Below are 144,179 nucleotides of genomic sequence, written 5' to 3'. Positions count from 1 at the left end.
TAGAGAGCCCGACTCTGGGCCTCCTCCAACTTCACCTTTCTCCACAGGACAGAGTCTGGGAAGTCCCGGAAGCACCCTTTCCAGCAGCCCATCTCCCATGCTTAGGTGCGCAGGACCCCAGCCTCCTGCCCATTTCACCCCAGGCTCACCTTCAGGCCTATATGGCCTCTTCCTCAAGTCCATTCTCCCAAGGCTGCATCAAGAATGTGTCTGGTCCCAAGGGGTAGTTGTTTACTGGGGAGAGGCAGGACTTACTCAGGAGGGGTATCTACAGATGTGCACATGGACCAGGTACAGTGGCTCGTGAGCATAATCCCAACACTTTGGGAGGCTAAGGCGGATGGATCACAAGGCCAGGAGTTCATGACCAACATGGTGAAACCCTGTCTCTACTAAAAATACAACAATTAGCCAGACGTGATGGTGCACACCTGTAATCCCAGCTACTCAGGAGGCTGAAGCAGGAGAATCACTTGAACCTGGGAAGTGGAGGTTGCAGTGAGCCGAGATCGCACCACTGCACTCCAGCCTGGGCGACAGAGCAAGACTCTGTCTCCAAAAAGAAGAGTGCACATGAAGCCTATAGGAATGAAACAGAGGACTGGGGTGGGAAGAGAGGATCGAGCAATCGAGCACACCTCATGTTCACATGGCAACCTGGCTGTGCAATGTTCTGCTCACAACTGCAGGAAGTCTGCGAATCCTGCCTGTGAACCAGCCTAACCATTCTGAAGGCATGTATTTGTTAAGGTAGAACAGACTTATTTCACAGTTTGCTTGCTTGGCATGTAACTTGCTGATGGAAATATCGATCAGCATGCCAAATGTGAAATGGGCTGGGTGAGCCCCTACACGCACTCTTGCCCTGGGCCCCTCCATTCTTAGGGGTGGGTCTGGTTAAGGATAGGACGGAGAGACTGAAGTTCAAGGATGGCTGCACATCAGTAGAGGGTAGTGTGAGAGCCCTGGAATAGGGATCAGGACAGCTGAGTTCTGTGCTCCACCCTGTCACGCAAAAGCTTATGACCTTGAACAAAATGCTCCACCCTACTCTCAAACCTCAAATATTCTTTTTTTTAAATTTTTTATTGCATTTTAGGTTTTAGGGTACATGTGAAGAACATGCAAGATTGTTGCATAGGTACACACACGGCAGTGTGATTTGCTGTCTTCCTCCCCATCACCTATATCTGGCATTTCTCCCCATGCTATCTTTCCCCAACTCCCCACCCGCCGCTGTCCCTCCCGTTTCCCCCCGACAGACCCCAGTGTGTGATGCTCCCCTCCCTGTGTCCATGTGTTCTCATTGTTCAACACCCACCTATGAGTGAGAACATGTGGTGTCAAACCTCAAATTTTATCTGCTGATGGGCTTCACATGCCTACCTTGCTTAGCTGTGGGTTGTTAAGAGATTTATACAAAATAAGATGAATGTTCACAAAGGTGATTCATTAAATTCAATGAATATTTTTTTGAGCATGTACCATATGCCAGGCACTAGAGGTATAATAGTGAGCAAAACAAGACTAGGCACGGTGGCTCACGCCTGTAATCCCAGCACTTTGGGAGGCCGAGGCGGGCGGATCACGAGGTCAGGAGATCGAGACCATCCTGGCCAACATGGTGAAACCCCGCCTCTACTAAAAATATAAAAATTAGCTGGATGTGGTGGCATGTACCTGTAGTCCCAGCTCTTTGGGAGGCTGAGGCAGGAGACTTGCTTGAACCCGGGAGGCAGAGGTTGCAGTGAGCTGAGATAGTGCCACTGCACTCCAGCCTGGCAACAGAGCAAGACTTCACCTTAAAATAAATAAATAGATAATGGTGAACAAAACAAAGGCACTTCCTCATGGAACTCATGTTCTAGTGAGAGGATTCAGGCAATAAATAAATGGCTCATGACAGGAATTTGGAGAATAAGAAAGGGAGAAAGGAGTGAGGGAAGGGTCAGTGTTACCAAAAACCGTGTTAAATAGAATAGTCAGGAATGATCACCCTCCTAAGGTGACACTGGGCATGGGGATAGCTGGGGAAGAGGGTGTCAGGCAGAGGGAACAACTGCAAAGTAGAGAAGTAGCCAGAATAAACATTCAAAAAATATTTACTAAGTCCCTGCTAAGTAAGCGCCCCATAGAGTCATGTGCTAAATGATCAGTAAGATTAGTTAGGCCGGGCACAGTGGCTCACATCTGTAATTCCAGCACTTTGAGAGGCTGAGGCAGGTGGATTGCTTGAGCCTAGGAGTTTGAGACCAGCCTGGGTGACATGGTGAGACTTCTATCTCTGTGAAAAAATCCACACATTAGCTGGGCATGATGGTGTGCACCTGTAGTCCCAGCTACTCGGGAGGCTGAGGTGGGAGGATCACCTGAGCCTGAGGAGGTCGAGGTTGAAGTGAGCTGTGATCATGCCAGTGCACTTCAGCCTGGGCGACAGAGATAGACCCTGTGTCAAAAAAAAAAAAAAAGGGAAAGAGAAAGAAGAAAGAGAGAAAGAAGAAAGAAGAAAGATGAAAGAAAGAAGAAAGATAATTATCTATAGTTATTTCAATTAGTTTACAGTCTTATAGGGAAAAAACACATTTAAAAACTATGTATTACAAAGCAAAACATGACAAATGTAAAAGGAAGTTTTAAAAAAATGTTCAAAAAAGGAGAAATCATATTTGGCACAAGAGATCAATCAAAGCTTCAGTGTAGAGTTGCATCGAAGCTGGGCCTTAGGGGGCCCCTAAAAATGAGTAGGACTTGGACAGCTAAAGAGAACAGGACAGGTGTTCAGGTGGAGGGATAAACAGTAAAAGACGCAAAGGCAGGAATGCGTGAAACGTATCCAGCTGATGGCCAGATCAGCTGCAACAGTGGTTCACGATGCTGACTGCAAATTAAAATCACCTGGACACCACAAACAAAACACCCCCAGGCCACACCTCAGGCCAATTAAATCCAAATCTCTGCAGACAAGCCTTGGACAGTCTGGTCTTTTAAAAGCTCCCCAGGATTCTGATGTGCAGACTAGAGTAAGAATCACTGAGCTAGAACTCTTAAGAGTCAGGCTTTCTAATCACTTACTAAAAGAGAGACACAGCAGAGAAGAGAGAAAAGGGAAGCTGGCATAGAACCAGGAGAGCTTAAAGATCCGACTAAAGGGTTTGGACTTCATTTTGTAGGTGATGGTGGATCATTAGAGATTTGTTGCGATATTATCAGAACTAAGCACAAGAAGGATGACTCTATTAACAATATATAAGATGATTTGGAGAGAGAAAAAACTAAAAATGGGGAGACCAATTAGAACGAGATTTTTATTTTGTTGTTTTAGAGACAGAGTCCCACTCTGTTGCCAGGCTGGAGTGCAGTGGTGCGATCTCAGCTCATTGTAACCTCCGCCTCCTGGGTTCAAGGGATTCTCCTGCCTCAGCCTCCCGAGTAGCTAAGACTACAGGCATGCACCACCATGCCCAGCTAATTTTTTTTGTATTTTTAGTAGAGATGGGGTTTCGCCATGTTGGCCAGGCTGGTCTCCATCTCTTGACCTCGTGATCTACCCACCTTGGCCTCCCAAAGTGCTGGGATTGCAGGCTGGAGCCACCACACCACACCCAAGATCTTAATGCGGCATGCATGAAGTATCAAGGATTATAACATTTTTCACCATCAAATAGACTAAGTTTTTTAAATTTTGATTATATTCATTTGTGCAAGAGTATAGCAAAATAGGTACTCTTAAATTCTCCTATAGCCATTTTGGAGTATATATAGCCATTTGAACCAGGCTAGCAAGTGTCCAGTGACAGCTCGTTGTGCACTTAATATTCCTCGTCCTCATGACAAATGATACTGAACACTCTCCATGTGTTTATTTGCCATCAATATGTCTTCTTTGGTGACATGTCTATTCAAATCTTTTGTTCTTTTTACAATTGGATTGCCTTCGTGTTACCAAATTGTATCTTTATATATTCTAAATACAAATCTTTTATCCAATGTGTGTTTTACAGATGTTTTCTCCTAGTCCATAACTTGCCTTTGTAATCTCTTAATGGTATATTTCAAAGAGCAGAAGTTTTTAACTTTGGTGAAATACACTTTATTATTTTTTTCTTTTTTGGTTCATGTTTTTGTGTCCTAAAAAATATTTGCCGCCAGGCGCAGTGGCTCAAACCTGTAATCCCAGCACTTTGGGAGGCCGAGGCGGGTGGATCACGAGGTCATGAGATCAAGACCATCCCAGTCAACATGGTGAAACCCTGTCTCTACTAAAAATACAAAAAATTAGCTGGGCACAGTGGTGCATGCCTGTAATCCCAGCTACTCAGGAGGCTGAGGCAGGAGAATTGCCTGAACCCAGGAGGCGGAGGTTGCGGTGAGCCGAGATCACGCCATTGCACTCCAGCCTGGGTAACAAGAGCGAAACTCTGTCTCAAAAAAAAAAAAAAAATTTGCCTAGCTCAAGGTCACAAATATTTCTCCCATGTTTCCATCTGGAAACTTAATGTTTTAGCCCTTATGTTTCCATCTATGATCCATCTCAGTCAACTTTTATATATTTTGTGAGACTGAAAGATTGAAGTTAACTTTGTGTGTGTGATGTCTAGTTGTTATAGCACCATTTGTTGCAGACCATCCTTTTGCCATTGAATTGACTTTATACCTTCTCAAAATCAATTGCCTATGTATGTGTGGATTTATCTATGGACTTTGTATCCTCTTCCATGGAAGACTCACATATTACATGGTGATGGGGAAGTAAGATACTGTATAGTATAATCCCACTAATGAAAGAAGTGCGATTATGATTATAAATCCACTTTTTTTAAAAAAAGTATAAGTGTAAACAGTCATTTCTACTGGGAAAGGAAATCAAGTTTGGAGAGGAGTTGAGGAATGAATTTATGAAGAGAAAAATTCACTTTTTACTCCACATAATCATACTCCTGATTACAATAATATTACATGTGATTAATACACATCATATCATCTGAACCTTTTTCTTTCTTTTTTTCATTTGTTTAACTCCACTCCTGTGACAGATTAGATATCGTCTGAATTTTTGACACTAGCATATACTGGTTTTGTATTTCAAAATTTTTCTACAGAAAAACTTTGTGGGTTTGAATGGAAATTAGAAAATGGATGAGGCACATTCTGGATGCTAAATCAGTCGGCGAGATATGAGGAGAGGAAAGAATGAAAGATGATTCAGAGGTTTTGGACCATCTGTGGAAGGATAGGAAAAAAAGGAACTCAGCTGGAAAGCCTGGGTGACAAGCAAAGATGGAGGGTTGGGTCCTGAGTGTGCTGGCTGTGAGATGCTGGACCAGTACCAGGGAGCTGGGCTGACACCAGCGATGGCAAAGGTGAGCTGAGGGCTTGGGAGATGTGACCACGGATATGGAATCATTCGCACGGCATCATTAGCTAAAGATGTGAGAGTAAATGACTGCCTAGAAAGAGAGGGGAGAAGGCAAGAAAAGAGGTCCAAGGAGAGCCCTGGAGAAAGACCTTCATTTTGGAAAGGCTGGAGAGGAGTCCATGAGAAAGGCAGAGAAAGATCTAGAGAGGGCCAGGCGCAGTGGCTCATGCTGAGGTGGGCGGATCACCTGAGGTCAGGAGTTCGAGACCAGCGTGACCAACATGGAGAAACCCCATCTCTACTAAAAATGCAAAATTAGCCAGGTGCGTTGGCACATGCCTGTAATCCCAGCTACTCGGGAGGCTGAGGCAGAAGGATCGCTTGAACCCCGTAGCAGAGGTTGCAGTGAGCTGAGATTGTGTCATTGCACTCCAGCCTGGGCAAAAACAGCGAAACTCCGTCAAAAAAAAAAAAGATCTAGACAGAAAGCAGAGAAGCACAATGGAAATGTGGTGTCACCAACAGCCTGGGAAAGAAGTTTCAAAATAAAGGGGACAGTCAGTGTCAAGGACAACAGGACTGAGAAGACCTCTTTGGACTTGGAGATGAGTTGTTAAAAAGAGACTGTCAGGCCAGGCAGGGTGGCTCATGCCTATAATCCCAGCACTTTGGGAGTCTGAGGCAGGCGGATCACCTGAGGTTGGGAGTTCGAAACCAATCTGACCAACATGGAGAAACCCTGTCTCTACAAAAAAAAAAAAAAAAAAAAGGCTGTCCTTCTGTGCCTGGCTCATTTTATTTCACATAATGTCTTCTAGGTTCATCCATGTTATCTCGAATGACAAGCTTTCCTTCCTTTTTAAAGCTGAATAGTATTCCATTGTGTCTCTATACATCACATTCTCTTTATCCATTCATTCAAAGATGGACATATAAGTTGATTTCATATCTTGGCTTTTGTGAGTAAGCTGCAGTGAACATGGGCATGCAGATACCTCTTCAACTGCTTTCATTTCCTCTGAATCTATACCTAGTAGTGGGACTGCTGGATCATAAGATAGTTTTCATTTTTTGAGGACCTTCCATACCATGTTGAAGTGAGGAGAGGAGAGGCAAATAACAAGGGGTAAAGTGTGAGTGGGCTGGGAAGTAGTGGAGGCCACAGAGGATGGCACGTAACAGGGTTCAGGTATTTTTTAGGATAGATAAGACTAAACATCTTTGTACATTTAAGAGGTGTCTGACGACAATGAGAGAATAAGATGCAAGACAGGGATCATTGATAGCACAAATTCTCAGAGCTAAGAGCAGATGGAATCAACAGCAACAGGTCATTCTTTTGAAATGGCAGCTTTGGCTGGGCACGGTGGCTCACACCTGTAAACCCGGCACTTTAGGAGGCTGAGGCGGGTGGATCATGAGGTCAGGAGATTGAGACCATCCAGGCCAACATGGATGGTCTCTACTAAAAATACAAAAATTAGCCAGGTGTGGTGGCACGCACCTGTAGTCCCAGCTACTTGGGAGACTGAGGCAGGAGAATCGCTTGATTCTTATTTGTTATAGTCGTCATAACCCTACTCAACCTGTACTTTTACATACGCCTAATTTATTATTACCCACGCTTGAACCCAGGAGGCGGAGGTTGCAGTGAGCTGAGATCGTGCCACTGCACTCCAGCCTGGCAACAGAGTGAGACTCCATCTCAAAAAAAAAAAAAAAAGGGATACAGCTTCAGCAGCCCAATGTCCAGTATCTCCTGATGTCCGGTATCAGGAGAGTGGCTTGATGGCTAGATAAAATCACAGTACGGTAACAAGTGGGAATGTTACACTTCTGTGAAAAAATATAGGAAGTGTTTGGGTTATAATGTTGACTGGAGGAAAAAAAAATACAAAATGGTTTATGAGCTGATATAAAACAATATGCATGACTGAGAGGGAACTGTGCAGTACTGAAAATTGTTGTATTAAGATAATGGGATTATGGGCATTCATTCTCTCCTTTGATGAAGATGTTATATTTGTCTTTTCAATAGAATATGTTTACAAGAACCAACAGTCTTCTTCCAAAAGAAGAGAGAAAGAACAGATTAATCAAGATAAAGGTCTTAAGTGGTCTCTAAAGTGACTTCTTCTCTTCAACATCAATGTCTGAATGTCAGATGGCCGGATTTGGACTAAAACACAAAAATCCTACAGAGGAAAAGATTACATGAGCTGGGTCTTGAACAGTGAGAACAATGGGTAGCATTTGTTAAAGGAAGGAAAAAGAAGAGAGAGAGAGAGTGTATTACAGAGGAAAGCAAAAGGCAAGAAGGTAGAAATGGACAGAATGTGACCTCGGATAAGCCTGCCTAACTAGAGGAAAAGCTATTTTGAGGAATTTGAAGATAAAAGAGCAAATAAGTAGGAGAAGGTCAGATTTAGACCTGCCGCGAGTTAGATAGACCATGCCAAAGACTGCCATGATCTCAACTAAATAACTACCTCAGTCTACCTAAATCACTAGGGCAGACTTTCTGCCTATCGGAAGGGAAGCTCGTGGAGACAGACACATACTGAGTGCCCATGACAATGGGTAAAATATGTAAACCAGGATCCTTGGTTGGATGGATTGGCCTGGAGACGTCTACTCCTCCTGCACAATTTGGTAGCAATAATGGCAAATGAGCGTGTTCTTGAGGCAGATCCCACGCATTGCCTCCCTGTCTACTGCAGTTTTTCTCACCTCCTGTGCCTCTAAGCCCCCGCCCCCTAAGACACAAGCTGCTGCAGAGCAACTGGCTCAATCCTCTGCCCACATTCTCCATGGTCATTTCCTGCTATAGCCCCAAACCCACGGGTAGCTCTCCCGAAGCATGCCAAAAATCCACGTTAGAATCACGGCAACAGTTGGTGACAGCTATTTTTAGAGTCACCCTCATTCTCTGGCATTCCACTAACTCCAACTCACATATGACTGTGTTCTAAAACTCATCAACTCTGGCTCAAACTCAGAATGAGGAGAATGATAATAGTCCAGGTCTGCTCCTTGCTCTTCCATCTTGTGAGTTTCCATCAATTACATGAACAAAGCCAAACCCACATCAACTATACATCTGTCCCAACTTCTCTGCTTCTCTAGAACACCCTTTTCTCACCCAAATCCCCAGATGCACAGTCTCCTAGTATAGAGACATCTGCTCTCGGGCCTCCTATAATAGTGGGCGTCGCTTCTGCAGGAGGCTTTCCCTGATCTCCTCATAGTGCCCCTGACACCTGTCACTGCATTTGCCGCATGGAATTAAAATTGGCCGCATGGAATTAAATCTTCATTGTCTGCTCCCCACTAGATTATAAGTTCTTCAAGGGCAGGGACCTTGTCATTTTCATCTCTTCAGTCCCCAGTGCCTATTGCAATGCTTGGCAGGTCATAGGGTTCCATTAATGCTTGTTGAATGAATACGTGGAAGTACAAGAACTAAGCTCCAAGTTGGTCTCTTACCCCTCATCCTACCAATCCCTGCTCCCTGAGGTAGTGAATTAATCTAAGTGGGGACCCTGAGTTTGCCCATAGTTCTTTGCTAGCAACGCCAGGAGGGAAGAACTGTGGCGTCTCTGTACCCATCCCTGCACTGACACGGTAACATCTCAAACTTCCAAGGATGCCAAGAAATGCCAGATTCCTTTTCTACATGCTATGAAACCAACCAGAGATTGCTTGAGAAATATTAAGGCTGCCTCAGACATGACATTTGCTTGGCCTTGTGCAGAGTTCAGTATGCTACGGTAATTGGCACCAGCAAACACTTATTAAATTTAGTGAACTAAGCCTCTCCACAGAAATAGAGGAAGACCATCTCTACCCTTTAGGAAATGACAATCTCCAAACAATAAAGTGTGTTTATCAAAATTGAATTTTATAGGCTCTTGGATAAAAATTGTGAGAAGCTGAATGATAAAATTATCTGCCCACAAGCAACCATGTGTGGAAGTCATCCACTATTTTAAAGAGAAAATTAAGAAACTTCTAGACTGACACCGCCCAGAACTTTCTGAGATGGGGGAACTCTTCCATAGCCCTGTGCTCTCCAGTGAAGTAGCCACTGGCCACAAATGGCTATCGAGCACCTGCATTCTGGCTGGCGCCACTGAGGAACTGAAGTTTTAATGTCATTTAATTTTGATTTAAATATCCACATGTGGGTAGTGGTTACCATATTGGACAGCATAACTCTAGACCATGAAAAAAAGTATGATGGCTGTTGTATGGAAAACTAACAGAAACTGCCAACATATGAACATGATTCAGATCTGATCACAATTGCTAGACTTGTTTCATGATAGGCACTGATCTCTACAGCAAACACAACTCTCTAGACCGGACCTGTGAAACGGGAATAATACAAATAATGATAACTACCTCCTACCCTCCTCAGCTTAACCAGCGCTGTGTCCTGGTAAACTTCTGAGAATCAACTTGAAATTCACAGTTTAGGTTTGCTGGGCAGTCTTTGCCTGACAGGTGGGCTAAAATCAAATTCAGCCACCGTCACCTGCGAACACGGCAGATGTCTGAAAAAGTCCCCAAAATAAAAGACATCTGCAGATAAAATATCCCCAGTGAAAATGAACATTTCATAAATATAAAAACAAACTTCCAAAGCTCCCCTCTCACCCATCAAATAAAATGCACTGCTAAGCGTGCCCAGCAAAGGTTTGCAGACTTTCCCTTCAGGGAAGCCCAGGCTGTGGTGCTGTCCTTCCAGGCACTGCCCTGGGTGTCCCTGTGTCCCTTCCCTTTTACCCACCCTGCACCTGATGCATTCCTCCTCACCCCAGCCTGCCCCATCTATCCTGCTCCATCCAAATAAGTAATTTCTGTTGGTCTCTTCTTAGAGCTTACTAGAATTTAATTTTTTGAACCCAGAGAGCAGAGGTTGCAGTGAACCAAAATCTGGGTGAGAGTGAGATCCTGTCCCCAAAAAATAAATAAATAAAAAGTACACAATGTCTTAGTAGTGTCTATATTCTTCTGATGTTCACTACTCACTCTGTTGACATGATGTAATATATTCAAAGTTTTCTTTTTGATCTGCTGGTCTTGTATTTGGAGATAGATAACTTCTACCCAGTCATGGGGTTGAAAACACTGGGTTTAGATGAAGACAGACCTGACTTTGAATATAGTTTTACCATTTATTATCCATGTAACTTTAGGCATAGGTTTTTTTCTAAGCTTTGATTTTCTCACCTTAAAATGGAAATGTTAATACCTTCTTCATAGGGTTGTATGAAAATAAGTTAGATGATCAGGTAAGTTACCCACTGCAGTAATTGGCCTCTAGTTAAATATACAATGATTATTATTGCCAAGTCTTTGCTGAAATTTTATTTAAGAATTTTGCAACTGTGCATAAATGAAATTGGCTTCTAATAGAAGTTTTAAGGAATCTACCTTATCAGCATTAATAATAGCACCTATTTAACTCACAGAATTAATTTGGGATCATGCCATCTCTCTCGTTTTTCTAAAAAGAACTTTAATTTTTTATTACGCATTGTAGAAAAAGCAGAATATACAGAGAAGCAAAATTATGAATATTAAAATGATCTGTAATCTCACCACCTCCAAAGAAGCATCGTTAACATTAGATTCATCCAGACATTTTTAATGTAAAAATTCACACACATACACACAAAATGATGATGGAAAACTGTGATCAGAGTGTACATAAAGTTTTGTTTCATTCAACAGTATATTATGAACATCTCTTCATCTTAATAAATATTACTTCCAAAACTTCAATTTTAATGCTGGCACATATCCCCAGATATGAACCTAATGGAAGTTGTTTTGCAAATTCCCAAATGTTAGACTTTAGGTGGTCTCCAATATTTTACCATTAGAAGCAGTGCCGTGGCAAACATTGTGCTGGATCTTTTGAATAGCTCTCGGTCCAGCCTCTACCCTTCTCCACCATGTTGTTTGGTTCGGGAGGCTGACCTTTACATCACTGGGCTTCCTTGCCCTCTGGACTCCAGTAGGTTTGGCAAAGGGAGGCACCAGCGAGAAATCCGAGGATAGGACAAAAGGGAGATCAGGATATTTCTGCCCCAGGCCTGCTCCCCAAAGGGCTACGGATTAGCTGAACTAGGTGCCGCCACACCTGGCTGGAGGTGCTCTCCTACTGTTACCTCCCTCCCTGGGTTCCTGTGATAGCTCTCTCCCCTGCACCTTCATGCTTAGGGTGGAAAGGTGTTCCTCCCGTTCCTAGCCCCAGAGTACTCCCCTATCTTTTGCTGATTTCCCTTAACCCTGCCCACGCCTTTATAAATAGTCCTTCATTAAATTCACTTCACTTTTCCAGCTTAAGTGTGCCATCTGTTTCTTGCTGGAAAATAGAAACAACTGTATAAGTAAATTTCTCTACCTTTTTCTGCTGTTAGCATATAATACATTTCAGCAGCTGGAATTATTTGATCACACAGCATGTGTATTTTTAAAACCTTTTCTGATATAGCCAACTTGTTTTCCACTATTCCTTCCTCCAGCAGTGTATGGCAGCCCCAGCCATCAGGCCCCTTGTCCAAACTAGGTATTAATAATTTTATTTTCATCTTTATCTGTGTTCATAAACATTTCTATAATACGGGGATCATCTCATCTCTGACAGTGTGTGTAGGAGGGAAGACTGTTAATTATCACAGTCTATTTTTTTGGTGTTTCCTACATAACTTTCTCAGTATTTTCCTCTGCTATGAGCTATTACGAATTGACATGCTAGCCCATACTTGGCCTCTAAGAATTCATTAAAATTGGCCAGGCATGTGGCTCTTGCCCATAATCTCAGCACTTTGGGAGGCTGAGGTGGGAGGATCACTTGATCTCAAGAGTTTGAGGCCAGCCTGAGCAACATAGCAAGACCTCGTCTCTACTAAGTATCATAAAAACATGAGATGGGGCCAGGCACGGTGGCTCACACCTGTAATCCCAGCACTTTGGGAGTCCGAGGCAGGCAGACCACCAGGTTAAGAGATCAAGACCATCCTGGTCAACATGGTGAAACCCCGTCTCTACTTAAAATACAAAAATCAGCTGGGCATGGTGGTGCATGCCTGTAGTCCCAGCTACTCGGGAAGCTGAGGCAGGAGAATCACTTGAACCCAGGAGGCAGAGGTTGCAGTGAGCCAGGATTGTGCCACTGGGCACTCCAGCTTGGCAACAGTGTGAAACTCCATTTCAAAACAATAAAAATAAAAAATAAAATAAAATAAAAATAAAACACAGAACTATATTTGATTCCACATTCAATATGCATGTAATTGCTAATGGAGAAATTAATATCCTGCCTCTCACATGTTACATGGAAAACTACTTATATAAATATTGAAGAGTCATATAAATTGTTTCTTAGTGAAAAATGTTCCCCAGACACCATGTGCGCTTGCAGTGAATACTATTGAATTTGCGATTATCTCTGGAACTACTGATCCAAACACCGAAAGAATAAAGGAAAATGGACACTAGAAACTCCTGGAGAAGAGATTTCATTCGGCAAGAATCTATTGCATCTGTGCTATCTGAAAGGCATGACTTGACGAGTTAATTTGCCTTTGCTTACCCGCACATTTCCACCACTGAAATCCTCTGCAAAGTCCAAAACCGTGTCTGTTTCCAGTGCTGGCCGTGGTACAGCGCACAGAGCTACAGAGTATTCAGAAGCAGTCACGTTTGGTTTTGAGGACACAGGAGAAGCAGAGTGAAGAGGCATTTCCCTGAGGCCTGAATGGTATAAATCCTGACAGCGAAAGCCCTCTAAAGCAGAGACGCAGGGCAGGGGCCCTTTTTGCCCAAGTCGAAGGGCAGTATTGATCTAACTCATCTCTGTTCTGATAATTAAATGAGATAGTATATCTAAAGGACTTCACACAGTACTTGTCTCACAGTTAAGCTATAATAGATAAAAGCTATTTCTTATCATTGATGACTATTAGCTTGAAGTATCTTAAAGGTACTTATTTCAGTCCCTCTGGCTTTTATTTGGATTCCAAGGTCCAAAATAATTCTATTTGGTATTCTTTAAATGTTAACAACCCCTCTTAGTTGCATAAAGTATTCTTTATTATTATCAAAGTTCAAAAATTAAAAATATATATTCAGGTTTTCCTTTTTATGGTTTTTTTGTTTTTGTTTTCTCTGAGACTGGCCCTATCGCCCAGGCTGGAGTATAGTGGCATGATCTTAGCTCACTGCAACCTCTTCCCCTCGGGTTCAAGCAATTCTTCTTCCCCAGCTTCCCAAGTAGCTGGGACTATAGGCATGCGCCACCTTGCCTGGCTAATTTTTGTATTTTTAGTAGAGACAGGGTTTCATCGTGTTGGCCAGGCCGGCTTCGAACGCCAGACCTCAGGTGATCTGCCCACCTTGACCTCCCAAAGTGCTGGGATTATAGGCATGAGCCACCACGCCCGGCTGAATTCTTGATCCATCAAAAGTTACAGAATAAATTGAAGGCAGAACCAGAACCTAAACTCAGATTCCCAGTCCAGTGGTCATTACATAAACGACCCCCTAGGTTTCTGGGTAGGTGAAAGTAATCACACATGCACTGTGCCAGAGAAGTTAGTTTTCTTTAGTCTTTACTAAGTTTGCCCTAACCGGAGGGAAAGGGAGAGGGAAAATACAACCACAGAAAGGCTTTGTAAAGGACTCTCATGGTTCTATCAAATTTTGATTTGATTAGTTGAATTCTAAAGATCTTCGATCCACATCTATCTGAAAAGGAAGAATTTGGTAATTTACCTCTACACATACTGTACAAAAGTAGTCATTTGCCTAAGTTTTCACCTCCTAGAATTATTATTAGTATTTAGAGATGGGGTCTTGCTCTGTCACCCAGGCTGAAGTGCAGTGGCTGTTCACAGGCACAATCACAGCTCACTGCAGTCTTGAACTGTGTCCAGTTGGTCCTCCCACCTTGGCCTCTTAAGTTGCTGGGATTACAGGTGCTTACCATCACATCCAGCTAATTTTTTTTTAATTTATTTTTTTAGATGAGGGTCTCATCATGTTGCCCAAGGTGGTCTTAAACTCCTGGTCTCGAGCAATCCTCCCACCTCGGCCTCCCAACTAGCTTAGATTACAGACATGAAATACCACATCTGGCTCTAATATTTATTCTTTTTTTGGGGGGTCCAGCTGTTTATTTCAGGGAGAGGGCAGGGGAAGGGGCTCAGTCTTTCTTGGCAGCAGCTTTCCTCATGGCAGCCAGGACGCTGCTCAGCTCCTCCCCCCACTTTTCTTGATGAACTTGAGGGCCCATTTGTCCTTGGAGACCTTCAGTAACTCCATGGCGCGCCGCTCATACGGGGCGAAGCCTCACACTCCTGGCTCATGTCCTGCACGAACTCGATGTGTTTGGTTGGACAGCCACGGCAATGACTGTGGCTGGGTTTGCTCACATTCTTGGTTACCTTGTGGCCCTTGTTGAGGCCCACGGCCACAGGGTAGCGAAGAGCCACGGCCGCTGCTCTCCAATGGCAACCGTGGTGGAAGCTTATTCTTTATGCTAGTTACTTCATGAACTCACGTGGAATGATTTGCAGGATAAATTGTTAAGTGATAAGAAAGTATGGCCAGACATGCTGGCCCATGCCTTTACATAATCTCAATGCGTTGTGGGGCCAAGGCAGGAGGATCGCTTGAGCCCAGGAGTTTGAGACCAGCCTGGGCACCATGGTGAAACCCTGTCTCTATTTTTAAAAATAAAAGTAAATAAAAAGGAAAAAGAAAAAAAAGGAAACAAGTAAATCCCAGCACTTTGGGTGGCCAAGGCAGGCAGACTGCTTGAGTCCAGGAGTTACAGACCAGTCTGGACAACATGATGAAACTTCATCTCTACAAGAAATACAAAAATTAGCCAGGCGTGGTGGCATGCACCTGTGGTCCCAGCTACTTGGGAGGCTGAGATGGGAGGATCACTTGAGCCTAGGAGGTCAAGGCTGCAATGAGCCATAATCACATCCCTGTACTCCAGCCTGGCTGACAGAAAGAGACCCTGTCTCAAAAAAAAAAAAAAAAAAAAAACCATTCTCTACAAAAAGAAAACAAGGTGGTGGGGGAGGGGGATGAGTTAGGGGCCAATAGTATTTTGTTGTTTTTAAGAAAAAATTCATTCCAGGACTGGTGAGCCTGAAACATCTCACTTCAAAAAGTAAGGACATGCTCAAAGAATGATGGGGACCTGTCAAAAGGACGCAGGAGCTAGCTTGGAGAGACTTCCAAGGGACAAATATAAGAAAATCTATGCATCAAAAAAACAGTGATAGCGTCAGAGGCGTGTGAACCAGAGAAACTCCATCTTGAATAGGAGCTGGGTAAAATGAGAGTGAGACCTACAGGCTGCATTCTCAGACCATTAAGGCATTCCCATAGGAGGTCAGCACAAAATACAGGTCATAAAGACTTTATTGATAAAACAGTTTGTAATAAAGAAGCCAGCCAAAACCCAGCAAAACCAAGACGGCAACAAGAGTGACCTCTGGTCGTCCTCACTGCTACACTCCCACCAGCACCGTGACAGTTTACAAATGCCATGCCAATGTCAGGAAGGTACACTATATGGTCTAAAAAAAGGGGAAGCATGAATAATCCACCCCTTGTTTAGCATGTAATCAAGAAATAACCATAAAAATGAGCAACCAGCAGCCCTCGGAGCTGCTCTGTCTATGGATTAGCCATTCTTTTGTTCCTTTACTTTCTTAATAAACTTGTTTTCACTTTACGGACTTAACCTAAATTCCTTCTTGTGTGAGATCCAAGAACCTTCTCTGGATCAGGACCCCTTTCCTGTAACATCGTTCTGGCGACCACAAAAGGACTATACTACAGAAACCCCTGATCCAAAGGCTAACTTTGGGTAAGTGTTGGGGTCCTGTAACATCTTTCTGGTGACCACGGAAGCGACTATGGTATGGAAACCCGCAGCCCAATGGCTAACTTTGGGTAAGCGGTGGGGTCTGGTAACACCTTTCTGGTGAACCCTGAGGGGACGATACTGAGGATAACTCCCTGACCCAAAGGAAATAGACTGCAACACTGAATGGACAACTTTGGATAAGTGGTGGGGTACCCGGATAAAGGATGGGATTGGGTTAGAGGCACTGCTTAGGGGAGTTAGAGTGTCTCCTAAGACAGAGAGGGTAAAAGCCTCCTCTCAATAGAAGGCAAGGATGCTATAATCCCAGCACTTTGGGAGGCCGAGGCAGGTGAATCACAAGGTCAAGAGATCAAGACCATCCTGGTCAACATGGTGAAACCCCGTCTCTACTAAAAATACAAAAAATTAGCTGGGCATGGTGGCGCGTGCCTGTAATCCCAGCTACCCAGGAGGCTGAGGCAGGAGAATAGCCTGAACCCAGGAAGCGGAGGTTGCGGTGAGCCGAGATCACGCCATTGCACTCCAGCCTGGGTAACAAGAGCGAAACTCCGTCTCAAAAAAACAAAAAAAAAGGTAAGGATGCTTGACTGACCTTAGGTTAGAGGCCCAGTTTAGGAGGATTAGAGTCCCTTCTAAGATTTAGGGGGTTAGAAACCCCTCTCAGTAAAGTCCCTCTCAGTAGGTAAAGTCCCTTTTGGCTAAGAATGGGTTTGGCACTACTGGATGTTAACTGCTATTCTCCTTGGATTAATCTGCCTTGTTACCTTTGCAAATGGCTGTGGGTGACAGGATTAGGCATGTACAGGATCGTGGGACATGGGGAGCTTTTTCCTGCCTAAGAGTGGAAACTTGAGAGCTGGCAGGACTGCTAGAAAAGATCCCTCACTGCCTACAAGCAGCCGCCTGAATTTTTCAGTGTCACTGCAATGGGTGGGTCTTTCTCTGGCTTCTTTGAGCGCCTAGCCTTTCCCACCCTGCCTCGGGGAATGCTTTCCTCTCTCTCTCTCTGTGCACATTGGTTGATTAAATGGTTAAAAAAATAAAAATTAAAAAAAAAATACTGTTTATCCCCTCTGTAAAGTTTTGATTAGTGAAAACAAAAAGGATTTATGAGGCTAGTCGTAAGCCATCGCGAACGTGTTGTGTGTCTTTTCTGTATTGTTCTGTCATAAAGAGGGGTACCTTAGGATAGAACACTGGCTTAGGACAGCTATAAGCCCAGTTTTCAAGATGGCCCAGCAAACTGGTCAGTTACAAACTTTGCTGCAGGTCCCTGAAAAAAACTGGATGAGGTTTCCTTCTTGTCTTGTACATCCTTGGGAGCTTGACCTTGGAACCATGTGGCCATGCTTTCTCTTCTCATAATGGTGGCCCAGGCTTAGGGTTCAATTTCCAGCTTACGGAATGATCCTTTATCTTCTGTCTGTCTGTGTATTTATATTTGTTGTGTGTGTAATATAAAAGAGCTTTAACTAACTGGTTTAATAATAATAAGAGCGGGGACCGGGCGCGGTGGCTCACACCTATAATCTCAGCACTTTGGGAGGCCGAGGTGGGTGGATCACGAGGTCAAGAGATCGAGACCATCCAGGTCAACAAGGTGAAACCCCGTCTCTACTAAAAAAATACAAAAATTAGCTGGGCATGGTGGCACGTGCCTGTAATCCCAGCTACTCAGGAGGCTGAGGCAGGAGAATTGCCTGAACCCAGGAGGCGGAGGTTGCGGTGAGCCCAGATCGCGCCATTGCACTCCAGCCTGGGTAACAAGAGCGAAATTCCATCTCAAAACAAAAAAAAAAAGAAATAATAATAATAATAATAAGAGCTTAAATCAAATGTTTTATCAGAAAACTAAAAAGCATAATGACTTTTAGTTCATGTGACTTAAGTAATCTTTGGGAAATAAAGACAATTTTAAAGATTATTGGTAAAATTAAAATATCTTCAAAATGCAAACATTTGGTCTAAATTATCCAGGTCAGATATTAAGTTTGCTAAATGCTTTTAAGGTCATAAACTGCTTCTTTAACTTTTAAGCTTTAGATTCTAGATAAGGCCTAGGACATGTAGAATTAGCCATGCCCCCAGCTATGCTGGCGTCAGCCCTTATCTGCACTTCTGCCCGGTGTGTCCTAGGTTAGGCTCCACACGTAATGCACAATTAAAATTGCTACTTACCAAGGTTTGTTACCAAAAGTAAAAGTCACTAAGGGTAAAATCACAACATGTAATTGAGACTACTGAAGAAACGGTTTTATGTGCAAGATGCGTAAAGAAAGTGAAATGTGTTTTTGGCAAAAGATTATAAGAAGTCATGGGAATGTGGATTTTTTTCTTGCCTGGATTAAAAGGGTTAAAGGATTGTTTTAAGTTAGGAAAAATCTAAAGGCTTAAACAAGTTGTGAAAAGTTTATGAAAAATTAATCTTGTAAAAGAAATTCTGTGTGTGATGATATTGGCTAAAGTTAAAGGGGTATCACTCAGTTTTTCATAAATTGAACATTGGAATAAAAGCACAACAGGCTTTTCTTAGCACAAAAACCTGCTATGATCTGCTCTTTAACAAAAATTTATAAAGGGTTATAAAAGGTTTATAAAAATCTTACCTTGGAACAATTATCATCAAACTGATTAAAATGGACTACATTTGTCTATAAGGTTTCATTAAGAATTGAGTTTGACATCAACAGTGCACTAATGCAACAGTGACATTTGGCTTCTTTGGTATAAAAATTATACAGGAAGCATTATCAAATATGAAATGGTGTTTGGCTTTCTTTGGGCTATATTTGCATAAATGTATTATTAGTATATGTTCCAAAATTATAGGAAACTCCTATAATTCTGATATGACTTACTGTATGTTGTTAATAAGTATAATTGTTACAAAAAATCATTATATGATTGTATGACAGAGATAACAAAATTTCTTCATCAATTGTGTTTTTGAATGTGGCTGTCCTAAAACATGTTGTCATCCACAAACAATTGTTGTCTTGTTTTAATCCTCTTTAGAACGTGGTTTATAATTGGCTATTGGACTCTAACAGGTTTTTTTGAATGCAGGTTTCTAATAACTTTGGAAATTGTGACATTACAATAGAGGAAACAATTTTCAGAACTCTCACAGAGAGCTAAAATGTTCATGAATATCAAGCAAGACAGGAGTTAACTAAACTAACTCAACCAATAAAAAAACTGAAGTAATCTTTTTAACGTTGCTTAAAACATAGCTGATCCTTTGCTTTGCTTTTCAGAGCCAAGGAAACTTTTCTTTTGAGCTATTTACAGCTTTTAGCAATTGAGTAAAGCATACTCCTATGAACAAAATTTGGAGCATATTTATTTCTCTCTACCTAATTTCTCCAGAATTTAGAAACTATTTGTGAGTATTCTTAACTTATGGCAATAGTTATTACATAAGTGCAGTAAGAATCTGTTTTTCGTAACAGGACACAATTGGAATAATTGATACAAGGCTTTGACTGGAATGGTGTGCTTCCCTTTAAGAAATTAAACTTGACTTACAGAGCCAATAAAAGCCCCTTGGGGAACTGGCCTCATACCTTGCCTACACAGTCCTTGTACAGGGCTTCTACAGGGATTGTGGTAAGTAAAGAATGTCACTTCCTCACAGGTCCAGGAGCCCCAGGTTATCTTGGGACCTCAAAAGGAGAGGAATTTACTCAACTTATAGGTATTTGAGGGTACACACCCATGGTTGAGCTCAGCTTTTAAAAAGCCTTATCTGAGATTCCTTCTATATAAGAGAGTTCCATCAAAGCCAATTTAAAAAGAGCTTATGTGAAAAATACTCTTGCTGTATTTTATACACATCAGGCCAAGTATAATAAAACAAATCAGTCTTTCCATAATTTCTCTTTAGTAAAAATGGGAAACTGGAGAGAGAAAAGTCATGTTTCAAGAACTATGGTATACTTGTTATTAAATTCTAGTCTCATCCATTGTTTTAAGTTTGTTTCTGCAATTTAGGCTAACCTTGCTTATTCCTGTGAACCAACCAGTTATCTCTGGCTGCTCAGAAGAAACAAGAGGGATGGGTAAAGTAAAAATCTGAATCAATATTCTAATTCTGGACACATATTGGAATTAGCTAGCAATCCCTATCAGCTTGGTTCCAATAGTTGCCCAGTTCATGGAAAGCCTTCTAATTTAATTTATTGGGATTATTTTACTTAACTCTTGTGGAATATTTTGCCATTGTACTGTTTATGTAGGAATGCAGGACAAGCTTACTGAATGCTTTCTTAAACTGAACTCTTATTAATCTTCCAGATAGCACTTCCTGTCAGAACTCAAAAGTTATGAATGGCTCTCACCATGCTGATGCTTTCTGACTGAGCTCCTCTCTACCTCAAATACAAGAGACCATAATAGGCAGAAATGTCATCATCCCTTTTCAGTCTGAAGAAGTTAAGAAGATGGATCTCCATCCCTCTGCAACTCTTAGGATTAAAAGTTATCTTATAAAATGGAGAGGGGAAATGTCAGAGGTGTGTGAACCAGAGCAATTCCATCTTGAATAGAAACTGGGTAAAATGGGGCTGAGACCTACCGGGCTGCATTCTCAGCCCAGTAGGTCTGGGTCACCCATTTTTATGGTTACTTCTTGATTACATGCTAAACAAGGGGTGGATTATTCATGCTTCCCCTTTTTAGACCATATAGGGTAACTTCCTGATGTTGCCATGGCAACCAGCAATCCTTAGGACAACTCTGTCTACGGAGTAGCCATTCTTTTGTTCCTTTTTTTTTTTGAGACAGAGTCTCACTCTGTTACCCAGGCTGGAGTGCAATGGCGCGATCTTGGCTCACTGCAACTTCCACCTCCCAGGTTCAAGAGATTCTCTTGCCTCAGCCTCCTGAGTAGCTGGGATTACAGGCAGGTGCCACCATGCCCAGCTAATTTTTTTGTATTTTTAGTAGAGATGGGGTTTCAACATCTTGGCCAGGCTGGTCTCAAACTCCTGACCTCATGATCCACCCGCCTCAGCCTCCCAAAGTGCTGGGATTATAGGCGTGAGCCACCGCACCCAGCACTACTTTCTTAATAAATTTGCTTGCATTTTACTCTATGGACTAACTCTGAATACTTTCTTGCATGAGATCCAAGAACCCTTTTAAGGGGTCTGGATCAGAACCTCTTTCCTGTACAATAGTAAAGGATTATAACCATTGAATAAGGAATCCATGGGTCTACACTGATATAAAATAAAAAGGGAAAATTATTCTCTTATAGTAGAAAGCTAACCAATAAACGTAGACTAAATTATGGAATTGACAAATTACGATTTGGTAGTCATCATGATAATAACTGATTCTGGCAGGAATCATCAATAGATGCTAAAACTAATGGGTGACACAGTTTGAAGAGTTAACAGAATTTTTACATTGTCTTAAGATAAAGTAATGCAGCAGAAGAGACTTTTTTTTTTTTTTTTTTTTTTCTGAGATGGAGTTTCACTCTTGTTACCCAGGCTAGAATGAAATGGCGCGATCTCGGCTCACTGCAACCTCTGCCTCCTGGGTTCAGGCAATTCTCCTGCCTCAGCCTCCTGAGTAGCTGGGATTACAGGCACACACCACCGTGCCCAGCTAATTTTTTGTATTTTTAGTAGAGATGGGGTTTCACTATGTTGACCTGGATGGTCTCAATCTCTTGACCTCGTGATCCACCCGCCTCAGCCTCCCAAAGTGCTGGGATTACAGGCATGAGCCACTGCGCCCAGCCAGAAGAGACTTCTTAACATGTACTTGAACTATCTGCTTCTCTGAAAAAGGAATATGGAAACTTCTAGAAGGGTCTATGGACTGGGTTAGATGAGTAATGATACTAGCAGAATCTTATCCTAGGACTAGATACTTGGCATAGGGTAGACAGGCAAAGAAATGGAATTGGAGCCTGTTGAGAGTGACTGAACCTTAGGTCTCACTGGCAATAGGGGAATGGCAGAAAAAGAGAGTAGTAAAGAAAGCAGGCACTGAAGTTAGATTGCTGTGTTCAAAGCCCATCTCTATCACACATGAAGTAAGTGACCTTGTATATACTGTAAACAACAAAAAAAAGTTTAACACTCCTCCACCCCACCCAACTGACTGAATGATGAATCCCTTCTATCAGCCAAGGGGATTCCAGAGTAAACCTGAAAAACTAGTTCATGCCATGATGGTAAATAAGAGGGTGTAGTGGCTCAGTATACCCTCCTCCCTTTGGAACTCAGGCACGGCTGACCAGCATTAACATTAAAACAGAGATCTTAAGGCTGACAAAACAGACTCTGTAGCAATAAGATACCAAATTCCAACCTGACTCTATCATAATCATATGACAGACAGACAGCAGGCCCTGAAATTATTTTTTCTCTCTCTCTCTCTCTGTCTCTCTCTCTCCCTCTGTCTCTCTCTCTCTCTCTGTCTCTCTCCCCCATATATATATATATATATATGTGTGTGTGTGTGTGTTTTGTTTTGTTTTTTTGGTTTGGTTTTTGAGATGGAGTCTCTCTCTGCTGCCCAGCCTGGAGTATAGTGGTGTGATCTCAGCTCACTGCAACCTCCACCTCCCAGGTTCAAGCAATTCTTTTGACTCAGCCTCCCCAGTAGCTAGGATTACAGGTGTGTGCCACCACGCCTGGCTAATTTTTGTATTTTTAATAGAGACGGGATTTCACCATGTTGGCCAGGCTGGTCTTGAACTTCTAACCTCAAGTGATCCATCCACTTTGGCCTCCCAAAGCACTGGGATTACAGGCATAAGCCACCATACCCAACCTTCAAAATATATTTCTTTGACTTATTTTGAAGTGGCTTTGCAAGGCTGTCTTTTATTGGGAAAATTTAAATTCTGTAGAGACTCCCCTTCTCTGTCCAGGCCTTTTCTGACACTGAAGAGATAAGCTCAGAGTCTAGCCCTTTTTAAAGCTCTGAATAGGAAACAATTGCCATCTATTTATTGCCTTTTAAAGATCTGAATAGGAAACATTTGCCTATCTGTAAGGGTGGCCACCTCTGAGATTTTAACTACATAATAAGACCTTGTTCTCCATAGTTCCTTATCTTAACCTGGACAATCCTTTCTACTGATTCCAGTATTTTAGATAATAATTCTTTCAACCAATTGCCAATCAGGGCCAAATCTTACAGGCTTACATCTATAATCTCAGCAATTTGAGAGGCCAAGGCAGGAGGATCCACTTGAACCCAGGAGTTCGAGACAATCCTGGGCAACATAGTGAGATCTCATCTCTACCTAAAAAAAGGAAAAAGAAAAAAGAAAAACTAGCCAGGCATAGCGGCGCATACCTGTAGTCTCAGCTACTACAGTGGAGGAGGTAGGAGGATCGCTTGAGCCCAGGAGTTAGAGGTTGCAGTGAGCTATGATTGCACCACTGCACTCCAGCCTGGGAAACAGAGCAAGACCCTAACCCCCCACCAAAAAACATTGCCAATCTGAAAATCTTTAGAACCACTTATGACCCAGAAGCCCCTCCCCGCCCCTTTGGGTTGTACCACCTTTCCAAAACAAACCAATGTACACCTTGCATTGGTTGATGTCTGTCTGTAACTGCTTTCCTCCTAAAAATGTATAAAATTAAGCTGAAACACAACCACCTCAGGTACATGTTCTCAGGACCTCCAGAAGCTGTGTCATGAGCCATGATCCTCACATTTGGCTCAGAATCAATCTCTTCAAATATTTTACAGAGTTAGGCTTTTTGTCAACAGTATCCTGTGCCTCAGTGTTCACTGAGTTCTCAAAGGGGCTGAGAACTGGTATACCTTCTCTTCCCCTGCATTCTGTTTGTCAGAAGAAGTCACGTGGCCTGCCCAGATTCAACGAGTAAGGAGAGAGACTCCATCTTTTGATTGGAGGAGCTGCAAAGTCACATTGCAAAGGATGTGGATACAGGGAGAGGTATTGAGCCATTTTTGCAACCAATCTGCTATTATTATAGGTGTCTCATACAAAAAGATGGCCAGGCAGCAAATCCACAGCCAAGTGACCACCAGCATATCACCCGGTATGGGATTTGGGCAGATAGCTAATGTCAAGCCCTGCCCAGGAAGGACTGAGGTATTTAAAACATTGTATTAACCAAGTGTTTTATTAGTTTCTGTGCCCAGGTGCAGTGGCTCACACCTATAATCCCAACACTTTGGGAGGCCAAAGCAGGCGGATCCCCTGAGGTCAGGATTTCCATACTAGCCTGGCCCACATGGTGAAATCCCGTCTCTACTAAAAATACAACAAGGTAGTTGGCCGTGGTGGTAGGCACCAGTAATCCTAGCTACCTGGGAGGCTGGGGCATGAGAATCACTTGAACTCGGGAGGCGGAGGTTGCAGTGAGCCGAAATTGTGCGCTTGTACTACTCAGCCTAGGCAACAAGAGCTAAACCCCATCTCAAAAAAAAAAAAAAAAAAAAGTTTGTGTACCTGAAGTTTTATCATTGAGACTAGAGAAGGACTGCCCCTCTCAGGGTTATTGGATTCCTAGTGATAAAAATGGATTCCCTCAAAGGCACCTTTCATCAGACTAACCAATCCAGAGCCCCCAGCTCCTTCCAGCCACATTATTGGGCTCTTATACTGTAGGACACTATTCCCCTGCCCTAATCATCTCAAAGCAATGGACAGACAGCTTGGTGCAGATGCTACATCGCAGAGCCCACAGTTATTATTCGAACTAGTGAGGACTAAGCTCTGATTTTTTGTATCTTGTCCAAATTCCTATCTAAGGGGTCTGGGGAGTCATGCCCTACAAACCATAAATTCTCATCAGATGGGTTTTATTTAACCTGTATTAGCCCATATTCATGCAGTCGATAAAGACATACCCAAGACTAGAAAGAAAAAGAGATTTAATTGGACTTACAGTTCCACATGGCTGGGGAGGCCTCAGAATCATGGCAGGAGGCAAAAGGCACTTCGTATATGGCAGCGGCAAGAGAAAAATGAGGAGGAAGCAAAAGCGGAAACTCCTGATAAACCCATCAGATCTCGTGAGACTTATTCAGTATCATGAGAATAGCATGGGAAAGACTGGCCCCATGATCCAATTACCTCCCCCTGGGTCCCTCCCACAGCACATGGGAATTCTGGGAGATACAATTCAAGTTGAGATTTGGATGGAGACACAGCCAAACCATTAACAGATGGGTTTTATTTAACCCTATATATCATGACTTACTTTCCAACCTGACTCTGGCATAACATTACGAGACAAGGAAGAAAATACAAGTATTTTACCCCAAAACATGTTTCTTTGTCGTATCTTGAAATGGCCCTGCAAAGCTGTCCTTTGTAGGGGGAAATTTGCATCTGTAAAGAATCTTTATTAACATAACTAGATCTTTTTCTTCCAGGCCATCCTAATCCCGAAGAGATTAACTAAAAGTCTAGCACCTTTTAAAGGTCTGAATAGGAAACACCTGTCATCTATTGTCTTAAGGGCAGCCTCTATAAGACTTCGAAGGGGCAGGGCAAAGTGGCTCATTCCTGTAATTCCAGCACTCTGGGAGGCTGAAGCAGGCAGATCACCTGAGGGCTGGAGTTCACAGACCAGCCTGGCCAGCACGGCGAAACACCGTCTCTACTAAAAAAATTTAAAAATTAGCCAGGCCTGATGGCAGGCACTTGTCATCCTAACTACTTGGGAGGCTGAGGCAGGAGAATTGCTTGAACCTGGGAGGTGGAGGTTGTGGTGAGCCGAGATTGCACCATTGCACTCCACCCTGGGTGACAAAAGCGAAACTCTGTCTTGGAAAAAAAAAAAAAAAAAACTTCAAAGGAACTCTGGTCTCTACGTCTTTTATCTTAACCTGAACATTTCCTTTCTATCAATCCCAGGTCATTAGACAAACTCAACCAATTGTCAACCAGAAAATGTTAAAATTTACTTACAGCCTGGAAGCTGGAAACCCACCGCCCCCGCCCCCCTACCCCCCACTTTGGACCAAACCAATATATTTCTTAAATGTATTTCATTGATGTCTCGTGACTCCCTAAAATGTATAAAACCAAGCTGTACCCTGACCACCTTGGGCATATGTTCTCAGGACCTCCTGAGGGCTGTGTCACTGGCCATGGTCATTCATACTTGGCTCAGAATAAATCTCTTCAGATATTTTAGAGTTTGACTCTAGCCAGTCCTAAAGCTGCCTAACCCACTTACCCTGACTCACCCATTCCTTCTCTTTCTCTCTCTCTCTCTGTGTCTCTCTCCTGCCCGTGACCTTGGTGTTCTCTTATGTGGCCCTGCACAGCATGGCTTGCCCCCTCCTCTTGGGAGCTGTAATAAACTATCTTTTCCATGGCAATTCCCCTAATCTTTTGGCCTCGCCAACTATGAATAAAAACAAAACCTACATCTATATTTTAAAACAAATACTGTTTGCCTTGTATGGAGGAAATGTTATAGGGCTGGTTAGGTCTTCAGAGGGGCAGGCCAATGAGTAGACTTCAGTTGTGGGTAACTCAAAGAGGCTATCACTTTTTTTTTTGAGATGGAGTCTTGCTCTGTCTCCAGGCTGGAGTGCAATGGCGCGATCTCAACTCACTGCAACCTCCACCTCCCGGGTTCAAGCGATGCTCCTGCCTCAGCCTCCTGAGTAGCTAAGACTACAGGCGCCCACCACCACACCCGGCTAATTTTTGTATTTTTAGTGGAGACGGGGTTTCACATGTTGGCCGGGATGGTCTCGATCTCTTGACCTCGTGATCCGCCAAGTCTGTCACTTCTGATAGAATAAGGGCTGAGCACAAAAGGCAAACAGGGTCACTACAGAAAAAAGAAGAGGGGTTTGAGCCACCGGCAGACTTAAGACTGACACGAGGAACCACTGACAGGACTAAACCAGTAGCCACTAGTTTGAATAAAAGTCATCCAAAGCCAAAAATCAGGAATAATGCTCAGGCTGCAGAAGCGGAGCACTGTACAGCCTCAGGAACAGTGACATGGATTTCCATGTGGAGTAATTTAATTTATTCTGGTGAGTTGCTTCCTTCTCCCTTGAGACTTAAAATTGGGTATGGCTATCAGCAACTTGTACTGTGATATCAAAAGCTGTCAGACTTGAGCGGTCTGGCCAACATGGACTGAAGCAAAAAATATGAGAAGGGGGTTGGCAGGTGAGCAAAACTGGGGACAGATATTTTTAGCATATTAGTGGAATAAAGATAATCCAGAGAGGCGAGAGGGCAGAAGATGAGGAGCATATATATGCATCCAACTCCCAAAATAGGTAATGTAGGTTAGGACTGCTCCCATTACAGAAAAATTCATAACATAGTTCCACCAATGATGAGTACCTTCAAGGCACTTATGTATTTATTTATAGACCACTAGCTGCTTGACAGGGAGGCCATGAGACACAGAAAATTAAAATGGGTATGTTCAATACACACTAACCCCAAAGATCAGATACAAATAAAAATAGAATGTTCCCAAATAGGGGAAAAATGGAGTTTGATTGTCTTAACACCCAGCGTATACAAAGCGTATACAGTTATTTTGTAATGTAGAGTTATCATTAAGAAGGTGCAGAGGAGCTTCTGAACAAGCTCTGGCCGCTACATTGGTAAAATACTCAGATGTCTGTAAGACATATAATCTCTGTTTTTTCCTCACTTGTAGCAGAAGTGTTGGTAGCAAATATAAGCCTTTCATCTGTCAAAAATACAGATTTCTTAGGGCAAACATAAACTTCTGCCTCTTTCCACAGGCAAAAAAAGGGGGGGAGGACGGTGCTTACAGGTAAATTGATGATTTAGTTCCAACCCCTCGGAGCCATACATATGGGATGCTCCTGGAATATCAGCCACTGTGGTTGGAATCAACCCCTCAGGGAGGCTGACCTCGCCCACAGAGCTGGAACAACTATCTTCATCCAAGTTGATAGGAGAGGCAGCAGCAAACATTTTCAATGGAAGAAGTGCCGGGTTTTGTTATTTATAAACTCCAGTGTGGAGCAGTGGGAGATGGACAAACCTACTCTCTTACGTGGAGAATATGTAGCAGCAGCAGTTCACCTGTAAAATTCAGCTAAGATTTTCCTTCTTGCCATAGAACGGTGGGCAGGGCCAGGTGGACCGGCACCTTGGAAGTGCAAACCTTCTCAAAAAACTAGCTGGCGGTGGCTGGCACACACAGAGGTTCAGGGCGGGATGGAAAAGAATGCTTATCACAAAGCTGGTAACAGAGGAGGGGCTGGGGAGAGGCTGCTGCACAGGTCCATGAGAAAGTCCTGTTGATGTTGAACCATTGGCATTCAGCAGTGATGAAGAAGATGGTGTCTCAAGAAGCTCTGGATATTGGCCAGGCGAGGTGACTCACGCCTGTAATCCCAACACTTTGGGAAGCCAGGAGGGTGGATCACTTGACGTCAGGAATCCGAGACCAGCCTGAACAACATGGAGAAACCCCATCTCTATTAAAAACAAAAAATTAGCCGGCCATGGTGGCGTGCACCTGTAATCCCAGCTACTCAAGAGGCTGAGGCAAGATAATTGCTTGAATCCCGGAGGCCGAGGTTGTGGTGAGCCAAGATAGCGCTGTTGCATTTCAGCCTGGGCAACAAGAGCGAAACACCATCTAAAAAAAAAAAAAAAAAAAAAAAAGCAGCTCTGGATCTTGACCGGCCATCTGCCAGCTTTCCCTATCCTATTTTCTCACTCAGAAATAGAAACATAAACCCTACAGTGAGCCATAATATGGGAAATGGTCAATGCCACAAACGTCCCTGTGGGTTGGCATTGACTGTCCCCCATATTATGGTTCCTTATAGGACTCCATTCTTTATAGGACTTCCTGAAGTGATTCAGAAGTAGCATCTAGTTCTTTTTTATATATATACTTTAAGTTCTGGGGTACACGTGCAGAACGTGCAGGTTTGTTACATAGGTAAACACATGCCATGGTAGTTTGCTGCACCCGTCAACCCACCATCTACATTAGGTATTTCTCCTAATGCTATCCCTCCCCTAGTCCCCCACTGCCCACCTCCAACAAGCCCTAGTGTGTGATGTTGCCCTCCCTGTGTCCATGTGTTCTCATTGTTCAACTCCCACTTATGAGTGAGAACATTCGGTGTTTGGGTTTCTATTCTTGTGTTACTTTTCTGACAATGATGGCTTCCAGCTTCATCCATGTCTTTGTTATCTTCATCATATGAATAAGCAATATCCATTTCCACAGGAGGCAGATGGCATCTTTCCTGAGAAGGGGGCACTGGAAAATAGATCAGCCATGCCAATGGACCCTTTGAATGGGATCATCCCCAGCATGACATTGGAGGCATTGATTTCAACAAGGTAAAAGCCAAGTTGGATTGAAGAATACCAGGAATAGGGCATAATTTGTCTGTTTATGTTTTGAGCATCTTCGATTTTGAGTGTTTTTCTCTGCTAAAAATAATGCATGCTCATTGCAGAAAATCTAGAAGGTTCAGAAGGGTGTGATGAAACACCCCACCAGGCACAGTGGCTCACACCTGTAACCCTAGCACTTTGGGAGGCTGAGGTGGGCGGATCACCTGAGGCAAGGAGTTCAAGACTAGCCTGACCAACATGGAGGAACCCCGCCTCTACTAAAAATGCAAAATTAGCTGGGCGTGTGGTGCATGCCTGTTATTCCAGCTATTCGGGAGGCTGAGCAGGAGAATTGCTTGAACCCGGGAGGCAGAGGTTGTGGTGAGCCGAGATTGTGCCATTGCACTCCAGCCTAGGCAACAAGAGCGAAACTGCGTGTATGATGATGTTGGTGCCAAAGCAATGAAACGGCATAGGCGTTTGTCATTCTAAACCCTCATGTGTTGAACAAGTTCACCTCCTCTGAAGCGGAGCCCATCTCCCACTGCAGAAGCTGGAAATTCCAGTACTTTCTCATCCTCCCTCGAAGCTGGGGCAGAGTGACATGATATAGATTCTACCCCTCAATGCTGTACTCCAAACTGTCTCACTTTGAATCAGAAGCTGGTAACCCAGAGAAACAGACTGTACAGAATCGTTTGGACACTGGGTGGCAGCAGTTCAGCTTTCAGGATGCAACATCCCTGTTGCTGGCAATGCCGCCTACGGCATCCCGTTTGGTGTCTTTTTTTGAGATGGAGTCTGGCTCTGTAGCCCAGGCTGGAGTGCAGTGGCGGGATCTCGGCTCACTGCAACCTTTGCCTCCCGGGTCCCAGTTCAAGCAATTCTCCTACTTCATCCTCCCAAGTAGCTGGAATTACAGGCACAAGCCACCATGCCCGGATAATTTTTGTATTTTTTAGTAGAGACGGGAATCTCACCATGTTGGCCAGTCTGATCTTGAACTCCTGACCTTGTGATCCGCCCACCTCGGCCTCCCAAAGTGCTGGGATTACAGGCGAGAGCCACCGTGCCTGGCCCCACTCAGTGTCTTAATGGACCCACTTCTTAAGCACAACTTGGTTCCAGCAGCACAGCCTCCGAGCTTTCCTCTACAGCTCTTCAGAGTCTGTGAGCTACCCAATATTCTTTTAACAAATTCCTTGACTTACTTAAACCAGATTTGTTTTCTACAGCCTGCAGCTACAAGCATTGACTGAGGAAGTATAGAATTGGTATGTTTAGTCCTATTTGTTACTTTGTTTTGGATGCTCTGTTTTGTTGTTGTTTGCTTGTTTATTCTGTCTTTTATTAGAAAAATTTGATTTGATTTTTTGTAACCAGGTAGGCAGCGGCACCCCGTTTTTAATTATCCTTAAGGTCATCAAGTGCATTCTTACACATATATTTCTAGTTATCAGAGCCAAATGAACATTTAAAAAATTCTTCTCTGGCCAGGCGCAGTAGCTCACACCTGTAATCCCAGCACTTTGGGAGGCTGAGGCAGACGGATCACTTGAGGTCAGAAGTTCAAGAACAGCCTGGCCAACATGTAAAAACCCCATCTATACTAAAATAGAAAAATTAGCCGGGTGTGGTGGCACATGCCTGTAACCCCAGTTACCAGGGAAACCAAGGCACAAGAATCTCTTGAACCCAGGAGGTGGAGGTTGCAGTGAGCCAAGATCATGCCACTGCACTCCAGTCTGAGTGACAGAGTGAGACTGTCTCAAATTAAAAAAAAAAAAAAAGCTTTTCCTTTTCTAATACACAACACACACACACACACCACTTCTCAGGCTTTGCTAATTCAATCAGGGATTATAAATGCTTGCCACAATGCATCAGCTCACCTCTTCAACTCTGCTTCAAAGGATGTCCGCATTACTGCAGAAATGAGGCAGCACAAACAATGCCTCAGCTGTGCCTCACACCATTCCAGGAACCCCCCTCCATCCTGGGCATATGGGGATAGTTGGTCACCCTGGGTGACCCCAGCCATACCCCAGTCTGAAGGATTGTCAGCTCTGCCCCTCACCCGCACTATTCCTAAATTAGGAGCTCAGTGCTGGTCTGGGTCCCTCTGGCCAGAAACCAGAACTCTGTGGTGTCTTGGTTGACCTCTGTTGTCAACACATGGGCAATGTTCGCCGCTTTTTGGTTGAGACAATAAAAGTAAATCATCAGAAATTCTACAGCATCCTTAAAGGGAACTCTGCCTCCTGAAGGCAGCACAAGAAAGGCCACCTGCCTGAGCTTCCTCCTTGGTGACTGCATTATGTTAAAAATACTCACTGCCCCTTCCTGAGGGCGTATGACTGTCCTTGTCCATCAACATTAAGTTTGGTCATGTAACCTGCAGTGCCCTTCCATGTAGGATTATTCATCCCCACCCTGTTGAAGACAGGGTAGCCATAATACTTGCTTTGGCCAATGTAATGAGAATAGACGCTTGAAAAGCCAGCTTGTGGTCTTCCCCTGCCAGGACATCAGCACTGGTCCAGATGGGAGATATTCAGTCAACCTGGGTCTCAAGTGAAAATGACATGGAACAAACCTGAAGTTGACCATCATCAACACAAGTAAGAAATAAATCTTTGTTGTTGTTAACTATGAGACTTGGGAGTTGCTCATTGCAGCAAATAACCTAACCTACCTTGGTCTGTAATTACACTGTGTGAGTCCTGATTGTCCCTGTATCTTTGACTTAGAAAGTCCTAGACACTCAGCGGACTCTCTTCGGAGTCTTAAGTGGAGAAGAGGGAGAGAATGGCAGGCCATACTGTCAGAGGAGCTGTGATAGGAACTCTCCTCTAGTCTCCATTACCCAGACAAGCAACAGAACAATCCACTCATGTTTTCGGGTCTGATTTTATGAATATGAACCTGTAGAAAAGTTTGAGCCAAAGGAAGGTTGTATCTGAGGCTTTCCCAAGTTTATCTTGAAAGCAGGTAGAGTCAACTCAAATTAGCAGGCATTCCTTCATTAAACTGAGAGCTTGCTATATAAGCCAGACGAGGCAGTATCTCTTCTGAGTAAATTGAAGATGTATCTAGGAAATATATATCTGGAGTGAGCACCTATGAGGCATCATGAAAATAAAATATTACCTTGAAAAGATAAATGCATGATCAGTTCACCAACAAAAGTGACAATGCAAACGTAAATCCAAAAGGAAATCTCAGTAAAGAATGTACATAACTTAAACATGTTATTGTATAATAAACATTAAAATATAGCACTGGGTTGTATAAGTAAGTCAAAATCAATACAAATGTATTTTTCTAAATATCTGTCCAGAAGAACCCTTTAGGAAACAAAATATATTCTGTGCCTTTCCTGGGAATGTGCTTTCTAACACAAGCTATTGAGTGTACTGAGATAGGCGATTCCTATGCTGACAATGAGTGTAATCTGGTACAGCTATTCTGGAAGACAGTTTTGAAACTCTTTTTGAGTCTTTATGCTATTCATATCTTCTGGCACAGTATAATCGCATCTAAAAATCTGCTCCAAAAAATAATCAGAAATTGGCCAAGTGCGGTGGCGCACGCCTGCAATCCCAGCACTCTGGGAGGCTGAGGTGGGCGGATCACCTGAGGTCAGGAGTTTGAGACCAGCCTGACTAACATGGTGAAACCCTGTCTCTACTAAATACAAAAAATTAGCCGGGTGTGGTGGCGCATGCCTGTAGTCTCAGCTTCTTGGGAGGCTGAGGCAGAAGAATCATTTGAACCCGGGAGGCATAGGTTGCAGTGAGCTGAGATCACACCATTGCTCTCCAGCCTGGGCAACAAGAGCAAAATGCCATCTCAAAAAAAAATCAGAAATTCAGACAAAGATTTATGTACTATAATAAAATGTTACAAATGACAAATATCCAACAATAGAACTATTATTAAATAATACTTTAAAAATATAATGAAACCATTGCGTATAATTGTAAATGCTTTCAATTACGTAGGGAAATGCTTACAAAATAATATCAATCCCAATGGTGTAAAATTGTATGTATAGCATACCTTCAATATTTAAGGACACATGCATAAAAAAGATTGAAAAAAGGCTGGGCCTGGTGTCTCACACCTGCAGCCCCAGGACTTTGGGAAGCCGGGACTCCACCTGGAAGGCAGGTGGATCTCTTGAGTTCGGGAGTTGAAGACCAGCGTGGGCAACATGACAAAACCCTGTCTCCAAAAGACAATACAAAAAAATTAGCGGAGCATGGTGGCACATGCATGTAGTCCCAGCTACTCAGGAGGCTGAGGTGGGAGGATCACTTAAGGCTGGGAGGCAGAGGCTGCAGTGAGCTCTGATTGCACCACTGCACTCCAGCCTGGGTGACAGGAAGAAACCCTATCTCAAGAAAAAAAAAAAAAGACTGAAAAAAATACTCTACAGCATTAAGAATGATTATACAATGGTATTAAGAGGTGATTATTACGTCCTCCTTCATATATTCCTGGACTCTCCAAATTTTCCGCAATGATATATTATTATATTTTCAAAAAATAATTTTAGAAAAATATTTCTAAATAACAGTAATTCCAAAATACATTATTTTTCAAATAAAAATGGCATTACAAATCAACTTACAAAAACTCCAGACAGTACTTAGAATAAGACTTATACTCTGACCATATGCCAGTAAAAATAAAAAGGAAATTACTACATACACACATAAAAGATAAATGAATTTTATTTGTGAATGTATAGATATATAGCAAATAGGAAAGATAATACATTAAAAGATCATATAATATAATCAGATAGAGTTTTATCTCAGCAATTTAAGGATGTTTTGATATTACAAAAATGCTTAATATAATCATATTAGGCAATTTAAGTGATAAAAATATGATTGTACCAATTCCTTTTATCAAGCTTTTAGCTTCCAACAAACAAGAATAGAAGATGTTATTTCTGTTATCCTAACAAAGAACATTTGTTTAAAACCAACAATTAACTTCATATGTAATGAAGAAATATAAAAAAAGTATTATAATTTTATGAAACACAAAAACAAAATAGAAATACCTATGATTTTATATTTAGAAATAGCAAACAGACCATCTAAAACTGTTAGAACAAAGACAATCACCAAAAGATACATATTTTAAAAGTTAAGAGCTTTCTAATGATAGATTCCCATGCTGATAGCAACAGATATAAAACAGCCAATAATCAATTTAATAAGGCATATATAAAACCTAGACAAAAAGAAGAACCAAGTGTAATGAAAAAAATCAAGAAACATGACAATAATGGACATTAAATCCCTTGATGGAAATAATTACTATCATAAATATAAGTCTTAAAGAGTTAACTTTAGATGTAGACAAGTCAAACTGAAGCACTAAAAAGATGTTGACCTTATATAACACATTCCTTAGCGGGGAAAAATATTTTCTAATATTGGAAAAAATATGGCTAGGCACAGTGGTTCATGCCTGTAATCCCAGCACTTTCAGAAGCCAAGGCGGGAGGATTGCTGGAGCTTAGGAGTTCAAGACCAGCCTAGGCAATATAGTGAGACCTCATTTCTACTAAAAACCTAAAAATATTTGCTGAGTGTGGTGGCATGCACCTACAGTCACAGCTACTAAGGAAGCTGAGGCAAGAGAATGGCTTGAGCCTGGGAGATCAGGGCTGCAGGGAGCTATAATTGTGCCACTACACTCCAGTCTGGGCAACAGAGCAAGACTTTGTCTCAAAAAAAAAGTAGGGGAAGGAGGAAAAACAATGAAGACCAATATGATAGTGATTCACATGGTTTCAAATACAAAGTATAATCCATTATATGGCAAAAAATATGTCTTCACTAACTAGTGTTACAATTACCAAGAATAAATAATGTTTCTGCTCACAGTTAGGGAGTAAAAACACACAGCATTGCAACATAAAGTAAGTGCTACGCTTGGCCTGTGAGAATGCTACAGGAGCCACCTCTTTTGGCTTCAAGAAGGGCCAACCTGGCATTTTGAAGAATCCAATTTTGCCAGGTTATGAGGTAGAAAGAAGGAAGAAGGAATGGCACTTATAAAAGAGGGAACATCAGGCTGGGTGCAGTGGCTCACGCCTGTAATCCCAGCACTTTGGGAGGCCGAAGTGGGCGGATCACTTCAGGTGAGGAGTTTGAGACCAGCCTGGCCAACACGGTGAAACTCCATCTCTACTAAAAATAGAAAAATTAGCCAGGTGTGGTGGCACATGCCTATAATCTCAGCTACCCGGGAGGCTGAGGCAAGAAAATCACCTAAGCCCGGGAAACGGAGGTTGCAGCAAGCCGAGATCATGCCACTGCACTCCAGCCTGGGTGACAGAATAAGACTCTGTCAAAAAAAAAAAAAAAAAAAAAGGAACATCATTCACAGAGAATCACGAGACAAAACAGCACATTCCAGAAATTCCAAGTAGATCAAGTACATACCATGTTGGTCAGCATTTTTAAAACTCGACTGAAGTCAATATTCAAAAATCAGAAAATTTCTCATAACAATCTGAATTTCCGGCTTCGTTTAAAAACACTGGGAAATACGACAAAGTGGGCCCACATTCCCACATGGATGTAAGAGGCAGGTGTCCCTTTTAGATGAGACAGTTTGCCATAGCACTTCTCCCTTCCCCCATTTCTCTTGCATCCAGTCCACTTCACCCATTTAACTCACCTTTCTAGTCCCTGCAGGCCTGTGAGTTTATGACTACTACCCTGCATGCTGAGGACCAAGGAAAGTTTCATCAGGAAAAAAGCAGTATGATTAGTTTGCTTTCAAAACATCAGGCAGCCAGATGGAAGGCAGGAAAAGTAAAGAGTGTAAGGAGACCAGTGAAATCCACAAAGCCTGTTCTATTAAACATTGAAATAGGGCTACCATCATTGCAGTGGGAACAGGGCACCTTTTTCCAAAAACTCCCATAACACATAACTTGAAAACTAATGAGGTATCCATCTGTGGAATATACGCAGGGAGGTGATGAGGGTTTGAAACAAGGCCATGTGTAAGGGGTGGAAAGAAAGGGGCAGAGAAGGATAAATATTTGAGAGGCTTTTGAGGGGGAAAAACTCTCCAACACTGGGTTACCAGTTTGACATAGGGAACAAAAAGCAAGAAAAGAATAGGACAATTTACAGCTTTTGCCTATGTCATTAGGTAGATAGTGGTGACGTTCAAAAATAAGAAAATAAAAGGAGGAACAAGACTAGTGGAAAATTTGTAATTCAATTTAGACTATGTTGAATTTATAGAGTCTATAGACATGCGACTTTACATAAAAAACCCCAAAAAATTCCCAAAGAAAACTCTTCTCCAACTGTAACGCAGTAACAGCTGAATCATGAGATGAAAATTAGAGAAAGACAGGCATGATTACATAAAACATTTAACAGAATGAATACCAACAAAACTAAGATTAAAGTCTATTATAGAATTGAGTAAAATACTGCAACGAAGATTACAGAGGACCAATAACTTCACATATAAAAGCATAATGATAAGATATAAAAACAGAACATAAACATGTAAAAAGCCACCAAGTCTCTCAATGTAAAGGAAATGTATTTACACTGTTTCCATTAAGGATTTAAGATAGCTTATTACAAAAATATACATAGTAAAATGATAAGTGTAAATCGTAGTAATAATTAAATGTAAAAATATTTTTTAAAAAATTATCACCAGGAGAAATCTGGACCAAAGAAAAAACAAAATATGTAGAATGTAAGGGCTTTCAGAAATATTGTTGACAATGAAAGTAAAAAGGTCAACACAAGTTCACGACTCTTACTATCTATTAGGAGAAAACACAGCAATTTCTCACTTGAAAAAGGACATTTTTGCTTTTCCCCAATTGAAAGATAGCATTTCATGACAAAAACTTCTCTACATTAACTTAGCTTTATGAAAAGCTATTACATTGTCTCTGATTCTCAAATGTCATGTTACTGCAGGACAGTTGAATTTAAAAAAAACAACAATACTTTACACAATGACATTTGGGAATAACTACAATAAACAGAACAAATTTAATTTCATAAAGCTGCTTCTTGTGGTACCCCTTGATGAAAATAAACCACAAAATACTGAAATGTAACTCAATGAACACAGCTGGGTAGGTGGAGAGCAGGGAGGAAGAGACAAAGAGGAAAGTGATCATGAAAGTGGGGAGGTGTACAGACTTCTGATGGTCCGTCCTGATCCACAGAAAGAATGGATACGATTTACAGGAATGGATGAACTACACATCCTTCAAGCTATAGCAATTGGGCTCCAGTAAAAGTTCAATAAGAGATGAAGAGTAGACAGAGTGAGGTAGAAGTCTCTGGAGAGAACGCAAAGGTTACATACTCTGTAGTACTGGCTGAGGATGGACCTATAGAAATTGAGTATCATCCAAGCACAGTACTGCTGACATCCTTTTAGGAAAACTGTGGAGCTTCATTAAAGGCTGCCCCACATCAGCGTAAAGGAGGGCCCCATTAATAAAAGGCCAAATATAAAATGACAAAATAAGGACAATCAGAAAGCAGGCACCAGAAAACCATTCACTCATACAAATAGTGTAAAAATGCAAATGACAGTATCCTTTAGCACCTATAAGCTAAGCAAAAGTAAAAAAAGAGCTTGAAAAATTCAATATTCTGCAGATTTTAAGACAAGAGTTATATTCAAAATTTGTTAAGAGAGGCCGGGTGCAGTGGTTCATGCCAGTAATCCTAGCACTCTGGGAAGCTGAGGCAGGCAGATCGCTTGAGCCCAGGAGTTCAAGACTAGCCTGGGCAATGTGGCAAAATCCCCTCTCTACAAAAAAAATACAAAAAATTAGCCAGTCGTGGTGGTGCATACCTGTAGTCCCAGCTACTCAGAAGGCTGAGGTGGGAGGATCACCTGAGCCCAGGAAGTCAAGGCTGCAGTGAGCCGAGATCATGTCACTGCACTCCAGCCTGGGCAACAGAGCAAGACCGTCTAAAAAAAAAATTGTTAGAAAAAGGAAAGTAGTTAAATAAACTATGACTTATTAATGTATCTGTGCAAAAACATGATTATGTATGATGTGAACAAATATAGAAAGATAATTATGAAGCCATATTAAGTAAAAAAAATATATATATATATGTGCAAAGTACTCTATGACTGCCACAATATAAAATGAGAAAAACAATGGTGGACCACAGAAGTCAGCAGAGCTCCATCCACCCCGCCTGAGGAAAGCACTAGGCACCGCAGGCAGAAGCTGCTATCTTCAGCACTCGCCCTGGACTGGCCCCGCCTACACTCAATTTTAGCCTCTCTTTGCCTGCTCAATGCCCAACCCCATCCCCAACCACCCATGCCCGACTGTATCCTTCCAAAAGGACATTTTCTCCTTTTCCATCTTCTTTACTTCTCACGACACATGGTGAGGTAGATATTATTATGACCATTACCAATCAACGATTAAGTGAATGAATGGTTACAAATTAAAGCTAAACAGAAGCCTTGTTTTCTGATCTTCCAAGCTGGACAAGCTTCTTCGTAGTTCACTGACCTCCTTTAAGGTTTACCTGGGCAGGGCTTCTTGTACGACTGAGCAGGGACAGAAGTCAGAGGACCAGCTTCTGCAGCTCCAGCTGCGTGCACTCCTTGCTTCTCAAGGCCTTGTGAACGCTCAGTAGAAGATGATGAATTACCTACAAAGAGGAAAGGGGTAAGTTTTCCTAAGATACCCCCAAGTTTCATTTTATGTTGGGAGCAACAGTCCAGCTAACCAGACATCAGACAAGACTCCCAACACCTGGATTTGGAGAGTTCATGTCTTCTGGATTTTAAAAAAGTGTGTGTGGGCCGGACGCGGTGGCTCACGCCTATAATCCCAGCACTTTGGGAGGCCGAGGCGGGTGGATCACGAGGTCAAGAGATCGAGACCATCCTGGTCAACATGGTGAAACCCCGTCTCTACTAAAAAGGCAAAAACTATCTGGGCGTGGTGGCATTCGTCTGTAGTCCCAGCTACTCAGGAGGCTGAGGCAGGAGAATTGCTTGAAGCCAGGAGGCGGAGGTTGTGGTGAGCCGAGATCGCGCCATTGCACTCCAGCCTGGGTAACAAGAGCGAAACTCCGTCTCAAAAAAAAAAAAAATTTGTGTGTGTGTGTGCACATGTCTGTGTGTATAAAAAATAGATAGCAAGCGGAAAGGCACTATGTCACAGGAGAGACTCACCAAACAAAACCAGATGAAGACAATGACAGGCCCTAGACATAGCAGAGGGTAGAAGGAATCTGCCACCAGGTGTTTAGGGTGGCACCTGCCGCCCTAAACAGCCTCTGACACTGTATATGCAGAGCCCTCTCTCTACCTGTTCTCATTATGTCTGACACTAACATCCCAACACATGAAAACTCCATGGTGAAAGCTTACAACTCCGCCTTTGGTGATTCACTCTTCCCAACAGCAATTCTCATAAGCCCATCGCCCACTGATTTTGAGGTACCAGCAAATCTAACAGAACAAGTAACTGAATGCATTATAATGAAAAGAACACCAAACCACACTTTGTAGACTTTAAAAAAATTACTCAAGGCCAAGTGCAGTGGCTCACACCTGCAATCCCAATACTTTGGGAAGCCAGGGCTGGAGCCCAGGAGTTCAAAACCAGCCTGGTCAACATAGCAAAACCTTGTCCCTACACAAAAAAAATTCAAAAATTAGCTGGGCATGATGGTCTGTGCCTATAGTCCCAGCTACTAGGGAGGCTGAGCAGGAAGATCACTTGAGCCCACGAGTTCAAGGCTGCCGTGAGTCATGATTGCGCCACTGTACTCCAGCCTATGCAACACAGCAAGATCCTGTCTCCAAAACAACAAAAATGAAAGACTATGGGAATATATTTATAATGGGAATATGCAGTATTCCTAGCAATATGGGAAAATATGTATGATGTTCTATAAAGTGGAAATTTAAGATACTAGATTAACATGTACTTTGACCACAACTGGATTCGTGTCTGTATATAACAGAACTGAATGGCCTGTAATAAAATTGTAACAAGTATAGTAGATTAGAGTGACCAAAATCATATCTAATTTTCATTTCCAGTCTCTATTTTCCAAATTGTTCCGTAATGTCATGAAAATTATTTAAAAACTAACAAAGCAGGCCAGGTGCAGTGGCTCACACCTGTAATCTCAGCACTCTGGGAGGCTGAGGCAAGCAGATCACAAGGTCAAGAGATCAAGACCATTCTGGCCAACATGGTAAAACCCCATCTCTACTAGAAATACAAAAATTAGCTGGGCATGGTGGTGGGCACCTGTAGTCCCAGCTATTCAGAAGGCTGAGGCAGGAGAACCGCTTGAACCTGGAAGATGGAGGTTGTAGTGAGCTGAGATCGTGCCACTGCATTCCAGCCTGGCAACCAGGCGAGACTCCATCTCAAAAAAAAAAAAAAAACTAACAAAGCAAAAAATTCTATTTATGAAAAGAAAGCCATCCTACATTAATCTTACTTTTCCAGTCACTGGCCCTCTCCTTCCTCTTTTTCCTAACCATGCTGTTAAAACTGTTCTACCTACTTCCTGACCTCCAACTTACCAACAAGCTACTCTTCCATGACTCAGGCAGATTCTAGTGGCTGGCAGTGACAGTAATAAAGATGAACTCCATCCCTTCCCTCCTTTGGTTAGGGTCACTATTCTATACAATAAAATGTTGACTGTTACAAACTTTCCCAAGACTAAAGCTGAAATTAACATAGGCACCACTTCGTCCCCAGACTCACTTTCATGTTACTGTTCTTACTTCTTTATAGTGAAGCATCCCCAAACTCTATCGTTGATAGTTCTCCTTCCTCCTTGGATATTCTTACCTGTATTTTCAAGCATCTTATGCAGCTTCATATGCTTGTAGGTCGATATTATCTGAAAATTCACAACACTTGGAATATTCAATCCTTGGTCCTGCAGCAGTTTCAAGGATGCGGCATGGATAAGCTGATGGGACCGTTTGCAGGTCTGAAGTTTACACTCTCCCTTGACAAAGGATTTGCACACGTGAAACTTGTTGCATTTATCCTTGAGGTTGCAGTAGCCATAAAGGGCTTCCCCTTTGTTGTAGAGCAAACAGACCTGGTACAGAAATGAGGCAACATCTGAAATATTAGTTTTCTTTTTTGTTGTTGTTGTTGGGGGTTGGAGGGAGATGGAGTCTCGCTCTGACGCCCAGGCTGGAGTGCAGTGGCATAATCTTGGCTCACTGCATCCTCCAGCTCCTGGGTTCAGGTGATTCTCTTGCCTCAGCCTCTTGAGTAGCTGGGACTACAGGTGTTCACCACCACACCCAGCTAATTTTTGTATTTTTAATAGAGATGAGGTTTTGCCATGTTGGCCAGGCTGGTCTCGAACTCCTGACTTCAGGTAACCTGCCCGCCTCGGCCTCCCAAAGTGCTGGGATTACAGGTGTGAGCCACCGCACCCGGCCAATATTAGTTTTCACTCTATCTTTTTTTTTTTTGAGACGGAGTTTCACTCTTGTTACCCAGGCTGGAGTGCAATGGCTCGATCTCGGCTCACCGCAACCTCTGCTCCTGGGTTCAGGCAATTCTCCTGTCTCAGACTCCAGAGTAGCTGGGATTACAGGCACGCACCACCATGCCCAGCTAATTTTTTGAATTTTTAGTAAAGACGGGGTTTCACCATGTTGACCAGGATGGTCTTGATCTCTTGACCTCGTGATCCACCCGCCTCGGCCTCCCAAAGTGCTGGGATTACAGGCTTGAGCCACCACGCCCGGCCTCACTCTATCTTTTAAGCCAACAGACTATAGCTTCTCTAGCTAAAGTGAAGACTAAATGACATCTTCTGATCACCAGTGGCTGTTAAAATCTCTGGGTGAAAGCCTGATGATAGTGTAGTGGTGCTAACCACACTCCAGGTGCTGTAGGCGCTGGCTGCTCATGACTCACAGCTGCCCCTCTCTTACCTTGCACTCTCAACTAACCTGCCCCCTGCCTCCAAAGCCTGTAGCCAATGAATGACTTAGATGGAGCTAAAAAAAAAAAATGCTGGAGTGCCTCAAAGCAAGACTCAATGTGATGTTAATTCCACAGTTCCCCATGAATCAAGTCAAGGCCAGACCTTACTTGCTTGTAGCTTCTCCTTCCTTAGATCCTGCTTCTCTCACTCCCATACTGGGTTTTCCTGAAAAGCCAGCCCTCAAAAAAATCACATGGACCTGGATCCCTATCTCAGGCTCTGCTTCCAGGGAAACCAATTTCAAGGGGTGGCACAAAGATATAATTTATGATCCAGACAATGGCTTTTCTGGGTGCAAGGAAGCACTATTAATAATCACATTGGGACAACTAATATAAACTGGGTCTATCCCAGACGAACCAAGACCACACTGATGGGCAACTTCATAATGATGGATCATGATGGCTGTTGACCCTGAAACCACACATGTCTTAACCTCACACACAAAGATGACATTATATTGACATTATATGCCTCCTGATGTGACACAACAGGAAATAGAACTGTCCAGGTTTTACTATGGAAGTCTGACATCCCGGAAACCCCTCAGTCCCAGGCAAATGGGATGGTGAGTCACTATAACAATGCTTCACATGCAAAAAAATTCTTGGTATAAAATAAATCCTGACTGAGCACGGTGGCTCACACCTGTAATCCCAGCACTCTGGAAGGCCAAGGCAGGAGGATCACCTGAGGTCAGGAGTTCAAGAGCAGCCTGGCTAACATGGTGAAATGCCGTTTCTACTAAAAATACAAAAATTAGCCAGGAGTGGTGATGCATGCCTGTAATCGCCGCCACTGGGGAGGCTGAGGCAGGAGAATCACTTGACCTCCGGAGGTGGGGGTTGCAGTGAGCCAAGATCGCGCCACTGCACTCCAGCCTGGGCAATACAGCGAGACTCCGTCCTAAAAATAAAATAAAATAAATATATATAGATACATATATACACATACAATAAAATAAATCCTAAATCGGATCAAAATTTGAGGGATACAGGAACATGTTAAATAGTACTACAGGAATGTAATCAGTCAAATCTAAAATGTGGGAAATCCTACAAGGCACAGATGACCTGGTTTCAAACGAAACAGCATTCTATTTATAATTGTGATGCCAACTTTCTAAAATAAATTCATAACTTTAATGCAAATTCTACCCCTCTCAAAGAATTCCTGTAAAATAGTTTTAGGAATTTAAGTGATTCTATTTTGTTGTTGTTGTTGTTGGTTAGCTATGCATAACAATAAGTGATTCTAAGGCTTACCTGGAAAAGGAAACATGAACTGATGAAACAAACAAAATTAGCCAGGCACAGTGGCTCACGGCTATAATCCTAGCACTTTGGGAGACCAAGGATGGCAAACTGCTTGAGTCCAGGAGTTCGAAACCAGCCTTGGCAACACAGCAAAACCCTGTCTCCACAAAAAAATTTTTAAAGTAGGCCAGGAATGGTGGCTCACAGCTATAATCCTAACACTTTGAGAGGCCAAGCCAGGCGGATTGCCTGAGCTCAGGAGTTTGAGATCAGGGCAACATGCGCAAACATAGACAACATGGCAAAACACCATCTCTACTAAAAATACAACAAATTAGCTGGTCATGGTGGCATATGCCTTTAGTCCCAGCTACTCAGGAGGCCGAGGCATGAGAATTGCTTGAACCTGGGAGGCGGAGGTTGCAGTGAGCTGAGATCACACCACAACACTCCAGTCTGGGCAACAGAGCAAGACTCTATCTACAAAACAAACAAACAAACAAACAAACAAACAAAAAAGTAGCTGGGGGCCAGGCACAGTGGCTCGCACCTGTTATCCCAGCACTTTGGAAGGCTGAGGTGGGCAGATCACCTGAGGTCAGGAGTTCGAGACCAGCCTGGCCAACATGCCAAAACTCCATCTCTACTCAAAATACAAAAATTAGCTGGGCATGGTAGCAAGTACCTGCAATTCCAGCTACTCGGGAGGCTGAGGCAAGAGAATCACTTGAACCAGGGAGGGAGGCGGAGGTTGCAGTGAGCCAAGATCACGCCACTGCACTCCAGCCTAGGCGACAGAGCAAGATTCTGTCTCAAAAAACAAAACAAAACAAAACAAAAGTAGCTGGGTGTGGTGGTGCACACCTGTAGTCCCAGCTACTCGAGAGGCTGAAGCACAAGGACTGCTCAAGTCCAGGAGGTCGAGGTTGCAGTGAGCTATGACCAGCCTGGGCAACATGGCGAAACCCTGTCTCTGTACTCCAGCCTGGATGACAGAGCGAGACCACGTCTCCAAAAGAGTAAATTCATAAACCTTAAAAATGAAATATAAACTAATTAGTATGATAGTGGTTCAAGAATGTATTGGAGATCATGGAAAATAGATCCTAGACCTACTCCAAACATTAGAACCGCCTGTTCCTTATAGATTTGTTAGAATTCAGGAGAATGGGCAAATGTAGGTCGTAGGGAACAAAGTTTCAATTAGGATGAACTTCTAGAAATCTACTGTACAACATGATAACTGTAGTTAACAATAACCTACTGTATACCTGAAAATTGCTGTCCTTACCACACCAAAAAAATAATAGCTATGTAATGATATGCTAATTAGCTTAATCGTTGCAATCAATTCACAATGTAAATATATTAAAACATCACATTGTACACTATAAATATAAAATGTTTATTTATCAGCTATACTTCAATAAGGAAAAAATTTGATAGAATTCAACTATAAAGCTATATAAGCCTGGCCAGGCACAGTGGCTTGTGCCTGTAATCCCAACACTTTGGGAGGCCAAGGCAGGGTGTTCATTCAGATTGGGCGTTTAAGACCAGCCTGGCCAACAAGGCAAAACGCCATCTCTACCAAAAAGTACAAAAATTAGCTGGGCATGGTGGTACATGCCTGTAGTCCCAGCTACTCGGGAGGCTGAGGTGGGAGAATCACTTGAACCCGAGAGGCAGAGGCTACAGTGAGCTGAGGTACTCCAGCCTGTGTGACAGAGTGAGACCCTGTCTCAAAAAAAAAAAAAAAAAAAAAAAGAACTATATAAGCCTGATGTTTTCTTGTGCAACCCTTTTAACTAATGCTTTGGGGTTTGTTTAATGCTTTTATTTTAAAATTTTTTACGAGACTATTTGGCTTTCCATTGCTTCTTGAATTCATTTTGATGAGCTCCATTTTTCTAGAAATTTGTCCATTAACGCACCAGCATGAAACTTTACATATTTGTCTACTATCTTTTTTTTATTGAGTGCTTTTACCACTTAAAAGCAATCATCAGGCATTTCATACAGATGTGAGGCACCATGTGGCTAATGCACTGTGTTTTTCCATGGTCCCTGCTGTCCAGTCACCTTTTGTGCCACATGTCACCTACTTCCAGTTCCAGGTGACGGGGACAGGAGGAGGTGGGGGGGAGGGGAGGCTCCTGTTGTATGTTCCGCCAACCCATCAGCTGCTCCCAAAACACTGAAGGAGTCTAACATGAAAAGGTAAGGCTGGGCCCAGGATACACCCCAAAAAAGGGCACACCAAAAAAGGATTTGATAGATTTGACAAAATAAAAATATTAAACTTCTATGAATCAAAAAGTACTATAAAATTAAAAGGCAGGCTGGGCATGAGGGTCACTCCTATTATCTCAGCTCTTTGGGAGGCTAAGGAGGGCAGATCACCTGAGGTCAGGAGTTCGAGACCAGCCAGACCAACATGGAGAAACCCTGTCTCTACTAAAAATACAAAATTAGCCGGGTGTGGTGGTACATGCCTGTAATCCCAGCTACTCGGGAGGCTGAGGTAGGAGAATTGCTTGAACCCAGGAGGCAGAGATTGAGGTGAGACAAGATCGTGCCATTGCACTCCAGCTGGGCAACAAGAGCGAAACTACGTCTCCAAAAAAAAAAAAAATTAAAAGGCAAATAGCAGTGGCACCACCCCTTCTCTCGGAGAGAGGAAGGACTGGACCCAGCCTCATGGCTGCGGCCACCCTCCTCGCCCTTCCTGCCAATAACCTGCTCCAGTGACTGCTTGGATCTACTTTGGGCAACATGGTTGGTTGGAATGCATCTGGCTCACAACCATGACATACTAGACTTGGCTTCAGTGCTCGAAGAAATGAAACAGATCATGCATGTCAGGAGGAAACCTACTGATACCGAAGATCACCTCCAGGACTGCCTTCTGGTACAGATTCTGCTGCCTTGAGGACAGCCTCTGCCAACTGCACCAAAGGCTCCAGCTCCTCCCTCTAGCCTTGTGGCTTTCTTCCCTTCTAGACTCTGAAATGCCTTAGAGTTAAAATCAGGCCACAATTATGAACTGCTGTCTGTTTTCTCAACATCTTCCCTTCTTCCCACTCCTCTTCTGGCAAAGTGGAGGTGTCTATGATAGCATGATTGTGCTAGATTAGAAAACCTTGCGTTTAATTGGTGGTTTTCATTGATGTTCCAAATCACTCTTGGGATTTGTACTATTTTGTTTTTAAAACTTCTTTCTGTATAGCTAAACCAAAACATACTATTTTGCCACGACAGCAATTATAGTGGGTACCTTTAACGCATTTGAAAGGGAATCATGTTGCTTCAAAGCAATTAAAACTAATATCTAAAGCCAAAAGAAAATGGGGAAAGTACTTGTAACAAATGTGACCTGAGGGTGACTCTTTGGTGACTCACCTCTGGTAAAAGACAGGGGTCATTCTGCAAAAGCAGGATCCGAAGCTGGGCTTCATTGAGGCCAAAAAGTCCATGGTTTTTCAGGACCTGCATGTTAACAGGTGTGTGGATATCATGGGAAAGTGTACAGGTAGACCTAGGAGAACAGAGACCTCGGTCAGATGCCCAGGTGAAGAAGGACCAGTCTGTCAAATTCCTTGCCTTGAGCAGCTTTCAATTTATTTAATACATGTGAAGTTGAGTAATTGTCATGAAACCATGGAGAGTATGGCCTAATAAGAACTGATGGAAAGAAAATAAGAAAGTTGGGTTGAAGCAAATCCTCTCCCAAGGTCATGTGAATTTTCAGTCGGGATGCTCTGAAGCCGAGGGTACCCCTCTCCCGTGTAGCCCACCTCGCCCGAGGGTGCGCATCTGCTCTGTAGGCCACTGCACTTGGCCTTCTCCCCGGCGACAGCTGCCCAACCCCACAGTTCACCAACGTGAAAAAGAAAGCGCCCCTATCCCCAGCACCACTTTGGGGTTGGGGGGGAGGGGAACAACCAAGGAAAATTCAGGAATGTGAAGCAGAGTCTGGAGTCAGGAGGCGGCCGGGAACCCCAGCTCTGGCAGTCGGGATCCACACGGCCTCACCCAAGCCATCCAGCCCTGCTTCCTGGGTGAGGCTGGCTCCGCGCTGTTAAACCTAGAGGGCGCACACCCGCTTCTGCAAAAGTGTGTGGATACGGGGGAACGGGCGAGTTCCAGTTAAAGAGTCCAGGGATCTCATGGGATCCTCGGATGCCCCCCGTCCCCCACCTCCCGCCAAAGATCACCGGAGTAAGCGAACTCCCAAGTCAGTCAGGATTTAACCCGGCTGCGTCGCGCAGAATCCGGGGGGCGGGGCCGCAACTTTTCTGGCGGGGGTGGCTGTGAGGTCTCCACTGAGAGGACCTTCGCGCCTTTCCGCCCCGCGGCTGGGAGCGCAGGGGAGGCCGCCCGGGGAAGGGCCTGCGGGAGGGGGTAATTCAGTCCCGTGCCCCCGGCCCCGGCCCCGCTCGGGACGAAGCCCCCTTTCAGTCGCTGCCGCTTCCGGCCGGACGGCCAGGCCCGCGGCCTGCGCCCACAGTCCCCGACCGCCCGCCCGCCCGCCCACCCGGGCCGCCGCTGCCGCCTTCTCACCAGCAGTCTCGGTTGGGGCACTTGCCCAGCATGTGCCGGCGGCAGAAGTGCAGCTGGTCGCAGGCCTGGCACTCGCCGCGCTGGTAGCGCGCGCAGAGGCGCACGGAGGACACGGCCACAACCCTCCAGGCGGAGGCCCCGCCGCCACCGCCCACCGCGCCGGCCGCCGCCTCGGCCTCCGGGTCCCCGAGGCCCTCCTGCGTCTCCACCTCCTGCAGCAGGAAGCGCTCGGGCCCGGCGCGCTGCAGCACGTCCTGGAGCCTAGCCTCCGACAGCTCCACGTGGCCGCGCAGGTCCCGCAGGAACATGCGGCCGCCGTGGGCGCACAGCACCTTGGTGAGGAAGGAGCACACCGTGGGCTCCGCCATGGTCGCTGGCGCGGGCCTTGTGCGCGCGGCTCTCGCCGGGGCGGACAGGCTCCTCCCAGTCACGTCCACGATTTCCAGCGAATATCCCGGGGGTGGGCCTGGGCCTGGCGAGGGGTGGGCCTGCGGGAGGCCGGGCGAGGGGCGGCCTCGGCGAGTGGAAGTAGGGTTTGGCGCCTGCGGATCCCTTGGACGCGGACTCAGGCGGGGACAGCGTTGATAGAGCGTCTGCTCTGCCCGGGCACTGTTCAGGGCGAGGCCTGGCCTTGAGGGGCTTGTACAGTGGGAGTCACAAAGGACTCGCCAACAAGTAAGACAACTAGTAGTGCTAGGGAGGCCTGCGGAGAAGGCCAAGTGGGTAAAAGGTGTAGGAGGTGAGTGGCCGGGCTGCTTCAGGGGAGGTGGCCGCTAGCCACATGTGGCTGCTGAGCACTTCTGGGATTTTTGTTGTTGTATTTTATTTTATGTTATTTTTTGTTTTATTTTCGGAGACAAGGTCTCGCTTTATTGCCCAGGCTGGAGTGCAGTGGCGCGATTGTAGTTCGCTGTAGCCTGTAACTCGTAGGCTCAAGCCATCCTCCCACCTCAGCCTTCTGAGTAGCTGGGACTAAAGGTTTGCCCCACGATTTTTGTTTGTTTGTTTTATTTTGTAGAAACGGGGTCTCCCCGTCTTGCCCAGACTGGTCTTGAACTCCTCAAGCGATCCACCTGCCTCCGCCACCCAGAGCACTGGAATTACAGGCGTGAGCCACCCCAAGGGGACTTGCTGAGCTCTTTTGGAAGGTGGCTAATCTGAATTGAGATGGAATATAAGTGTGAAATACACTAGACTTTGAGGGCTGAGAATGAAAAAAAGAATGTAAAATATCTCATTAACTTTATATAAATCACAGGTTAAACTGATAATATTTTGGATATATTTGGTTAAATAAAATGTTACGACAACTTCATGTGTTACTTCTACTTTCCTAATGCAGCTATGAGGAAATTTTAAATTACAAATGTGGATTACCTTATTTTTGTGGCGCAGCACCAGTCTAGACCTGCCTTAAGCAGCCATGTGTTTTGTCCAAAACCTTGCTTGTGTAATGAACATTGATTGAGCCAACTACTAACGCAGTGACAGTACAAAGATGAATCAGAGAATTCAGCCAGCCTAGCTGCTATTTTACAAGGTGCTTTTGAGGATTAAATGCATTAATGTCATGTAATGTAAAGAAGCTGGAGAGGAAGACAATTGGCCAGATGCCAGAAGACCTCTGCCGTGCTGTGAAATTTGGACTTCTATCCTGAGAACTTTGGGAAATCACTAAAAGATTTTCATCTGGGAAGTGTAGATGTCTCCTGAATGACATACTCAGGGTGACACACTCAAGGTGTGTCATTCAGCTGTGAGCTTTAATGTCTTCTCTTCCGCAAAACCTTTGCTGACCTCTCAAATCTAAAGTAGCTCCCCAGTCTGCATAACTTACTGCTGTTTTTCTTCTCTATTGTTTATTTACATATATAGCTGTAGAATCCAGGTTTATGAAAGCAGGAACCTTGATTTGTTCATTGCTGCATCCCTACCACCTAAAATAGTGCCTGGCCATATTGTAGGACGGGTGTTTTAGAAAGACCCCTGGCAGCAATGAGAAGAATGGATTTCTAGAAAAGCAAGACAAGGTGGGGAATAACAGAAAATAAACAGGATTTGGGAGACTACAACCCCGATGTTATTTATGTTGAGTTTGCAGTGGACACCCCAAGGAAAGATGCTCAACAGGCAAGTGTATTCTGTGTACAGGGCTAGACCTTGAGGAACCTGAGAAGGGAAGGGATGTAGATTTGTGTGACATCAGAACATTAAGAACTGAAGCTGTTAGAGTTGGTAAGATCACCTGGCGAAAATGAAGAGTGTGAAAAAGCGGAGGTGGGGGGAAAGAACCTTGGCAAATATCCACATTAAATAAGCAGGTGGAGGAAGAGAAAAATAGGCAGTAGCCTATGTCCCCTTGGCACTTAACATCTGTTCCTGAACTCTCTGCCTAAGCTCTTTGTTGGAAATGGATGCTCAGTGCCACAAAGAAAAATTAGCACTGAGACAAAGGATCTTTCAGCAATGCAATTTTTACTTCCTGCGCTGCAGGAAGGGTCTCACTAGCCATCTTGCCACGAGAGTACAAAGAACAAAGAGAATACACACAAATTTATGCCTTGTTCCTTATGCATTTGGGGTCTTCTTTACTGCTGTGTCTGATCTCCATTGGCTGGAGCCAGACCTCACAAAACACGATTGGCTAACAACTTAAAACTTTTTTAAACAAGTAAAAGCATTAGAGAGCTGGGACATGCCTGTGAGCACATCCAGCACAGATATCTTGGTTAAAGTACAAGGACATAGAGTGTACTACATGCCTGTAAGCACGGCATGTCTAACAGCTCCATAGGACAGGGCTTAACAAAGACTTATTAGCACAGTTATGATTTAGCAAGAAAGGAAACTTTAAAAAGGAACTTTTCTACTTCCCACACTCTTTTTTCAACAGAAGGAGCAAGCAGCCAGCAGGAAAGGCGGGCTGGAATTACTGAGGAGCCAACGCCTCCAGGAAGAGCTCTCAACCAGGGATGTTGGGGAATTGGTGGTCTGAGGATGCACTCTGACCCCTAAAGTTGGTATGAGGATTATTTTAAACTAAAGACATTGAAGATTCAATAGAGGCAAAAAGAAGCCTTCTTGAAGCTACCTTTATTTCAGTACAAGCAGAAGCTTCTGGGAGTGAATGAGGCTGCCATTCACCCCATCTCCAGGAGTTTATGGACATGAAATAGAAGACCACATGCACCTGCATAAACAAACATGATCACAAACTTCCTTTTCTCCTGTTTGTTCCCCTAGAAACCCCTTTGTTCTTCCCATAGGAGCCTTTTGCCCCCATCTCTCCTCTATTAATTTAGGCATATAAATCATCATCACTTCTTCTGTGCACTCCCATTTACACATATATTTTTTCTCTTGTCAGTTAAATTTGCAGCCCCTCAGAACTGAACTTAAGAGGGTGCAGGGCCTTTTGGCTGGAACCGCCATCTTCCAGTAATTCACCAAAATGACGAACACAAAGGGAAAGAATAGAGGCACTCGATATATGTTCTCTGGGCCTTTTAGAAAACGGAGTTGTTCCTTTGGCCAAGTATATGCGAATCTATAAGAAAGGTGATATTGTAGACATCAAGGGAATGGGTACCGTTCAGAAAGGAATGCCCCACAGATGTTATCATGGCAAAACTGGAAGAGTCTACAGTGTTCCCCAGCATGCTGTTGGCATTGTTGTAAACAAACAAGTTAAGGGAAGATTCTTGCCAAGAGAATTAATGTGCGTATTGAGCACATCAAGCACTCTATAGCTTCCAGAAACGTGTGAAGGAAAATGATCAGAAAAAGAAGCCAAAGAGAAAGGTACCTGGGTTCAACTGAAGCACCAGCCTGGTCCACCCAGAGAAGCACACTGTGTGAGAACCAATGGGAAGGAGCCTGAGCTGCTGGAACCTATTCCCTGTGAATTCATGGCATAATAGGTGTTAAAAAAATAAAAGACCTCTGGACTGTAAAAAAAAAAAAAAGAGGATGCAGGAAAGTTGTTCCTCCCCAGTAATGGATCAAACAACCCAACTCATTATTCCTCATGTGGAACCACTTGGAGGTGTACATTCCACGGTCTCCCGGGGTTTCCTCGGTGGAACTGAGCCCCAGTTGTCCACAGCCACACCTCCTCATCAGCACTCCTCATGCAGTCTTCCTTCCTCTCCCTGTCCCACCTCCCCATTCCCCTGCCAGTGTTTCTTAGGATCGCCTCCCAAGTAAAGTGCTTGCATTCAATCCTTGTCTGATTGCTCCTGAGGGAACATAGCCTAACATATAAACCGATAAGGAGAGGCCAGAGGAAAATAAGAGTCATTCATGGACACATAGAGGAGAGTTTCAAGGAGGAGGTGATCAGCGTGGATCTAGAGCATCTAAAGATAAGTTTGTAAGCTTTGTTTTGTTTTGTCTTTTTAAGTTTAAGGCAAGACCAAGAATGGGTGGTGGAGAGTCACTTGAGGAGAACATAAAGGCTTGACGAATCTGACTTGAAGCGGGGAGAAGGCTGACAGGTAGGACCAGTGGGGAGGGCCTTGCCAAGGCCACAGATTGGTAGTGGCATCGATCCAAACGATGCTGCAATTCTCCTAAAAGCTCTCTGGGCCAGGCGCGGTGGCTCACACCTGTAATCTCAGCACTTTGGGAGGCCAAGGCGAGTGGATCATGAGGTCAGGAGATCAAGACCATCCTGGCTAACACAGTGAAACCCCATCTCTACTAAAAATGCAAAAATTGACTGGGTGTGGTGGCACGCACCTGTCCCAGCTACTCAGGAGGCTGAGGCAGGAGAATTGCTTGAACCTCAGAGGCGGAGGTTGCAGTGAGCCGAGATCGTGCCATGCACTCCAGCCTGGTGACAGAACAAGACTCTGTCTCACAACAACAACAACAAAAAACCTCTCAAGGTGTAAGAACAGAATTCAATTGATCCACTCTAGGTTTTGCCAGTGGATGAGACTTAAAGGTCCAAGGTTCTGGGTGATTGAAAGTATGAATTGAAAGAGTGGTCGGGGGCCAGGTGCAGTGGCTCACGCCTGTAATCCCACCACTTTGGGAGGCCAAGGCAGGTGGATCACCTGAAGTCAGGGGTTCAAGACCAGCCTTGGCAACATGGTGAAACCCTGTCTCTACCCAAAGTTACAAAAATTAGCCAGGCATGGTGGCACATGCCTATAGTCCCAGCAACTCAGGAGGCTGAGGTGGGAGAATCACTTGAACCTGAGAGACAGAAGCTGCAGTGAGCTGACATTGTGCCACTGCACTCCAGCCTGGGAGACAGAGTGAGACCCTGTCTCAAAAAAAAGAGAGAAGGAAGGGAGGGAGGGAGGAGGGAAGAGAAGAAAGGATGGAGGTAGGAAAGAAGGAAGAGAGAGAGAGGGAGGGAGGAAGGAAGAAAGGAAAAAAGGAAAGAAAAGAAAGAGTAGTCGGGCTAAACAGTGGGCTGGAGGCTAGGTAAGGGAGGAGTGAGGACAGCAAGGGGCTGTATGTGAGCAGAGAAAGACTGTACAGAATGTAGTAGAGAAAGAGAGCTAAAAAGCAGGCTGGGGTCAGAGGTAGAATATAGAGGTTTGGGATTTCAGATCAGTTCTAGGCCAGACGCAGTGGCTCATGCCTGTAATCCCAACACTTTGGGAGGGCGAGGCAAGAGGATCAACTTCAACTGAGGTCAGGGGTTCAAGACCAGCCTGGCCAACATGTCGAAACCCCATCTCTACTAAAAATTAGCTGGGTGTGGTGTCGGGTGCCTGTAATTCCAGCTACTCAGGAGGCTGAGACAGGAGAATCGCTTGAACCCAGGAGGCAGAACAGGAGAATCTCTTGAACCCAGAGGTTGCAGTGAGCTGAGATCAAGCCATTGCACTCCAGCCTGGGTGACAGAGTGAGACTCTGTCTCAAAAAAAAAAAAAAAAAAAGATCTCATCAGTTCTAGAGTAATTCTGAATGATGACAATGGGGTGATAGATGTTGATTCTCCGAATAGTGAAGACAGGGAAGACAGGCGTTAATGACCTCTAAGGCTAGGGGTGTTGCATGGGTTGACCACAGTGAACACTGAAGGAAAAGGGGGGATTTTAAGTGGAGAGGAAGACTCTGAGCCAGAGTGTGGAGAAGACTCCGGGAGTAAATGCAGGAGTTAATGGGAGAAGGGTGGGAAGGTGAGAGGGAAGAGGTAGAGACTGTCTCTGCAGAACTTCCGGGTTTAGAATCTTGGTTCTGTTACTCAGTAGCTGTGACACCATGCACAGGTTATCTGACTCCTCAACAGAGGTATAGATCCTGGAGTCAGAGCATGTGACACCTGAAGTCTGGGAATAAATAAGACCATTCATGGGGAAGTGCGTAGAGGGGTAAAAAAAAAAGATCCCAGAGCAGACTGTTTATTGAAGAATATGGTGTTTTCAGGCAGAAGAGGGTGACATCAGATGCCAGGCAGGTTCACAGGGGAATGGAAAAGAGAAACAGGAGGTTGAGATTGGAGGTAGTATTTTCAGATTGGAGCTTTTAAGACTTAAGCACATCCTGGAAACTTCTGATGTCTCCTCCCACTCTGATTCTGAAGCTGATTCTCAAGCTGATGGTCACTCAGGCACACATCTGTAGCATGAGATCAAATAAAGGCAGTAGAACCAATTTACTCCGGGGACATGCATTGATATCACTGTTGTAAATCATCCACTCTGGTCTTAATGTTCTAAATGAAACCTGCCTGTTATCCCCTGCACTCTTTCCAAGACACGTCCTGGAACATGGCCCCCATGGCCCAGCCACACACACTTAGTACTCAACCAAGTATTGCCTTTTATGGCACTTCTCTTTACAGTGGGAAGTGGTTGCTATTTAGCTTTTTTCATTTTTTTTTTTTGAGACAGAGTCTCGCTTTGTCATCCAGGCTGGGGTGCAGTGGCACTTTCTTGACTCACTGAAACCTCCACCTCTCAGGTTCAAGTGATTCACCTGCCTCAAACTCCTGAGTAGCTGGGATTACAGGTGCCCTCCTGGGTTCAAGTGATTCTCCTGCCTCAACCTCCTGAGTAGCTGGGATTATAGGTGCCAGCCACCACGCCCGGCTAATTTTTGTATTTTTAGTAGAGACAGGGTTTCACCATTTTGGCCAGGCTGGTCTTGAACTCCTGACTTCAAGTGATCTGCCCACCTCAGCCTCCTAAAGTGCTGGGATTACTGGCGTGAGCCACCATGCCTGGCCATAACTTCATTTCTACCAAATGCTGGACTGAGGAGTCCACCAGAAACTAGATAATGGAAGATTTTCTTGGGAGCACTCTGACAAAGTAAATAAACACATAAAAAAATAAAAAAACTCCAAGATCTGCTCATGCTTGGTTTGATAGCATTTTTGTGTGTTTAAATCCGGGTGCTTTGACAGCAATGATTTTGCCACGCCTTGCTTTAATTTATATTGAGGTCTAAGTCAAATGTCACTTTATCAAATCTCTGTTGCCATAGAACTTGCTCTTCTTATCTATCTATTTCCCTCACTCTCTCCCTTGCTACCTCTTCACTGAAAGCTTTGTGATTAAAAAAGATAATGAGGCTGGGTGTAGTGGTTCACACCTGTAATCCCAGCACTTTGGGAGGCTGAGCCAGGCAGATCACCTGAGGTCAGGAGTTCAAGACCAGCCTGGCCAACATGGTGAAACCCCGTCTCTACTAAAAATACAAAAATTAACCGCGTGTGATGGCTTGTGCCTGTAATCCCAGCTCCTTGAGAGGCTGAGGCAGGAGAATCGCTTTAACCCAGGAGGTTGAGATTGCAGTGAGCTGAGATTGTGCCACTGCACTCCTTAAAATAATAAAAAATAAATAGTAGAGAAGGGCTTTTGAAGGAGGAATGGCTGATAGGGTAATTCTGCTGATCATTTATATTTTTAACTTTTGTGCCTCAGCCTGGCCCTGTTCACACCCCTGAAACCAAAGGAAGAAAGGTGTGTTAGCAGCTTTTAGCCCTTCCCTAAGCCCCCAGACAAAAGATGTGGTACCATCACCACCACCGTGCCTTGCCCAGGCGACTTGCTTATTGAGCCCTGGAATGATGAAGCTGGAAGGGGCAAAACACATCATCTCTCCCCCATTGAATAACTGGAATCTGCAGTTGATGATCTTTTTGGAGATACCTAGAAATAGATCAAATAAAGGCAGTAGACCAAATTAATTACTTATTTTTATTAGATAGTTCAAATTAAGCTTGAAGAACCAGAAGCAATACAACTCAACTATTGAAATATAAATAGTTGAGCTTAATTTATTCAACAAAATTTATCCAGTATATCAGTGTACAAAGCACCCTATTTGGCTGGGCATTAGGCATAGCACAGCAAACAAGACTGACCCAGCCCTCAGGGGCTTACATTCTAATGCAGAAAGCAGATAATTTCAGTTTGGATACATAATACAAATTAACAAAGCAAGGCGCAAAGTATTTTAAAAATAAGGAGTTTGGGAGGCAAGGATCTGACCTATTCTTATAGAAGGACTCTTTAGGGAAGTAACAGTTGGGACGATCTAAGGATGCCAGATATTCACTAGGTCACCGGAAAAAAAATCAGTGGTTCTCACTGTGGTCAGTGGGTTGTTGGTGGTTTCACAATAATTGAGGACTACTACCGGCACTGAGTGAGTGCAGCCAGGGCTGACAGACGTCCTGCAGTGTGTGGGTTGTCACACAACGAGGAATTATTCTGTACCCTGTACGACTGTCTAATGTCCTGCTGGACATGTATGTAGGACCCACAGTTTGTCTGAGAGAGTAACTCGTTTGTTTTCTCTGAGACAACCTGTAATTTGTCTTGTCCTATTATCCTTAAGTAAGGTAATTTCGCTTTTTTTCCCATATACAGATTATGTATATGGTCTGTTTTGACTTACCCTAACACTGCTTTTCATTCTAGTGTCCCCCATACCTCTAGTTTCATTTTCCTGTACTTGTTTACAGGAAGTAGCCTCTAAGGGCTCTTAAATCCAAACCTACTCATTATAAGGAAGAGTAAACATCTGTCTGTTTCATACAGCATAGTCATGCCTGAGCATTTAAAATTCATCTTCTTTTCATTCCAAATTTCTATTTCTCCTTTATAAGAGAGTTAGGGCATTAAATTGATTTTTTAAGAAATTCATGTGTAAGTAGATTTTATTATCTATGAGTCATTTCAGAACAGGAAAGAGGATGTTACAAAATATCTGGTCTGAAAAGGGTGAACGGATCCAATGGGGTCCGTGACTGTCACCATGACTGGGCATGGGGGTGGGGCGCTACTAGCATTTAGTTTGTGAGAGGCACGTACGAAGAACATCTTGCAATACATTGGACAGTTCCTCACAATAAGAAATTATTCTGCACCCTATACGAATTTTGAATGTCTCACTAGACATTCATGTATGATCTATAGCTCGTCTGTAAGAATATATCCTCATTTTCTCCACGTCGACAATCTGTACATTTTCTTGCATAGTATCTTTATTTCAATTAAGGTTAATTCGTTCTTTCTCTTATCATATACAATTAAGTATTGTCATATGCAAAGAAGTTATTGTATCCTTAGTTTTTACTGTAATGTCCACTCGTATCTCTTCGCCTGCATTTTTCCACAGATGGTCTGATCTCCTACCTTCTAAGTTCAAATTGATTCATTATAAATAGTTGTAAGCATCTGACTACTTCATTAGGTCTTCAATTATAGTTGTTCCCAAGTTAGGTACCCTTTATTTCCTTTTTATGTTAATATTAGTTTTATTTAATTCTTAATTTATTTCTAAAATTGTGTGTAGGTGGATCATATTACCTCTGAAATAGATTTTGAGGATAATAGAAAAGATGCATTTGTATTTGTCAAAAAAAAAAAAAAAAAAAAAGGCAGAAGTGCTCAATGAGAACCACTGAACTAGCTGAAAACGGGAACCACAAAACTGAAAAAAAGCCAGAGTGGCTTGTGCAGAAGAAACTAAATCACAGAGGGGAGGGGAGGGAGAAGTCACGTGGGCTATGATAGTGGTTTTGAACTTGATCCTGAAGACTTGATCGGATTTGTACTTTGAATATGCATTACTAAGTACATTTTTAAAAAGATAAGCTTCTTGCTGTGAAGAAAACACATCAAACAACTTAGAAGGGAACAGAGATAGTTAAAAGGTAAAACTAGATTAGAAACTGCTTAGACATTTATCAGGAGGGAGAGCAAGGAGTCAAAGATGACTTCTGGATTTCTGCTTGAGCCAATCGGTAGATGGTGATACTGTTCACTTACACACAGAATCCTGGGAGAGAAACAGATTCATGTGAGGGAGGAGGATGGAGAGTTCCACTTTGGACAGGTTGAATCAAAGATGCCTATGAAATATCTAGCTAGTGGTGTCTAATGGGCTGTTGGAAAGAGTTGGACACACTGCACCCCTACAATGTGAGGGTCAAGTTCAGAAAATGAACACTCCAAAATGAAAGCTACCATGAAAAAACATCTGTGAATGAGAATAAGCATTTGTGGTCCCCCTCCCACAAAATTACTCTAAAAAAAACTCTATATTTTTTACTGGTGGAGTCGTTTAAGCCAAAGAGTTGTGGAGATCTCTGTGATGATCCAAAATCTGACTAATATAAAATCAGCTCTGATGCTAATTAAATGCTAGAAGAAATTATAACAGGAAACTCTGATGACTGGTAAGGAATGTTGAAAAGCGAAAATCAGAAGGAAAACCCTGGTTCATTAGAAGGAAGGAAATATTGGTCCAAGTACTCCACCTGCTCTGAATAAAAACCGATGGTACTACAATTCCACCTAATCCATTATATTTAGAAAAAGAAGCTCCTGGTAGGCACAGGCCTCTTTGGGATATTGTTCTTTGTTCTGATTCTGTGCTCACCAGGAAACAAATTTCATCTCCGTAGGGGGCCGGCCCTTCGGTAGGAAGGGCCCCGCTCCTAGGTTCTTGGCTCGTTTGCCAAGACTACAATAGCACTCGCATTTATCAGTCCTGCTTGTGTGAAGCTGGTTATTGCAATTCATTGTTCTCAAAATACTTTCATGAAAAGCCTGACCTGAGAAAAAGCCTTCTCTATAATCACATTAATCAGAACATAAATGTCTACTTTGCCATCATTATACAAAGAGCCCAAATGGGCAATTAACTCCAGTTGGTTGCTTCTCTCTGAGCCATACTTGGCAGCTCTTATTACCACATTCCAGAGACAGTCAACCAGGATGGAGTTTGTCCCCTAAATAAATGTAGCGATAAAGAAATGGGTGCTCCAAATCAGTTTCATCAGAATGATAAGGTACAGTACGGCAGCTATGTCTGCCACAGCATTTCAGTTTTCCTTTTTTCCTAGCATGTCCTTAAGCATTTTCTCCCCAGCTTTTCACAGTCTTTCTTCTAAGGCTGTAATGTCTTATATCCTTATTTCAATAGGCATGATTAGATTTCTCCCAAATTTCCCAAATTAATTTTCTTTCATATAGCCAAAACAAAACTATAGCATACAGTAAACTAAAAGAGTAGACAGGAGAGAAAGGTTGCTGCAATTACAGAAAATTTTAAAATCAGCTCTGCCAGTTACATGTGAGACAAGGTAGACTTTTCAACACATTAGAATCATCAGAAGGGCTTTAAAAAATACAACTGCCTGCTCAGGTTGCATGGGGTGCAACCTGAGCATCAGAATTTGTTTAAAACTTGCCAGATGATTCAAATGTGTAGCAAAGTTTGGGGACCACTGATCGAAGACATTAAAATATAAAACTTTACTTTCTGGGGCAATATATTCTGCAAGGGAACAGAATAGTTACGGCATCCTTCTGACGCTGTATTCATCGGTTCTAACTAATCACGCAGGCTTTGTCTGTTTCAGTATATTCAATCACATATTGTGGGTAAATCTGATCTTTCTGAAAGATGACAAAAACGGAGGGATTCAACCTAGTATCCACACAGCTGTTGAACAGGGGAGGAGGGCTCGTGTACGTCATATTTCCTTCAGTAAAATTTCCAACCAGGACTCGGGCTACAAACATAATGATGTTTTTGGCATCATACGGGCAATTTTTGTGGGAATAGATGGCATCCTTTGCAAAGTAACTTCCTAGAAGGAATCAGAAAGAAAGGTTAAGAGTAATGATAAAAGAAGGTATATCATTTATAAGATTAGTTATACACAATCAAATGGGCTTGTACTAAGCATATATCAATAATACCTTCCTGATACTTATCAACTTTCCTTTGCACTTGAAAACATGTTTATGGGTGTGGTGGCTCACGCCTGTAATCCCAGCACTTTGGGAGGCTGAGGTGGGTGGATCATGAGGTCAGGAGTTTGAGACCAGCCTGGCCAAGATGGTGAAACCCCATCTCTACTAAAAAATAAAAAGAAAATTAGCCAGGCGTGTTGGCACACACCTGTAGTCCCAGCTACGTGGGAGGCTGAGGCAGAAGAATCACCTGAACCCAGAAGGTGGAGGTTGCAGTGAGCCAAGATCATGCCACTGCACTCCAGTCTGGGAGACCAAGTGAGACTCCATCTCAAAAAAAAAAAAAAACATGTTTATTAGGCAGGCAAACTTAAATACTGTATATAACCCTATAGACATGACTGAGGAATGTTTGCTACAGTGCAGAGCTCATGCTGATAGTGTGAACCATTGGGTGCAATGACCAAATGATGATGACACTGTGGACCAATTCATGCAATTCACCCAGGGTGAGCTGAATGAGCAGAGTTGGAATTGATGAGTCAGTCGATGCTTTGTTCTCAACTCTAAAACAACCTCAGATAATGATTGCTGCTTCCATACACAGCAGACCAACAATTTCCTGCCAAGTTAAAATTTTTATCATTGTCAAGTGCTACTCTGGGTGGGTGCAGTGGCTCATGTCTGTAATCCCAGCATTATGGGAGGCTGAGGTGAGTGGACCTGTTAAGCCCAGGAATTCTAGACCAGCCTGGGCAACATGGGGAGACTCCATCTCTACAAAAAATTTAAAAATTAGCCAGGCATGGTGGCATGCACTTATAGTCCCAGCTACTCAGGGAGCTGAGGCAGATTGATTGACCCCAGTAAGTTGAGGCTGCAGTAAGCTAGGATTGCACCACTGCACTCCCGCCTGGACAACAGAGTGAAACCCTGCATCAAAAAAATACTAATAATATTTTTTAAGAAAGCTACTCTGCCATTTTAAAGACAATGAGTAGATATTGCAAACTCTGATTTCCATGCAAGAATCATTAAGTAAAATGAATTTACTTGTGGTAACAAATGTTTAATATACTTTCCATTTACTTTGTTTTTGTTATCATTTTATAGTTAGATGTTTGAATTCCAGAAACATTGCTTATCCTGAATAGGTTGGACACTAGATATTCTGGGCAAATGATGTTCCACTATTAAAGTAAAATATGAAAGTCCACCTATACTGACCTACCACGTCCAGTCCCCGCCCCCTTCCCAAAACAGTTAATGGCTTGGTGAGAATTCTTTCACACCTATTTCTATGCCTTCACATACATATATGTACATATAGTATATGGCATGCTCTTGTAGTCTGATGTAGTCTCATATAGTTTTATGGTGTTTATTTGTTCATAAATAGGGTCATAATACATGATCTGTTCTACACCTTTTTTTTTTACACTTTAGTCCTAGAAATCTTGCTGTCAGTACATCTAACCCTCTCTCTCTCTCTCTCTGTCTCTGTGAAACAGGGTCTCTGTCACCCAGGCTGGAGTGCAATGGTTCGATCTTGGCTCACAGCAGCCTTGGACCTCCTGGGCTTATTGTGGTTTTAATTTGCATAATTTGCAATTCCCCAATGATTAGCGATGTTGAGCACTTTTTCATGAACTCATTGGCCATTTGTATTTCTTCTTTTGAGAAATGTCTATTCAAGTCTTTTGCCCATTTTTGAAACTACTTGCATGTATTTTATGCTAAATTTATTCCTGTGCCGTAAGTTTTTGCTTCTTCAGTTTCTTCTGGGATATCTTTCTCTTCTAGGTACCTCCTCTTCTGGTTTAGGAACACTGTGTTCTTTTTCAGTGAAGACTGTCTGTACGTGGCAGGGGGAGCCCACGCATGAGTTAATCCAACCATGAGCTCTGTAAGTCTGGTGGCACGTCTTGGGTGCTTTGTTCACCTGAATATTCTCAATGACCAGAGAATCTACAGCTCAACCCTTAAGTTCAGCATTACACTCTGCATTTTTAAGTGTGTACAGCAAAAATTCAACTCTTTTTGTGTCATCAACCATGTGCCTGGCCCTTCTATATGGCCTAGACACTCCTACCAACTCCACCCTCATAACGTTGGAATGGTACACATTGTTTCTATACAGTGATATCTTTCAGACACTTGCTGGCTTTTCATATATGCATACCCTTGATGGCCTAGGCAGTTTCATGGGTATTCTTAAAGTGAGCATGAAGATTTGAACTTCTTTATTTGCATGATTTCGTGTAGATTTCTGGGTCAAGTGAATAGCAAACCATTTCCACAGATCACCTCAGGCCACTTATGGGAACACCTTGCTCATTTTTAAATCAGGTTATTTGTTCTCTTGCTGTTGAATTGTTTGAGTTCCTTATATATTTTGGATATTAACTCCTTATCAGATGTATGGCTTGCAAATATTTTCTCCCACCCTGTGGGTTTGTCTGTTCACTTTGTTCACCGTTTCCTTTGTTGTGAAGCTTTTTAGTTTGACGCAATCTCATTTGTCCATCTTTGTTTTTGTTGCCAAGCATCAGTTGTTTTTATATCACACTTATATAATCTGGAATCTATATTTTCTTTTTTAAAATTCCCTTTATTGTGTTAAGAAAGTTAATTTCTACTCCTACATTTCTAAGTGCTTTCTTTTTTTCTTTTTTGAGACAGAGCCTTGCTCTATCACTGAGGCTGGAGCGCAGTGACAGGATCTCAGCTCACTGTAGCCTCCCCCATCAGGTTCAAGCAATTCTCGTGCCTCAGCCTCCCGAGTAGCTGGGACTATAGGCATTTGCCACCACACCCAGCTAATTTTTGTAATTTTAGTAGAGACAGGCCTTCTCCATGTTGGCCAGAATGGTCTTGAATTCCTGGCCTCAAGCAATCCACCCACCTTGGCCTCCCAAAGTGCTGGGATTACAGGCGTGAGCCACCGTGCCCAGCCTGTATTTTCTTAAATGATCCAACCCGAAGACTCAACCTTGCAGCCGACTCTCATAAGACCTGGACTCTGTCTTGTTGCACATATCCCTCTTAGGGAATAGATTCCTTGAACTGCAATATCCTTTTCATCCTTTCTCCTCCACCACCTGGGTCAAAGCCACCCTCATTTCTGGTCTGGACTTTTTATTTTATTTTATTTTATTTTGAGACAGAGTCTCGCTCTGTTGCCCAGGCTGGAGTGCAGTGGTTCAATCTCAGCTCACTGCAACCTCTGCCTCCTGGGTTCAAGCGATTCTCCTGCCTCAGACTCCCAAGTAGCTGGGATTACAGGCATGTGCCACTGTGCCTGGCTAAGTTTTTGTATTTTTAGTACAGATGGGGCTTCACCATGTTGGCCAGGCTGGTCTTGAACTCCTGACCCCAAGTGATCTACCTGCCTCAGCCTCCCAAAGGGCTGGGATTACAGGCCTGAGCCACCGTACCCAGCCTGGACCTGTTCTTTTCCTTTATAGCAGTCTGACATTTGCAATCATTTAATTTATTTTTTTTGAAACAAAGTTTTGCTCTATCGCTTAGGCTGGAGTGCAGTGGCACAATCAGGGCTCACTGCAGCCTCAAACCTCTGGGATCAAGCAATCCTCCCACCTGAGCCTCCTGAGTAGCTGGGACTACAGGCATGTGCCACCATGCCCAGGTAATTAAAAAAATTTTTTTGTAATTAAAACAAAAAATTAGACAGGGTCTCACCATGTTGCCTAAGCTGGTCTCCAACTCCTGGGCTCAAGTGATCCTCCCACCTCAGCCTCTCAAAGTACTGGAATTACAGGTGTAAGCCACCATGCCTGGCCATAATCATTTAATTAATTATGTAAGATAATTATGCAAAATGATTTCTATGGGGCCATGTCTAACTTGTTCACCACTGTGTACCCAGCATCTAGTGTACAGAAGACACTCTATTTGCTGACTGACTTCTTGACTTTTGGGGCAAGAACTGAATTTAATCCTAGTTGTGTGAGTTGAACTCACTTTGAATCTGTGATAAACTATTACTTATTTCCTAAAGAGGAGTAATTCTTAGTTTGGTTTGTTTGGTTTTAACAGTTGCATGCATCCAGGAGTGGTGGCTCATGCCTGGAATCCCAGCATTTTGGGAGGTGAGGTAGGCGGATTGCTTGAGCTCAGCAATTGAGACCAGCCTTGGCAACATGGTGAAACCCTGTCTCTACAAAAAATACAAAAAAAAAAAAAAATTAGCTGGATGTGGTGGCACACACCTCCTGTCCCAGCTATTTGGGGGGCTGAGGTGGGAGGATCACTTGAGCCCAGGAGGTGGAGGCTGCAGTGAGCTGAGATTGTCACCCAAACTGGGTGACAAAGTGAGACCCTGTCTCAAAAAAAAAAAGAATTGCAGGCAAGAGTTTAGGAGTAAAAAGAAAGAGCTATAAAGATTTAGTGTGTGGGGCAGACCTATGACACTACAGGTCCAGGTAACCCAGTGTGGCCTGAGATGGGGAGAATCCTCTTCTCCTCGTCTTTAATTAAAACCACTGTGTGACAACTGAAGCTTCAAATAGCTTCAGAGGCATGGACATGTGTTCAGGAAGAGCACGGCCAGAAGTGAGTAGTGATGGTAGACAACAAGGCCAACAGATGGAGTAATTAACAAGCACGTACAAGGACTTTGGTCACTCCCAGAAAGAAACAGAAGGCAGGAGTGAGACTAAGTTCCAGCACTCATGCTCCAAGTCTATGGAGCCACTCTCATTTGGGCATTTGAGATTACTGCGAACTTATTTTCTTATTTCCATGACCACTAAAGCCTGGACACTGTGTTTAATACAAAATAATTACATATACCTCCCCATAGAAGCGCATATAAAGCCCAAGTTATAACTCTACCAGTTACACTTTTCTATCCCGGCACAAACCTTTTCCATATGTGGTTGCATGAGTTTCATGAAGGGTCCAGTCAAAATTATTTGCACAGATAGATTCCACATAGGCACGTTTCGTCGCATAAAATAGGAGGTTTTCTTCTACCTTCATCTGCAACTTCTTCCTAATGTAAGAAATGTGAGAGTTAATTAACACCAAGACATCCCCTTCTCACTCCAGTTCATAACATGAATCCCAGCTAAAGTCTAATCATCTGAAAATTTCGTCCCATCAGCTTTCACAATGGAGCTACTAACTTTAAGGCAGAAGCTGTACAAGAATAAATTTATGAAAACTTTTAAAAGATAGACACATGACATCAATGAGGCTGAAAGAGAGAAGCCGGAGTTGATACAATGAAAAAAACAACTAGATCCTGAAGGAACTGTTGACTACTAAAATAAATCAGTGAATGTGAATCTTAAAGGATGAATATTAACTAATCCTTTCCAGTTTTATGTAAAGAAACATAATAATGTGGCCACCAACCGTGTAAAACAATCCAGGAGCTCTGGGTTCTGGATCTTCTTTATCTTTTCAATCTTGAAATGTTTCATGGAAGCTTTAAAATGCTCACTTACTTTGACATATTCCGGATGTTGGTGATTGATCTCTGACACCTAAAAAAATTAAAAAACATATAAATGGGAAATAGGAAACATTTAAAGCATGTTACATCCACATATGTGGCCCCCTAGCCCATGAAGTATCGTTACCAGGGTTCTTTTTCTTTTCTTTTTTTTTTTTTTTTTTAAAAAAGACAGGGTTTCACCATGTTGGTCAGGCTGGTCTTGAACTCCCAACCTCAGGTGATCCGCCTGCCTTGGCCTCCAAAGTGCTTGGATTACAGGCATGAGCCACCACGCCCGGCCTCGTTGCCAGGGTTCTAACAGCAGGTAGGATGAGCTGGCTGAGGGTTCCCACATCTGGCAACTCATTGCTGTAATGAACCAGAGAAGCAGCAGGCCTGTCTGTCCAGGCCAACTTAAAGCTACCAAAGCACTATCCCTAAGGGAAAAGGGAAGTCCCCTGCAGTCTGATTTAGTCACTAACCTCTTCCCAATGTGATGCCCAGGCAGTCCAAACAGATCAGCCTGCACAAAAGCTGAAGCCAGCATGGGGAGGCTAAGCTATCTAGGAACAGTCATGCTCCAACTAGGTTAGGTAACAAAGTGAGAGAGTCTGACGCCCATAGAAACTTGTTAATTGTAACTAACAGACAAGTCACTTTCACTCTGTAAGTTCTAGTTTTCTCCTCTGTAAGACAGAGATGTCAATATCCATCTCACATGGTTGTTGTGAGGATTTGGCCAATGAGACTGTGTGTGGCTGAACTCTGGGAACAATGAGGCACCTAGAGCAGTTAGGTGATCTGTGGGAAAGAAAACCATTCGATGTCTGCCTTTCAACCTTGATCTAAGAGTTTTGCAGGAGCAATTCATTCATCCAGGAAAAAATACATACACTTACAGCAAAGTACTTTTTCTAACATTTAACGGATTCACCCACCAAACATGTAAAAACCAAGTACCTTATATTTTTTTGAGGATAGGAAGCAAAGGTCCTGCTGAGGAAGAAAGGTGGCAGTTAAAGGCGCTGACGAGGTCTGTGCTGGCTGATGGCTACAAATAAAGAGAAAAAGTTCACTTAACTCTCTGCTCCACAGGCCCAAGCTACCTTTCTCTTAACTTCCAGCCACTAGGCCAAGGATACTTAGAGAAATACACAATATTTCTTTTTGTATTTTTCTTCAGACTACATCCTCACATATTCCTGCTATAGATGTACCAGTAATCACGTCTTTTAAAAATGCTGCAACTATTCATAATTGGTAAATTAAATGCTATTTTCCTGTTGATTTAAAATGTAAAAGCATTGATTCTTTTTTATATTTCTGCTCAACATTCAAAGGTCCTAATGTGTTAGCATTAAGCAAATGTGTCTTACAGGTTCTTTGTCAAAAGATAAACAATTAAGTATATTAGCAATTTAGAGGAAAGAATTCTGCCTTTCCATTATGAACTGTATTTCAGGGTAACTACATCTGAGAAACAATTCCTTTTTTTTTCTATTCCATAGAACCTAAAGCTGTCAGAAAAATTTTTCTTTATAGATGAATCACACTGATAGTTGCAAAAGAGTTGATAGAATTAGAAAACCACTATTTGGCAATACCTAATGACATCATGATTAGCTACTAAAACCATTAAGTGAAAGATCAGATGAATAGTACAGTAGAATGATCAGACTGGAATGACCTGAACCTACTCTGTGATCTCCATCATTAAAAACAGGACAATCAGACACTATATATCTCTTCATAAGATGGGACGGGATCACTGGTACAAAGCCATCAATTATGTAGTATTCTTGATTCAAAAAATGGAACCTAAATATCAGTTCTCTAAATCTAATGATCAATTTATGGAAATTACACATCAAGTGACCCCATGAGGAAACAATTTGCTAATTTGTTTTGAGACAGAGTTTTGCTCTGTCATCCAGGCTGAAGTATAGTGGTATGTTCATGGCTCACTATATCCTCAACCTCCTGGGCCTAGGTGATCCTCCCACCTCAGCCTCCTAAAGTGCTGGGATTATAAGCACAAGATAGCATGCCAGGTTGATTTCCCACATTCTGAATTTGGAAAACTCATAGGTCAAACCACCTGGTTGTTGTTTTTATTGTTGGTTTTTTTAAGACAGAGTCTCTCTCTGTTGCCCAGGCTGGAGTACAGTGGTGCAAACACAGGTCAACCTCCTGGTCTCAAGCAATCCTCCCGCCTTAGCCTCTTTAGTATCTGGGACCACAAGTGTGTACCACCACACCTAACTTTTTAAAAAGTTTTTGTAGGGATGGGATCTCACCATGTTGCCCAGGCTGGTCTTAAACTCCTGGGCTCAAGCAATCCTCCTGCCTCAGACTTCAAAAGTGCTGGGATTACAGGTTTGAGCCACCACACCTGGCCTATCTAGTTTCTTAAAAAATGAAATTGCATGAAAAAAGTGGAGGAGGGGAAACTGTAGCAGACTGAAAGAGGTTTATGACACAAATCAACCAAATGCAATGTACAGACCCTGCTTAGATACTGATTGCAATATATCAACTCTAAATAGTTATTGTTTAAGACAATGGGAAAACACAAAACATGAACTGGGTATTAGATGATATTAAGGAATTATCGTTAACTTTGTTACATAGGTTAATGGTATTGTATAATGTTTTCAAAACCTCTTACCTGTTAGGAACATACCTAATATACAGAGAGAGGAAAATGATAACATGTATTGGATTTACATTAAAATATTCCAGCAAAAGAAAAAAAATTAGGCCAGGTGTGCTGGCTCATGCCTGTAATCCCAGCAGTTTGGGAGGCCAAGGCAGGAGGATTGCTTGAGCTCTGGAGTTCAAGACCAGCCTGGGCAACATAGTGGGACTCTCCCGCAATCTCTGTAAGTTTTTTTTTTTTGAGACAGAGTCTCGCTCTGTCACCCAGGCTGGAGTGCAGTGGTATGATCTCATCTCACAGCAACCTCCGCCTCCTGGGTTCAAGCAATTCTCCTGCCTCAGCCTCCCAAGTAACTGGGACTACAGGCGCCTACAACCATGCCCAGCTAATTTTTGTATTTTTAGTAGAGACGGGTTGCAACACATTGGTGAAGCTGGTCTTGAACTCCCAACTTTGTGATCCGCCCACCTCTGCCTCTCAAAGTGCTGAGATTACAGGTGTGAGCCATCACGCCCAGCCATTAAAAAATTCTTAAAAATTATCCAGGTGTGATGGTGCACAGCTATAGTCCCAACTACTCGGGAGGCTAAGGCAGAAGGATCCCTGAGTCCAGGTAGTTGAGGCTGCAGTGAGCCACGACTGCACCACTGTACTCTAACCTGCATGGTGATGGTGATGGTGGTAACAAGATGGTAAAATATTGCTAGGCAAGGTGGCTCACGAGGTCAAGAGATCGAGACCATCCTGGCCAACATAAAACCTGTCTCTACTAAAAATAAAAATTAAAAAAAAAAAATTAGCCGGGCATGGTGGCCCTTGCCTGTAGTCCCAGCTACTTGGGAGGCTGAGGCAGGAGAATCACTTGAACCTGGGAGGCAGAGGTTGCAGTGAGCCGAGATCGCACCACTGCACTCCAGCCTAGGGTACAGAGTGAGACTCTTCACCTCAAAAAAAAAAAAAAAAAAAAGATGGTAAAATATTGACAGTGTTTAAGTTGGGTGATAGTTACATAGAGATTTATTAACAATTCCTTGTGCTTTATATTTGAAATTTTCCACGTATAAAACAATTACATTTAAAAAAATAAATGCTTGAAGAAAAAAACTCTCTGAAGACTTCCTTGTATAAAAAGAAGACGCTTTAGAATGAGAAAGACTGGCCCCAATTTATCTCTGTTTTAAGCTCAGGTTTCCATTCTGGATTTGTATAACACAGGATAGACTGAATGAATATAAGATGCCCATGAATAGTGACTGTGCTATAGTTCATTTCTATATCCCACTGCAGTTCAGGATAGTACCCCAGCCCTTATTCCATCCCACACCAAGTGTGTCTCCTTGGGCTAGTGAGAGAGCAGGATTAAAGTAGGTTCTCTGCATGACCCCCCTCCCCCCGCCCACTAACACGTTTTCCTCAATTTATTTTATTTTTTTACTCATGTGGCTGTTTATTATCACTATATACCATGCATTATGCAAAATATTCTAAGACAGCCTGGGCAACATGGCGAAACCGTGTCTCTATTAAAAAATATATAAAAATTAGCCAGGTGTGGTAGTGTACATCCACAGTCCTAGTTACTCAGGTGGCTGCAGTGGGAGGATCACCTGAGCCCGGGAGGTTGAGGCTGCAGTGAGCTGTGATCGTGCCATTGCACCCCAGCAACCAAAAAAAAAAAAAACACCAAAATATTTCAAGAGCTCTGAGGAGCTGATAATTGGGGTTGGTGGAGAGAGAGGGAGAAGGGAGGAGGAGGGAAGGTTGTGCTCATGCTCGAGATGACATTTACACGAATAACTGTATTACAAGGTAGAAGGGGGTTAACAACTATAATGGAATCTCCAGTGTTCCTGGAGGGCACAGGAGAATTGGAGGAGAGTCACAAGGAATGTTAGAATGGGAAAGTGCCATTCCGGCTAAATCATGAGGCATGCTGGCTTCATGTGAATGATGGGAAAGAGTATTCCTGGAGAGGGGAAGAGCAAATGGAAAAGCAGGAAGCAACTCTGACATATGGAAGCCATTGAGACTGACAATGGCTAACTACAGAAGCTTTCTGGAAATGCCACAAACCAATTTTTTCCCCTAGAAATATATGTGCACAGAAAGAACCATCCAGTTTGGAGTCAAGGTCTCTACACTTTCCATAGTTCCTGCTGTCCAGAAGAGCTATAAAGTATGGTCTCACTAGTTGAGACTAACTGGGAGTATCTGAATTGTTAAAAAATTACTGGACCTTGTTTTAAAAAAAAAAAAAACCAGACAATTTTGTTGCTTTAAGGCAATACAGTTCAAATGCACTTCTGTGAAGATATCCTGCCAGAACCATTCTAATGAATGAAAAGCAGCTCTGATGATCTCATTCATCAGCTGAATGTGAACAGCCTCTCCCAATCCTCCTACTCTGCCTTTTCCCCCTCCTAACACTTGTCAGGAACTGACATAGTTACTGCCTCATCCACCAGAATACAAGCTCTGGGAGGGCATGGGCTTTACTCCTCTCTCCCCTACACCCTGAAATATTCTTCTTACTTTATTAATTTAGTAATAAGTAAGGGGAAGGGGCCAGGTGCAGTGGCTGACGCCTGTCACCCCAACACTTTGGGAGGTCAAGGCGGGCATATCACCTGAGGTCAAGAGTTGGAGATCAGCCTGGCCCTCATGGTGAAACCCCATCTCTACCAAAAATACAAAAATTAGCTGGGTGTAGTAGCATGCACCTATAGTCCCAGCTACTAGGGAGGCTGAGGCATGAGAATCACTTCAACTGGGAGACAGAGGTTGCAGTGAGCCAAGACTGTGCCACTGCACTCCAACCTGGGCAACAGAATGAGACTCTGTCTTAAATAAATAAATAAATAAATAACTGGAAGGGATTTTAGATAGCTACACCAATCAGATTCTAATTCTTGGGAAATCAACTTGAGAAATTCAGAGAAAATTAGGCAGTTAGTGGCAGAAGATAAGGCTGGAGGGATATGCAGGTTGGGATTATGAATTAGAATTAAGTCAACTTCATTAAATATATAGTTACTAAGTCTTTTAAAAGCAGGGGAATAAAAATAATAATAACCAGAGCAGTTAGCATTTACCAAACACCTGATGAGTGTTTGGAATATGTTACCCAAGCAACCATGAGGAAGGTATTATTATTAAACCCATTTTAGAGATGAGGATATACAGTCATTCATTTGTCCAAATCCACACAGCTAATGGGTGGCAGGGTGGAATCTGAACTTAGGTCAGCTAAATCCAGAGTCCAGGCTGTTAACCTGGTACCCAGAAAGGATCTTTGACTCTCGGCTGCTCCAGTTCTAAAGCAGAATTGGAAGCAACTCCCCTTCCTGAGGCCCCGATACAGCTCAGTTTCCATTCTTAGATTCTTGCGAGTTGTTTTCCATATGACCTTAAAGTTATTTATCTTTTCAGTAAGTTCCCTTTTTCATCAAATAGCTTGAATTCTTACAACCAAAAGAACCTAGTTAGAACACCTTGATTTTATACTTGCCTTGAAGCCTGGTTTATATACTCACACATCACCCAGAAAAAAAAAAAATCCAACTCCAAAAATGTTCACGAACAATGTAGAGTTTACTGAGCAATTCACAGTAGAGTTACAACGAAGCCTCCACAGCATCTCCTTTAAAATCCCTTCGATCAGCGTTATCTCTCTCTGAAGCCCTTGCTCTGACAGCTACCGCACCCCTTTTTCCTATCTTTCTCTGCCTCTCATTCTCTGTAAATCGTGTAGCAAAACTAAAGAAGACATACAAAAGAATCCACAGCAAAGCCAGTCACGGTGGCTCATGTCTGCAATCCCAGCACTTTGGAAGGCTGAGGTAGGAGGATCACTTGAGCTTGGGAGTTGGAGACCAGACTGGGCAACAAAGTGATACACCATTTCTTAAAAAAAAGAATCCACAGCAAAACAAAAACCCAGTGCACATGATAATTCCTCAGGCGCACCGCATCAATCCAGCTTTTCACAGCAGGAGAAGCTAAAGCCCAGAGTAGTTAAGAGACTTGCTCAGACTCCCCTGTAAGTTAGAAAGAAAATTTGCTTTCGGATCTATATCCTTTTCAATCACACCATGCTGCTTAACAAGCATCTTACTCACGGATAATGCAAATGGAAACTGCAGAGTAATGCAAGCTGGAACTTTTCAGAAAAATAGGCTCCAGATTCACGAGTGACTCCATGAGCCCAGGACAAGCATCTCAAGCACACATCAGCAAACAGCTGCTTCAGAACACTTACTCTGGTCCTCTTTTCATCTGCTCCACATCCCACAGAGACACAAATTTTGGTCTTCTGATGACATCCTTTTGAGTTTTGGAAGCTACGTTTGTCTGAACCATCCCTTTGGACAGAAAAACATAAAAGCAGTGAGAATCAAGATCAGTCCTAGAAAATGACTTCTTGTTATTTTGCAGAGGCTATTTACACAGCAAACATTCAAGACTGACCTGTGAGAATTGCTCACAGTAAAAGACTTGTATCCTTCACTGCCATTAGTAGAAGGCTCAGGAAGCAAAGGAGTAAATGAATATTCACGAATTAATCTAATCTTTAAATTCAAGTTGGATGGTAAAGGAGGAGAGCTGGGGGAGCCAAATAGCAAGACACCACCCTTGCAAGCTTCCCTGCACCGCGTATCAGTGATTATGGGCTGGAATCTGGTAGCTGTCTTCGAGGGTTTTTTTCTACATCAGGTGTGAAATACCATTTTCAATTCATGTTGTAAACCTCGGTCCAAACTGCAACCAGAGTGATCCCTTTCAAAAGTAAATCATAATCCATTGTTAGTGAGAGTGTAAAATGGAACCACCATGTCGGAAAACAGTTTGGTGGTTTCTTATACGGTTAAACATGGACTCCTATATGATTTAGCAATACCATGCCTGGGTATTTACCCAAGAGAAATGAAAAGCTATATCCACACAAAGGCATGCATATGAATGTTCACAGCCACATTATTATGATAACCAAAAAGCAGAAATAACTAAACGTCCATCAGCTGGTAAAAGAATAAACTATGGAATAGCCTTACAATGGATGTGACTCAGTAATGAAAGGGGAAGAACGACGTGGATAAATCTAAAAAACATTATTCGGAGTGTAAGACGTCAGCCACACGCAATGTGCCTACTGTAAGCATTGATTAATATGAAGTTCTAGAACAGGTCAAACTAATTTATAGGGACAGAAAGCCATCAGCAATAGTCTGTGAGGAGAATACAGCAGGTGTGTGTGGTGTGGCTGGGGAGACCGATTGCAGAGACAGGAAGAAACTTTTGGGATTGATGGAAATGTTCTATATCCTGCTTAGGATGGCAGTTACATGCATTTGTCAATACTCATCCAACTGCACACTTAAAATACAGAACAAACATAAACCACAAAAAAAGCAAATCGGATCATGCCACAACACTGCTCAAAGTCTTCCCAGGGCTTCTGTCTAATAAAACAGCCAAGTTTCTATCTCTGCTCTCATCTCTTACAGACTATCTACCTCTTCTGTGAAACTTCAAGCTGGTCTGTACCTTCCAGCCCTGGCCTTCGTTCTTCCTTCTCCTGGAGCGCCCTCCTTCCCCCAGGCAGAGGCTGCTCTATAAAAGTAAGTGCTGTCCCACTGACTCCTCCATTCTCTGGTTGCTTCCTGGCACTGTTCATTTTCTCAGTAACTGTTACTGCTTTCTGAAATGGCCTGACTTGTTTACCCGATCATTGCCTCTCACCACCCTCTTGAATTTAGGCTGGAAGAGCAACCTCATCACTGTATCCAGCCCCTACAGCAGTGGCCAGTACACAGCTGGCACTCAGATACTAGCTTAATGCATGACAGAATACACTTGCAATCTAGTTAAGAAATAGAAAAAGCCATGGCCGGGTGCGGTGGCTCACACCTGTAATCCCAGAACTTTGGGAGGCCAAGGCGGGCAGATCATCTGAGGTCAGGGACTTGAGACCAGCCTGACCAACATGGAGAAACCCCATCTCTACTAAAAATACAAAATTAGTCATGCGTGGTGGTGCATGCCTGTAATCCCAGCTACTTGGGAGGCTGAGGCAGGAGAATCTCTTGAACCTGGGAGGCGGGAGTTGTGTGAGCAGAAAAGAAAAGAAAGAGAGACAGAAAGAAAGAGAGAGAGGGAAAGAAAGAAAGAGAGAAAGAGAAAGAAACAGGAAAGAAAGAAAGAAAAGAAAAGAAAGAGGGAGAGAGGGAGGGAGGAAGAAAAGGAAGGGAAGGAAAGAAGGAAGGAAGGAAGGAAAGGAAGGGAAGGAAAGGAAAGGAGGAAGGAAGGAAGGAAGGAAAGGAGGAAGGAAAGGAAGGGAGGAAGGGAAGGAGGGAAAAAGCCAAACGGAACACTACAAACTGCTCTGAACCGGTTTCTATGAACCAAACAAACAGAAGTAGCTGGACAAATTGCTCTAGATCAGGAACAAAGCCTACTGGCTCTCATCTCTGCACCACTCTTTTACCGTAAAAACAATATAATATCACCTAAGAATTTCTTTAGAATTTAAGTCATTTTTTTGTTTTTTATATTTTTTTTATTTTTTTTTTTATTTTACAAAGATGGGGTTTCACCATGATGGCCAGGCTGGTCTTGAACTCCTGACTTCAGGTGATCCACCTACCTCGGCCTCCTAAAGTGCTAGGATTACAGGCGTGAGCCACCACGCCTGGCAGAATTTAAGTCATTTTTAATTCTACCACCCAATTGAAGAGATTTTAATTTTTCACTATTATCTTCCAGTCTTGGCCCACATGCATGCATTGCTGCAATTATCATGCACATTGATTTTTTTTAAAAAAACTTTTCTATTTTAAATATAAACAGAAAAATGCAGAAACATAAATTTGGGGTTCTGGCTGAGCACCGTGGCTCATGCCTGTAATCCCAGCATTTTGGGAGGTTGAGGTGGGAAGATCGCTTGAGCTCAGGAGTTCAAGATCTGCCTGGGCAACGTAGTAAGAGCCATGTCTCCACAAAAAATTTAAAAATTAGCTGGGCATAGTGGCATACACCTGTAGTCCCAGTTAGTTGGGAGGCAGAGGTGAGAGGATCTCTTGAGCTGGGGAGGTTGAAGCTGCAGTGGGCCATAATGGCACCCAAGTGACAGAGTGGGACCCTGTCTCAAAAAAAAAAAAAAAAAAGCCAGGTGCTATGGCTCATGCCTGTAATCCCAGCACTTTGGGAAGCCAAGGAAGGCAGATCACGAGGTCATGAGTTCCAGACAAGCCCGGCCAACATAGTGAAACCCCACCTCTACTATTAGCCAGACATGGTGACTCGGGTGGTTGAGCCAAGGAGAATCGCTTCAACCTGAGAACCTGGGAGGCGGAGGTTACAGTGAGCCAAGATTGTGCCACTGCACTCTAGCCCCAGGCGACAGTGGGAGACTCCATCTCAAAAAAGAAAAAAAAAAGAGCGTTCTGCCTTTTTCATTTAACAATATCAAATTTTGCTTTTCCTAGCTAGTTTTCATCATCAAAATCTTTAACAAGTGCCAAATATGCCACTCAAATTTAGTACCCTGATTTATGTAGTCACCGCTGTACTGGTGCACAGACCAGTCCGCTTTTAGTACTGTGGGCACTGGTATTTGTCTACCATTCTGTTGGTCACACCATGCTGGTTAACAAGCACCTTACTTTATGCCTATAGCTTTCTTCCCCCTTCTTCTACTGAATTATTTCCTAAGAAAGGTTCCTGGGGGAATGAAAAGACAAGCATATTAGCAAATGTTAATGGCACTGGCACTGCCAGGCTGTTTTCCCAAATACTTGGTATAATGGTCCTTGTAAAAGCTATATCACCTAATGCACACTAAGTGATACATGACCCAACTGCAGGTACCATCTGGGAATTCTGGGACCTTAGAAAGACTCCTTTACCTCTTCTAAAGCACCTGCAAGTCCCTGATTATGTGCAGGGAGTATCCTAGGGTGTGCCTGATGGGACAGTACCTTCAGAAAGAGGGCAGTTCCTGCCCTGATACCTAACTAAACACAGCAGGTAGATTGGCGGCAGCTCACCAGAAGACCTTTCTACAGTAGCTCCAATAAACATGGTAGAAGGCAAAGTACTTTAATCAATGTGATGATGAAGCCACTGACCTGGATGATAAAGCCTAAAAGAAACAGCAAGTTTCTAAAACTCTGAAGGTGCTCAAAAGCCCACGTAGTCACCGTAGTCACCAGCACCTGAAATTTTGCCTCTGCCTGGGCAGCTGCCCACCCAGAATCAGAAACAGCATGGCAGAGCTAGAAGTACCACCAAGACAACTTAGTTTGAGCCCCTGATTTTGCCGTTGAGAGAAGTGGGTGCCCCTCCCAGGGTGGTAGAGCAAGTGTTTGTCAGAGCCAGAGCTCTAGAACACAGGTCTTCTGATGGCCACTGGCTTGCACTCTACCACCTTGCTAAATCTTGACCCTGACCTTGGCCTTAGCAATACATACCCACTCTGTTCCCACTCCCATGTGTACACTGCAGGTGGCTTTCAATGACACACAACACTGCCAAACACAGAAACTTACCTTGAAAACTCAGCTCATAGTTCCGTGAGCCAGCCTGAAATGGCACAACTCCCCTCGGACAGGATTGATAGAAAGCCTCCAGGTATGAAGAGTCGATGCTTGAACTCTTCTGATTGTCTTTCTAAATTGAAAAAAAATAAAAGGTAAAGAGTTCAGGAGTTTTTAGGAAATCTCTACTGTTATAGGATTTCATTTTAGCAATGGAATATGAACAGGAGTGCATTCTGCTTCCCAAACCAGATTGTAAGAACGTCCAGCACAGGGCTATGTCACAAACTTCTGTGGTCTTCTCTATTATTATACCTAAGAGACAGCAGTCTATCCTGCAGAAACTGACTACATGCTTGCGGGATGCCAGAAAACTGTAGCTTTTTGTAATATCTTTTACAACCTTCCATAAAATACGAGCCAAATGTACAGAGCAACTTGTATCTGCCTTTTTGTGATGCCACGTCAGCATCTGTCATCTAGCAGAATCTGACACTGACTTTTGCATGAAATAGAACATCGCGGGCTAGTCTAGCCATGCACGGTTTACAGCCGTCGTGAAGTGAAGAAAGATCGTCTGCTCCTCATCTAAACTCCAGTAGAAGCGGTGTTCAAATATAAATAACCTCTCCTCTGCCCTGAACCAGAGTAAGTAAACAAAACTGCCAAAGTCTCCTGCCAGCCTACTGCACTGAAAATGCACTTGGATTGGCCACTGACTGGACCAATAAGGAAAGGGATGAGGCATCACCCCAAAATGTAAACCTATAATCTCAAAGCATATGATAAAGCATGCAAATATCAGAATGGATAGGTACGAGGGAAATGAGCTGATTTTAGCAAGGGCGCAGGGTGGCCGACCAGGGCAAACTAGATGTGTGCTCCTAGCAGGAGGGGTTCTCAGTATTTAATGGTGAAGAGACACTTGTTTCCTGTGATCTAGAACAAAGGAGTTAATGACAGCAAAATTTTACAGGCAGCCATGGTGGGGAGGGGCCCACGGTTCCTTTTTTATTATGACATTCCAGACTCTTCGGCTTTCGGCTAGACTCATGCCCCTTACCCTTCCCTAATGGAAATGCCTGCTGAACGTAAGGGGAGGGCAACAGAATGAAAGTGTCCAAGAAAAACGTCCTGGACAGAGAAAAGCCTGAGCTGGGTCTCTTTATCCGGAGTGGAGCATGGTTAGAGCAGAAAGCAGTGTTCAAATATTTGCAGGGCAAAGTGGAAATCATCTTGAATGTGTTTCAGGAGGGAGAACCAGTACAAAGGGTGGAAGGGACAAGGACGCCAACTTTAGTAGAATGTTCTAACCGACAGCAGCCAACGACTAAGTCATATCGTGAAGACGCCTGTTGCCATAGCTTTGTGGATGGTATTTATCAGGATGATTGTAAAAGAGATTGCTGCCATGACTTGATGATGCCTGGTAAACCATATGCCTTCCTCTGGCCCAAGTGGGCAAAACACCTCTGGCATAATGCGGGACGGGTGGAGCAGCTCTGGTACCTTGGTATCCCCTGGTTTGACCACTAGCTGAATCACTTCCCAATTTCCCATCCCTATGGCTGAAGTCCTGTATCCATCCACTGCCTGCTCAGCTCTGTAGAACCCACCCTGTTCCAGGCTTAAAAGGCAGAGACTTTCGAACTTTGACACACAAAGTTGTGGTGTTGATCCCCAGGGATCAAGTGCAGATATGATTCCGGGGAAAGTGGGGGACGATTTAGATTCTATACTTCAGCCAGCTCCTTCGTGATGCTGAGCTGATGCTTCTGGTCCGTGGACCTCACTTTGACTAGGAAGGCTCCAGGGTCTAGACCAATGCTGTTCGCTAGAACATTCTGTGGTGATGAAAATGTTCTCTGTGCTGTCCTATATGATATGTATGTGGGAGAGGCAAAATTTCTTTTCTTTCTTTCTTCCTTTCTTTCTTTTCCTTTTTTTTTTTTTTTTTTTTTGACACGGTCTCCCTCTTTCTTTCTTTCTCTTACAGGATCTCCTTTCTCTCTCTCTCTCTCTCAGGGTCTCCTTTCCTTTTCTTTTTTCTTTTCTTTTTGACAGGGTATCCCCCTGTTGCCCAGGCTGCAGTGCAGTGGCACAATCTCGGCTCATTGCAACCTCCACCTCCTGGGTTCAAGGTATTCTCCGACGTCAGCCTCCTGAATAGCTGGGATTATAGGCGTACGTCACCACAGCCCAGCTAATTTTTGTATTTTTAGTAGAGATGGGGGTTTCACTATATTGATCAGGCTGGTCTCAAACTCCTGACCTCAGGTGATCCACCTGCCTCAGTCTTTCAAAGTGCTGGGATTACAGGCATGAGCTACTGCGCTCAGCTGGGAAAGCAAAATTTCACCTCCACCCATTTACAGTGTTTTGGGGGGACCTGAGCATTAAATTGATATAAGACCACAATAGGAATGACAAGCAATGGAGACTCAGAAGGATAGGGCATGTTGGATTGGGAGTAGATTACTTAATGGGTACAATGTATATTATTCAGGTGATGGATACCCTAAAAGCCCTTACTTTACTACCAGGTAATCTATGCCTGTAACAAAATTACATTTGTACTCCACAAATTTATACACAAAAAGACAGGCCAACAGGATAACAGCATCGCATTTATTTAATACAAGTTTTATGTGGCACAGAAGCCTTCCTAAGAAAGTGAAGACTAAAGCTGCGGTTAGAGATGAACCCTTGTACTGAATTAGACAAAGAGTCATAAATTATAAAAATGGGATGAGGCAAAGAGGCTTGGGATAGGGAAGTTAATTGAGTGGAGAAGTGTCCAGGAGGATAAAGACTTGTGTAATAGGGTTTGTTTACACAGGTTACCTGTCCTTGATGATAAGAATGCTACTTTCATTCTGGTATAGGGAGGACATCTTTCTTTTTTTTGAGACAGTGAGTCTCACTCTGTCACCCAAGCTGGAGTGTAGTGGTGCAATCTTAGCTCACTGCAACCTCCGTCTCCCAGGTTCAAGCAATTCTCCTGCCTCAGCCTCCCAAGTAGCTGGGATTACAGGCGCCCACCACCATGCCAGGCTGATTTTTGTATTTTTAGTAGAGATGGGGTTTCGCCATGTTGGCCAGGCTGGTCTCGAACTCCTGACCTCAAGTGATCCGCCCACCTAAGGCTCCCAAAGTGCTGGGATTACGGGCATGAGCCACTGCACCTGGCCCCTTCCAGTACTTTTAATATTCAAATTAATAAATGGGAATTTCATTTCCAGCTTTTAAGTAACAGAAAGTCAGATTGATCGTCTTGTACCTGCTGTTTTTCAAGTGCTTTTAACTCAAAATAGTCAATATGCCAGAGTGGCAAATTTTTAACCCCTTCAGTAGCCAAGCTATATATACATGGCTACAGAGCACTGAAAATGTGACTACAGTGACCATGGAACTTGTTTCTTAATGTTTTACATGTTTAATTAAAGTTTAAAATGAAATTGCCACATGTGGTAAGTGGCTGTCACACTGGACAGCATAGAGCCACTAACTCGGCGTCTGAGCATCGGCACAGCCTAGCACGGCTCCACTCCGGCCTTCTCTAGCCTTGCCCCCACACTGTACTTGTCATATTCATGAAGCCTGATAGGTGGCGCGGTCCTCAAGGTAACATTTCTTCTTGGTTTAGTCCACATCAGAGATGAATCTCAGGCACTGTTTGCTGTATAGGCTGGTTCATTCAAGCCTCGCTATTGGAAGACTAAAAGGACAGCGGGAGCATGCCCATGCCATGGGAATGTTAAGGTCAAGAGGTCACGTGACTGACTGCTGGTCGAGAAGCAACTCTCAAAGTCCCTCTCTTGTACCTGTGTGCTGTCTGGGTCAATTACCAGGTGTTTCTATTTTAAAGGTATCTTAAGCTATTCTTGTAAGGATCAGTCTTTTCTGTGGTATCTGAAAGTCTTATCTGTGCTGAGGTGACCCCAGTTCTTTGGCAATCCTAAACTACAGTTGTCCCATACTCTTAAGTGACAGGTAGTGACAGCCTTGCGAGATGTCTCATTAGACCTTTTAGCTACCATTAATTTAACAGCCATAATGTGTCCTAGAGTATAGTACTGGACTCCAGGTCTGAATAAATGAATGAATCATATAGCTGTCAATTACTTATTCCCCACAAGACTTGAATTTATGTCTCAGTTGCAGTAAACAGGCCTTGGCTTTTGTCCTGTGTGTGTCAATGATTGCCTCGACCTTGGCTTTCTAGAGTTGTGGCTTGTCTTTGCTCTGAGAGGGTCTCTCAGGCCATAGCCTCCTGCTGGTCCTCAACACCAGCTTCCACAGCTGCTAAGCTTAGCTACTTTGCTAGTAAACATCTTCGAGGACCCGAATCTGCACACCCTACCTGATGCACATCCAGTAACTATCAGGCTTTGCCTTCGGTCAGTCCTGCTATCACTCTGCCCTACACCATTGCTGCCCAAATGCCCAGCTATTCAATCATCACTTCTCCTAATACCACACCCTCTCCCTGTCCACCATCTATGTAGGTACGAGTCCTGGTTAAGCATATCAATTTCCATAAAAGGGTATCTATTTTACCTCCCAGAGAGAGCTCATCATCAAAGCATTTGTACCTACTCTGTTGGCAAAAGTTTCTACACTTCAAGTTCTTATTAGAGAGACGCCAACCCAGAACTCTAAATTGCCTGACTTATTCAAAATTCAGTTACAAGAAATAAAAGCTGTGGGGCACTGTCTGAAAGCACACAGTCCATTCTTTTCTCTAAATATTCTAACCTGTACACTGGCTCAAGTCAGGTCACCAAACAGCTGCAAACTTGGACCATAATGCATTGACACATGAAAGAAACCAGGGTCCTAATATGTGGGGTCTACTATGTGACCCTAATACGTGGGGTTCTACTACGTGCCCCTAATACGTGGGGTTCTACTACGTGCCCCTAATACGTGGGGTTCTACTACGTGCCCCTAATACGTGGGGTTCTACTACGTGCCCCTAATATGTGGGGTCTACTATGTGCTCCTAATATGTGGGGTTCGAATCTCCTGGAAACATCATTTTAATTTTATTTGGATTGACCACAAGGAAAATAGTAAACCCAGGGCCTGATTTTTCCTTTTTTTTTTTTTTTTTTTTGAGACGGAGTTTCGCTCTTGTTACCCAGGCTGGAGTGCAATGGCGCGATCTCGGCTCACTGCAACCTCCGCCTCCTGGGTTCAGGCAATTCTCCTGCCTCAGCCTCCTGAGTAGCTGGGATTACAGGCACGCGCCACCATGCCCAGCTAATTTTTTTGTATGTTTAGTAGAAACGGGGTTTCACCATGTTGACCAGGATGGTCTCGATCGCTTGACCTCGTGATCCACCCGCCTCGGCCTCCCAAAGTGCTGGGATTACAGGCGTGAGCCACCGCGCCCGGCCCCTTTTTTTTTTTTAACTAGAGCGAACTCAATTTATATAATGATGGGTCTTATTAGTATAAGACAGTAAGAGTTCATTCACATCTTCAGTGAACGTCCGACAAACACATGTCACATTTAATGAATACAACATTCATGTGTTTGCAGATTGAGTATTACATTCTAAAAACTCTACAGTTTTCATGGGAATCCAGAACACAAAAATTAAAATAAATAAACAGCTAACACAGACTGAATGTCCCAGAGAGAACTTTGTATTTAAAAAGCTCAGGAAGGGCTAGGTGTGGTGGTTCACACCTGTAATTCCAGCACTTTGGGAAGTCAAGGCAGGGGGGGATCACCTGAGGTCACGAGTTCAAGACCAGCCTGGCAAACATGGTGAAACCCCGTCTCTACTAAAAGTACAAAAAATTAGCCAGGCATGGTGGCAGGCACCTGTAATCCCAGCTACTCAGGAGGCTGAGGCAGGAGAATTGCTTGAACTCAGGAGGCGGAGGTTTCGGTGAGCAGAGATTGCACCATTGCACTCCAGCCTGGGCAACAAAAGTCAAATTCTGTCTCAAAAAAAAAAAAGCTCAGGAAGTTTCTTGATGTTTTATTAGGGAACATGATTGAACTTGTATAAATTTAAATACAATCTCTTCCCCTGATAGCTCTTTCTGGTTCCTGGAACCCTTTTTTTTTTTTTTTTTTGAGTCTTGCTCTGTAGCCCAGGCTGGAGTGCCGTGACACAATCTTGGCTCACTACAACCCCTACCTCCTGGTTTCAAGCAGTTCTCCTGCCTCAGCCTCTCGAGTGGCTGGGATTACAGGTGCGCACCACCATGCCTGGCTAATTTTTTGTTGTTGTTGTATTTTTTTTGAGATGGAGTCTTGCTCTTTCGCCAGGCTGGAGTGCAGTGGCACGATCTCAGCTCACTGCAACCTCCGTCTCCCGGATTCAAGTGATTTCCCTGCCTCAGCCTCCTGAGTAGCTGGGACAACAGGTGTGCACCACCACACCCAGATAATTTTTTGTATTTTTTAGTAGAAATGGGGTTTCACCATGGCCAGGATGGTCTCGATATCCTGACCTCATGATCTGTCCGCCTTGGCCTCCCGAAGTGCTGTGATTACAGGTGTGAGCCACTGCACTCAGCCTTGCTGTATTTTTAATAGAGATGAGGTTTCACCACGTTGGCCAGGCTGGTCTTGAACTCCTGACCTCAGGTGATCCACCCGCCTTGGCCTCCCAAAGTTCCGGGATTACAGGCGTGAGCCACCACACCCAGTCTCCTGGAACCTTGATGTCACTAGAATGCAAATGTTTGCCAACCCTCCTTTCTTTGTATCTTACTGAAAATTTCCAAATATTTGACATAAAAATCATCGAGACCTATAGCTTATTTTTATTTTAACTAAGGCTAATTAATTTGGGTTTATAATTTTATTTCCATGGGTGCCAAGAGAATCGCTCAATTGACCTCATCCTTGGCTTGAGCATAAAAAGAATCTGTGCCAAGTTTAACATCATAGGCGTTTTCACACATGGGAGTTTCGGCAGAACTCTGTTCCACAGAGATGTCACATGGGCCACCACAGGAGAGAGGACAGTAACAAGGAGGGGACCAGGAGAAGGCTCTGAGTCCGCATCCTATTCCACCGGGGCAGCCCTGCTGTACTCTAGTTGGCTTGTTTAGGGTCTTGGAAAGATGGTATGATAAAACGTATCTGCTGCTAAAACAGTTTGGAAACCACCATGCTGCTGAATTCACGGTAGGGCTGTCGATGTTGAGGACCTCACCACAGCACACAGGGTCCCTGCTATGTGGCCCACTCTAGGAGGTGTTTTTCCCAGGCCTCATTAACATAAAAAAGCCGTGCCTCTCCCAAGTATTTTGTTTGCTTTGGCAGTTAGGCAGCTCGGAGCCAAACAGATAGCCCACTGACGTGTAACTATTAGTTCAGTGCGAAAGTAATCACTGTTTTTGCCATTAAAAGTAATTACCACAGGACAAAAAGTAATTTTGCACCAACCTAAATATGTAGAACCTCACACTGCCATTTCTTTGTCCCTGCATTATCCTCTCTTTTCTTTCTTTCATTTTTTTGAGACAGAATCTCGCTCTGTCTCCCAGGCTGGAGCGCAACGGTGTGATCTCAGTTCACTGCAACCTCTGCCTCCAGGTTCAAGTGATTCTCCTGCCTCCGCCTCCCGAGTAGCTGGGATTACAGGCGCCCGCCACCTAGCTTGGCTAATTTTTGTATTTTTAGGAAAAATGGGGTTTCACCGTGTTGGCCAGGCTGGTCTCGAACTCCTGACTTCAGGTGATCCACTCCCCTGGCCCCTGCATTATCTTTGGCTTCATTTGAATCTCTTGCTTTCATTTTCTGTTTCTCATCACTCTGATTTCATCACCTACTTTAAGGTCTGTTTCTCTCACTCTTTAATCCTGTGAGTTGAAGGGAGGACGGGACACTGAGACAGAGGGACAGAAGCTCTGCTTATCTAAACTTCCATCCCTATTTCTATGCTCCCACTATGGGTCAGCCTAGAATCTTCTAGTTCCAGTCTTTTAAGTCCATCTAAATCCAGACTCTGATTGAATACTAGTGACTATCTGTACCAGATGTGGTTTCATTGCTTGAGTGAATTAACACATCCCCTGGTATAATTAACCATGCCATCATCCATGTGGTCATTTAAGTTCTCACTCTCACTCTCTTTTCCAGCTCAAAGCAGCAGTCTCTCTACATTTATGTGTTTATACATAGAAAGCTCTGTCAAGGTTCCACCGTCTCCTCTGATGGTGAGAAATGGCGCATGTACAGCTGACATGTCTCAAGGAGTTCCTTAAAAGTAATTAATCTATGGCAGGGCACAGTGGCTCAGGCCTCTAATCCCAACACTTTGGGAGGCCGAGGTGGGTAGATCACCTGAGGTAAGGAGTTCAAGACAAGCCTGTCCAACATGGTGAAACCCCACATCTACTAGAAATACAAAAATTAGTTGGGCGTGGTGGTGCATGCCTATAATCCCAGCTACTCAAGAGGCTGAGGCAGAAGAACTGCTGGAACCCAGGAGGTGGAGGTTAGAGTAAGCCAAGATCACACCATTGCACTTCAGCCTGGGTGACGAGAGCAAAACTCCATCTCAAAAAAAATAATAAAAATGAATATATGCTTTAATGTATGATTATAATTGGAGTGCATGCTTGCTGAAAAAGAACTGTGTACAAAGTAAAAAAAATACCACTTCCTGTAACCACACTTCACGGGCAAACACGTAGCCTTCAAACGTTTTATCTATGGTGTTCTTTTTTATCTTATTTCATTTTATTTATTTATTTTGGTGACAGTCTGGCTCTATTTCCCAGGCTAAGGTACAGAGGTGCAACTCAGCGCAATACAACCTCCACCTCCCAGGTTCAAGAGATTCTCCTGCCTCAGCCTCCCGAGTAGCTGGGATTACAGGAGCCTGCCACCACGCCCGGCTAATTTTTGTAATTTTTTTTTTTTTTTTTTTTTTTTGAGATGGAGTCTCGCTCTGTCACCCAGGCTGGAGTGCAATGGCGCGGTCTCAGCTCACTGCAACCTCCGCCTCCCAGGTTCAAGCGATTCTCCTGCCTCAGCCTCCCAAGTAGCTGGGATTACAGGTGCCTGCCACCACGCCCAGCTAATTTTTATATTTTTAGTAGAGACGGGGTTTCACCATGTTGGCCAGGCTCGTCTCGAACTCCTGACCTCATGATCCGCCTACCTCAGCCTCCCAAAGTGCTGGGATTAATTTTTGTATTTTTAGTAAAGATGGAGTTTCGCCACATTGGCCAGGCTAGTCTCAAACTCCTGACCTCAGGTGATCCACCCACCTCAGCCTCCCAGAGTGCTGGGATTACAGGCATGAGCCACCACACCCAGCCAATAGTGTTCTTTTTAAGTTGGCAACTTTAAACGAGGGCTTCCCCCACAAAGAGGAACAGTGCTCACCTCTTCTCCATACTGAATCCATGTGCCAGATTCATTCTTCCAATACCAGATCCATTTGGTGGTAAAAACAGAATTGGCTGGCTTCGTGACAGAAGAAGGAGTGGAGAGGCGTTGGATGAGATTGGAACCACAAGTCATTTCCCGAAAATTGATTGTGTAACTTCCTACAGAACAGCTGAGAGAGAAAAGTATTAAGTTAACATAATGTTTCACTGACCTCTGTTTTCTACAATCTCGTCTTCCCTAATGAGAGTGCAGAATTAAACTTTTAGAGCTAAAATAGATCTTCAAGTTTTCTTTCTGTAGCTCCAGGTCCTACACATAAAAGAAAAACGGAAACGCAGAGAGGAAAGTGACTTGTCTGCACCACATATTTAAGGGCATCACAAAGTATATTCTTCCCTCAGAAAATATCCCAAAATAAACTCGTGCCCACGAAACTCCTGATTGGCTCAATGTTAGAAAGTAAGTTAGAAATTCACATTTGATTAATTTCTTAAATTATTTATATTATTTAAATCATTATCAAAATGTGGAGACCCTTGCAGAAAATTGGCAAGGTTAAAGTTATTTTCATCATAACATTAAACATTATTTCCTTCTTTCACTTTCATTCTCTCATGAATACATGAAGAAATTTTCCAGAGGCTACGCAATGTATGATTTCACAGCAGATTGAATACAGAAGCAGATATGAGAATCTAGTTATCTTCTATTATGCCAGACATTAAAGAAATTTGAAAAATATAAAACCCTTCTCGATAAATTGCTTTGGAAAACAGTTATTTTATAATTATCCATATAAATATTATATATACATATATAAACAAATACAGTTATATATCTGGGTATGTATATTAAATGGATATACATGAATATGTATATAGCATAAATATAGTTATATACATCAAACTTATTATTCTTCTTATTATTTTTTTTGAGCCAGAGTTTTGCTCTTGTTGCCCAGGCTGGTGCAATCTTGGCTCACCGCAACCTCCACCTCCTGGGTTCAAGCGAGTCCCCTGCCTCAGCCTCCTGAGTACTGGAATTACAGGAATGCAACACCACAGCTGGCTAATTTTGTATTTTTAGTAGAGACGGGGTTTCTCCATGTTAGTCAAGCTGATCTCAAACTCCCGACCTGAGGTGATCTGCCTGCCTTGACCGCCCAAAGTTCTGGGATTGCAGCTGTGAGCCACTGTGCTCAGCCTCTTATTTTTAAGTGAATCAAATATATAATTGTTCTCAGTTTTCATTTTTAATATGGTAAATATTGATAGCTATATTCCATATAACCAGAAATTCTCTGGGATCCTCAACACATTTTTTTTTTTTTTTGAGACTGAGACCCAGGCTAGAGTGCAGTGGGATGATCTCAACTCACTGCAACCTCCACCTCCCAGGTTCAAGCAATCCCCTGTCTCAGTCTCCTGAGCTGAGATCATAGGCGCACACCACCATTCCCAGCTAATTTTTGTATTTTTAGTAGAGACGGGGTTTCATCATCTTGGCCAGGCTGGTCTTGAACCCCTGACCTCATGATCCACCTGCCTTGGCCTCCCAAAGTGCTGGGATTACAAGCGTGAGCCACAGCGCCTGGCCAGGAATCCTCAATACATTTTAAGTGTTGAGGAGTCCTCTGACCAAAAAGTTTGAGAATTTCTGCTCTTAGAAAGGCCTCTTAGATCAGTGGTTCTCAGTCAGGAATGATTTTGACCTCAGAGGAAATTTGACAACATCTGAAGACATTCTGGGTTATCACAACCAGAGGGGCTGGTGGAGGGGTGGTGCTTCCTGGCATCTGTGGATAGAGGCTAGGAATAGTACTAAACAGCCCTGACAGCAAATAACTATCTGGTCCAAAACGTCAGTAGTGCTGAGATTGAGAAAACCAGCTCTAAACTTGCCTGGAGGAGGAAATATAGATCTAGTAATAAGAAAGTGGCTGATGTCACCCTCTAGTGGTAAAAACGCAGCAACACAGAATCTCCACCTCCAAATCACTAAATTCTCATATGATGAAAAGTAATGTAACTTTCCCCCCGAAAGAATTTCCTTGTAAAACTGGGATGTTTCTTATACCGCTGCACACCATAGATAAATATGGTCGTACGAGTATCACCTATTTCAGCTCTTCCAGAAGGAGAAATGTTTTTACTTATTTATTTTTGAGACAGGCTCTCACTCTGTCACCCAGGCTGGAGTGTGGTGGCATAATCACGGCTCAATGCAGCCTCAACTTCTTAGGCTCCAGCGATCCTCTCACATCAGCCTCCCAAGTAGCTGGGACCACAGGCGCGTGCTACCATGCCTGCCTAGTTTTTGTATTGTTGGCAGAGACAGGGTTTCATCATGTTGCCCAGGCTGATCTCGAACTCCTGAGCTCAAGTGATCCTCCTGCCTCAGCCTCCCAAAGTGCTAGGATTACAGGATGAGCCATGACACTCAGCCAGAAGCAGAAATGTAAGGTACCCTCTTAGATGCCTCCAGGCTGGGGAGAACATAGCAAACATAAGGAAGGTATTAAATGCTAAAGTATAGCCTTTTTTTCCCGGGACGCCTGCGTGGCCTGCTCAGACCTCCAGGCTCGACAGTCGGCGCGGGCGGCGGTAAAATGTCGGTTCCAGGACCTTACCAGGCGGCCACTGGGCCTTCCTCAGTGCCATCCGCACCTCCATCCTACGAAGAGACGGTGGCTATTCACAGTTACTACCCCACGCCTCCGGCTCCCGTGCCTGGGCCAGCCACGGGGCTTGTGGCAGGGCCTGATGGGAAAGGCATGACCCCTCCTTCGTATTACGCCCAGCCAGTGCCTGTCCCCAGTAACAATCCAATTGCCGTGCAGACTGTCTATGTGCAGCAGCCCATCTCCTTTGCGGGCTGCCCTGTCCAGATGTGTTGTCCTTCCTGCAACAAGATGATCGTGAGTCAGCTGTCCTATAACGCCAGTGCTCTGACCTGGCTGTCCTACGGGAGCCTGTGCCTGCTAGGGTGCATGGCGGGCTGCTGCTTTATCCCCTTCTGTGTGGACGCCCTGCAGGACGTGGACCATTACTGTCCCAACTGCAGAGTTCCCCTGGGCACCTACAAGCGTTTGTAGGACTCAGCTAGACGTGGAGGGAGCCGGGTGCCACAGGGAGTCCTTTCCACCACTCATCCAGCTTCACGCCTGGTGGAGGTTCTGCCCTGGTGGTCTCACCTCTCCAGGGGGCCCACCTTCATATCTTCTTTTGGGGGGAAAATGTCGCAAAACTAACCAACCTCCAAACCCCAGAAATTGCTGCTTGGAGTCGTGCATAGGACTTGCAAAGACATTCCCTTTGAGTGTCAGTCCAAGTGTCAGTTCTGCCTCCCTGTGACCCTGAGTCCTCCCATCTAACTGTGATCATTGCCCTATCTGAGTCTCTTCCTGTGATCTGCCATCAGTGGCTCTTTTTCCTGCCTCCGTGGGCCTTTCTGGTGGCGGTCTCACACTGAGAAGCCACAATTGCCTTATTTTGGAGGCTGTTCTGCCTGGAGCGTGGCTGCAGCAGCCTTCAGTGCCTGCCGCTACCTTACTCATCTGTTCCCATCCCTGATGACAGAGATCTTGCCTTATAGACTTTACAGGCTTGGCTTTTAGACTCTGTAACTGCAGACGTCATTAGCACACAGATTCACTTTAATTTCTTAATTTTTTTTAAGTACAAGGAAGAGGGGCTATTAACACCTAGCACAGACATATCCACGAGGTCATAAATGCATGCTAAAAAAATAGGGCTGGATTTTTATCACTGCTCTGACCCCCTCCGCCGGTTTCTCTGTGTCAGACCTTCAGCACCCCTTTCCATGCAGGGATTTTTTCTCATAATTATATGAACAGTTTTTATTACCTCCTTTTGGTCTGAAATACTTTTGAGCAGAATTTCTTTTTTTTTTGTTTAAACAGAGATGGGGTCTTACTATGTTGCCCAGGCTGGTCTCAAACTCCTGGGCTTAAGCAATCCTCTTGCCTTAGCCTTCCAAAGTGCTGGGATTGCAGGTGTGAGCTATTGTGCTTGGCCTGAACGTAATTTTAAGAGGAGGATTTATTAATATTTTCTGTAATCGTCTGATTGGTGTCATTTTCCCATTTGTCCATGTAGCCTCACTTAAAAAAAAATAATAAAAAGACAAGGATAATTTCATCCTCTGCCTTTACTTGGGGATAATGTGATTTTTAACACCTTCTTCATGGAACTCTGAAAGTGGGGTCCCTGTTGGGTTCCTGGTGATGGGTTTTGAAAGATAAGGGAAAACACGTTTTGAGCATGTCTGGGTACCCTGGTGCCAGAACGCTTGGGAACCAGAACTCTTTCAGAGGAATCTAAAGTCTGATTTTAGTTTTCAGAGACACGGTTTGTTGTAAAACATCAGAAGACCTGATTTCCAGGACTCAAGCAGCAAGCCAGAATTCTAGGTCAGCTGCTCTGTTGTCTTTGAAGTCAAGAAAAAGCTAGGCTCGACCTTCACGAGTCCCCGATTTGATAATAATTAAGCATAGGGAACTCATGTGAATACTACTATGTAGAAATAAAACCTAGATCTTCAACGAACATCTGTATATTGGTTGAAAATGATCGTGGTAACCATTGATCCCCCTTATTTTATGTGATGTTTGGAAAATTCCAGTAATTATCGTTTTTGCAATGAATATGGATACCACATAGTCCTTTGGTGTTACCTGCTTTTGAAAAATAAAGTCTTTGGTTCACTCGAAAAAATAAAATAAAATAAAATAAATGCTAAAGTATACAACAAAATTCGACACTAGAACTATATAAAATTACTCAAATCATATTTTTAAATTAAGAAGTTAAGGCAAAGGCTCTTTTGTCCTAAATCACTTAGTACTTTTAATAGTTCTGTGATGAACTGATGAGAATACAAGCCGGCCTCTGCATTGTTTTTCTGCCGGACACATTGACAACTATCAACTAAATAAATAATCATGTCATTGTTTATTTCATTTGAGTTAGAAAACATTCCCAGAATCTCTAGTATTAGCCATGCTCCGGAGACCTCAAACTCATCCCGCTGTGTTTTCCTTCGTTAACTCGGCAGGCATTTGCCATTTTTATCTCAAGAAGCATCTCACACTCGAATGGGATTCTGATGGCAAAGTGTATTTTTCTTTTTTTTTTTTTTTTTTTTTTTTTTTTTTTTTTTGAGACGGAGTTTCGCTCGTTACCCAGGCTGGAGTGCAATGGCGCGATCTCGGCTCCCCGCAACCTCCGCCTCCTGGGTTCAGGCAATTCTCCTGCCTCAGCCTCCTGAGTAGCTGGGATTACAGGCACACGCCACCATGCCCAGCTAATTTTTTGTATTAGTAGAGACGGGGTTTCACCATGTTGACCAGGATGGTCTCGATCTCTTGACCTCGTGATCCACCCGCCTCGGCCTCCCAAAGTGCTGGGATTACAGGCTTGAGCCACCGCGCCCGGCCCAAAGTGTATTTTTCTTTTTTCCCTAAGCCTAGTACGAATGCTTCCCTTTGATAGTGTTGGGCTCTTGAAAGCCACCAACTTACAGGTGGATTTGGGGATCACAGTAGGCCTCCTCGATCTTCTCCATGAACTGGAAGTCCGTCCAGGTTCTTGAAATAAGCATCTGCCACCGGTAAGGCAGATGGAAGTGGACTTTGGTGCAGCTCCCTACAAAGACAAACAGGAGGTCTGAGGGACTGTTGAGTGGGGATTCTAACCAATTCAGCCAAGTTCACTGCCAGCTTTCCCCATCCATGCCTGCCCTGCCCCCTGCCAGACAGGTCCCGTCTATACCTGCTGGCACAGCTGTGTGTCCATTATCCAGGTTCCTTCATTACTGTGGAGATTCATCAGAAAGCAAAATTTCAGGCCGGGTGTGGTGGCTCATGCCTGCAATACCAGCACTTTGGGAGGCTGAGGCAAGCAGATCACTTGAGGCCAGGAGTTCAAGACCAGCCTAGCCAATATGGTGAAATCCTGTCTCAACTAAAAATAAAATAATTGGGCTGGGCACGATGGCTCATACCTTGTAATCCCAGCACTTTGGAAGGCCGAGGCGGACGGATCACGAGGTCAAGAGATTGAGACCATCCTGGCCAACATGGTAAAACCCTGTCTCTACTAAAAATACAAAAAATTAGCTGGGTATGGTGGCATGTGCCTATAGTCTCAGCTACTCAGGAGGCTGAGGCAGGAGAATTGACTGAACCCAGGAGGCAGAGGTTGCAGTGAGCCAAGATCATGCCTCTGCACTTCAGCCTGGCAACAGAGCAAGACTCCGTCTCAAAAAAAAAAAAAAATTAGCCAGGTTCAGTGGTGAGTGCCTGTAATCCCACCTACTCAGGAGGCTGAGGCAGGAGAATCACTTGAACCCAGAAGACAGAGGTTTGTTGAGCCGAGATCATGCCACTGCACTCCTGGGTGACAGAGCAAGACTCTGTCTCAAAAAAAAAAAAAAAAAAAAAAATTCCCACTCCCCAAAAGTCGCTCTACCCACACAGAAATTTGAGGTAATCAGAAATGTAGGTACCCTTTCTGCACCCCCCCAAGTGGATTAAACCAAAATGCTCTCCAGCAGAGGCAACCGCCCATATTTCCTTGAAGCCCTGGCCTACAGTTCATCTCTTCCAGGAAGATTCTCCTAATGAATCTCACTCCATTCCCATCTGACTTGTATTTTTTTCATTCCTTTAGCCAGTACCAATACCCAGTTTGGACTTAAGTTTTTTTGTTTTGTTTTGTTTTGAGACAGTCTTGCTCTGTCACCAGGCTGGAGTGCAGTGGCACGATCTCGGCTCACTGTAACCTCTGCTTCCAAAGGTTCAAGCGATTCTCCTGCCTCAGCCTCCCAAGTAGCTGGGACTACAGCCGTGTGCCATCACGTCTGGCTAATTTTTTTTGTGTATTTTAGTAGAGACAGGGTTTCACCATGTTGGCCAGGATGGTCTCAATCTCCTGACCTCATGATCCACCCACCTCAGCCTCCCAAAGTGCTGGGATTATAGGCATGAGCCACCATGCTTGGCCTGAGCTTAAGTTTTTACGTTTTACTTACTTCATGCAGTTTTCTCATTTGCAGACTTTTTTTTTTTTTTTTTTTTTTTGAGGCAGAGTCTCACTTACTCTGTTGCCTAGGCTGGAGTGCAGTGGCGTGATCTCAGCTCACTATAACATCTACCTCCTGTTCAAGCGATTCTCCTGCCTGAGCCTCCTGAATAGCTGCGATTACAAATGTGCACCACCACGCCCGGCTAATTTTTGTATTTTTAGTAGTGATGGGGGTTCACCATGAAGGCCAGGCTGGTCTTGAACTCCTGGCCTCAAGTAATCCACCTGCCTCAGCCTCTCAAAGTGCTGGGATGACAGGCGTGAGCCACCGCGCCCGGCATTTTATGGATGTTTTGATGCCACACCTTAATTACAAACTCACTAAAGAAAAGGTGCACCATGGTTTAGCTTACAACCCTCTTGCATATTTGACACAGGGCTGGGCGTACGAAAGATAGCCATTGCAGGAATGCCGGCTGAAGAATGATTGATGTTATAAGCTACAGTACAGGAAGACAGAAAATAGTTCTGTTTTTCTAAATTTACAGTATGTTATGTTTAAATTTTTTTTGAAATAATCAAAATAAAGATGTGTGACAACTTTAAAACAAACAAAAAAGACAGGTTCAGACACCCCAGGGATACCCATTGAGTGTCCCTACTTGAGACTTGGCTGATTCAAAAGTATATAACCACTCATTATAGTCCACACCTCACACTTGTTAGAATGGGTGCCATCAAAGACAGTGGCCAGGCACAGTATCTCACGCCTGTAATCCCAGCACTTTGGGAGGCTAAGGTGGGTGGATCAGGAGTTCAAGACTAGCTGGGCAACACGGTAAAATCCCGTCTCTACTAAAAATACAAAAATGAGCCAGGCATGGTGGCATATGCCTGTAATCCCAGCTACTTGGGAGGCTAGGGCAGGAGAATCACTTGGACCCAGGGGGCAGAGACTGCAGTGAGCCGAGACTGCACCACTGCACTCCAGCCTGGGTGACAGAGCCAGACTCCGTCTCAAAACAAACAAACAAAAAAGACAAACACACACAGAAAGAACAAGTGTTGGTGAGGATGTGGAGAAATTTAAACCCTTGTACATTGCTGGTGAGAATGGAAAATGGTGGCCAGGCATGGTGGCTGTAATCCCAGCACTTTGGGAGGTTGAGGTGGGCGGATCATAAGATCAAGAGATGGAGACCATCCTGGCCAACATGGTGAAACCCTGTCTCAACTAAAAACAGAAAAATTAGCTGGACGTGGTGGTGCGTGTCTGCAGTCCCAGCTACTTGGGAGGCTGAGGCAGAAGAATTGCTTGAACTGGTGAGACAGAGAGTGCAGTAAGCAGAGATCATGCCACTGCATTCCAGCCTGGTGACAGAGCAAGACTCTGTCTCAAAAAGAAAAAAAAAAAGAAAAAGAAATATGGTATAGCCACTATGAAAAACAGTTCCTCCAAAAAAAAAAAAAAAAATTAAACACAGAAGCACTATATGATCCCCAACTCCACTTCTGGGTATATATCCAAAAGAATTGAAAGCAGGGTCTTGAGAAGACATTTGCCTCTCCATGTTCATGGTGGCATTATTTACAATGGCCAACAGGTAGAAGCTTCCAGAAAAATCCTTAGGTTACTCACCATTAAGTGGACAACCCTTATACAGATGGTCAAGACAAATTTCCTTTGAGCCATGATCATCCACCCTAGAAGACGCGGTACTTGTGACATCAGATAAAGAATCTATAAAACAAAAGAGGATGCGTGTATACTGATCTTAATGTTTAAACCAAAAATCAAGGCACTTGGTCTCACAATGGGAAAGAATATCTGAAATACCTGAACATGGGGGCCATGTTCAAGAAAATTGCTATGATTTATGTGTTGCTCATGAGCGTCTAGACAGCTTCTCCATAAAACAAAAATGTGGACCTCAGAATCCTGTGACAGCTACGTTTGTTTCTTAAATCATAGTTGAAATATTCCTATTGTCAATAAATGTGGCAGCTTATTCCCTGTGGTTCTACTGGTTGGTCCTTTCCCGTCTTCACTAGTCAGTCTCCTGACCGAAACACCCCTTAACCAAAACCCTCTGACTTTATGCCCTTTAAGAACTGCCAACGGCCAGGCGCAGTGCCTCATGCCTGTAATCCCAGCACTTTGGGAGGCCGAGGTAGGCAGATCACCTGAGGTCAGGGGTTCAAGACCAGCCTGACCAACATGGAGAAACCCCGTCTCTACTAAAAATATAAAATTAGCCAGGCATGGTGGCAGGTGCCTGCAGTCCTAGCTACTCAGGAGGCTGAGGCAGGAGAATCGCTTGAATCCAGGAGGCGAAGGTTGCAGTGAGCCGAGATCGCGCCACTGCACTCCAGCCTGGGTGACAAGAGTGAAACTCCATCTCAAAAAGAAAAAAAAAAAAAAGAACTGCTGAGGAGCATTCAAGGAAAAACCAGCAGCCACAGCCACTCTGCTGCAGACTCAAGACACAGCAGCCCCTTTGTCCTTCAGTGACTTACACCGAGCACAGCCTGTCGTCCTCCTTGTGAGCTCACTGGCAGAGGAAACAGGAGCCTGGGTGCAGTTCTGCCCCTGGGCCCCCCAGGCTGCAGCTCTGTTGCTTGAGGAAGGTGCAGCAGGCGACTGAGGCAGAGTGCTGACCTGTGCAGGGACAGCGGTTTCCCCAAGTGTGGCGGGGACCAGGCTTCTCAGACTCTGGCTTCCAAATGTAACATATCTTTCTCCCCCATGACTGCCATTGTTAAGCCAAAACCAGTGGCACCCATTTTTCCTACAGCAATAGTTTTATCTGCAACTTTACTAGAGCCAGTCAGTGCATCGTGGACAAAGGTACTAGCCCAAATTGTCTTCCCTCCGTATTTACCATTAACAAGTGCCACTCTTGGGTCAGCGCCATCTGTGATTCTGCCAGTGGCCTGGAGATCTCGGGAAGCAGGTCCAGCGTCCTGATTCCTAGGGGATGATATTTCTCTCTGACCACTGTTTGTGCTTTTGTAATTTAAGGATCTTGTGGAAGTTATATCTGTTGCCACTCCATCAGCATTATTATTAAAAAGAGGGCCAGGCTGCATGTCCTGAGTTCCACTTTTGCCATTGATGTTCCTGTAGTCTGAGGAAAGCAAGCCTGCGCCCTTTCTGGTGGTCACAGCTTCAGGTGTTTGCAGACAGCCCAGAGAAGAGCGGGCGGCCGGTAGCGTGGGAGAAAATACAGACTCTCTCCCGGTGCCCTTGTCATTCGTCCAGGATGTGGGGCCCTTCCAGTTGGGAGCTGGTGTTGAATCGGAAGCAAGATAAGTGTCGCCTGGATTCCCATACAAGATGCCATGTAGACTGCCATTCTCTGAAAACCCCCGGCTCGCCCCAGCCTGACTTGTTCCTCCAAGATCGGTAGCCTTGGATGAGCCAGAGGGAAGCCGAGTGTGAGCCTGATTCCCCAGATACCCGAACTTGTAGGTGAGATTGTCTACATGCACGTCCTCCAGGGAAGCCCTGTGGCCGATCTGATCTGGACTAGGCGTGCAGGTCCTCTGAGCAGATGCTGAAGCAGATGCAAGAAATTCTTGGCTGCCCTGAAGGAACCGATCTCTACTTTTGCTTCTAGCCCTATGTGCCATGTTTCCACGATGTGTAGGAGCTAGGAGAAAAAAGCCAAAATGAAACAAAATGATGAACATTAGAGTTAATGTGACTGAGTTCCTACCACCCTTCCTTCTCTTTGCTTTTCCAGCTTTGCTATCAAAGTGTGATCAAAGTACTTGATCTAATCTGATGTGTAAAAATCTTGAAGATGGGTCGTTTGACAATGACAGGATTTTTTTTTTAAGAGATGGAGTGTCAGTCTGTTGCCCAGGCTGGAATGCAGTGGCCTGACCACAGCTCACTGCAACCTCGAACTCCTGGGCTCCAGCGATCTTCCCACCTCAGCCTTCTAATTAGCTGGGATTACAGATGCTCACCGACTGTGTCAGCTGATGAAAGAATCTTGGCTGGGCACGGTGCCTCATGCCTGTAATGCCAGCACTTTAGGAGGCCGAGGCAGGCAGATCACGAGGTCAAGCGATCGAGACCATCCTGGCCAACACGGTGAAACCCGTCTCTACTAAAAATACAAAAAATTAGCCAGGTGTGGTGGCGCATGCCTGTAGTCCCAGCTACTCAAGAGGCTGAGGCAGGAGAATTGCTTGAAACTGGAAAACAGAAGTTGCAGTGAGCCAGGATCATGCCACTGCACTCCCACCTGGTGATAAAGCGAGACTCTGTCTCAAAGAAAAAAAAAAAAAAAAAGAATCTTGACATTCTGCCTGCACGGCAGAGCACACCATTCCATGGCCTAGGATGATAGTGAGACCCTGGCTCTCTTCTGTGACTCAAAGTAGCTCCCAAACCCCAAAGCTTTTAGGTGGGGCTGTCCACTATCTCCTGGTCCTGAGTCAACATTCACCACTATGGTGAATGGAGAGATAAGACTGGGGCGAATCAGAGATTTTCCAGAAAGCATTCGATTTTGCCCGTATTGTGATATGGGTGTACTTGACAATTGACAAGATTCACAATGCTTCAAACAAACCAACGGAAAATGAAACCACAGTCTAAAAGCCTAACTTTGTTTCAGTTAGAAATTTTTCCAGTTTTCTTCATCCCATCCCACAAGGCCCAAAGCATGTAAGAAGTCAACATCAACAAAGCAGTGTAGCCTGGAGGGAACTGGTCTTTCTCTAGAAACTTGATGAGTCACATCCTCCTGGAAGCAGGGAGGAAGGAAGGAGTCAGGGTGTGTTTGTGAGGGTGTGTGGAGTGTGTGTGTGTGTGGCGTGCATGCATGTGATGTTCATCTGGGGTGTGTGTGTGTGTGTGTGTGCATTGGGGGTACATGTGGAAGATGTATATGTCCGTGTTTGAAGCACATGGGCACATGTGGTGTGTGAATGTGAAGTATACATGTGTGCTCGTGTGTGTGTGTGGCGTGCATGCATGTGATGTTTATTTGGGGGGTGTGTGTGTATGTGTCTGCTGGTGTGATAACCTGCTTTTTGCCAGCTAAAACTAACTCTTTCTCAGACTAAAAGCTGTTCAGGCTTTACGTTAGCTCCTTGAGCCGGACAGACTCCATCTTAGCTTCTTCATTTTAGTTATTTTCCCACCATTACGTATGTAACTGTAGTATGTAGCTGGGGCGGGCTGACACTGGGCACCTCCAGGAACGCATTTGTTGATAAGAGGCTGAGTTAAGTGGTACCAGCAGAGCCTGGGAATGCAGGTGCTGTCGAGCGCCCAGAGGCCCCATTATCTGTAAGTTGTATGTTTTTCATGACAGCTTTACCCCTCGCACCTGGCACTGTTTTATTTCTCATGTACTAGTTTATCTTTTAACTTTTTTGCTTACTCTGCTTTTGTAAAAAATTTGCTTCAGCTAAGTTCCCCCTCCCTTTTAAAACTAGGATATAAAAAAACCACCCAACTTTTTCTTAGGGGCCAAGAGAATTTTGGGCATTAGCCACCTTTTGGTCGCCGGCATAACAAAGGACTCATAATTCAATCTCAGAGTGTGGCACATTCCTTGACTCACTTGGGTACAACAGTGTGAGCTGTGTTTTTGTGTGTAGGGAAGGGGTAAGAAGAGACATTTTTTCTCTTCCAAACCCAGGGGGCAGCAGTAATGTAATAAAAGCAAATACCCTCCTCCTATCAAGAAAAGGCTTAACTCAGGAGATGAACTAGAAGTGAAAATATATACAGATCTTTCTCACTCACAATAAGTTTACATTGAGAAACTACACCAAAACCCACCCGTCCAGACACTCCCCTGTTCAGAGACCATCGCAGCGTGGGAGAAAAAGCATTAGACACGGGATCAGAACATGCGCTCTGCTACTTTCTAGTGGTGTGAGGCCTTGAAAATGTTACCTTTTATTTCTTCGTTACATTCTTCTTCATTCTTATGATCTGAGACTGCTTGCAATAAAAGTTGCTTAAAATTTCGGAGCCTCAGTTTCTTTATCCCCTTAAGTAAGGCTAATAAATGATATATCTGCCTTTCTTTGTGGTTTCACCACAAGGAACAATGATGAGATATTTATTTGGGGTGAAAGTCCCTTGTAAATGATAAACCATCTCCCAAATATAAGGAGGTATAATTGTTCAATACTTTGCACAGAATCTTAGAATGCTGTATTCTACCTGCTACATAAAATTCACCTTTTCTACATCCACTTTCATAACAACATTAAAAATAAATGCTATTATATAATATGAAAATGCTTTAGAAATAGCAGCACTTGGCCAGGCGCAGTGGCTCACACCTGTAATCTCAGCACTTTGGGAAGCTGAGGTGGGTGGATCACTTGAGGTCAGGTGTTCAAGACCAGCCTGGCCAACATGGTGAAACCCTGTCTCTACTAAAAATAGAAAAATTAGCCAGGCGTGGTAGTATGCACTCTGTAATCCCAGCTACCTGGGAGACTGAGGCAGGAGAATCACTTGAACCCGGGAGGCAGCCATTGCAGTGAGCCGAAATCGCACCACTGAACTCCAGTCTGGATGACAGAGTGAGACCATCTCAAAAAGTAATAGCAGCACATCATACACCTTAGGAAAATCAGAAAACACAAAATGATAAAGAGGACATGAGAAATTTGAATCTGTGGGCATTGCTGGCAGAAATGAAAAATGGCACAGCTGCTACAAAAAACAGTATGATGGTTCCTCAAAAAATTAAACATAGAATTACTATATGATTCAGCAATTCCACTTCTGATTATATACCCCAAAAAACTGAAAACAGTGTCTCAAAGTGGTATCTGTACACCGTGTTTACAGCAGCATTATTCAAACTGGAAGTGACCCAAATGTCCATCGACAGTTGAATGGATAAATAAAATATGATTATATACATACAATGAAATATTATTCATTCCGACATATGCTATAACATGGATAAACCCTGAGGAAATCATGCTAAGTGAAATAAGCCAGTCAGAAAAGGATAAATCATGTACGATTCCACTTATATGAGTTTCCTAGGGTTGTCAAATTCATACAAACGGAAAGCAGAATGTTAGCTGCCAGGGGCTGGGGAAAGCAGAGAATGGGAGTTACTGTGGGTTTTTTTAGAAATTGATGTGTGTGTGTATATATATATATATAATTTTTTTTAAATGGCACTGAGGACCATAAATTAAATCGTACATAGTTTTGCATCAGTAATAAATTTTTGGTATTAATTGTCTTGTGATTATGTAAGAGAATGGCCTTGTTTTGAGGAGATACATGCTGATATATTCAGGTGTAAAATGTCATGATATTTGCATATATCAAATGCTTTAACCACCAAAATGTGCCATGTGTGTGAGTAGCTGTATGTAGATATATAGAGAAAGAAAGAGCTAAAGCAATTGGGACAAAATGTTAACAGCTGGTAAATCTAAAAAATTTTATGTTTGTTTCTTTTCCTTAAAGAAAAGCTTTATTAATTAGCCTTTAGAAAAATGATACACTTCTGTTGTTGTTGTTGTTGTTGTTGTTGAAATGGAGTCTTGCTCTGTAACCCTGGCTGAGTGCAGTGGCACAATCTCAGCTCACTGCAACCTCCCCATCCTGGGTTTAAGCGATTCTCCTGCCTCAGTCTTCCGAGTAGCTGGGATTATAGGTGCCCACCACCACACCCAGCTAATTTTTGTATTTTTAATAGAGACAGGGGTTTCACCATGTTGGCCAGGCTGGTCTCGAACTCCTGACCTTGTGATCTGCCCACCTCAGTCTCCCAAAGTTCTGGGATTACAGGCATAAGCCACTGCATCCAGCTGATATATATGCTTTTTAAACATGGCGGGGGGCAGGGGGCAATAGTGCTAAGCATTAAAATTTAATTGCAAACATTACATGTATACTATGATAATAATTACATAAAATGATGTATGCATATGCATGAAGTTTGGAAGGGAAAATGAAGAATTTTATGTGGCAAGGTAGCGTGATTATGACAAAGTTTTTCTTTCCTTGCGATTTCTGCTAATTTGAAAGTTCACACAATTGGCCGGGTGCAGTGGCTCACACCTGTAATCCCAAACTTTGAAAGGCTGAGGCAGACGGATCACCTTAGCTCAGGAGTTCAAGGCCAGCCTGACAAACAGGGTGAAATCCCATCTCTAATTTATACAAAAATTAGCTGGGTGTGATGGTTCACACCTGTAATCCCAGCTACTCGGGAGGCTGAGGCAGGAGAATTGCTTGAACCCGGGAGGCAGAGGTTGCAGTGAGCTGAGATCGCACCACTGCATTCCAGCTTAGGTGACAGAGCGAGACTTTGTCTCAAAAAAAAAAAAACATTCACACAATTGAAAAACAAATGGCCTCTACCTCTGGGCCCCATGGCGTTCTTCTGCATGTGCTTGCTGTTACAGATGTCCTGGATGTTCTGGACCACGTCGGGGCTCAGCCCATGCTCCCTCATGATGGCCAGCACCTTTCTGTCCATCAGGTTATGGGACCGGAGGCAGTTGGGAAAACGACAGTTCCCTCGCGTGAAGTGGTCACAGATGTGGAGTCTTGCACACGGTGGCTGCTGGCTACAAATCTGCTGTCGACCCTCTCCCTTATAGCTTTTGCATATCTACAGAAGGGAGAAACAATAGCCAGAGTCAAAACCCCTTCTTATGTCTGCCGAACATTCATGAAGGCAAGCTCACATGCATTAAAAATCTCTGAAGCAAGCAGGGATATACCAAAGGGGGAAAAACACATGCATATTCTGCAATCTTTGATGAGTCACATTCAATTGATGATTTACTTGGGGCAGAAGAGGCTTACAGACTAACTTAAAGATACTGATGAATTTAATAACCCTTAGAATAATCAATATAAGCTGGTTAGCTACAAACAGGACCCAAAGTGAGCCCTATATCATGAAGGAACCCAGCACAGGAAGGGTCATCTTTGGTTATCAACTCACTTTGCAATGAAAAGGACACATGGGTCTTACCTGCAACTGTTTGGAATTCCAGAATTTAGTCTCTGCTGGGCAGAATGAAATTTATCAAAAAAGGTTGCCTAAAGAAGGTAAGTTTTATGTTTCCATCTAAATAGACACAGGTACATGACTAGCTCTGAAGAGACATAGTTCCTACTGGAAAGAGGGCAGAAAGAACACTGCAGCTGGGGCCAGGCCATATGATACAGAACTGGAGGATGTGGGTTTTAAAATCTGAGGTCCTGGAAGCACCTTTGTGACCTTAAGGGATCCCTTGCCTACTCCCAGCCTCCATTTCCTTTGCTGTGACAGGAGGAAAAGATTTGTTCTGTCTACATGAACCAAGTTGTTAAGCAGACTAAATCACAAAATTTATAAATGGGTTATGCAAAATATAAAGTGTGATGCAAGTGTTGAACCATGAAATGAGGAAATCAATATAATGAGTAAGAAACCTGAATTTCAGACATATTAATGATTAAAACATTTCTAAGTTGTTTCACTAGATTCTGAGCAAACCAGATCAGTATGATTCACTGTGATCTGTCTAGATGACAAAGCCATGATTCAAACCCCACTAGCAATGATTTAGCCACATGGACAACCACTAAAATCTGATTCAAACAGATATATGTGCTGGGCACGGTGGCTCATGCCTGTAGCCCCAGCACTATGGGAGGCTAAGGCAGGCAGATCACGAGGTCAGGAGATCGAGACCGTCCTGGCCAACATGGTGAAACCCTGTCTCTGCTAAAATACAAAAAGTTAGTCGGGCATGGGGGTGCGTGCCTGTAATCCCAGCTACTTGGGAGGCTGAGGCAGGGGAATTGCTTTAACCTGGGAGGTGGAGGTTGCAGTGAGCCGAGATCACACCACTGCACTCCAGCCTGGCAACAGAGCAAGACTCTCGTCTCAAAAAAAAGTAAAATAAAACAAATAGACATATGTAACTGCTATCAAGTCTATTATCCAGATTCCAGACTCCAGACCAGCAATTCTCAAAGTGTGGTCCCTAGACCAGCACATCAGCAGCACAATGCAGATCTTCAGGCACTTGCCCGTATCCACAATCATAACCATCAGAGGGGGAGCCAACAGTCTGTGTTTTAACAGACCTTCTGGGTGATTCTGATGTATGCTAAAGTTTGAGCTATAGCAAAAAAGCACCATTAGCAACTTCACAAATGATGTTTTGGTAACATTCCTATTCCCACACTGATACGAAGCAAGAAAGCTCCTGCCTTCATTAGGCCAGAACAAATGAAAGCATTTCTTTCTTTAATAAGCACATTTCAATTGTACAAGTTTGTATACCAGGCAGTCAGGTTTGCCTGATCTTTTTATGTTCTCACAGGTCAAAGCAATATAAAAAAGTGTGAATATGTAAAGTCCTTTAGGGCAGGAAGTGCGGTTTCCCACTGTTTACCTCCAGTATTTTAACATAGGCCTAACACTTGCAGGTGCTCTTAAATATTAGTTGAACTAATGCAAAACAACGAATGAAGTGACTGGAAAATTCTACTTTAGTCCCCACCTCACACCCCCCAAACCACAAAGCTGTTTCTCTACACTCCCTCTTGCACTTAACTCAGCCCCTCTCTTCCTTCTCATCCCTTCTGATAAAATCCAAATCAGCCAGGCATGGTGGCTCACGTCTATAATCCCTGCACTTTGGGAGGCCAAGGCAGGAGGATCACCTGAGGTCAGGAGTTCGAGACCAGCCTGGCCAAAATGGTGAAACCTCGTCTCTACTAAAAATACAAAAAATTATTCAGGTGTGGTGGCACAGACCTGTAATCACAGCTACTTGGGAGGCTGAGGCAGGAGAATTGCTTGAACCCAGGAGGTGGAGGTTGCAGTGAGCCTAGATCGCGCCTCTGCACTCTAGCCTGGGAGACAGGGTGAGACTCCATTGCAAAAAAGAAAAAAATCCAAATCGCCCAAACAACAGCTGCAAATATGCAGGGATAATTTCTCCCTCTTTAGAGAGCCATCCTGGACCAACTCTTCTTGAAATCAGCTGAACTCTGGCTGACTCCTCCTGCTAAAGTCCTAAAAAATTCCATCCGACTCCCCCAAGTTAAAACACTCCTTTAGAGCCTTCTCTTGCCCAGCATTCTTGAACAAAAACTTATGCCAACAATACTAACTCATCCTAACTCCAGAAACCAGCTCCTCAAACCTCTAGTTCAAGAAATGATGCAGCCCCCAAGTCTGGGATCTTAACTCTGACAAGTGGAAAATGGCAATTAAATTATTAGCTAAAAATAAGCTTCAGGCTAGAAACTCCCCATCCCACCTCACACTCTAATTGTGGGTACTGAATTCTAACAATGGAAACGGAAACTTGGATGACGCTGACCTCTTCTTTGCACTGTTTGATAAAAGCATGGGAGCATTTTCCTAGAAGGATCCTCACAGTGCTGTGGTCAATGGGCTCTTCTGCTATCCCTCATGCAACAGCGCCTTCTCATAGGTTCCTATCTGCCAACCTCCTCCCTAGAGAAGGGAAATGATATGGTTTGGCTGCGTCCCCACCCAAATCTCATCTTGAATTGTTTTTCTCATAATCCCCACTTGTCATGGGAGGGACCTGGTGGGAGGTAATTGAATCATGGGGGCAGTTACCTCATGCTACTATTCTCATGATAGTGAGTGAGTTCTCCTGAGAGCTGATGGTCTATAAAGGGCTTCCCCCTTCGCTTAGCACTCACTTCTCTCACTTGCTGCCATGTAAGATGTTCCTGTTTTGCCATCCATCATAATTGTAAGTTTCCTGAGGCCTCCCCAGCCATGCAGAACTGTGAGCCAACTAAACCTCTTTTCTTTATAAATTACCCAGTGTCGGGTATGTCTTCATACCAGCATGAAAAGGGACTAATACAGAAAGAGTCTGCTTATTCTCCAGGGACTCAACATAGATGTGTGGCCCGATGCTAAAAGTAGCTGTTGCTTTTGAAGAACCGAAGCAGGGATCAGACATGGTGAATGAATGGCCTTTCTAAGCCTCCAGGTTAACACTAGACTAAGGATAGACCACAAAATACTCTTCTCTCAAGTGTCATGGCAAGACTTCATCTTGTCATTCTCTCAATGAAAGGAAAAGGATGGGATGTCTCTGATTGTTGGCGGGAGCTTTAATGGGGTTGACATTTTTCCCATGCTGTGTAAGGATTTTTCCCATGCTAGTAGGCATGGGGACTGGGCTAGCATCTAGGACAAAAGTCATGGGTATCCCAAGACAAGACCTTTAAACCTTGGGCTCCTGGAAATGAGACAGAGAAAGAGGGAGAGAGAGAGAAACAAATCCAAGTATCTAGGTAGAAGAATGCACGGGGCTGGGGAGGAAATGGGACATATTTCCCCCACCCAACACCCAACAAGTCTTTATAACGTGTCTTGCATTCATATCTCTCCTGAGCTCAGTGGCCAACTCAAAATCACTTCTCATATCATAGGTTTTTTAAGTTCTTAGGGAAACACACTGAGCTCAGAGTCAAAAAGTGTTTCAGCCTCCAGAAGTCCCCAACAGCTATCTCATTGTATATAAAAGGGTATCTGAGCTGGGTGCTATAGCTCACGCCTATAATCCCTGTACTTTGAGAGGCTGAGGCAGGAGGATCGCTTGAGCTCAGGAGTTCAAGACCACCCTGGGCAACATAGTGAGACCCTGTCCCTACTAAAATTAAAAAAAAAAAACAAATAGCCAGCAATGCTGGTGCATGCCTTTAGTTCCAGATACTTGGGGGGCTTAGGCAGAAGGATAACTTGAGACCAGGAGGTCAAGGCTGCAGTGAGCCCTGATTGTGCCACTGCACTCCAGCCAAGGTGACAGAGCAAGACCCTGTCTCAAAAAAAAAAAAAGAGCATCTGATTTTCAACCTTGTTTATATTTTCCCCATCCTTTCTACTCACCCATCTGGGTCTTCCATTATCTTTTATGCCTCTCTTTAACTGTAAAGCTAACTTTTCTATTTATGGATTTTATCAGGCCAAATACCAGGCTTTAAACAGTATCCTCTGATTCTTAAGTCTATATTCCTGAGTGGATGAAACTATTAATTATCTACCATTGTCCCCGTCTTTCTTCTAGTAATACAAGCTCCCAAGTTTTAGGTAGATACATGGTTACCCAGACAGAAACTACATTTCCCAGACTCCCTTTCAGCTAAGTACGACATATAATAATCTCTAGCCAATGCAATTGAACAGATGTGCCATATACAATGTCCACGTTACATCTTTTAAGAAAGGAAACTGCTTGCCTTCCATTTACCTTCTTTCTACATTCCCACTGGCTAGAAAATGGTGACGAGTACAGACTCATTGTACTCAGAGATGGAAGCCACATTTTGAAGATAACAGAGCTGACCTACTGGCCTGAGTCCCTTGATGACATCACTGAGTCTAGCTGCCTGACAACTCAGGCTACCCTCCTATCCATATCCAGGAAAAACCAAGAGTTGGCAACCTTTTCCATAAAGGATCAGATAGGAAATACTTCAGGTTTTGCAGGCCATTCTGTTTCTGCCGCAACTACTCAGCTCACCCTTGCAAGGTGAAAGCAGTCATAAACAAATAGGCGTGGCTATGTTCCAGTAAAACTTTGTTTAGAAAAACAGGCTGGGCGCAGTGGCTCACACCTGTAATCCCACCAACACTTTGGGAGGCTGAGGTGGGCAGATCACTTGAGGTCGGGAGTTCAAGACCAGCTTGGCCAATGAGGTGAAACCCCATCTCTACTAAAATATAAAAATTAGCTGGGTGTGGTAACAGGCACCTGTAATCCCTGCTACTTGGGAAGCTGAGGCAGGAGAATCTCTTAAACCCAGGAGGCGGAGGTTGTGGTGAGTTGAGATGGCGCCCCTGTACTCCAGCCTGGGCGAGAGAGAGAAACTCCAGCTCAAAAAAAAAAAAAAAAAAAGAAAAAAACCAGGTGGCAGACCAGATTTGGCCTCTGGGCTGTACATTGCTGAACCCTGACCTAGACTGTCAAGTGATAGTGAAATAAAATTACACTTTATTTGAATCACTGTATTTTGAGGGGGTCTCTGTTACAACAGCTTAGCCCATACCCTCATCTTCTCTGCCATCTTCCAAACCTCACTCCAAAGCCCATCTCCTCCAAGAAGCCACCTTGATTTAAAGCATCAAGTAGTCTGACTACTATCGATCTTCAGCTCATAATTACTCACACAGGGTTCCCTTGCACCCTGGTGGAAGAGGTATTCCAGACTCAAATTTCTTATAAAACCTCAAATAGGAAATTTCTGGGATCTCTTAGGTCACTCAGCAACGGCCTCAACTGCCACCTGCAGAGTCCTGGTGTTAATTTTGAATTTTCTCTGCTGTATCTGTATCACAGATATCTCCAAAATATCTGCAATACAATACTGACAGTAATATTCGTCCTCCTTAAACTGAGGAATTACAACTTACCTCAGGCATAAAAAAAGGATCACTTTGGACGAGAAGCACTGCTAATTCCTCTTGGTTAAGTCCAGAAAGTTCATGAATTTTCAGGACTCTGAAGTTATCATCTGAGAGGACCTCATGAGAATATTTGCATAAATTCCTGGAAGAAAACACGACAATGGTCAATATTTCTACTCCACAGATGTAAAGAAACAGAAATCAGCCATAAAACTTTCAGTTAGCAAAGGACCCATGCCCATCTCCTTTGATAACAGACACAGGTTGGTTCTGCTTAAAGAATACACTTTGGCCGGGCGCAGTGGCTCACACCTGTAATCCCACCACTTTAGGAGTCCTAGTTGGGCGGATCACAAGATCAAAAGATGGAGACCAGCCTGGCCAACATGGTGAAAGCCCGTCTCTACTAAAAATACAAAAATTAGGTGGGCATGGTGGCGAGTACCTGTAGTCCCAACTACTCAGGAGGCTAAGCCAGGAGAATCACTTGAACCCAGGAGGTAGAGGTGGCAGTGAGCCAAGATCACACCATTGCACTCCAGCCTGGTGACAGAGCAAGACTCCATCTCAAAAAAAAAAAAAAAAAAAAAATACATTTTTTTTTTAAACTTTACTTTATTATTATTTTTGAGACCAAGTGTTTCTCTTGTTGCCCAGGCTAGAGTACAATGGCACTATCTTGGCTCACTGCAACCTCCACCTCCTGGGTTCAAGCAATTCTCCTGCCTCAGCCTCCCGAGTAGCTGGGACTACAGGCACACGCCACAACGCCAGGCTAATTTTTTGTATTTTTAGTAGAGATGGGGTTTCACCATGTTGGCCGGGCTGGTCTTGAACTCTTGACCTCAGGTGATCCACCCACCACAGCCTCCCAAAGTACTGAAATTACAGGTATGAGCCACTGCGCCTGGCCAAAAATACACTTTAGTAAAATAAATTCATGAAACAAATAGATGGGAGTATGGTGTTATCTTCTTCAAATATATACATATATCCGAGTCTAAATTATTGCAATACTTCTTTAAACAGCACCTCCCCTAGTATACATTAAGTTATAATTTGTGTATAGCTCAGAAAGGTCAGAAGAAGAAAAAACTGGCAAAGAAACTAAATCTATTAAAAATGGTTGCCTATCAAGAAACTTAGAACAACTTATGAAAACACATCCAGGACTGCAGTAAAATCAATGGGACAAAAGAATTCCATTTTCCTAACATTTTCATTACATAACATTGCTCACTGCTCTACCTCTTTATGTCTGTATACCAAAGCGCATACTTACTTATGACTACAAAGGAATGCAACAAGCTCTCAATTGTATGTTTCAAACAACTCTACCGAAAAAAGATGTAAAATCCCCCTCACTTTGAGACATAATGATTTAGCTGACCAATGTCCAATAAAACTTTCCGGTATGGAAGCCATATATGGAAGCATGACAGATCACTTGATTTAATCACATGAAAGTCTGAGAAGCACTGATTAAGATTGCTGAGGAACACTGGTAACACTTTTGCTCTTATTAGACAAACATAATTTGACCATTATCAATGTCCACATAACAAACTCATTCCACTTTTGTTTCTTTTTGTGGAGACAAGATCGCAGTCTCCCCCCCAGGTTGGAGGGCAGTGATATGATCAGGTTCGTTGCAGCCTTGACCTCCCCGGGCTCAGGTGATCTTCCCACCTCAGCCTCCCAAGTAGCTGGGGCTACAGCATGAACCACCACACCCAGCTAATTTTTAAATTTTTTGTAGAGACAGGATTTTGCCATGTTGCCCAGTCTGATCTCAAACTCCTGGGTTCAAGTGATCCACCCACCTCGGCCTCCCAAAGTGCTGGGCCTACAGGTGTGCCAAGCCTCATTCCACTTTTTAATTTAAATATTCTACGTGTCACAGTGTCAAAGTCCTTAGGTTTATGGCCTTAGTAGTTACTAATATGATCACATATTAATATTTTCTAGTTTTTATCACAATTATCAAGTTGTTAGGTAGTTAGGTAATCCCCAGATTTTCACTAGTATAATGTGGCTACAATTATTTTCATACAAATAACCTTTCTTCTTTTACATTATTTTCCTGAGTGTTATTCCTTTGGGCATATTGCCTTAAAGAAGACTATAATTTTCTTAGTAGCTTGTGTTTCATTTTGATATACTGTTGTCCAGAAAACACAACAGCAATCTAGGAGTGTGTCTATTTCCCCCACATTACCATGGAATTTTGTCACTATGCTACTTCAATAGATAGGAAATACAAGTATTTTGTATGAAAGACTTTTTTTTTTCTCTTTTTTTTTAAAGACAGGGTTTCACCATGTTGGTCAGGCTGGTCTTGAACTCCCGACCTCAGGTAATCCGTCCGCCTTGGCCTCCAAAGTGCTTGGATTACAGGCGTGAGCCACTGCGCCTGGCCCGAAAGACTTTTTTTTTTTTTGAGATGGAGTTTTGCTCTTGTTGCCCAGGCTGGAGTCCAACAGCGTGATCTCAGCTCACTGCAACCTCCACCTCCCAGTTCAAGCAATTCTCCCGCCTCAGCCTCCTAAGTAGCTAGGATTATAGGCATGCGCCACCATACCTGGCTAATTTTGTATTTTTAGTAGAGATGGGGTTTCACCATGTTGGTCAGGCTGGTCTTGAACTCCCGGCCTCAAGTAATCCACCACCTTGGCCTCCCAAAGTGCTGGGATTACAGGTGTGAGCCACCACACCTGGCCTGGAAGACTTATACTTTTATTAATTCACACTTCCATTATTAGCAAGACCAAAATATTCCCAAATATTGGCTTCATGCTTGTGTTTCCTCTTATACTATTTGTTCATATCCTTTAACTGTTTAGCAGAGAAGGAGTACTGACCTATAGATTTGTAATTCTTCTTTATATTTTTAATAGTTTTGCATTTTTTTTTTTTTTGCATTTTCAACAGTTTTGCAGCTTTATTTCAAATACTTTTGCATTTTTTCCCTTTTATCGTGAGTTGATTAAGATTGTTACTGTTGCCGGGCACGGTGGCTCACGCCTATAATCCCAGCACTTTGGGAGGCCGAGGCGGGTGGATCATGAGGTCAAGAGATCGAGACCATCCTGGTCAACATGGTGAAACCCCGTCTCTACTAAAAATACAAAAAAAAAATTAGCTGGGCGTGGTGGCGCGCGCCTGTAATCCCAGCTACTCAGGAGGCTGAGGCAGAATTGTCTGAACCCAGGAGGCGGAGGTTGCGGGTGAGCCGAGATCGCACCATTGCACTCCAGCCTGGATAAAAAAAAAAAAAAAAAAGACCTGCCTTAACCTACAAATTCAATTTTAAAAAAAAATTAAAAAAAAAAAAAGATTGTTACTGTTTCCAATTTGCCATTTATTATTTACCCTACTGCTTTATTTTATTTATTTATTTATTTTTTTGAGACTGAGTCTCACTCCGTCTCCCAGGGGATGTCACCTAGGGGAGTGCAGTGGCACCATCTCTCACCGCAACCTCCACCTCCCAGGTTCAAGCTATTGTTGTGTCTCAGCCTCCAGAGTAGCTGGGATTACAGCTGCCCACCACCATGCCCAGCTAATTGTTGTATTTTTGTAGAGAGGAGGTTTCACCATGTTGGCCAGGCTGGTCTCAAACTCCTGACCTCAAGTAATCCACTCGCCTCAGCCTCCCAAAGTGTTGAGATTATAGGCATGAGCCACCACGCCTGGCCCTAGCCTACTGCTTTAATAGTTGCAAAATTAATTTACCCACCATAGCTGGATAACTATTTTATATATACTAATTAGTTTAACGTTTAAAAGAGGTATTTTCAATATTAATTATTTAAAACATTTGGAAATTATTATAATAAATGACATCAGAAGACATACGTATTTTTATATCAACTTTTCTCAATTACATCTATTAAATATGATTCCTTTCTTATTTTTTCGTTATCCTAGACTATTTTTTTTTTAACGCTTTATCAAGTTTAGAACCACTGGGGCTGTGCACCGTGGCTCATGTGTGTAATCCCAGCACTTCGAGAGGCAAAGGCAGGAAGATTACTTAAGGGCAGGAGTTTGAGACCAGCCAGACCAAAATAGTAAGAACCATGCCTCTACAAAAATTGTTTTAAATTAGCATGGCATGATGGTGCGTACCTGTAGTACTAGCTACTTGGGAGGCTGAGGCGAGAGGGTCACGTGAGACTGGAAGTTTGAGGCTGCAGTGAGCTTATGACCGTGTCACTGCACCTCCAGCCTGGGTGACAGAACAAGACTCAGTCTCTAAGAAATAAATAAAACATTAAAAAAGAACAATTGTAATTGCTGTTGTGTTTTTAATCAATCTACTGTTGCGCTTTGAATCCAATTTGTACAATTTGTCATATAATATCATATTAATATCTCTTTTCTTTTATTTTGTTTGAGACAAGGTCTCACTCTGTCGCTCAGGCTGAAGTACAGTGGCTCAATCTCAGCTCACTGCAACCTCTGCTTCCTGGGCTCAAGCAATTCTCATGTCTCAGTCTCCCGAGTAACTGGGATTACAGGCACGTGCCACCACGCCTGGCTTATTTTTGTATTTTTAGTAGAGAGGGGGTTTCACCATGTGGGCCAGACTGGTCTCAAACTCCTGACCTCAGGTGATCCATCTGCCTCAGCCTCCTAAAGTGCTGGGATTACAGGCATGAGCCACCAAGCCTGGCCCTTTGTTAACATTTTAAATATACTTTACATATTAACAGAGTAATTTTTCATATCATTGGCTTACATCTTTTCAAAAAACTCTTTAGTGTGCTTAATTATTCTTTTCTTTTCTTTTCTTTGATCCTCCCTCCTTGGCCTCCCAAAGCACTGGGATTACAGATGTGAGCCACTGCACCCAGCCTATTATTTTCATTATAAAAATTTTATTAGGGAATACATTATGTCAATTTTCATAAAACAGTATATTTGAAATTTAATTTCTATTAACTCTATAAATTAGATTGGATATTAAGTATATCATGTTAACTTCATTAAATCTTCTGATTCTGGAACAGAAAATATCTCTCCATTTATTCAAGTTTTATTTATTTATCTCTCCATTTATTCTGTTTTTTCCTATTATGAATTTAATTTTTTCTTCTAATAGCTCTCTTTCATTTCCCAAATATTGATTATCTGTTGCACTATTATTTTTTAATTGTTTGTCACTGGTAAATAGAAATGCAAAATGATCTTATCAAAATCGATGATTTTTTGAAAATGTAAACATCTAGGTAACAGTTATGCTCTAAGAATTAATCTTTAAAAGTCACTTATTCAATGCTGTTACCTGTGTGTAAATCGTGTCTGAAACTCTCTAGATTGCCTTCAGATCTTGCAGCGTAACTTCATATGAAAAACATCAGAGAATCAAGGACCCTGTCAACCAGGAGCCAAGCCCTTGAAACCTGGCCAGCCCTCCATGTCCCTTGCCTCCTGGAGAAGTCAAGGGCAGCTACTTAGGCTCTAGTGACAGCCTCTATCCTTGCCATTCTCCCAGGCGGCCCCCTCCTTGCTTTCTCCACCCCACGACCCTGGCTTCCTGGCACTCTTTGATAAGGCCGACCTCAGCCTTTCGCTCCTGCACAGTGGTTTCAGATAACCAGTCCCCGCCATCCCCCACCCAGAACCTTCAGCAGCAGGCCTAACACTTCACTTTATAACTCCCAGAGGAAGGACTCCTACACCAGGAAAGGCCTTCGAAAAATAATCCCCTCCAGCCTCCAGCTCAAGGCAGAAATCCTCTCCATGGTGGCTCGACCAGATGAGTCTGAGCCTAGTTATCTCACAAGGATCTTAACTCATTGTTCTGATGGCCATTAGCCATTACCATTAATGTTTTTTTTTTTTTTTTTGAGACAGGGTCTCACGTTGTTGTCCAGGCTGGAGCACAGTGGCGCAATCACAGCTTACCACAGCCTCGAACTCCTGGGCTCAAGCGATCCTCCCATGTAGGCGTAGGTGCTGGGATAACAGACGTGAGCCACCGTGCCACCCTAATGTTCTTCCTGATATTGAGCTGAAAATGACCTCACTGAAACTTCCTACCACTAGACAGGTTCTGCCCTCTGGCTCTGAGATATTTAGCAACTTGTTAGGCAGAAGGAATTAAGAATCTTTGCTTCCCCTTTAGCTCCAGCCCAGACATCCTGAACTTAAGAGCCAAGCCTCCAGCACCTCTGCAGGTCACTGCGAGATGCAGAATTGTTCCTTCCTGTCCTTTCCCAGCTGAGGAGTGGGGCACTTCCAAGGTCCCTGAAGTCAACACTTCCTCTAAATAACTAAAGGAAGCCAGGTGGCCTGATGAGGAGCCCTCTGCCTGGGACGCTGAATATCCAGGCTTTTCCAAAGCTACCCAAGGTGCTCATGTCTGAAAGAAAAGTCAGACCTAAGCCCTGAAAAGCCAAACCAGGCTGGGGTCCCTGACTCTGCCCACCTAGGGGCCTGGTTTTCCTTCTCATTTTTCATCTCCATCCTCAGGCAAACTTCTTACTCCTCTAGATTCTAGATTCTCACCCTGAACCCAGTCTCAACCTGCAAAATCTCTGCCTAGTCTTGGTCTGACCTGCAGCCCCTTCCCTGGCAATCTTTGCTTGGTTTTCCCACATTCCCTAGACTTCTCCCCAGCAGCTTCTTAGGGACTTTATCTTTGCCCTAATTTCAGGATATTGATCAGCCACGAAGGTGGGGCAGTTGACACTTACCTTCTATTTGGGTTAAGTACAGAAATTAACATTTATTACACATTTACTAAGTGACAGGAACCTTACGTCTGTTATTTAATTTAGTCGTCACAATAAGCCTACTCTGGGAAACTGAGGCCTGATAAAATGAGAAATCAAAGGTGACTAAGATAAGGGGAAGACCCAGTCATGAACACGCATCCCAAAACACAAGCAAAAACCTAAGCTGGAAAAATGAACAAAACAGATCTGAAACTTTTTCAAACCAAAAAAATTAAAATCGGCATCCTGAATTATTTAAGCCACTGTCCCCCCAGGACCATTTCAGCAGGGTGCAAGCAGAGATCGTGGACATACATCACATAAAGGGCATAGTAGGAACACAGTATGTGATAGGCACTATTTATGGTGATTTGTGTTGTGCAGACAAGCTCAGCAGCATGGGCCACGATTAGAGCTTCAAGGGGGTCATGTGTAGGTTTCAGGTGGCAGAACCTTCCTTCCTACTTTCTTCCAATCATTCTGTCCCACCTTCAGGTGCCTAATATTGGCTAGTGGGCTTCAGCCAGGAAAAGGTGTGAAAGGCTCCCACGGCTTCTTGGGGTCTGCTAAGCTAGTGATCCTGAAAGTTTGCTCCCTGGGCCAGTATCATCAGCATCTTGGGAGGTTGTCAGGAATGCAGATTTTCAGGCCCCATCCTAGACGTATAGGGTGATTCTCAAGCTTTTAGCATGCAACAGCATCACCTAGACAGATGGTCCGTTAGATTCCTGCACCCTCACCCTACAGTCTCTGAATCAGTAAATCTAGGGGTGGAGGCCAAGAATTTGCATGTGTCACAATCTGGTTTTAGGAACATACCTGGAGTATGGCAGCTCAGGGCCACCTCCCCAGAAAGGACAACAGGTCCTACAGAAGGTTGGTTAAAAGCTGTGGGAACTCCCCTCTCGCCAGTACAAAAAGAGCTCTCCTACAAACTATTATGAATTTCCTAGGACAAAACAAGCGTTTGCAGATTGCTACCCACACTTAGAGCAGATAAACCTCAAGCAGGGCGAGTTACGGTAAGAGGTGATAACTTTTTTTAAAAAAGAGCAAAGACATCCTTGAAAGAGGCGGAATTGTCTCTCTTTAAGGAACTCAGGCCAAAAGCCTAAAAACAGATGACCTTTCCACTTTTCTCCTCCAGCTACAGAACAAAATGTTATCTTAGCCCAGGCAGTAAGTGCTCTCCCCTACCGCGGTGCAGTCTAAACAATCAGCCTGCACAGTGATTCTCATTCCTGGCCACACATAATCATCAACTGGGCCGTGTCGAAACTACCCAAACCTGGGCCACACCCTTGGAGACTGGCTTCATTTGACTGGGGTGGGAGCCCAGGTGATTCCAACGTACCGCTGTTTACGCTTGTCAGATTCGATTCTGGGTTAGATTCTTGAAGTGTTCACCTCTGATACCTTGCACTTCACAAACCCGTAAACATAGGGTTAGCTCTGAACTCAACAGTCAGACCAAAAAGAGATAGTAACCCAAGTCTTTTTTTTTTCAGACAGTAATTTACATCGAAGTTCTCCTTCCCTTCTCCCCTCCATCCCCTCTGTTCCCCAACACCTAATAGGGTTGACAAAAAAAAAAAAAGATCGTTGATTTGTATAGAAAACAGGAAACCACTCACCATGATACAAGCCAGGTAAAAAAGGAACCAAGATGTGTGAGAGATAAAATCTAGAAAACATTGGGCTAAAGAATAAAATGTCATTAATCAAAACCAACCCTAATTAAATATTATTTTAAAGCCACGAGACTCCTATTCCCCATGTTTGTACTTCCTATGTTGAAGACTGAATTGCCATGTTATTAGATGGTAGGGATGGTTCACTGCTTCTAGAGCCCCTAGTAAGATGGAGAAGAAACAGAATAGACCAGGGGAGATCACATGAGCAGGGTAACAAAGGATGTGGGGAGAGACAGAGGGTGGAGCCGAGAAAATGAGCTTGCTTTAACCACAACTCCATTACCCAGAACACACCAGGCACAAAGAGAGCCCCAGCTCACTGCCACAAGTGATGATCCAGGCTGCAGCCACGGCAAGCCCCAGCCCGCCCCGAGGGAGAGGAAAGCCCCGAGGACCTTACAAGACGGGGCAGCAGAGGAGGCCGGGCCTGCTGAGGATGGGGAAGGCCAGAGGCTAAGAATCTGCACATATCCTACAGCTGGACCAAGAGTGGGACAAACAGCGTGGGTGCCGCCAAAAAATCATCTTTCTGTTATTGTGGACAGTTTCCCCAGTCTTGACTTATTTCTCTAGTCCCCTTAAGTTCATGGTTCACAAGCTTAGTTGCCCATTGAAAACCATCTAGTCAGAAGGGCACGGTGGTTCACCCCTGTAATCCCAGCACTTTGGAAGGCCCAGGCGGGCAGATCACAATGTCAGGAGATCGAGACCAGCCTGGCCGACATGGTGAAACCTCGTCTCTACTAAAAAACACACAAAAAATTAGCCAGGCCTGGTGGCAGGTGCCTGTAATCCCAGCTACTCAGGAGGCTGAGGCAGGAGAATCGCTTGAACCTGGGAGGCGGAGGTTGTAATGAGCTGAGATCACGCTACTGCACTCCAGTGTAGGAGTCGGGCATCAGCATTTTTTAAAGATTCCCTAAGTAAGCCCAACATGCAGCAAAGTTTGAGAAATATTGCCCTAAGTTCACATCAGGACTGACAAAAAGGAGAGTAGAGGCTGGAGGTGGTGGTGTTACTGCCAAAATCTTGTTGATTAGAGAAAGTAATTCACACAAGCCTCCTCTCCTCTCACAGGCTGGCTTCTTCCCTAGCCACAATAATTCCCAACATAAGTCCCTCTGAAAGTTAACAAATATTAACCAAAGAGATTAATTAATTGGTTAACCGTATTTCAGGATCCCACGAGTGACAGAGGAAGGGGTAGAAGCCTCTAGAATCATCTACCATTTGTGACACAAAGTATGTGCTCAATAAATATTTGTTGACCTGGTGCCTCGGATGCCAAAAGTTTCCTATGTCTTTTGATCTGTCACACAAAAGTAACAGAACTCCTAATCTGTGAGAAAGCATCACTTAAGAAAAATCTTTCGTTCATTCTACTCTAAAAAATTCACTTCTTTTACTCACTTCCTCAAACTCAAAAGCCACATAAAACTTTGCATTTGCAGTCTTTCAGGAAGTGCACCCCCAAGGAATCATGTTTCTGCAAGTGTGGTTTGACCTCTGCAAACGGATTCTTTAGGTTGGTATTTAAAATGCAGATTTTGGGGCCTGATGGCTATGTCTGTAATCCCAGCAGTTTGGGAGGCAGAGGCGGGCTAGATAGCTTGAGCTCAGGAGTTTGAGACCACCTTGGGCAACATGGAGAAACCCTGTCTCTATTAAAAATAAAAAAAAATTAGCCAGGCATGGTGGCGGAGGCCTGTAATTCCAGCTACTTGGGAGGCTGAGGTGGGAAGATCGCTTGAACCCAAGAGGCGGAGGTTACAGTGAACTGAGATCGTACCACTGTACTCTAGCCTGCGCGAGAGAGGGAGACACTGTCAAAAAAAAAAGGAAATAAAAATTAAAAACTAAATAAATAATCTGGGTGTGGTGGCTCACTTCTGTAATCCCAGCACTTTGGGAGGCTGAGGCAGGTGGATCACTTGGGGTCAGGAGTTCAAGACCAGCCTGGCCAACATGGTGAAACCCTATCTCTACTAAAAATACAAAAAGTAGCTGGGTGTGGTGGCACATGCCTGTAATCATGGTTACTTGGGAGGCTGAGGCAGGAGAATCACTTCAACCCGGGAGGCAGAGGTTGCTGTGAGCCGAGATCACGCCACTGCACTCCACCCTGGTGACAGCGAGACCACGTCTCAAAAAATAAAATAAAATTAATAAATGAATAAAAACTCAGATTCTAAGGCCCAAACCCACCTCTTCGGAACTGAATTTCCAATACGTGACTTAGGAACCTGCATTTTAGCAGGCTCTCCCATGTGATGAAAATGCACGTCAAAGTCTGAGAAGTACTGCTCCAAAGCTCGGTAACTACATCCCAGAAGCTACTCAAAACAGTCCATCGGGGGTGGGAAAAAGGGTTAGAACTCCTTCTCTTTTTTTAATCGAAAAAAATCTTTTCATCCCAGAAAAGTATTGCCTGGGCTGAAAGGGCTGGAGGAGTAGGGGGATTCCCTGGTCAACTGAGAAGGGGCACGAGAGAACCTTTAGGGCTGATGAAATGCTCTGTAGTTGGATTGTGGCGATGGTTACACACGTGCGTCCATTTATCAAAACTCTTTAAACCATACACTTTATTTGCCATTTTTTAAAGATGGAGACTCACTCTGTCGCCCAGGTTGGAGTGCAACGGTGCAATCTTGACTCATTGCAACCTCCATATCCTAGGTTCAAGAGATTCTCTCCTGCCTCAGTCTCCTGAGTACCTGGGATTACAGCGCATGCCACCATGCCTAGCTAAATTTTGTTTGTTTGTTTGTTTTAGTAGAGACAGAGTTTCACCATGTTGGCCAGGCTGGTCTTGAGCTCCTGATTTCAAGTAATCCGCCTGCCTCGGCCTCCCAAAGTGCTGGGATTACAGGCGTGAGCCACCGCACCCAGTTCCACAGATTTCAAATGGGTACATTTTATTGCATGCAAATCGTACCTCAATAAAGTTGATTTTTAAAAATTAAAAAAGGTAAAACAGTAAATAGTATACAAATTAAGAATTTTACATCATAGAACGTTTAAAATAAACGTACACACATTGGGAGTACATGCTCAAAACATTCTCTGATGACAGGCATGCAGGATCTAAATGTGAGGAAACAGTTTCCCTAGATGACCCCTTTCAGCCCAACTTTCTAAATCGGTCTAAAACATAGTAAAATCTCTTCTCAGTGCCAGGCACGGTGGTACACATGTGTAATCCCAGCTATTCAGGAGGCTGAAGCAGGAGGGTGGCTTGAGCTCAGGAATTTGAGATCAGCCTGGGCAAAATACTGAGACTCCTGTCTCTATTTTAATAAATAAATAGGCAAACAAATAAAAATTATACATAAAAAATAATAAAATACAATCTCTTCTTTATATGGGAAATAGAGAAAAGATCATGAAATAAGTCTCAACCTGTCGCGATGGCTCCCGCCTGTAATCTCCCAGAACTTTGGGAGGCCGAGGCAGGCAGATCATGAGGTCAGGAGATAGAAACCATCCTGGCCACGGTGAAACCCCATCTCTACTAAAACACAAAAAATCAGCTGGGCGTGGTTGTAGTCCCAGCTACTCAGAAGGCTGAGGCAGGGGAATCGCTTGAAACCGGAATACAGGTTGCAGTGAGCCAAGATCGTACCACTGCAGTTCAGCCTGGCGACAGAGCGAGACTCTGTCTCAAAAAAAAAAAAAGTCTCCCCTCTCTCTTCCCAACCTGAGATCAGCTCCCCTGCTGCAACTTGGTTAAACTGATTTCTCACTAGGCCTGAAATCCCAAGTCCTCCTGAAACCTTTCACCCCTTTTCCACCCCCATGTTATTAAGGCTTCTCCTATTCCAAAGTAGCCGTGGGTAAAGATCACAGATACCTGTTTCAAAGTATATACAACCAGAAGCAGTAAGCAAATTAGAACCATTTAATGGAAGGAAAAATATATCTACTTACTTTAAATGTTAAATTTTGCCATCTCTGTATTATGTAAAAAGTAGAAAATATTGTGCTATCACATGCTCAATTTGTCACTATTTAAGACTTTATCATGGTTCACAATATTACAATGTCATTAAGTTTGTTAGCTCAATTTCTAAGGAAAACTGCAGACGCTGAGCGTCACATTTGATCAAATTAAAAATTTGAGATGTAGTGATTGTGAAAAGAGAACAAAAATTCCCAAATGATTCTTACAGGGTGCACCCTTTTGTGTCACGATGTTGCAGAAAACAGCATGTCTCTAGGGCCACCAGCCCGACAACATGACGCCGTGGAGAGTGCAGAACTAGCCACAGAAGGAACTTCTCCTGGATGAATACACCCAACACAAACAACACGGAACGTGCAACAGTCAAATGTACATCTTTTTTCCTTAGTGAAAGAAGCAGACACAAAAGGCCACATATTATAAGGTTCCATTTATAGGAAATGTGCAGAATCAGAAAGGTGAGAGATTGCCAGGGGCTGAGGAAAGGGGAGAGTGAGGGCCAGTTGCTGGTGCAGGGTTTCTCTTTGGGGTGATGAAAATGTTCTGGAATTCAAATAGTGGTAACAGTTGCACAACATCACGAATATACTCATTGCCAATGAACTGCATATTTTAAAAGAGTTTTAATTTGAGAGGTCCAGGCGGGCAGATCACCTGAGGTCAGGAGTTCAAGACCAGCCTGGCCAACATGGCGAAACCCCATCTCTACTAAAAGTACAAAAATTAGCCAGGCATGGTGGTGAGCACCTGTAATCCCAGCTACTCGGAAGGCTGAGGCAAGAGAATCACTTGAACCCGGGAGGCAGAGGTTGCAGTGAGCCGAGATCGCAACACTGCACTCCAGCCTGGGTGACAGAGCAAGACTCTGTCTCAAAATAAAAATGAAAAAGAATTTAAAAAAAAATAGTTTTAGCCGGGCGCGGTGGCTCACGCCTGTAATCCCAGCACTTTGGGAGGCTGAGGCGGGTGGATCACGAGGTCAAGAGATTGAGACCAACCTGGTCAACATGGTGAAACCCTGTCTCTACTAAAAAATACAAAAAATTAGCTGGGCATGGTGGCGCGTGCCTGTAATCCCAGCTACTCAGGAGGCTGAGGCAGGAGAATTGCCTGAAACCAGGAGGCAGAGGTTGCGGTGAGCCGAGATCGTGCCATTGCACTCCAGCCTGGGTAACAAGAGCGAAACTCCTTCTCAAAAAAAAAAAAAAAATATATATATAGTTTCAGCCATTTTAAAAACAGTAAAAAAAAAAAAAAAAAAAAAAGACACTGTTACAAACAAAAATAGAGTGCTAAGATGACCCAAAAAGTAAAATGCAAATAAGAAGCAACGACTAAGACGCCAAGTAAGACAAACTTAAAAAACGAGTAATAAGACTTAGAAGGGCTAGAGACCCAGAATATATAAAGAATTAAAACCACGATGAGATATAATTTCACATTCCTTGTGTTGGCACAAATTTTAAAAGGCTGATGACACCACTTGGCAAGGATGTGAGTCAAGGGAAGGCTCTTACTCTTCTGGTGGGAGTATAACTTGGCAAACACGCTTCGGAAAACAATTTAGTATTATCACATAAAACTTAAGTATCAAAATTCCACTACTGGACCCCTAGGGAAACTCATGTACATATACACAAAATAGCATATACCAAAATGTTCAAAGCATAATGGTTTAATAGCAAAAACTTAAAACAGTATCAATTTTACTTTATTTTTTCAGAGGCAGGGTCTCATTCTGTTGCCCAGGCTGGAGTGCAGTGGTGTGCTTGCACCTGACTGCAGCCTCGTCCTCCCAGGTTCAAGTGATCCTCCTGTCTCAGCCTCCTGAGTAGCTAGGACTACAAGTGTGTGCCACTGTCTTCAGCTAATTTTATTTTTTAATTTTTTTTTCAGGAACTATGTTGTCCAGGCTGGTCTCGAACCCCTGACTTCAAGAGATCTTCCCACCTTGGCCCTTCAATGTACTGGGATTACAGATGTTAGCTACTGAGCCCAGTCTCAATTTTAATAAAATCCCAGCACTTTGGGAGGCCAAGGCGGGTGAATCACGATCAAGACCATCCTGGCCAACATGGTGAAACCCCGTCTCTACTAAAATACAAAAAATTAGCCAGGCGTGGTGGAGCACACCTGTAGTACCAGCTACTCAGGAGGCTGAGGCAGGTGAATCACTTGAACTCAGGAGGCAGAGGTTGCAATGAGCCGAGATCACACCATTGCACTCCAGCCTGGGTGACAAGAGCAAAACTCCGTCTCAAAAAAAACAAAAAACAAAAAAAGGAAAAAAAAAAAAAAAAGAAAATCAACCTATAAATTGTGTATATTCATGCAAAAGAAAGCAATGAAAATATTTCAATGAATCAGAGTAGTCCTTCTCTAAAATTTGTAGGGCCCAGAGAAAGGTTATAAATGGAGGCTTGGATACAAAGTTCTAAATATTTAACAGTAATAAATCATGCTGAGCTGGGCTTGGTGGCTCATGCCTATAATCCCAGCAGTTTAGGAGGCTGAGGTGAGAGGATTGCTTAAGCCCAGGTGCTTGAGACCAGCCTGGGCAACAGAGAGATCCCTGTCTCTACACATACACACACAAATTAGCTGGGTGTGGTGGCACTAGCCTGTTCCCAGCTACCTGGGAGGCTGAGGTGGGAGGATCATTTGAACCCAGGAGATCAAGGCTGCAGTGAGTCATGTTTGCACCACCACACTCCAGCCTGGTGACAGAGCAAGACCCATCTCAAAAACAAACAAACAAACAACAATAACAAAATACGTGTGTGTGTGTGTGTGTGTGTGTGTGTATTCATAAGATCATATAATAAAAACTTTAATATAAAACTTTTTAAATTTGTTATAAAAAAATTTCTTTTGAGACAGAGCCACGCTCTATTGCCCAGGCTGGTGTGCAGCAGCATGAACATAGCTCTCTTTCACCTCAAAATGCCTGGACTCAAGCAATCCTTCTGCCTCAGCCTTCAGGACTAGGACTACAAGCATGTAGAACCACACCCGTCTAATTTTTTCAACTTTCATAGAGATGGGGTCTCACTATGTTGTCCAGACTGGTCTTGAACTCCTGTCCTCAAACAATCCTCTCATCTTGGTCTCCCAAAGCACTAGAGTACAGCCATGAGCCATTGCACCCAGCCCAGAAAAAAGAAAAAAAAATAATTCAAATAATGACTATTTCATACCCTTCTGATTGGCATAAGTCAAAAAAGTCTGAGAACACCAAGCATTAGTCCGCCAGGAAATGAGGAAACTGGAACACTGAAACATGTAAGTATAAATTGGCACAGCCACGTTTATACTGATTTGTCAGAATCTGGAAAAGTTGAAGCTATGTAACAATTCAAACCACTTCCTAATGATCTACCCTGGAAAAACTCTAGCCATGAGCACCGAGACACCTGTGGGTCAATTCTTGGCAGCATAATTTGGTAGAACAAAAACCTGGAAATATACCATATATCCATTACTGGGAGGGATAGGTAACTGAACTGCGGTAAAAATCTATAATAAATACTTTTCAACTGTTAAAATGAATAAACTAGGTCCTTGTGCAGCAACATGAATAAATCTCCAAAACACAGCATTGAGTAAAAACTCTGAAACACATACAATAATACTGCATTTTGTTTATGGATACAAATCTATACAAGGGGAAATTATAAAATCATGGAAGGGCAAGATACACACCAAAATCATGATTGAAGTTGCTTCTTGGGAAAGAGGGAAATGAGACTGGGGAAGAGAAAAAAATAACCTTAGGCCTGTTATGATTGTTTACTGTATTTTAAAAGAGAAGGAGCAAAATTGAAAAATGTGAGCCCTTATTTATTCTAGGAGGTACAATTTGTTATAGGTTCAGAATAAATATACTCTGATGCTTGTTATACAGTGAATACTTTGTGTTTTTCAGTATTCTATCCAATTTTCGAAATAGTCAACTAGTGCTCTTCCCATCTACCCACCCCCACCCAAAATGTGAACTAACCAAAAGGGAAAGGCATACAAACAGGAAAGAACCCAGAGGAAACACCCGCATTGGCAGAAACCACAAAGCAAGGTCAAGATGCTCAGGCAGCCTGCTCTAAACAGTTAAACAGAAATCATGCATGCAAAACATTTTTTGAATTAATAGCTTCATATAGTTACTGGACAATGTGAGTAGCTAGTTAAGAAGTCAAGCAGGCTGGGTGCGGTGGCTCATGCCTGTAATCCTAGCACTTTGGGAGGCTGGGAAGATCGCTTAAGCCCAGGAGTTTGAGACCAGCCCGGGCAAAATGGCAAAATACTATCTCTACTAGAAAATACAAAAATTAGCCAGGTGCGGTGGCAGGTGCCTGTAGTCCCAGCTACTTGGGAGGCTAAGATAAGGAGAACTGCTTGAACCCAGGAGGCAGAGGTTGCAACGAGCTGAGATCCCACCACTGCACTCCAGCCTGGGTGACAGAGTCAGACCCCATCACACACACACAAAAAAAGGTTAGCTGGGCGTCATGATGCCCATCTGTAGTCCCAGCTACTCGGGAGGCTGAGGCAGGAGAATTGCTTGAACCCGGGAGGCGGAGGTTGCAGTGAGCCAAGATCACACCACTGCACTCCAGCCTGGTGCCTGGCGACAGAACAAGACTCTGTCTCAAAAAAAAAAAGGAAACAAGCAAACAAACAAATAGTCATGCAGATCGGGGTTCAAATACCAATCCTGCCAGCTTCTAGCTGTGTTACTTTCAGTAGATTTCTGAAAGGCTCTATGCTTGAGTTTCCTATAATAAGGATGGGACTTAAAATACTGCCTTAGGAGCTATCCTAAAGACTAACCTGGATATCATCTCTAAAGTGCTTATCATAGTAGTTGGTACAGTTATTTGTTCAATAAATGGTGATTATTTTTGCATCAGAACTAGGATTAGAACTCCATGTGTGGGCAGATATGTCAGCAAAGCAAACAGAAATATCCAAACCGATTCACCAAAACAATTATCCAACATCGAAGCAAGCCCTATTGTCAACTAAAATGTATAACTAAAAGCATTACAGAAGAAAAGACAGAAGCTACAGAATAGACAGGATAAATACTACCTATAAATAATAATACTACAGACAAAATTGTATACATCCAGCACAATGCAAATCGCTCTGCTGTAAACAGAGACCAGTTTACTGAACTGAATAGAAACATCAGAAACATCCATGTTAGCTAGTGGATATCAATTAGCTAACAGACCCCATTAACCCGTAATCTACAAAGAAAGTCCTTAAACTCACACACAAGTGGTAAGTTTTGGAAGACAAAGTTTTATAACTTGCTAAGAGGATAATATTTTTAAAACATACTTGCAGGGGAAAAACGTGTTTTTTAGGATCTGAGTCCACACGCACACAAAAAATTATCCCAGAGGTTCTTATTAGAACACTTTATACATTAATGGATTAAAGGTCTGTTTCCCAGATTCAAGTGATAATAAAATAAAATTTAAAATATAGCTAGTACAATAAACATGAGGAAATAAGATTTTATCACTCTACTAAAAAAAATAAACTTCACTGAATTCTCTGGAGGGTCCATCTAAATTTACATAGACTATATAATCCCTACATTATATATACTCTTAAAAAAGTAGAAGTTAACAACCCAATTAATGAGTTTAAAATGGTTTTGCTGTTTCAAACCAGGCAAAAATTACCATAATAAAATTCATAAAACTAAAATTTCTAAGCATATTGCCTACAACAAATTGAAACAAAGTATTTAAATGTTAGATACATAACAAATGAAAACAATTACGGGCCAGGGAGACAGTGGCTCAGGTCTGTAATCCCAGCATTTTGGGAGGCAGAGGCGGGCAGATCGCTTGAGCTCAGGAGTTCAAGACCAGCCTGGGAAACATGGTGAAATCCCATCTCTACTAAAAATACAAAAAATTAGCCAAGCATGGTGGCAAACACCTCTAATCCCAGCTACTTGGGAGTCTGAGGCAGTAGAATTGCTTGAACCCAGAGCCAGAGGTTGCAGTGAGCCAAGATTGGGCCACTGCACTTCAGACTTGGGTGACAGACCCTATCTCAAAAAACTAAAAAATTGAAAAAAAAAAAATTTTTTAATGGATAATGTCTGTGTATGGTTTTCCTGAAAATATAAGCTGGATTTATAAGACAATCAGGGAAATTTGAATATCAACTGTTTGTATTAGATGATATTAAAATTGTAATTTTTTTTACAAAAATGTGATCATTGTATTGTTCATAAAATATAGTTCTTATCTTTTAGAGATACTGAAGTACTTAGTAATCAAATGGTTGCTGAGATTTGCTTTAAAACAACACCTTGGAGTTGGGGACACATGGGGAATATAGATAATAAATGAAATAAAACCGGCCATGTTTTGAAAACTGTTGAAGTGAAATGATGAGTATGAGAGGATTCATCATTTTTTTTCTACTTTTGAGTATGTTGAAAACATCTGTAGTAAGAAATCAAAAAATAAAAAGCATATGGATTTCAAACTAAAAGTCAACACTAGTTGGTGAGGAATTTGTCATTACACAAAAGATAAGAACAGAAAAAAACCTAACAGCCTTCCAACCCTGTTATTTAGTGTATTGCTAGAACGTGCTAGAATGTTCCTTTCTTTTCTACTCTCAACCCTCTGCCGCCGCCTTCTCAGAGATTTCTTCAGTGGCCAGCGATGACTTAGATGATTTCCTCGATACCCATACTCCCTGCAACTCAGAAACAACCTTCAAATTGTTGCCTCACAACATATTAAAGAAATATTTAAATAAAAGAACACACTCAAGCACTTTTTAAAAATGTTAGCGTGAGCTGAAAGGGTTTTTGTCGTAAACAAATTTTTAAAAAAAATATACTGTGTCCTCCCCCTCATTTATCTAAAACACCTTTGTGTGTTTTATTACCCGTATATTGGGGTGAGTGACTGGAGTTTTTTGTTAGTTAAGTCCCTGATCAAAAGTTTGCTGACCGGCCGGAGGTGGTGGCTCATGCCTGTAATCCTAGCACTTTGGGAGGCCGAGGCAGGTGGATCACCTGAGATCAGGCGTTCCAGACCATCCTGGCCAACATGACAAAACCTTATCTCTACTAAAAACACAATAATTAGCCGGGCGTGGTGGCGGGCGCCTGCAATCCCAGCTACTCAGGAGGCTGAGGCAGGAGAATCACTTGAACCCGGGAGGCGGACGTTGCAGTGAGCCGAGATAGCGCCACTGCACTCCAGCCTGGGCAATAGAGCTGTCTCCCCACCCCACTCCCCCAAAAAAGTTTGCTGACCACCATTTTAAACCCTGGGACACCATTCAGAGTGTTTAAGAATGGACCAAGTGTAAAAAGTACTCTATCGAGAAAAATAAATGAGCAGAAGCACATAGTGACAGAAAGGGTGGAAGGAAAGACTGGCCAGAGAGAACCATTCATTAATTCAACAAGGCATTCATTCAGTTCATTCACAAATGAGATGGGAAGGCGGAACCCGCCAAGAAGGGAAAGAGACTTCACAAAAAGGACTTGAGGATGGATTGTGAGGTCGAAGAAGGATTAAGACCCCGCCTGGGGGAAAAGATGAGCTTAACCCTCTGGACAGGACAAGCGGGCATGGCTGTTTCTCAGACACGAGAGAGGAAGGGCTCGGTATCAAGGGAAAGGCCTGGGCCGCGAATGTGGACCTGGAAGCCATCTTTTTTGACATGCAGCTGTCCCCGAGGGAGCAAGCTCTCTTAGGAAGAGACTGGGAAGAAAATCAATCAAGAGGCTTAACCCAAACCTTGCAGCACACCTGCATTTAGACGAGAGAAAAAAAAAAAAAAGGCAAATGGATACAACAAAAGCAGTGGCCCGAGAGGTGAGCCGCACTGCTTCACACCGATGTGAGTGGTCCCAAGGCAGGCGGTCAACCGCGCGCGCCACCGCGGAGAGGCCACCGGGAGGGAAGGCCCGGCGGCTGCTGCAACTTTGGGAACCTGAAGAGGCTGGCTGCCTGTTGGGCACCAGGCATCTGAAAAGTGGTGATGAGGGGGGCATACGGGTGACCAGGAAAGGAGGGACAAGCAGAGACCTGCGGCTTGCGGCGGCGGAGACAGACCCGGGGCCCAGCGCGGTTAGGGTGCAGGGAAGACTCCGCCACGTCTAGGGAAGAAGGTAGCAGGGAGAGAAAGACTCAAGATACCAAGGAGTGTTGGCCCTTTCCTTCCTTCCCAAGCCTGCATCCCGCTTCTCTAGGCCCTGGCTGGCCCCAGAGCACTTTATTCTTCTGATTTTTGAGGGCGGGGAAAGGGGTGGAGGGAGCCTAGTCTCCGCCAGGCACTAGCGCTTTGAGCACTCTAGATAAAAGGTCTGGAGGTGCCGGAAGGAAGAGAACTGCAAAGGTAGAAGCGCGGGCCCAGCGGGGGCTCCCGGAGGGGAGCAGAGAAGTGGGTGGCTGGAGGCAGAAGCCGTCGGGTGCGGGGGTCCCGGTGAGGCCGCGCCCCTTTCATAACAGCGCCCGGACTAACCGCCCTGACCTGGGCTGCGGGGAGCGACCCTCCCTCCAGGTGCACTCACCGATCCGACTGCGAATAGTTGCACCGGCCCAGCAAGTTGAGCTTGCAGAGATGCAGGTTATCGCAGGGACTCCGGCAGTACTTGCGACGGCAGACCCGGGCTCGAGTGGTGGCTACCACCGATCGGGTGACCCCGGCCACGCCGCCGGTCTCCAACACCACGAAGCGGTCGGGCCCGGCCACCTGCAGCACCTCACAGAGCTGCGCCTCAGACAGCTTGATCTCCTGGAGCAGGGCGTCCATGGCCATGCGGCCCCTGTGGGCGCACAGGATTTTGGTGATGAAGCAGCACACCTCCGGATCCGCCATGGCGCGCTGGCTGTGCTGGCTGTGCTGGCTCTGCCGCCGCGCAGGACTCGGCTGCGGAGAAATCGAAACTTACAAGTGTCCAGGGGCGGGCGCGGGCGGTGCTCCTGCTGGGCGCGCCCCGAGCCAGCGAGGGCGCGCTCTCCGCAGCTGTTAGCCCAGCCCAGCGATTTCGGCTTCCCCACTCTCAGCTCTCAGGTCAAGAGGTTAGATCTCACCGACCCGGTCCTAGTGGCAGGTTTACAGCGGCCGCAAGGGCAACTGGGTGGAAAGAAAGTGGACGCGCGGGTAAATCTGCCGGCGACCGCCCGGGGCGGCCCCCTCTCCGTTCTAGGCTTGGCGAGGCTGAGATTCCCCAGCCGGGCCCCGCGAGGCTCCTTCAGAAAGAACAGAAACTAAAAGCGATCTTGGGGCTTAGGCAGGGTTTTATAAGCCAGCCGACCGGGGCGCGTGACGCAAGTCTTGGGAGCCCTGTGAGGAGTGCGCACCCCACCCATTCCCGGAAAGAGCAGACCCCAGCGAGCGCTTCCTGCGAGCCGTGCGCTCTGCCTTGGTTGGCGGTGAATCTTCCCAACAACTCCACGCGGTAGATGTTATTACCCTCACCCTGAACTTGAGGAAGTAACTTGCACAAACACGCACTGGCATCAAGCGGAGCCCAGATGCCGCCGAGGTTCCCCAAATCGCGTCCCCAGGCCCCAGATCAGGGTCCGCCCGGTTCAGGGCCGATGTGCAACTTTCTCCACCACCGCGTCCTCTTGAAGAACAACGACTGTCACTCTCCCTCGCTTTTGCTTTCTCATGAACCACTTCTTGACACGGTCTTGCTTACCTAGAATCGCTAACTCGGTGCCCTGAACCACTGCTTATGCGTCAATCACGATGGACATGCTTAGATACATCCCAAGATTTCAGATTGATTCCTGTAGAGGCTGGGACAAGAGCTTTTCCACTGTGGGGATGCACTTTGACCCCCAGAGTCGACATAAAGATTGTTTTTAAGGCCGGGCGCGGTGGCTCACGCCTGTAATCCCAGCACTTTGGGAGGCCGAGGCGGGTGGATCACGAGGTCAAGAGATCGAGACCATCCTGGTCAACATGGTGAAACCCCGTCTCTACTAAAAATACAAAAAATTAGCTGGGCACAGTGGCGCGTGCCTGTAATCCCAGCTACTCAGGAGGCTGAGGCAGGAGAATTGTTTGAACCCAGGAGGCGGAGGTTGCGGTGAGCCGAGATCGCGCCATTGCACTCCAGCCTGGGTAACAAGAGCGAAACTCCGTCTCAAAAAAAAAAAAAAAAAAAAAAAAAAAGATTGTTTTTAGGTGAAAATATTTGAGCTACAGAAGATGTAGAAATAAATCTTAATGAAACGTCCCTTATCTGACTAAAGCAGAACCTCCAGAAAACATGGTGCCATTAACAGCCTCTTGGAGTATTCAGCTGCCAGGAAGACAGACTATCGGTTACCATTAGCACTAAAAAAACCCAATGGACTGGGCGGGGTGGCTCAGCCTGTAATCCCAGCATTTTAGGAAGCCGAGGTGGTGGGAGGATAGCTTGAACCCAAGAGGTCAAGACTAGCCCAGACAACATAGCGAGCGCTCTACCGAAAAAATAATAATAGTAATAATAAATAATTAATTAGCTGGGCGTGGTGGTGCACACCTGTAGTCCCAGCTACTTGGGAGACTGAGGTGGGAGAACTGCTTGAGCACCGGAGGAGGCTGCAAGGAGCCAGGACTGTGCCACTACATGCCAGCCTGGGCCATAGAGCTGAGAGTTTGTCTCAAAAACACAAAACAACCCAATAGAAGCTTCCAAACTCTCCTTCTGGAGCCCTAAAAACTTCCTTTTTTTAAGTCGAGGTATATAAACCTTCACTTTTGAGTTTTCTGTTACTGGAAGTTCCTGCTTGCATGCGTAAATAAACTTTGCCTTTTCTCCTGTGTATCTGTCTATTGCCAGGTAATTTTTAGGCCGCTAAACACAGGACACAAGTTGAAGAGGAAAAAAGTTTTACTTTTCAACATCTTCAAATAAAATAGATGGGTTATGATCAGATAAGACGTACATCATTTTTTAAAAATAATGGAATCTGGTTGCAAACTTAGAAATTCTTCAAAATGATTAATGGGAATTGTCCTCTGTTTTGTCATTGGTGGTAGATAAACCCTCTTTCAGGAATAGACTACTTTCTTATGAAAACCAGCCAAACACGGGGCCCACATAGGTTCATTTTAGGACATCTAAGAGGGACATCTAGTTCCCTCTGGCTGCTGCTTCTATAGTTGTCTTTTAATCCACTTGGCCTTATTTGTGGTCTGACAGGTTCCTAGGGATCTTTTGTTATCAAATCAACTTAGTTCCGGATGTTTATTGACTCTCCTCTATGTGGTCCTTACATTAGTCACTCTGAAAATGCAGAAGTTTAAGAAACAGTCTCTACACTCAAGGAGCATGTTTGGGAAGACTCAACAGAATGTGTTGAAATATAAGAGAATTTAGGCTGGGCGTGGTGGCTCACGCCTGTAATCCCAGCACTTTGGGAGGCTAAGGTGGGTGGATCACAAGGTCAAGAGTTCGAGATCAGCCTGGCCAATACGGTGAAACCCCATCTCTTAAAAAAAAAAAAAAACTTTTTTTTTTAAATAAGGGAATTTGTGGGTAAATGCTGCAATGGTAATATAGAAGATGGGAGATTGAGGAGTCTACTTTCGCTACAGTTGTTGGGAGTACAGATATAAAATCTCCCCTAATTTGAAGCCATGAAAAATGATTTAAGGACCAGGTGCAGTGGTTCGTGCCTGTAGTCCCAACACTTTGGGAGGCCTAGGCAGGAGGATCGCTTGTGCCTAGGAGTTTGAGACACGCCTGGGCAACTTAGCAAGAACTCATCTCTACTAAAAAAAATTAGCCTGACATAGTGGGATGTGCCTATAGTCCCAACTACTTGGGAGGCTGAGGCAGGAGAATTTCTTGAGCCCAGGAGTTCAAGATTGCAGTGAACTATGATTGTGCCATTGCACTCCAGCTGAGGCAACAGAGGAAGACCCTTTCTCAAAGAAAGGATAGGAAAGGAAAGGGAAAGGGAGAGTGAAAGGGAGAGAGAAAGGTGATTGAAGGAGTTGTGGGAAGGAAAAAGGAGACGTTTTTAAATATTTTGAAATACGTGCCATCAGAGGTTGGGTTCTCCAGGAAGGAGATCCTGACATGGAGTTAAGAGTGCAGAACTTTCTGTGCACTTTTTCTGGGGTATAATGCCAGAAAAAGTCAAAGGAAAAAGCATGATTGATCCATGGGACCTATCAGACTTTGGTGCAGACCTGACAAAATCTCTTCCAGCCCAATGAGGAGCTCTGGAGTAGGAGTCCAGCTCCGGACAGAAAAGGCTAGGCCCTTGTACTGCCTTGCTCAGCCATTGGTGGGGGCCACCGGAGAAGTGGATGACTTCAGGTCGAATGCTGAGGCAGATCTTGAAAGACTATAGCTGGAGGCCATCGGCTAAACATGTTCCTCACAGCTGGGCGGCAAACTTGACCCAAGTGCCACCCTGTGTCAGCTTACTCCGCCCTTTGTACCACATGGCTTTCTTCATCCATTTATATTTAGGGAACAGCCTTTTCAGGGTCACTCTTCCTACAAGGAAGCTTACAAGAGGGAAATTAATGGAATGAACTATAGTCCTGTCACTGCAGTTGGTCTTAAGGCCACAACTGGTCCTCTGGTCTTCATCATATCCCTCCACCACTTAGCCACCACTTCAGCTGCTCTCAGTAGCTTAACCTGGTTGGATGCCCTATTTGTAAGTGGTCTGAGCACATCTCAGGCTCAGCTGGGCAAAGGATTACCAAGAGACACCCAAATAGGTCACCAGAATTCCACACATATTCCACCTACGCACACTGTGTAGCAGCAGCCCTTCCTCCTGCTGACCTGCTGATCAGTTACCTCGGATAAGATGGCCATTCCCTTTCTCACTTCCTAGCCTCTGTCCATTAGGAGGCCAAAGTAGCTGGTGAAAGCCATCACTGTAGTCCAGTGGGATCTCTGCTGCATCTCCAGGCAAGAGTGTGCCCCTTTTGGGAACCAAGACCTCTAACTCTGCAGAGCCCAGGGTTGCAGGGAGAGGAAATTACAGTGGGTCATTGGTGTAAGGTCTGTTCTCACCGAGGATAAAACGAAGAAACTGAGGCCAGCACGAAAAAAATCCAATGCGAGGGAATTTATTCAGGCTCCCGGGTGAGCTTCTGCAGTCCAACAGGAGGTACCAGAGAAGTCCCACGGACTCCTCTCAGACGTGGGGTTTTATACGGAGTGAGGGAGCTGGATTGGTTGTGGGAGAGCAGGACTGCTATTGGGTAAGTTACAAGCCTTTACCTAGGACTTGGCTTGTTGTTGGTTGGAATTACTCGGCTGCTATTGGTTGTTAAGATTCGACTGCTATTGGTTGTTAAGGCTCGGCTGCTATTGGTTGTTAGGACTCGGCTGCTATTGGTTGTTAAGACTCGGCTGCTATTGGTTAGCAAGAAGCTAGGGTTACAAGGCCTTGTTTGCATACTGGGCTCTTTAAGGGAAGACTGTGTGAGAAGGGGAAAAGGGAACATGCACAAGCATGAGCCAGCCTGAGCATGTCCGAGCTTTCAGAAAGGAAGAAAGGGGCGGCGGGGAGGTGTGTCCGTGCTCCTGGCAAGGCAACCGGCCTTACAATTGGGATTATAATAAGTAGGGCTACTCAGGCTTACCCATTCTTTCCATACTCATGTATGGACACAGCACCACATTAACTTGACTGATTCAAGGCATAGACCATGATGTCCTGGAGGCTCTATCATCATTGTAGGGTATCACCTCCATGCTGGTGCTTTGACTCCATCTTAAACTGGCCATTCCAATACTTTATCCTATAGTTACTGGTGAAGAGTATGATAGGACCATGGATGCCATGTTCATGGTTTCATTCCCTCCACTTTCTGTGCCATGAAAAGATTCATCTGGTAACATGCTGTATTAAGCGTGATTCCATGTCTGTGGATCGGGCAATCTTTAAGACTAGGAAGTGGTGCTACTGGCCAGGCGCGGTGGCTCACACCTGTAATCCCAGCACTTTGGGAGGCCGAGGTGGGTGGATCACTTGACTTCAGAAGTTGATCACTTGATCAGCCTGACCAACATGGTAAAACCTTGTCTCTACTAAAAATACAAGTGGCAGCACATGTCTGTAATCCCAGCTATTTGGGAGTCTGAGGCAGGAGAACCGCTTGAACCTAGAAGGCAGAGATTGCAGTGAGCTGAGACCGCACCATTGCACTCCAGCTTGGGCAACAAGAGCGAAACTCCATCTCAAAGAAAGAAAGAAAGATAGAAAGTGGTATTACTGAGGCTCTGTAGGTAGGAATGGCAACCCCAAATCCAGAACCACTGGTTCCGCCAGGACAAAAGGACCCCAGTGAAGTCTACTGGTCAACAAGTAGCCTATTGGTCTCCTTAAGGAATAGAGCTTAGCATTGGTCTTCATGGCTGACAGATTGGACATTCAGAGGTGGCAGTAGCTATGTTCATTTTGGCCAATGACACTATGCTGTTAGGTTCTTGCATCCCTTCCATCTTGGCCACCATGGCCTCTTTGTTCAGAAACCCATTGTGCAGGAGTGGGGGAGGGGGCCTCTCACTAAGCCTGGCCAACATTAACCAGCCAAGTTACCTTGTGTAGTTGGCACATCATTTGTGGATCTTTTTTTTTTTGTAGAGATGGGGTTTCCCCATATTGGTCAGGCTGATCTCGAACTCCCGACCTCAGGTGATCTGCCCACCTTGGCCTCCCAAAGTGCTGGGATTACAGGTGTGAGCCACTGCACCCAGCCCTTTTGTGAGTCTTAATGTGATATGAACGGCCCACCTCGTGCCCACTTCCATACTTCTATTCATATGCTTCCTTTTCCTCTTAGGCTCCCAAACTCCCAGCCTGGCCACCATCGCTGCCCACGAGCCCATGTATGTTCTAACCCTAGGCCATTCTCCTTCCATACAAAGTGATGACCAGATGCACATCTCAAAGCTCCTCCCACTGGGGAGATTTTCCCTCACCACTGTTTTTCAAGGCCTTCCCTGAATGAGACTGTAATATAGCTGCCATTGCATTTTCAGCCTGTACCCACATACTGAGCTGGCACATCCTTAACCCAAGCTTGGTCTTTTTCCCTCCTCCTTTAGCTGGTTGTATGGGATTCCCTCACATGACCACAGATGATGCCAGGGGAGGGGTGCTGGTGCAACGGTAGTGAGTGACATGGAGATCTGGGCTAATTGCTCATGCAGCTTGTGTGCGCGTCTGCCCTCTTGTCCCACTTGTGTTCATTCCCAGATGTACCATTTTTATCCTATGATAGCTTTGATACTGGCCCTGCGTGACCTTATCACTTGCTGTGTCTAACAGGATGTAGCTGATGACGGCCAGTTTTGAATCCACGATCACGTGGTGTCTCTACCAGGGCCCAGTAGAAGCTAGGAGCTGTTTCTTGAAAGTAGTGTAATCCTTCCCTGCAGTTGGCATGACCTTGCTGCACTATCCAAGACGTCTACATTGTGATTCCTCTACTGGGACTCACCATAAATGCCACACGATGTCTTTTTCCATCACTGCCATCTCCAACATGATAAGCTGTGCCAGATTTTATGGTCCAACAAAAGAGCTGCTTGTAACACAGCCTGGAGAGCTCTTTCCTGTTCCAAGCCCCACTCAAAGCTGGCACCCTCTGTGTAACCCATTATATGGGCAGCAGCTGTATTCTTAGGTGTAAAATGTGTATTGTCAGGAACCCAAAGATTCCTAACAGATTTTGTGCTTCCTTCTTTCCAATAAGGTATAGATGATGCGACAATTTTTCTTTTGCCTTGGAAGGAATGTCCCAGCACACTGGTGACCACTGGGCCTTTCAAATCATTAGTGAAGTGGCAGGTCATTGTATCTTTGTAGGATTTATCTCCCACTCTCAGGAGCACATGTGTCATACCAAGGCCTCCACCATGCTCTTCACCTCTTTCTCATCCTGCCTGAGCAGCATGACATCCTCAACGTGAGGACCAATGTGATGTTACATGTGATGTCCAAATGCTCTGATTCTCTTTGGACTAGATTGTGGCAGAGGACTGAAAAGGAACATAGCCCTGTAGCAAAACTGTAAAGGTTTGTTGCTATTCATTCCGTATGAATATGAACTCTTTCTGATCCTCTTTCCTGATTGCAATAGAAAAGAATGCATTCACCAAATCAGTGGCCTCAAACCACTTCAAGCTGCATAAATCTGCTCTGGCAAAGATGCTATATCCGGTAGAGAGCTACTACTTCCTTGCAGTAGTCTGAAGTCATTCTCTAGGAACCATCCGGTTGCTGCAGGGTCCATACTGGCAAATTAAACAGAGACATGATAGGGACCATGCTTCTTCATCCTTTAGATATTTAAGAGTGGTTCCTGTGTCCAAATCCTAACAAAAAACAAAAAAATTAAAAATAAGAAATAAAAATAAATTTAAAAAGATATGTAAGAGCAGCACTAATATCTGCCATCCTCCTCACCCTAGACTGCGATGCTGTTTTGTAGTTACTACATTGGCTGGGGTGGGGGGCACTTTCAGATACTTCCACTCAGCCTTCCCCACTGTGATAGCGCCCACACTACAAAACCAGGATGAATGTGAGAGTTAGCCCAACTCCCAAGTGCGGCAATCCCAACCACTTATTTGGGGATTAGGAGATTGACAATTGGTGGATTCATGAACCCAGGGAACCCACTGTAAGCTGGACCTCAGTCAGGACTCCATTTGCTCCCACTCTAACATGGAGGCCATGAGGATGCTTCAGGTCTCTGGGCATCAGTTGACCTCTGACCTTGTACCCAATAGTCACCAAAATGTCTGCAGATTCCCCTATCCACGGTGTTCCATCACTGGAATTAATATTGTAGATCATGTAGGGGAAGAATCAGAGCACTGTGACAATACATTTTTATAGTGTCACAGGTCCTTCATCTTGGTAACTTGGCCATCGCTTCACTCAGTGGGTTCTGAGTCTGAACATTGGTTCAGGAATGGAAACCAGGCAAGAAATGTGACTTTTCGTTGGAGTAAGCAACTGTTTTCCTCATTGTTCTGCTTATTAATTCTTGTTCTTTTAGATTATACATATGAAGCAGGACAGATGCTCCTTGACTTACAATGGGGTTATGTCCCAAAAAATCCATCATACATTGAATATGTTGTAAGTTAAAAATGAATTTACGCCAGGTGTGGTGGCTCACGCCTGTAATCCCAGCACTGTGGGAAAGCTGAGGTGGGTGGATCACTTGAGGTCAGGAATTCAAGACCAGCTTAGCCAACATGCTGAAACCCCATCTCTACTAAAAATATATATATATACATATATATATATATAAAATATATATGCATATGTAATTTGTGTATATATATATATAAATTAACCAGGCAAGGTGGCTTATGCCTGTAATCCCAGCTAAGGCTAAGGCAGGAGAATTGCTTGAACATGGGAGGCGGAGGTTGCAGTGAGACTAGATCACCCCACTGGCCTCCAGCCTGGGTGACAGAGCAAGACTCCATCTCAAAAAAAAAAAAAAAACCCAAGGAAGAAAAACAACCAAAAATGCATTTAATACACCTTACCTACCAAATATCATAGCCTAGCCTAAGTTATATTAAAGTGCTTAGAACACTTAGATTAGCCTGCAATTGAGCAAAATCATCAAACACAAAGCCTAGTTTAGAATAAAGTGCTGAATACCTCATGTAATTTTTGAATTCAGTAGACTGTACTGTACTGTTGTTTACTCTTGTGGTCACATGGCTGACTGGGAGCTGTGGCTTGCTGCCACTGCCAGCATCACGAGAGAGTATCATACAGCATATCCCTAACCTGGGAAAAGATCAAAGTTCAAAATTCAAAGTGTGGTTTCTACTGAATGCACACCATGGTAAAGCAGAAAAATCATATGTCAAGGGCCATTTGTACTTTTTGACTACCCATGTGTCCCTGTTCTTTCTAGAGAAACTGTGTGCTATTCATAATCCCTACAACTCCCTAGAAGTCAGGTCCTGGTAGCTGCCACTCTGATTTTGTCATTCCGCCCTTAAGTGCTGTCATTCTGGTGTCTAGTGCATCAGGGTCCTATCATCTTCATTGCTATCATGAGTCGAGTTCCAGGACAGCCCCTTCTTCCATCACTTATGTCCTACTGGGGAAAGCGCCACTCAACTTCCTAGCAATGTTGGTGTCCCTCTCACCAATGCATTCCCTGTGGCCTTGATGAATATGGCTCCTTGAGCCATCCTATGGGACATAATCCCCCTGTGGGTGTTCTGGCCTAACCTTACCTCTGTTTAAGCATGTCCCCTTTTTTGAGTCTTCTAATCCTTTTCTCTACTGCCTACATAGCAATTTAGGTACATCAGACTCACTCTTCACGAGTCAGCACTTTTCCAGGATTCAGGGAGCCACCCTAGCAGCAATTTTGTACCATCCCCTGGTCCTTGCCAGGATGCTCAACCTCATATCCTGAGATGTGCCCTTATGTCAATGAATTCTCCTGTATACAATCTCATATTATTCCAGCGCACTCAACAGAGCAGTTCTCTCAGAATGGAGAAGCTGGAAATCAAAGTGTGTAAAGTGAAGAAATAAAACAATTGAGTATAGATCATTCATTTTAGAGGATTAACAGGGAAGGGAAGGGAATGGGAGGAGAGGAGAAGAGAGGGAAAGATTGTTCAGGTAATGAGAGGGAGAACTTTTTTTGTTCAACTGATACTTGCCCTTGTTTTTTTATTTATTGTTATTGTTTGTTGTTATTTTACTAGAAGATCTGGGTATTTGTGAAAGTTTCAATGAAATAGATCTGAGGAGAGAGTGCAAAGCTGAGGTTGCTAGGGAGTGTTAGGGTGGCATCGAGCCATATGAACTAGTTGAACCACCGATCAGAGAGGGAAGTAGAAAACACACAGGCTGCAATGAGTCAGCAATGCTAAGTCATAGAAATGAAAAGTACATAAACATCAGAGGGTTGAGTCAGATGGAATGTCCAAAGTCCATGCCAAACAGGTGTTCTACAGGAGATATGGGAGTCGAGAGAAGCATTTGTCAAATGGTCAAATGGGGGAAGGCCGCAGTGGGGGGCAGGCACCAGGGCTTTCCCTAGCTTGAACCTGCATCACTGCAAGTACCTCTGGGAGAACTGCACTGGGAAGCGAAGGAATTGCAGGTATATCTTTAGAGCTGGGGAAGGGCCATATTCCTCTTAGAGGATATATTTACAAACTTTGTTTTGGTGGTGTTAAAATGAGGAACTGCAGGCTACAACCCTTCTTCCAGTAACACATCTGCGAGCAGAGAAAATGGGGATGTAGAAATCCAGAGGTAGGGTTAACTTGGTGACGATGGCATCATGTGGTAGCCAGCTGGCTCCCAGTGGGTTTCACCAACAGGTATTTGTACCTTTTTGAACCCTTCCACACTGAATAGCACAGATCTGTGTAATCAATAGGATACTGTCAAAATAACAGTGTGACTTCCAAGACTAGGTCATAAACAATGCTGTGGGTTTCTCCTGGCTCTCTCCTGGGTCCCTTGCTCTGGGGAAGCCAACTGTTATGTTGGGTGGACACACAAGGAGCCCTAGAGAGGGGTCCACGTGGCAAGTACTAAGCCCTCCCACCAATGGCCAGCACTAACCTGCCTAGCATGTGGGTGAGCCAGTGGGAAGGGGAGCTTTCAGCCCCACTCAAGACATCACATGACTGCAGCCCCAACTAACTGCGACCTCACTGAGACTCTGAGCCAGAACCACCCAGTGAAGCCACTCAGCAGAAACTGAAAGAGATAAGAGTGTTGATTGCTTACATCATACTGCTTCATGCTTATATATCAGGTGGGTCTTAAGCAAATTAGTGACGTGAGTTTTATTGCATCGACTTACAGAGGAGAAAACTGAAACTCAGCTTAGCACACATTGGAAGCAGCAGAGGCAGGATTCAAATCTGGGTCTTGCTAACTCCAAAGCATACAGCCCTATGTCGCCTTCAGTTCTTGCTAGCAGCTGCCCTCGGCGCTAGAGGATGAAGTGAATCACGCAATATAACAGGGCCCGGCCCCTCAGCAGCTAGCTGACATAGAAGGCCCCTCCTTTCAGGGATTCCTGTGTTGGAACACCTGATATTTTTCCTGTTTTTCTTTTTATGTTTATATTGTTTTCTGATTTCTCAATTATCTTTCTGCCAAATAAATGGTTACACTAGCAGTCAAAAGCTGAAAATTATTTTTTATAGTATCCTCACACAAAGCCATTTAGTTTTTTTGTTTTTGTTTGTTTTTGAAATGAGGTCTCTGTCACTCAGACTGGAGTGCAGTGATGCAATCTCAGTTCACTGCAACCTCTGCCTCCTGGGCTCAAGCGATTCTCCTGCCTCAGTCTCCTGAATAGCTGGGATTACAGGCACACACTACTTGTCCCCAGCTAATTTTTGTGTTTTTAGTAGAGACAGGGTTGCATCATATTGGCCAGGCTGGTCTCGAACTCCTGGCCTCAAGTGATCTGCCCATCTCAGCCTCCTAAGTGCTGGGATTACAGGTGTGATCCACAATGCCCAGTCCAACAAAGCTACTTCATTTTAACTGCTATGAAGATAAGTTATCAGGCAGGGCGTAGTGGGTCAGGCCAGTAATCCCAGCACTCTTGGAGGCTGAGACAGGAAGATTGCTTGGGTCAGGAGATTGAGATCAGTCTGGGCAACATAGGGAGACCTCATCTCTACAAAATAATTTAAAAATCAGCCAGGCATGCTGGCACATGCCTGTAGTTCTACCTACTAGGGAGGCTGAGGTGGGAGGATCGATTGAGCCCGGGAGATTGAGGCTACAGTGAGCCATGGTTGCCCACTGCCCTCTAGCCTGGGTGACCCTGTCTCAAGGAAGAAAAAAAAGCAAGGAGGAAAGTTAAGTTACCTTTTATATTGAAACAAATATTGAGTCCGATATCTTTAACTCATTTCTGTTAAATTTTGTCCATAAAGAAGAATTTGGGAGTTTTCAAATAAATTTCTCTTTTTAATTTTAGATTATAGAAAATTTCTATACGATAGAATAGTATAATAAATGCCCATGTACTCATCATGTAGCTTCAACAATTATTACCTGCAGGTGTCTCGGTCTGCCAGCTTACTTGTAGTTCAGCCACAACCCTTATTCCTTAGCACTTGTTAAATCGCTTTTTAAAAAGCACCAAAATGTTAACAGGTGTTGTTTCTTGGTTATCAATTTTATATATAATTTACACTTTCTTGATTTTACTTCTCAGTATCCTCCCAAATTTCCACAGTGAATATGAAGTACTTTTGTAATAAGAGAAAATGCGATTTTAAAATGATTGAAAAAATGTCTTTCTTTCTTTTTTTTTTTTTTTTAGAGAGGGGATCTCACTATGTTGCCCAGACTGGAGTGCCGTCATTGTTCACAGGGATGATTATAGCGTATTATAGCCTTGAACTCCCAGGTTCAAGGGACGCTCCTGCCTCAGCTTCCTGAGTAGCTGGGACTACAAATGCAACCCACCTCACCTGACTTGAAAAAATGTATTTCTTTAAGGAGTGTATTTTCAAATGCTTGATCCAGGAGTCATTCTTGTTCTTGCTGAGAACAAGCCATCAGTAATCCTCTCCCCATGATTTCATATAGTTCACTAAGAGGGAGCAGAATAAAATTTGGGTTTTATTTTTGAGACAGAGGCTTGCTCTGTCATCCAGGCTGGAGTATAGTGGTGGGATCATAGTTCTCTGCTGCCTAGTCCTGGGCTTAGGGATCCCCCCACCTCAGCCTCCAGAATAGCTAGGACTATAGGTGACACCACTGCACCCAGTTAATTTTTTATTTTTTGTAGAGCTGGGGTCTCACTATGTTGCCCAGCCTGGTCTTGAACTCCTGAGCTCAAGCAATCTTGCCACCTCTGGCCTCTCGAAGTGCTTGGCTTACAGCTGTAAGCCATTGCACCCAGTCAAAATATGGTTTTTAAAGCCTTCTTTTTTTTCCAGAGGGAACAATCTCTATTAAGAAAAAACAAAACATTCTTTCGTTGGTAAGGCAGAATATTTGTAAACCTAGTAAACAAAAAAAGAAAAAACGGACAGCCCTCAAACAGAGCCAATGAATATTACTGTGGCTCTGCAGCAGAGACTGGAGGATTCTTCTTTCCACAAGATTTTTTTTCCTTAAGGAAAATCAACCCCTAGCAGGAAATGCCAAAATTTAGTACCTTGGCACTCCCTCAACAACTCATGGCCCTGTGAATGACAGGGATGCCATTTTTACAGTGGTTTCTAAGGACCTAGGGTCAGTATCACTGTGTATCAGGGCTGAATTAGAGAAACAGAGACTCCAGAGCAGCCCTCTAAGCTCTGGGCTGGATTATCTTTAAAAGAAATGCCAGCTATAGGTGATGGGGGGATGGAGGCAGCAAAGCACATTGCCATATATGTGCCTATGCAACAATCCTGCATGATCTGCAGATGCACCCCAGAACCTAAAGTACAATAAAAAAATTAAAAATGGGCCGGGCGCAGTGGCTCAAGCCTGTAATCCCAGCACTTTGGGAGGCCGAGGCGGGTGGATCACGAGGTCAAGAGATAGAGACCATCCTGGTCAACATGGTGAAACCCCGTCTCTACTAATACAAAAAAATTAGCCGGGCATGGTGGCACGTGCCTGTAATCCCTGCTACTCAGGAGGCTGAGGCAGGAGAATTGCCTGAACCCAGGAGGCGGAGGCTGCGGTGAGCCGAGATCTCACCATTGCACTCCAGCCTGGGTAACGAGCGAAACTCCGTCTCAAAAAAAATAAAAAATAAAAAATAAAATAAAATAACAAACAAAACCAGATTTAGCAAGATACAATTTACTTACTATTGATAAAAAGAGTCAAACTCAGTAAAATAGTTGAAGAGATTTATTCTGAGCCAAATATGAGTGACCAATGGCCTGCAACAGCCCTTGGGAGTTCCTGAGAACATTGTGCCCAAGGCGGTCAGGACACAACTTGGTTTTCTACATTTTAGGGAGACACAAGGTATCAATCAATGCATGTAAGAGGTACACTGGTTGGGTCTGGAAAGGTGGGACAATTAGAAGTAGGAGCTTCCAAGTCATAGGTGAATTCAAAGATTTTCTGATTGACAATTGGTTGAAAGAGTTATTATCAATAGAAAGGAATGTCTGGTTTACAATAAGGGTTGTGGAGACCAATGTTTTATCATGCATATGAAGCCTCCAGGTAGCAGACTTCAGAGAGAATAGATAATAAATCAATCTTTCTTTCTTTCTTTCTTTCTCTTTCTTTCCTTCCTCCCCCCTCCCCTCCCCTCCCCTCCCCTCCCCTCCCTTCCCTTCCCTTCCCTTCCCTTCCCTTCCCTTCCTTCAACAGAGTCTGTGTCACCCAGGCTGGAGTGCAGTGGCATGATCTTGGCTCACTGCAACCTCCACCTCCCTGATTCAAGCAATTCTCCTGCCTCAGCTTCCTGAGTACCTGGGACTATAGGTACCCACCACCACGCCCAGCTAATTTTTTGTATTTTTAGTAGAGATGGGGTTTCACCATGGTAGTAGGATGGTGATCTCTTGACCTTGTGATCACCAAAAATGCTGGGATTACAGGTATGAGACTCCGCGCCCAGCCACTAAATATTTCTTAGTAGATTTAAAGAGTCTATTATATCAGTTCCAAAAGTGAGGAGGGTATA

The 144,179-nt window shown here is 43.9% G+C and overlaps 3 protein-coding genes and 1 long non-coding RNA gene across 8 annotated transcripts; 2 read left to right on the top strand and 2 right to left on the bottom strand.

The window, feature by feature from the left end:
• Nucleotides 1-32,357: 32,357 nt before the first annotated feature.
• Nucleotides 32,358-48,840, bottom strand: ZC3HAV1L (zinc finger CCCH-type containing, antiviral 1 like). Of its 4 annotated transcripts, none has more exons than XM_064372993.1 (5): nucleotides 48,473-48,840; nucleotides 47,312-47,447; nucleotides 41,489-41,747; nucleotides 39,189-39,314; nucleotides 32,358-32,699 (listed from the first exon to the last, which is right to left on the bottom strand). In XM_064372993.1, the coding sequence occupies exons 1-5, from the start codon at nucleotides 48,838-48,840 to the stop codon at nucleotides 32,605-32,607; spliced, it is 984 nt and encodes a 327-aa protein (XP_064229063.1). In that variant the 3' UTR covers nucleotides 32,358-32,604. The 4 variants fall into 4 exon arrangements, with proteins under 4 accessions (XP_064229063.1, XP_064229071.1, XP_064229074.1 ...); XM_064373001.1 differs by having other exon boundaries at nucleotides 32,622-32,699; nucleotides 39,173-39,314; XM_064373004.1 differs by having other exon boundaries at nucleotides 32,666-32,727; nucleotides 39,173-39,314.
• On the top strand, nucleotides 48,735-49,787 carry LOC135273643 (uncharacterized). Its single transcript, XR_010341413.1, has 2 exons — nucleotides 48,735-48,808; nucleotides 49,491-49,787. It is a non-coding gene; the product is annotated as an uncharacterized LOC135273643 (long non-coding RNA).
• Nucleotides 49,788-58,305: 8,518 nt separating this feature from the next.
• Nucleotides 58,306-129,813, bottom strand: ZC3HAV1 (zinc finger CCCH-type containing, antiviral 1). Of its 2 annotated transcripts, none has more exons than XM_064372976.1 (13): nucleotides 129,088-129,813; nucleotides 108,151-108,286; nucleotides 102,102-102,354; nucleotides 96,610-97,380; nucleotides 95,367-95,468; nucleotides 92,224-92,347; nucleotides 86,676-86,850; nucleotides 77,321-77,441; nucleotides 73,033-73,135; nucleotides 67,076-67,166; nucleotides 66,034-66,164; nucleotides 65,538-65,668; nucleotides 58,306-60,545 (listed from the first exon to the last, which is right to left on the bottom strand). In XM_064372976.1, the coding sequence occupies exons 1-13, from the start codon at nucleotides 129,393-129,395 to the stop codon at nucleotides 60,283-60,285; spliced, it is 2,709 nt and encodes a 902-aa protein (XP_064229046.1). In that variant the 5' UTR covers nucleotides 129,396-129,813; the 3' UTR covers nucleotides 58,306-60,282. The 2 variants fall into 2 exon arrangements, with proteins under 2 accessions (XP_064229046.1, XP_064229048.1); XM_064372978.1 differs by lacking the exon at nucleotides 129,088-129,813 and adding an exon at nucleotides 114,058-116,004.
• Nucleotides 89,251-90,414, top strand: LOC105713757 (lipopolysaccharide-induced tumor necrosis factor-alpha factor-like). The gene has a single exon (XM_064372986.1). The coding sequence runs from the start codon at nucleotides 89,290-89,292 to the stop codon at nucleotides 89,773-89,775; it is 486 nt and encodes a 161-aa protein (XP_064229056.1). The 5' UTR covers nucleotides 89,251-89,289; the 3' UTR covers nucleotides 89,776-90,414.
• Nucleotides 129,814-144,179: the final 14,366 nt, after the last annotated feature.

The sequence above is a fragment of the Aotus nancymaae genome, unplaced genomic scaffold (genome assembly GCF_030222135.1).
Source record: "Aotus nancymaae isolate 86718 unplaced genomic scaffold, 86718_ANA_hifiasm-v0.15.2.pri h1tg000002l, whole genome shotgun sequence".
Lineage (NCBI taxonomy): Eukaryota > Metazoa > Chordata > Mammalia > Primates > Aotidae > Aotus > Aotus nancymaae.
Note: the sequence above shows the minus strand (reverse complement) of the source record. Positions and strands in the feature narration are given on the sequence as shown.

Excerpts from the sequence above, each read along its gene's own strand:
- LOC105713757 (XM_064372986.1), top strand. The coding sequence starts at position 89,290 with ATGTCGGTTCCAGGACCTTACCAGGCGGCCACTGGGCCTTCCTCAGTG.
- ZC3HAV1 (XM_064372976.1), bottom strand. The coding sequence starts at position 129,395 with ATGGCGGATCCGGAGGTGTGCTGCTTCATCACCAAAATCCTGTGCGCC. Across the intron at positions 97,381-102,101 it reads GAACGCCATGGGGCCCAGAG|CTCCTACACATCGTGGAAAC; the intron begins GTAGAGGCCATT and ends TTTTTCTCCTAG. Across the intron at positions 65,669-66,033 it reads CTCCTGGATTGTTTTACACG|GAAGAAGTTGCAGATGAAGG; the intron begins GTTGGTGGCCAC and ends TTCTTACATTAG.
- ZC3HAV1L (XM_064372993.1), bottom strand. The coding sequence starts at position 48,840 with ATGGCGGAGCCCACGGTGTGCTCCTTCCTCACCAAGGTGCTGTGCGCC. Across the intron at positions 39,315-41,488 it reads TAAGATGCTTGAAAATACAG|GTAATTCATCATCTTCTACT; the intron begins GTAAGAATATCC and ends TCCTCTTTGTAG. Across the intron at positions 32,700-39,188 it reads GTACAAGAAGCCCTGCCCAG|ATACATCTTCAATTTACTCA; the intron begins GTAAACCTTAAA and ends TATATTTCCTAG.